Raw genomic sequence first — 144,179 nt, 5'->3', positions numbered from 1 at the left:
TGGGGGCCAGTTTTTGGGTTCCTATGCTCAGGATACCACCCAGTGTGTCTGTCAGTCAACTTCCTGTTGCCTGCAAGATGGAGCACTCTCAGCTACTGCAGCACCATGTCTGCCTGCACGCCGCCATGCTCCCCACCATGATGATAACAGACTGAACCTCTGAAACTATAATCAAGTCCCCTCAATTAATTGTCTTCTTCACAACAACAGAAACCCAAACTAAGACACTCACAGATCACTTAGGAAATCAGGGATGTTAAATACACAGGGGCCTCTCAGTCAGTTGAGAAGATAAAATACTTGTTTTTCTACCCAGAAAACCAGGAGTGAATATTGTTAATGACCTTTTTGCTATCTCTGGTGACAGACCTCACCCAAATTCCCCAGAATGTTTATCCCAGATGTTCCCTCCATAGCTCCCAGTTAACAGAACCCATCCTTAGGAGAATGTCAAATGTGCATTATAGCCGGTGGACCCCCATGCTATCCCAGAGACCACACTAGATGCCAGGCCCTTTAGCTATAGCAACCACCCCCATGGTCACAGGCACTTTGAAAAGGAGTTTCTAAATAGTCATACCTCCAGCTTTATTGCACACCGAGAATTGGAACAATTGTTGCCTGAAAACTGTTTCCCCCAACTGTACTGTTTTAAATACGCTGATGGCAAACCGCCTGGCATCAGACTCCCCAAGTCTGATCCAGGCTGACAAAGTCAATCTGAATCAAGTTTTCATTCTCTGTTTTTCACAGTTTGCTTCCCTGCCTGGACACCTGAAAGCCCCCGCCCCCCTTTATTGAACCACAATTTTAATACTTTAAGGAGTTCTCAATGGAGGCAGGAAGATCTAAAGTTCAAAGCCATCTTCGGCTGCATAAAGAGTTTGAGGCCAGCAACAGGATAAAGGAGTCTGTAACTCAATAAATGAATTTGTTAATTTTAAAGAGAAGTCCTTAATCACTACCAGAAGGCTAACAAATGGCCAAACAGTATTAGCTAGCACTGATCTCGCTAATCATGTACTAGTTCACCTGAGCTCACAACACTGGAGGGAATCCATTACTGTACCTCTTCAGGCAGCAAAGCTCAAGCAAGGCACACACAGTTAACAGAAAGCAGCTAAACAACATGTCTAGTTCCAAGGCACTAGCCAATTTCTCTAAGTCCCAGGTACACAGTTTTATAGGGCTGGCCCAGTTTTTTCTGTCATCCTGGAATCTTGCTCAATAAACCTTGGTGTGAAGTAAATCAGCTTAGACATCTTGCAGGCATTTACCGACTTTTCTTCACTGGAACCAGTCCAGTAATGTCATCTGTCTGGATAATCAGGGTGCTGGCTGCTCTTTGAGAAATCGGGATGGCCTGAACAGGCAGGCTGTGTGAGCTTCATTAGCAGCAAATAAAATAACTTCAGTGGATTAATGTATGTTTATTCATTTAATCTCTACACAGCCTCAAACTGTTCCCACATGTCCGGGAAGGCTGTTAAGAATTATGCCTCCTGCTTGTATGCTGGTCTTCTTTGTCCTTCTTTCTCCCAGTGCTCTCTCCAGCCTTCACACAATCTGTGGTTCAATAAATTCCACAGTCCATGACTGTAACTGCACAAATCCATATCATTCCTGTTAAATCTGAAAGGAATTCTGATCCAAAAAACACCTTAAGGACTAATCGAGTACATCTACCAAACCGTCCAACTGCTACTGCCGCTATAGGAGACATTGGGGGACACTCATAGGCCAGGGCACAACAGCCTCTGTTTAAAAGATGGAAGGGGGTAATTATGATGGAGATTATGCTTCTAAAGTATTTCCAGGCGAAAACTACTCACTACGTAGAATATTGTAACTCTTAATTATACCTCAAATATGCTTTTAAGAGTTATAAGCACCTTGTACTTGTGGCACCGTATGACTGACAAGAGTTTACCATGGCCCCAAGGGAAATTTGTCCAGGTAGAAACGCTTTTCTTCTTATGTTCTGAGGACGAGGGAAGGGAGACTAAGGCCTTGGAAAGCACACACCATCTAAAAAACATTTTTATGATATTGAAAATTTGGAAAATGAAAAACCGAAAAGTTTATAGAAACCAGTGTTGATTATTTTTATTTATGTTGGTTTGTCTGTTTTTGAGACAAGAGTTTTGACATATAGGCCAGGCCGACCTTGAATCCAAAATTCTCTGTCTCAGCCTCTCAGCTTCTGGGGTTATAGGCATTAATGACCACACCTAGCTTAAAATCTATGTTCATTTAAAGCTTTAAAACAAGTCTCACTTTATAAATACTGATTTTTTAAATTAAAAACTAATATCATATCATACATTTTAATTGTGTTTTTCTCTCCCCCAACTCTTCCCAGATCCTTCCCACCTTTCTATCCTTGTATCTGTATGTCCTTTTTCTCTCTTTCAAAACAAAATAATTAAAAATAAATTAGAAACACACACACAAACCCACAAAAACAATAGTTGAAACAAAACAAAACTAATAAGACCAAAAATGCCAAAATAAAGCAAAATGAAACAAAAGTCCACAAAAATAACATTGAGCTTGCTTTGTGTTGGCCAACTATTCCTGGATATGCACTTGACTTGAAACTATCAGTAACTGACACCTACCGACAAAGGGAAAATCAATTTTCTTTGGATTTCACTAAGCAAACACTGGGTTTTTTGTTTGTTTGAGGCAGGATCTTGCTATATAAACCAGGAAGCCTCGAACTCACATTGGCCTTGAAGCCTTGAACATTCTTCTTTCTCTTTCTTTCTTTCTTCCTTTCTTTCTTTCTTCCTTCCTTTCTTTCTTTCTTTCTTTCTTTCTTTCTTTCTGTCTTTCTTTCTTTCTTTTTTCTTTCTTTCCTTTTTTTTAAGACAGGATTTCTTTGTGTAGCACTGGCTGTCCTGGAACTCACTCCCTAGACCAGGCTTGGTGTTGAACTCACAGAGATCCACCTGCCCCAGCCTCCAGAGTGATGGGATTAATGGCATGAGCTACCACCACCAGGCAGTCTTGAACTCCTGATCCTCAACCTTTAGCCAATTGAGTGATAGGAAGATAAGTATGTGCCACTATACCAAGCTTTGCAGTGTAAATATTAAGTTCAGTAAAAAATCATTGATAATTTATAACTGATTCTTAACAATAAAACTTTACAGTTGCAATAGGTTATTGATTGAGTAGAACTGTATAAAAGAATACAGTTTCTGGGTATATGGTAGCCAAATACATATATTTAATGTTGAAAATACATGTATTTTTCCACAATGCCCAAAGACATCCTTAAAATACATATTAGTAATCTGCTCGCACTATGGAACTGGTGGCATGCAATTCACAATACTTTTGCTTAAAGCATAAAGCCTTTAGTGAATTTTTTCAAAAGTTTCTATTTGCTATAAAAATAGTTTCAGGTTTATAGTATGACCTCTGGCTTACATCCTCGTGTTTCTAATGGGCTGCCCAACAAGAGCAGCTAAACTCACACGAATTATTCCAAGACATCAAGTGTGATTGGGCGACTGACAAGACCATCAGGCTCGTCCACTCCTGGTTTGAGTGTCTCCTGTGACCAGCTCAGAGAGGGCATTGGCTCCACACAGGACAGCCAAGTCCACACGGAAAAGGAATGAGTTATAGTAACGGGAACCTGAGGAAGGCAGGAGGACCTGAAGGAGTACTGGAGTGACACCACCCTGGGGGACATCTGGGAAGAGTCATCTGGGTCTCCTCCAGCCCCAGAGCACGGGGAAGGCTCAAAACAACAGTAACAACAACCACAAAACCATTCTAACCCTGAGGGCCTCTCGAGAGCAGTCACTGCAGAAGCGAAAGGGGAGCCCCTGCCTTCTCCATGAACTCTTGTGGGAACAAGGAAGGCAACAGAGAGGTAAACAGAATCACCACCACCCTCAACGTCACCCTCACCATCGCCATCATGGTTGTCATGGTCCTGTCTCAGAAGGACAGCAAATGCTTCCACGTGCTGACCAAGCAGGAGACACCAGCATGAGGACAAGTACTGGGCGGTCCCGACTCATTTATTCGGCAACAGTTTCTGTTATTACATCCTTGGAACACGGGGCACAACTGAGGTTAATTCACCCAAAGTTCGTTTAGCAGTCAGTTATGTTTCCCTTCAAAAAATAAATTGCCTTGGCAAACTGAGTGAGTTCGGGGTAATTTAACAAATACACGGGTTTTTGTTTGTTTGTTTGTTTGTTTTGATTCTTCAAGACAGGGTTTCTCTGTGTAATAGTCCTGGCTGTCCTGGTACTCGCTTTGTAGACTAAGTTGGCCTTGAACTCACAGAGATCCACCTGCCTCTGCCCCCCTCCCCCCCCCCCCCCCCCCCGCCGAGTGCTGGGATTAAAGGCGTGTGCCATCATGCCTGGCAACAAATGCACTTTTTACAAAGGTATGAGACCAGCTTCTAGCACCTGGTGGGAAGCAGTGCAGAATTCGGAGGCTCAGAGGAAAAAGGGACAGGAGAGGCCACGACTACGTGCACTTGGTGGGGGTGGCCGTATGGAGAGCCCCGGCAAGAACGAAGGTATGACCTTCCATCAAGAGATGAGACACTTGAAGTGGGAGACCAGTTCAGAGTCCAACACTGCCCACAGCCCCCCTCCTGCTCTCCGAGCATTGCCTACACCCCACCATAAGCAAAGCAGAGGGGAAGGAAGTCAGTCGACAGCACCTCCGTTCAACCTCTCAACACTGATGAGGAAAAAGCAGAAAGGGCTCAGGGTAGAGCTCGTGTGTTTAAGGCCCTGGATTCCATGCCCAGCACTGCAAACAAATTAGGTAGGGAGGGGGGAATGGACAAGAAAGCAGATACAGGAGCTGAGAGGCCAAGGTCCACCCAGAGACTCACCACAGGCTCTGCTTGTAAGCAACATGTGAGGTACTTTCTGGGACTGAAAACAGCAAACTGAATGCCCTGGTTAATATGAGACGGTCCCCTGCAGAGGCGGCACTTCTGCTGTAATCTGAGCAAGGAGGCAGCCAGGCAAAGACAATGCCATGCTGGAGGAACAGACATGCTGAAGGCCTTGAAGTGGTACCCTTACTCTATATGAGGCTGGAAAGCTCAGGACACAGGTTAAGTGAGAAAGGAGAAAAACGGTGGAGGAAGAGGCTGACAGCTGCTTTTACGGAACAGGATTGTTTGCCAATGAAAATGAAGTGTTCTTGTTAGATTATCCCTTTGGCATTGTGGACTGGCTGCCACCCTTACACATGACCTCACACAGGAGGGCAGGCAGAAGCTTTACCAGAACCTAGGACACCTGCGGCCTCTCCATCCGCAACCTTGGTTGCTGGGAAACCTTGCAGATTGGTCTCCTGAGGTCTCCTGGGGTCTCCTCAACTCTTCTGTGGTCTCCTGAGGTCTCCTCTGGTCTGCTGAGGTCTCCTGTAATCTCCTTGGATCTCCTGTGGTCTCCGCTGGTCTCCTGAGGCCTCCTAGGATCTCTTCTGGTCTCTTGAGTTTTCATGTGGTCTCCTGTGGTCTCCTGAGGTCTCCTGGGGTCTCCTGTTGTCTCCTGGGGTCTCCTGTTGTCTCCTGGGGTCTCCTGTTGTCTCCTGGGATCTCCTCTGGTCTCCTGAGGTCTCCTGGGGTCCCCTGTGGTCTCCTGAGGTCTCCTGGGGTCTCCTGTAGTCTCCTGAGGTCTCCTAGGGCCTCCTCTGGTCTCCTGAGGTCTCCTCTGGTACCCAGCGCCTTTGTAGCACGTGAAGGTTCTACTCCACCAATGACTGCTATAGAAAGCGAGCAGCAGATTCACGGTAATCTGGGTAAATACCATTTCCAAAAAGGAAGCAGACACCCTGCCTAATCATCTTTTTATAAATTCTCCTGCACAGACACCGTTTTCTCAAAAGGTGAAGGAGCCAAACTGGGGTGAGGGGAGCCATTTTCTCCTCTGTTTAAAAAGTTTTAAATAATCTTGATACAACATTTAGCTCTTGATGTGGGGGGAAGGGGATTATGAGAAACTGAGTGAAACAAAGAAATGTAAACTTCTGATCCTTTGCAAGAAGCTCTCCCTCCCACTCCTGTGATGGTTGAAGTTTTTCTGATCCTTCATCTTCAGACAACTGACCCGCCCTTCTTATTAAAAAGATGCAGGCAGAAGCAGGACAGTGGTCCTAGCTTTTTCTTCTCGTTATGTCTAGGTCACGTGCTAGTTTTCATTCTTGATTCCTAACACCCGGGGAATAAATACAGTTCAGCAGCTTCTTACGTTGGAGAGAGAGGGACAGAAGAAGAGAGGAGAAAGAAAGGGAGGAAGAGAGGGAGAGAGTTCTGTCAGGGTTCAGAGCAGGACAGACTCAGAGTGGCTTTCTCATTATTTGCCTCCCAATAGGACTGTGAAACCTATCGAAATGCACAGGGAAGATCCATTTAAATTTCATTTCAAATTAAAATCTCAACAGAAGTCATACCTTGCAAAGTAGGTCTCGCAATCACTTCCACGCTGGGCAGCTGAGACCTACAGGGGAAAGAAGGGCCCTGACTGGGACTCAGATGGTAGCAATTAGCATGAAGCCAAGCCTGGGCCCCCAGTGATGAAGAGACAGGGCTGTGTTGCAGAGGGATGAAGAACAAAGACAAGTCGAGTACGAGCAAACCTCACTCTGGCTTTTCCTCTTTATTTTAGACCCTGTTGTCCTAGTCAAGCAAGGTGGCTGTCATCTGTGACCTTAATTCAAAGTATGCTACAGCAAGGGGATTGCCAAAAGTCAGGGACCAGCCTGGGCTACATAGTGAGTTCCAGATCTGCCTGGGTGGTGGAGCGAGATCCTGTCTCAAAGAAACAAGAGAGACAGATGAAATAAATGCCACTGTGTCTGTGTGTATGCAGACATGTATGCAGCTGCCCACAGAGGACGCCTTAGATCCCCTGGAGCTGGAGTCGCGGGTTATTGTGAGTCATCAGGAGGGTGCTAGGAACTGAACTCCTGGTCTTTGACAAGCGCAGCCAGTGTGCTCTAGACTGCTGGGGCATCTCCCTAGCCCATGTGTCAGTTTTGACTTACTGCTTCCCATATTAATTAGTAGATGGGACTTCTTCACTTTTTTATTTATGTATTTACATACTCGAGATTGAACTCGGGGCTTCACACATGCTGAAAATGCACTCACCATTGAGCTATGCCCTACCTACTTCTACTTTTTTTTATGCCCTACCTACTTCTATTTTTTTTAAATATCTGGCTTTAAAAGACCAAGAGATAGTACAACTCAATGGTAAAAAAAAAAAAAAAAAAAAAAAAAAGTAACATCTTGAAATTTGCATGTAAATGGATGGAACTAGAAAAAAAAAATCCTTAGTGAGGTAACCCAGACCCAGAAAGACAAACACGGTTATTTACTCACTCATAAGTGGATACTAGCTGTAAAGCAAAGGATAATGAGCCTATTGTCTATGACCCTGGAAAAGCTAAGTAACAAAGTGAACCCTAAGAAAAACATATATATACACATATCCATCCATCCCTGGGAAGGAAAAATAGACAAGATCTCCTGATAAAATTGGGAACAAAGGGGTGGAGGGGAGAAGGGAGGTTGAAAGGGGAGGAAGAGGGAAGAAGGGGAGGCGGGAGGAGAACTTGAGGGAATGGGATAGTCCAGATGGAGGAAGGACAGAGATGGAGAGCAAGGAAAGAGATATCTTGATTGAGGGAACCATTATGGGGTTAGATAGAAACCTGGCACTAAAGAAATTCCCAGGAGTCCACACAGATGACCCCAGCTAAGACCCTAAGTAATAGTGGAGAAGATGCCTGAACTGGCCTTGACCTGTAGTCAGATTGATGACTATCTTAAATGTCACCATAGAATCTTTATCCAGTAACTGATGGAAAGAGCGGCAGAGACCTACAGGGGAGCACTGGGCTGAGCTCCCAAAGTCCAGTTGAAGAGTGGGAAGAGTGAGTTAATTAGTTAAGGAAGGAAGGAAGGAAGAAAATAAAGAAGGTGTTAAATCTTCAAAGTAGCTTTTTTTTTTTTTTTTTTTTTTTTTTTTGGTTTTTCGAGACAGGGTTTCTCTGTGGCTTTAGAGCCTGTCCTGGAACTAGCTCTTGTAGACCAGGCTGGTCTCGAACTCACAGAGATCCGCCTGCCTCTGCCTCCCGAGTGCTGGGATTAAAGGCGTGCGCCACCATCGCCCGGCCCAAAGTAGCTATTTTTAAAAGAGTAAATTAAATCCTTTAGATGTTTAAGCTAAATTGTACCAACAGAAGTTAAAGGGCTGAAGATATATGCACACTGTGCCTGTTGCAACGCTACTCACAACCGCCAAAGGTGATCACACCTAAATGTCCATCTACAAAACAGAAAGGAACACATGCCATAGACTGGACTATTGTCCAACCTTTCAAAAGGAGGAAAAGTCTGCAATGTGTAACTATATATCTAAGTAAAACAAGTCAGTCATTTAAAAAAAATGGCATATACTACCCAAGTCACTTATATAAGGTTCCTAAAGCAACCAATGTCTTCTCCCCAGCCCCACCCTGGAGACCAAACCCAGGTCTTAGCTAGGCAAGTGTTCTGCCACAGAGCTAAATCCCCAGTTGCTGCAGTCAAATTCTTAGAGGCCTCCCAGGGCTGGGGTGAGGGAGAAAGGAAGCATTCAAGGGGAACAAAGTTTCAGTTTGGTAAGACCAAAAGGTACAGAGATGCACTGCTCAGCCAGGCTCCTATGGTTAGCCCAGCGCCACACACCCTAAAGGATTACCCCCGGTAACATTTGTGCCACATTCTTTGGATCACAGTAAAGTGGTTTTAAGGACTGGGAATGCAGCCTACCATAGGCTTCCGGTACAAGCCCTGACAGGAAAATGACATAGTGAATGTGATGAAGGATTGATTTCAAGGCAGAGACGAACCTTTAGAAGCCGAGTTTCCAGCCTAAGCAAAGGTGAGGTCAGGGCAGCATTCAGTCCACCATACAGTTTAGCTTCTGCTGGACAGACTGTCCTAGCCCTGTAAAGCAGCCACCATGAACTACAGCTTCAAAATGTCAAGGAGGAGGCGAGAAGATTGCAAGTTCAAGGCCAGTCTGAGCAACAAAGTGAGCCCTTGTCTCCAAACAAAAAGCTGCAAGAGGGTTGGGTTGTAGTTCAGCGGTGAAGTGGTTGCCTAGCACCTGAGAAGCCTTGGTCCAATTCTCAGCTGGAGTTGGAAGGATGAATCACCAGAACAGAAGAACTCTTATTTGGGTGTTTCTAGCTCAAAAACATTTATGACAACCAGAGCCACAAGGTGGCACACTGACACCATATTGCATACTTACTGGACTCGCTGCTGAGTGTCCGTGTGTGTGTGCGCACGTGCGTGCTCGTGTGTCTGTATCTATGTGTCTGTATCTGTGTGTGTGTGTGTATGTCTGTATCTACATGTGTACATCTGTGGGTGTATCTGTGTTTGTATCTGTGTATGTCTGTCTGTATGTGTCTCTGTGTGTCTGTCTGTATATCTGTGTGTGTCTATCTATGTGTGTCTGTATCTATGTGTCTGGGTCTGTCCGTATTTGTGTATGGCTGTGTATGTATGTTTGTATCTATGTGTCTGTCTGTCTGTATCCCTGTGTGTGTCTGTGTGTCTGTATGTATGTGCATGTGTCTGTCTGTCTGTGTCTATGCACCGGAGTGTAACCAGGCTCTCAAGTGCTTACTGATAGAATCCTACTTACTCAGCTACTCTCTCAATCCCATCTGAGAGTCTTGACTTGGGAAGAAATAATGACTTCCTAAGAGCGCTTTAAGGTGGACTTCTCAGGGATGCACGTGTTATTCCCGACAATACAGCAAGGCTCTTCCTTTTGTGCACAATTCAAGAATGTGCTTGTGAGGCATTCTGCTTCCTATTGATTTACTACTGAGCTGCAAAAGAAAAAACAAAAGTCCTGCTCGGGATCCCTGCTAAAGAAACACATCTGCAGACACTAGTGAGAGGCTGCCTCCACTTAAACCTTATTTTCTTCGATGCCTACACATCTCCTGTCCTGACTTGGAGAATCTTGAGGCCAAAAAGAATAAATAAATAACAACAACAAAAAAAAACATTGCATCCTAAGACATTTTAAAGCCTGACACAAACAACCAAAGACAGTGGCCTTCTCCAGTGATCTTGTTTTCTCCTTGATGAAAAGCACCTGATGTCACTCGTTCTGTGGACTTGAGGGAGAGAAAGGTCATTGCAGCCACAGTTCCCCTGAAACAAGAAAGCAAGGGGTGCTTCCCACAGGGATTCCTCTCCCACTTAACTGAAAGTCAGCCAGGATAGTCACCCTGCAGGCCACACATCGGCCGATCTGCATCCCCTGGCGCCATCTGTGAAATGCTCCAGCAAGGATCTGGCAGAGTCCCAGCCTGCAGGAGACCCGGAAACAAGCTTCAACAGCTGGATGCAAAAGGCAATGACCTCCCAAAATGGCTGGGACAAAATGCAGGGCCCAGGGAATCTGTTCAGCATTTGCATTGGCCAGGAGAACCAGGGAGGAGGAGAGGGCCCCCTAAAGCAATAAGTGTTTGGAACCAACTGTGCTCTGCCATGGTGTGTTGTGGAGTGGGAGGTGGGAGGGCTGGTAGTTTTCATAAATCCTGCTGGTGGCAAAGTTCCCAAATTCTTCACAGCATCCAGGATACTGGACTGTGGTCGGAACACGGAACAAAAAGCCTTGTAAGGCAAGGGGCTTTCAGTTGGTGATGCTGGGGTTGCTAATTCTCACAACAGAGCGTGCACACACTGCCGAGAACCGTCAGGCAGCCCTCCCAGACCCTTCCCAAGTCTTGCAGCTTGCCTTTGGCCTAAGGAGCCTCACATTTAGCTTCTGATAATGGCAAACCGGGGGGGGGGGGGGGGGCGGGCCTTGAGTGACAGCCAGCCAGAAGTGGCAGGGTGGTCTGATTGCAGATAATGAATGTGCTCAGGAGAGCTGATGCTTAGGTGACTCAGGGATGGGAGAGAGGGTGTGTGAAGGACCAGCTGGAGGGACCAAGGAAAGGCCTGTCCTTGTCCAGCTGGCCATTTCCTCATGGCCCAGCATCTTTTGTAACAGCTCATTAGCCGCAGAGGTCAGCTTAGGTTTCTCTTTGAATCTCTCTTTTCAAAAGATATAGGCAATAGGAGCAGGCTGTGCCATGAACGTGGTCATTTTTAAAGACACACACGGAATGATCCAGGAGAGGATAAGAGACTAGCATCCACAGATGGAAACACTGGGCTGGGGCTGGTCTTGGCTAAAGACACCCAAGCTAGTGGCACAAAGCGACAGTGAGCTCAGACAGCTGCCTCTATGCCAGGGCAATCTCAGGGCAGAAAATCCACCCAGGAGAACATGACTTCCCCACTGTTCTCTACCTCTGCTGTCTCAATAACCAGGACTCAGGATGGGTATGGGAAGAAGAGAATAGCTAATCCAGAACCCAGGTCATTCCTTATTTACATGAAGTATTCTATAAGCGGATACTTCCTTGTATTAAATTTTTAAAAAAATGGTAGTTTTCTGATCCTATTTACAAGTTTTATTTGTCCACGCTGGACTAGGTCACTTTGCAGAGTGCCTCTAAGTTTTGTTTTTTGTTTCTTTTAGACAATGTGTGGCTATGTCGTCCAGGCTAGCCTAAAACTCATAGTCTTTCTTCTTCAGCCTTTTGTCTGCCAGGATTATAGGTTATACCAAAACAAATCCAGCTCTATTCCCTTGCCAAAATACACACAGAATCCCGGAGTCTTCTTGTTCTCACATCGGCTCTTTCTGTCTGTCCTTCCAGCGACATAGCTCTCTGTATGGCAGGAAGAACTCTGTCCTACGATTCTTTGTTTTTCTTTGGAGAAGTGGGAAATAAGGCTTCACTATGTTTCCCTGGCTGTGCTTGAACTGGCAATCCTCCTGCCTCAGCCTCCTGAGTACTGTAATAAAAGGCAAGTGCCACTATACCCTGGCCTTTTTAAGATCTCTTAATAAAAAATTCTTGGCTGACCGTTCTGAGTACGTGCTCCAGTCTGGGCCTGGGACCTGCCCAAGGCCCCTGAGGTAAAGGCTTTGTCTTCAGGTTAGTGTTCTGGAAAAGTGATAAAAACCAGGTGTGGTATCTAGTGGAGAGGGCCTTAGATCACCGGGGCCATGCCATCAAAGAGAACTGAGGAATTCAGACTCTCCCATCTGTCTCTTTGTATCATCCCCCCCCACACACACACATTCATGCTTGACGTAAGCACCTTGTGCTTCCACCGTGATGAAGGGTGTTGCCAAAAGCCCCCAGGCAGTAGGGTCAATGATCACAGACTGAAACTTCCAAAATGGAGAACCAAAACCATCTTTTTCTTTGGAAGTCAATTATTTCATGATACACACACACACACACACACAGGAAGCTGACTAACAGCATAGCAGGCGTGCAGGACAAGGAAGCGGGTGGGATTGGCATAGCACAGTAATATGTAGGAATCACTAACTTTCTACTGTGCTCCGTTCAGATACAACCCACACCAAAGGCATGAAGCCATGTCCATGAAGCCCACATATTCCCTTCAGGTAATTACATTCAAAATGACTTTTTCAGGACTAATGAAACAATAAAGCCTGCTTTAAAATATGACCCTCAGTTCACACGCAAACATTCATGTTGCCAGTACCAAATGGTGGGAATTATCCCTGGCTCCTATGAAGCAAATTGACTTTCTCGTAATAATTTCCTGATGAGCAGAGTCCACATAAATAGAACTGTGCTGTGACCCAACCCTACACTGTTCATCTCAGCAAAGCCCTCCATGTCTGCAACCAGGGAGCAACAGTTGCTGCCCATGAACTCACCTTCTGCGGGGCTTCTGTGACCAGCCAGGCTGGAGGAGAGAATCAGCACAGCAAGGATCTCAACCTCAAAAGGGTCTGTTGGGTTTCCTGGAACAAATGGCCTTCGGCATAGTGATTCCAGGCATTAAGAAAGATGGATGAGTTTCCCTGTTCTCTTGTCCCAAAATATTAACTTCCCCCTTGGGGATTGTTTGTGAGATGTTCCTTTGCTTATGGATGAGGCTGCGTTTTTAATGCTTGAGAATCTGTTTAATAAAGCATAAATTTATAGACCATAGTATTTTTTTTGTTGCATTAATGGAATACTCAAAGGAAACATTTCTAAAACAAAATAAAGGGAAATCTTTAATATGTACTATATATTTCCCACAAGTGATTAAATCTAGTTTTAAAAATAATAATAACACAAGAGTGGGAAGAAATACAGAAGGCAGGTGGCAACTGGCCAGGCCTGGACTGAGAGCCATGCTCCTGGCTAGGGGAAGAGTCTACTAAAATCATGACCATGAAAGGGCTGGTCTGAAGAGGCTAGGGGCATGGAGAAACACGACAGAAACAGAAATAAGCCTCCCGCCTCGCTGAGCATGATTTTCCTGAAGAAGATTCCATCTAGAAACAGCTTTGGCTATGACTTCTCTTGGGAGAGACTTCACACGTGAGTAAAAGGTAGTGTTTTCTGAGCAGCGTTGGAAGGAGTATCAACTGGGCAGAAGACCAAGCTCCAGCGTCAGCCCCCTTCCAGGTAATTCCATCAGTGGGGTACTCAACAGAGAAGACCGCTCAGGTGTGGGTTTAAGACAAGAGACAGCCTTTATTAGCCAGCCAAGGACTATACTGGGTATTTGGGAGCCCAGTGTAGCCCAGAGTCTTTCTTGGGGTGAGCTTTTGAGCACAAAAACTCCATCTTGGGTTGACATATTTCAGTTAACAAGGTCAGCTAGCCAGAAGTGTAACTACAGAAGCCAAAAGGCAAGGTTAGTACACTTGGAGACTTTCCCAGAATTATGGACTTTGATAGATTAGGTCTTCCTTTTGGCAGGTAGTTCTATGTGCTGAGTTTTACAGCTTGAAAGGTACTTCCATCATGGAATCAGTAGTGCTAAGGCCTGGGGCCCTGTTACACCCTTTCACTTGCTTCCCACAACTGAGAATGATTCCTGGCTTGTGGGAAGTACCTAAGAAATACTAGTTGATGGCCTGAACAAGGGTGTCAACTATACGGTCTGTTCAATCCACCTCTTTCCTGGCCAGACCTCGGCCCAGCTGCAGGGCTAATTAGAGCAGACTCTTGCAATATTAGTGTCAAGCCCTGGTGATGAGTAGAAGAGATAACCCCCCATAAGATTCCAAGCCACTGGCCATTAGAATGGAGAGAAAAATCGCAATGCCAACTTGGGTCACCCTAACTCCTCTGTAGTGATTAGCAGCGGGCTGCATCCCACCACCCGGCTCCCACACGGCTAGCTTTACATGAAAAATAACAACACACAAACTATATTCATTTAAACACTTCCTAGCCCATTAGTTTCAGCCTCTTACTCACATCTTGATTAACCCATATCTAATAATCTGTGTAGCACCACAAAGTGGTGCCTTACCGGGAAGATTCTAGCCTACGTCCATCTTGGGCCAGAGCTTTATCGCGTCCGTCCCAGAGAGCAGAGGCATGGCGGTCTGACTAACTTCCCAGCATTCTGTTCTGTCTACTCCACCCACCTAAGGGCCGGCCTATCAAATGGGCCAAGGCAGTTTCTTTATTAACCAATGAAATCAACAGATAGATAGAAGACACAGCTACATCACTCCTCTGGTGTCCCCAGCAAGGGCTCATACAGAATCCTTTTCCTCTCTCTTGTGGCCCAAGAACACTTTCCATCTCAATGCCTTTCACCCAAGTGCCCACCACCACCACCACCACCGTCACCACCACCACCACCACCACCACCACCACCACCATCACCACCACCACCACAGCCACCACCACCACCACCACCGTCACCACCACCACCACCACCACCACCATCACCACCACCGTCACCACCACCACCGTCACCACCACCACCACCACCACCACCATCACCACCACCACCACCACCACCACCACAGCCACCACCACCACAGCCACCACCACAGCCACCACCACCACCACCACCACCACCACCACCATCACCACCGTCACCACCACCACAGCCACCACCACCACCACCACCACAGCCACCACCACCACCACCACCACCACCACCACCACAGCCACCACCACCACCGCCACCACCACCACCGCCACCACCACCACCGCCACCACCACCATCACCACCATCACCACCACCACCACCACCGTCACCACCACCACCACCACCACCACCATCACCACCACCACCAAGGCTCTCTCTCCATTTATGGTTTTGTATGGAGCAGGTTTCTCTGAACCCTAGTTCTCCACTTCTCCAGGTTCCTGCTTCAGAAGAGGCCTGGGCCCCTCTGTCTTCTGAGTGGGCCCGGCAGACCCAGTCATGTGGTGTGTGGAGCCAGTCTGAGGCCCAAGGAGCGAGGCTGGCCGTTCCACTGACCTGAATCATCAGCTGCATCTGCTCCATTGTTTACTGTTCGTCTGTGTGGCCATCTGCCGACAGCAATCATTAGAGTCCCTTCCGGAAGAAAATGGTGTGGTTTCTGTCTCAACGTTTATAATTACAAAAGAGCATGGGTTTGGAGTATCGCTGGATGGCAGACCCTGGCATGAACGAGGCTGTGGATTCTCACTACCAGAAAGAACTGAAAGGGAGCATTTCATGAGCATATCCACAGATATGTATACACATTTAAGTGTACATACATGCACACATATATAGTTGGGGGTCTCTTTTTACATATTTGCATAAAATTTCTATAATTCACTTGCTTCTAATCCATTTTTTCAAACACTAACCTGCATCTGCTTTTCAAGAATTAAATTGTATGTGTGTGTGTGAGGGGGTGTTTTTGCTTTGTTTTGTTTGTTTTTCATGACAGGGTTTGTCTGATTAGCCCTGGCTGTCCTGGAACTAGCTTTGTAGACCAGGCTGGCCTCCAAATCAGAGATCTGCTGCCTCCGGAGTGCTGGGATTAAAGGCATGGGCAACCGCCCTCAACTTTTAAATTGTTAAGTTAAAACGACTTCCTCTTTTCTAGGACAGTCGATTTGATGTAGTTAATTAAAAACATGATTATATGGAAAAGTCATAATAAATACTAACACAAAGATAGAGCCGGCTGGCGATTTCGCACAATGGTACAGCACTGTCTAGCATGCATGACACCCTGGGCTTGATCCCCAACATGGCAAAACTGAACAAAACTTCTGCCTTTGAGCATGTGTGACAGATAAGATTACATCATATCAAAGAAGATAAGGGAAAGAGATGGTCGTGAGAGGTAGGCTGACCTGAAGTGGGTGGAGAGGAAGGAAGATAGGAAGCCAGAGTAACCAGTCCCGACGCAGGTAACTAAATGCTAGGAACTATATGAGTGTCCACAGCATCCCTGTTTGCATTAGCCCGAGTAAAGACCATCCAGATGGCCACGGGCAGGTAAGTGGGCACAGAACTTGCAATTCGTACACATAGGGATGGAATATTATTCAGCCTATCACATTCCACAGCCCTGACAAACTGCAAGGGCACTGCACTCAGTGAAATGAGCCAGGCACAAAAGCACGAATAAATTCCGTTACGACTGCGCTCATCCGCGGTCTCTACAGCAGCTGTATCCACGGAGAGAACGTGGGAGGAGGAGGGCATAAAGGGCCGTGTCTGGGCAGGGTCAGTTTCCAGAGTTCTGGAGACCAAAGAGGAGATGGCTGCGCGATGGGAATGTACTCAGGGAATTATGCTTAACAGTGGCTTGAATGGCCAATGCAATGTTACATATAATTTACCATGATCCCTTTCAAGGTAAGCCCCAGAGCGGAGCCTGGCGGTTTACACGTCACTCTCCATTCCTCTCCTTTGTATAGCTCCTAGTTCAGAAAGCTGGCATACATGAGGATTCAGCAAACGCTCCAAGATGCACTGAAGAGGAAAACCACGCAAGTAAGGAAGAGCTAGACCACGTGTGTGTTGTCATCGTTCCCCGCCACTCCCCACCCCAGCTTTGGGACAGAATTTCAAATATAGAGGATAAAAAGGTCTGGTAAATGAACTGAAGCCAGGTGAGGTGGTGCACACCTTTAATCCCAGCAGTGGGGAGGCAAAGACAGTCTGGAGCTAGCATGGTTTATGTAGTAAGTTCCAGACCAACCAGAGCTACATAAGGAGACCCTGTCTTTAAAAATAATAATAGCCGGGTGGTGGTGGTGGTGCACGCCTTTAATCCCAGCACTCAGGAGACAAAAGCAGGTGGATCTCTGTTCGAAGCTAACCTGGTCTACAGAGTGAAGCTAACCTGGTCTACAGAGTGAATTTCAGAACAGGCTCCAAAGCTACACAGAGAAACCCTGTCTCGACCAAATAATAATAATAACTATAATGAAGGCAGATTAGAAATCAACAGGTCTTGAGCTTCAGAGTAGTTGAGAATGTATAAAAGTTTCAAATATTTTCTTTAATAGCAACTGTGATTGTAGCATGGAAAAAGAAATCAAGTCATACATAAATATGATGACCTTCAGTTCACTTTTTTAATGGACTAGAAAATGGTATGAGGAAAAGAGAGGCTGTTTTACCTGGTAACCTGCTATATATTTCTATACTACAGGGAGGGTCCATTCAGGGGAGACTAGAATGTCCAAAAACACACAGTACCCATTTTCTCAGACATGAGCAAAACACACAGTACCCATTTTCTCAGACATGAACAGCAGCAGAGACAAGAGCCTGAGCTGCCCCCTGGAGAGATGTCGAGAACTCGGGCTTGCTCCCTGGCTCAGCAGGGCGAGGAGAGGTTACATTATAAAACTGTTAGAGCGGGTGCCTCTGGCCCGGAGCGACTCCACAGAACTATCGCTAAGATGATAATCGTCTCTCCGTAATTTCTGCCCCACAGCTGTGGCTGGCTGCAACTTCACTGCTGTAAATAGGACAATCTATTTTGCCCTCTTTAAAAACAATCTGCCTTGTACCTTTCAATCTCACGCTCATTTCCTTTCTCGTTTATTTCTCCCTTGACCCACGGGGTTAGACCCATTCTGTGCCTTGCAAAGACCATGGGAGGCCTTGTTGGCCTGCTCCCGTAGGCAGAAAAGCCTCTTAAAGGAGTGGCTAAGATATGCCTGCTGGGCTGCAAGTGTAGAAAACAAGAGAATTCTGTCTGCTTTTTAAATTTTTTTTTAAAACCTTGGCTTTTTAAAATTAATATAATTAACTCAGAAAAACCTGGGCTGCTGGCTCCAACCTTCTGCCTGAGCTAGATCAGGCGTCTGAACCAAACTGTCTCCAGGTGCTGCGGCCCAATTAGGAAAACGGGTTTCTGGCTGTCTGTGCTGCAAGTGCTGAGCTGAAAAGAGATTCAAGTGGTACTGGGTTTTTTCATCTCGGGCTGACATCCCTGGGCTGGCCAGCTCTCAGTTGTGGGAGGGCACCCTGTGTCCTGAGAGTATCAGACAGACACCGTCATCCCTATCCACAGGACATCAGAAACACTCCCTACCCGTGACAATCAAAAATGTCTCCAAATACTGCTGTAAGTCCTCTGGGGAGCAAAATCACTCCAGTGGAGAACTGGGGTAGGACTCCCTCATCCAGCACCTTAAGAATCCATCTGAACTCTCTTCTACCCCAGCTGCCACGGCTCCAGAGGCCCTGCAGGCCACCCAGGAGAAGCCACCAGTAGGTGGCGATCAGGACCCCAGTCAGAAATTGTGATGATCTGCCCAAAGCGGAACCAATCGGCTTCCACGTAGACCCTGAAATACCGGCTCCCAGCTGAAGAGAGGCAGCAGGGTTGGCACCCCGGCGGCTGCCTCCTCTCTCCCACCCTCCTCTTGGCCTGGACCATCCTCCAGGACATGAGCCCTGGACAGCCAGATCTCAGCTAGTTGGCCAAGCTATAAATCTGTAAATGAGCCAATTTTCCTTTACCGATTTCTGTTCTCTAATTTCTTTGGGGTACAGAGAAAATGGGGTGGCAGGTTTGTGGACCAGCACCTAGTAGCAACCCCTCCCCCATCCCGTAACTACTCTTTGCCCCTTGGCTTGCACACAGCCATATTCGCCTTCCTCTGCTCTCTGCACCTGCCAGAGCCCTCCATTTCTTCCCAATCATTGTAAGTCTAACTGTGAGCTTCTCCCTTACTGTCTCTTGCTTTTTTCTCCTTCCTTTCCTACCTCCCTGCTTTTCCTCTTTCTCCCTCTCCTGCTGGCTTCCTTGTAGGAGGGAACAGGTCGCAGCCGCACAACCCTAGATGCTTCTTATTCAAATTCTTATTCAAATCTATTCCAATTCTTATTCAAATCTATGGAAAACAAGACAAGGTGTGTTCTGAAGCCTCCGGGTGTAGAAGGAGGACTTATCTAGCAGTACCCTAAGCCCCTGCTTTAAGAGATAAGAAATCCGGAGAGGAAAAAAAAAATTCTATTCCACCTAGGAGACCCTAGTTATGACAATGCTGGCTTGACAAGGGACCACCATGTACCTAAGAAGAGGAAGCTCAACTGACCACCAGAGCCGGCGATCTGTTCCCAAGTAACTGTCTCTGGAACAACTAGTGCCTGTATAGAAACTTGACCTACAGAACATCTGCCTGGGCTGTGCAGATGCATCCTAGCCGGGTTGGCAGGACTCCAGGGTGTAGCAAACCCAATGAAGGTTACAGGTTCAGTGCCCCATTTGTGCCAAGCAAGTGACTATTCCAAAGTAACACGCTGCACTGGGTCTCCTGAATGTCACCGAGGGACAACCAGTTCCATCCCAGATGGTGCCCTCCACCCTCACCCTCCACTGGCCCATCATTACTGTTAGAGACAGCATCTCCTGAAATGGAGGGCTCTCTGGGAGCCCGGGATGCTGAAAGCAAACCCCAGACAAGATTTTCCCCCAAACAGCCACGTCAGCACAAACGAATGGGAACAAAACTAATGAGTCACAATCAAATAAGAAGAGCCTCCTGGAGAGTGACGGCCAGATGGGAAGTTAATGTAGTGCAGGCCATTAACATTCCACTAATGCTCACTGCTTTCTTAATGGGGCCCGGTCCACAAGAGTAGGAAAGCGAGCTGCAGGCCCACTCACTTCTAAAAACCAAAAAGCCGCCTAGAATCACCTAACGAAAAGCAGGCGACTTGGAGGAAATTTACCCACCAATGCCCTCTTCCTCCATGCCCAGCCTGGCAGCCCTGGTTCCTCTGTGACATTTTACCATCAACTTCTCTAGGGAGGGGGGCGGGTGGCAGCTTTATTCACATACCATTCAATGTAATCGCTTACAGTGGATAGCTCAATGGTCTCAGCATATTCGCAAGCTTGTGGAGCCATTATCAAAGCCCACTTTAGAATCTTTAGAATAGAGGACCCTTTCTATAGGCGATGATAGATGCCCCACAATCCCCATGTTGGAACTTTCTACAATGACAGGGGACGGTTGTTGTTATGGTTTTGGTCCCTGTCCCTTTAAGAGACAAGCCACGCCCGTTCCCTCCCCATCCGCTGAGGCAGGCTGATCTTCAGCTTCCGGCCTGAGCTTGCTCTCTTTTCCATCTTCCTCTCAGAGAGGCAGGTTCGCCTCTGCCTCTCTCTCCACTTCTCTGCCTCTCTCTCTCTCTCTCTCTCTCTCTCTCTCTCTCTCTCTCTCTCTCTCTCTCTCTCTCTCTCTCTCTCTATCTCTCTTCTCTCTCTCTCCTTGCCCCCCTCCTGCCCTTTCACCCCACTGTGGAACACCCCCTTCCTTAATAAACAACCTTTCCACACACATGGTCGAGTCCCGGGTTCCTCCCTCCGACTCCACGGTAAACACAAGCTGCAGAAAGAAACACAACAACAGTTGTAGCTCCTTTAGAAGAGGAGACACGGGCCAGTGTGCCAGCTCAGTGGTACGGGCACTTGCCACAAGTTGGTGTCAGAAGTTGTCGTGAGAACACAAGGGGAAACTTGCTTTTCGCTTTAGCTCCTATTTTATTCACCCATTCATCAGCTGAAAGGGGTGTCTTGTTTATGCTATGATAAACATCTCCTACAGACTCGCGTGTGGACATACCCTTTCATGTCTCTTGTGCCTAAGAGAAGAGCTGCTAGCTCATAAGGTAATGGTGCATTTAACCTCCTGAACAGAAGAAGCCAGACACTAGCGCAAGGCAGCTGCACGGCCTCACACCCCTCAGAGCCAAGGGTAAGGATTCCAACTTCACCTTCGTCCCTAGATTATCTTTCTTGTTATAAACAATAACCTACTAATTTACAGTCATCTCCCACTCGGGGTTTGATTTGTATCGGTCTTATGGGACTGACCATAGGTAATTCAGATCCCTGCCTATTTTAACACGTTACTCGTCTTTTTGCTATTGCATTGTAGAATTCTTCAGGAATAAATTCTTTATCAGATACGCCATTTGCAAACATGCCTATTCTGTGGATTGCTTTCTTTCTTGTTACTGACCTTTTGAGCATAAAGGCTTTTAACGTTTATTTACTTATTTATTCATTCATTCATTTTAGGTTACGGTTAGTAGTAGTTAAGGCCTTGAAGCCATTGTTATGCCCAAATCCGCTAAGTCCCCCAAAAGTCAACAAGGAGACCAAGCAAAGAGCCTTTATTTTATGCAAGTTTGCAAACTCAAACCGGTCTCAGTGCCTGTCCAACGTATTGGAATAAACAGGGAGCCCTAAACTCAGTTAGAGTTGGGTTTTTATAGTAATAAAGGTGGGGGTGAGGGATTTCTAAGGTTCAGGACCCCTGATTGACTGACATTTGTCTAGGGCTGTCCTGGTGAGTGTGTGCTGGCAGGTGATCCTATCTACAGCGGTTAGAAACATTAGGCATTTCCTTTGGATGGTCTGTTCTTGGGTGGTGCTCAGGTAATCTCAGCTTGTGGTTCTTCCTGCAACCAGGTATTGCTTCAGGGTAAACTACTGAGACCAGGCCTCTATTAAACTTGAGTCCTACCCTGGCAGGTGATAATGGTTGGAAGTAAAGGACTTCCTTGGGGGTGATCTGTTCATATTTAGCTCACCATAGCTGGCTTCTACAGCTATTAGGCATGTATGTTTATGCCTGAGTTACACCCCCAGCCCAACTTTTGAATTCGGATGAACTCTAAATTACCTCTATTCTCCTTTGGTTACTGTGCACTGGGACTCTTTTAGATGGGCTTTTTCCAGGCGTGGTTTTCAGCCATCATTTCTTTTCTCCTGTCACAGCAGGGTCTCTCCTGGCCAGACTCATTCACTGTGGAGACACAGCCCACGGGCCTAGATGACAAGGGGCCTTTCACACCCCCACCGTATCCTGCCGCTCTCTGACTAGCACACCTGGGCTGTCACTTAGGCACGGAAGCCCGAGTGATTCTCTCAAGCTTCTGGAGGCCATCAGAATTGTTAATCAATTTTTAAAATAACTCCGGAGCCTAGGAAAGAAGGTGATTTCCCCCTGCGGTTCTGAGAGAGGAAGATATCTGAGAAGTCATGGCTAAGACAGGCAATGTGCATCAGAGAAACTGCACCCTTGGAAATCTCTAAGTTTGACCACAGAGGAGGAGGGAGATGGGGGTCTGGGGAGTGTGACAAAGAGCCCTGGAAGCACACAGCAGGGGAGAGCAGACAGAGCTCAAGGCATCACAAGCCTGACGTACCATAGATCAGCATCCGAGCACACCACCCTCCCCTTCAGCAACTGGCTCGCCCACCAACAGATACACCACTGTTGAAAAATTAGTGAAGCAGAGAGCTCGTGCCCCAGGTGGGTGTTCTGCTCCCCTGCTGTGGTCATGCCCAGTGTTTTGTGCAGTTCGGTCATGCCCAGTGTTTCCTGCAGTGCAGTCATGCCCAGTGTTTCCTGCAGTGCGGTCATGCCCAGTGTTTCCTGCAGTGCAGTCATGCCCAGTGTTTCCTGCAGTGCGGTCATGCCCAGTGTTTCCTGCAGGGCGGTCATGCCCAGTGTTTCCTGCAGTGCGGTCATGCCCAGTGTTTCGCAGTTGTCAACCCCCACCAGTTTTCTCTTCACAAAACCCAGGACTCCCGCAAAGACTTGTGCTCCAGAGTATATGTCCTTCTCCGCAGAGCAGAAGACCCAGACCCCGCTGCCCTAGCCTTGGTCTTCCCAACTTCTCCAGGCAATGAACAGACCGCCAGGGTGAAAGCCTTGCATTTTGCTCCTAGTGCTATTGTGATTTTAACACAAAAGGAACCAACCACACCGCCCTTGATGCTTTAGTTATCCTTGGCTCGCACCCCAGTTCCAGCCTAGTAGAAAGTCCAGCGTTCACCCAAGCTTCTGAAGCCCCTAGAGCAGTGGTTCTCAATCTATAGGGTCGCAATCCCTTTTGGGTCAAATGGCCGCTTCACAGGACTCACCGAAGACCATCTGAAAACACAGATATTTACATTGCGATTCATAATGGTACCACATTACAGCTACAAATTAGCAATGAAAACGATTTTATGGCTGGGGGAGTCACCATAACCTGAAGAACTGTATTAAAGGGCCACAGCATTCAGAAGGTTGAGAAGCCCTGACCTAGAGGGTGATTAGAGAGGGCTGTTCATTCTTGTAGATCCTTCACCACTGAGTTCTAATGTTTGGGTTAAGGTTTCACTCCGGCCACTGGCATCCATATATCCAAAGAGTCTGGAATGTTCCGGTGGAAGTTCCATCCCAAGCCCTCTCCCCTGGGAGTTGCCTCAGTCCAGACTCCACCCTTGAGAAAGCTCACCAAACGATGATCCCCTCCCCAGAGATGCTCAAGACCACACCCCACAGGGTATTTAAACTGCCCCCCCCCAAAGAACAAACACAGTTTTCCAGTCTTCCTGTCTCCTCTCTGGGGGGGTGAGGGGGGGGCTGGAAAGCCATACAGGAGCATTTGGCTTTTTCTAATTAAACCTGGGCTTTTTCTAATTCAGTTTGATTTGGTCTGATTCGTAATACTGAGTCGATGAAGAGGATTATTGGGGTGCAGAAACTTTTCATCGAATCCTTAGCTCTGTATTTTGTGGCCATTTCTTACTGCCACAAACAATAATCTGAATTCCTTATGCTGACTTCCATTGAAATCTATGCTGGGACCGGTGGTGGTGGCACACGCCTTTAATCACAGCACTTGGGAGGCAGAGGCAGGTGGATCTCAGTGAGTTGAGGTCAGTCTGGTCTACAAAGTGAGTTCCAGGACAGCCAGGAATGTGACACAGAGAAACCCTGTCTCAACCAAAACAATACAAAAGATCTATGCTGGGCAGCCTGTGTCAGCCCCTGTGCCCACCTTCCTGTTAGTCACTGGTCTTGGCTAACCTCCTGCCTTGAGTAATAAGATTCTAATCAACATAGAGAGACATTACTTTTTTTAAGATTTATTTATTTATTATGTATACAACATTCCTTCCATGTATGCTTGCATGCCAAAAGAGGGCACCAGATCTCATTACAGATGGTTGTGAGCTACCATGTGGTTGCTGGGAATTGAACTCAGAACCTCTGGAAGAGCAGTCAGTGCTCTTAACCTCTGAGCTATCTCTCCAGCCCGAGACATTACTTTTGTGATCACACTGCCACTTGCATCGTGCTCAAGGAGCTGGAAGCTGGTCTCCAGCCCTCAGTCTAGCATACCTGAAGCAAATGCACCCTGTCACAAGCTCTGTATGTAAGCTTGGGAGCAAGTTTTCCCTATTTGGGTCTTCAGAAGACACTCTAGTCCTAGGTGACACCCTGCCTGGTGCAGCCTTGGGACTGCAGATGGCTCACGGGACTTAGTTCAACCATGCTCAGCATCCAAAGCCATGGGAATTGTGAGATAGTGTGTTATTTGTGCAACAACAGATAATGATGTAAAGAACAAGTTGAGACATTAAAAACACAACTCTAAAAACAAACTCAATCCTGAACATGATTTAGTTGGTAAAAAAAAAAAAAAAAATCTCTCTTCCTCTTTCTGTCTCTATGTGTGTGTCTGTCTGTCTGTCTTCCTCTGTCTGTCTCTCTTTCTCTTTGTCTCCCTGTCTCTCTCTGTGTCTCTGTGTGTTTGTGTGTGTGTGTCTGTCTGTCTTCCTCTGTCTCTCTCTTTTTCTTTGTCTCTCTGTCTGTCTCTGTGTGTGTGTGTCTGTCTGTCTGTCTTCCTCTGTCTCTCTCTGTTTCTCTCTCTCTCCCTCTCCCACCTCCCCCATAGCCCCCCCCCCCATCTCTTTCTAATACACACACACAAACTTCAACAGAGTTCAGAACTGGCCTTACCCATGGAAGATTCAAGAGTCCCCATCCTTCTCCCTATCTTCCACTGGGGTAGGCGGTAGGAGGAGAGGACTGTTTTTTTCCCAAAGGACACAGTAAAATGTAATCAAGCCTGCCATGTTTTAAAATTGTTTCCACATCTGTTTCTCCCACTAAACTAAGTGCATCAGGAAAAATTAGCGAGTTTTATTCATCTCTCCGGCCTTAGCAAACAGTAGGGTAGCTGACTAAGCAGTAAGGGTCAGATGAATGTTTGCTGAATGTTCATTACACACCATTATTACACTAAAAGATTCACATTTGAAATGAATTATTAATGCCTTATTAATTCACGGGAGAATCACTGTTCTGGACTACAAGGAAATTGTATTATAATAAGGTTCTCAGACATTTCAAATAACTAACTCCTTCAAATGGGCTCTAGAGAAAACCTTGGCTCTGATAAATCCAACGCTACAGCGTGCCATGCACCTCAAAGCCGAGTCACCTTCTTTCAGGCTCACAGAGGGAGGGGTGAGGGTACCTTACAGTCAGATTTGAATTCAATTGCCCAGGAATTTGAATCTAGAAACTTATCGTATGAAAATAAAACATCAACATTACTTGTAAAAGTAAAAAACTGAAAATCAAATACCCCGCAACAGGGGCCGGTCAAGCAAACCATGGTTCATCTACACATCTGTATCATCTACATACACATCTGCATCATCTATACATCTGTATCATCACATCTGTACCAACTACACATCTGTATCATCACATCTGTACCAACTACACATCTGTATCATCTACATACACACCTGGATCATCTACATACACATCTATATCATCTACATGCACTCCTGTATCATCTACACATCTATATCATCTACACATCTGTATCATCCACATACACATCTGTATCTTCTATCCATCTATATCAGCTACACATCTGTTCATCTACACATTGGTATCATCTACATACACATCTGTATCATCTACATACCCATCTGTATCAACTACACATCGGTATCATCTACACATCTGTATCATCTACACATCTGTATTAACAGTGGTTAACTGGGAAGATGCATATAGCCATATGAAAAGAGCAAGCAATGAAATATGTAAACTGCTATAAAATGTGCTTGCCTCTATATGCACAGAAAATGTAGATATATACCAAAAATATTAATAATTCATAGTATCTCAGATGTTTTGGGTGAGTATGCTTCACTTTTTAGTCAAAAGCATTTAAAACTGTTGAAAAAAGAGCAAAGAGTTAATTCATATCTCCATTTAGCAAAAAGATTACTAATTGAATATTTACTAGATAGATAATATAAAGTGAAAAAATGCCTCCTTTATCTATCACGTTTTGCTTTTAGAAACAACTTTAACTAAGAAGGTTTATTTGAGTTTCTGAAAAGCTGTGTGAAGCAGGAGGAACTTGGTCAGTGCAGGTTACTGAGGCTGTGTGAGTCCCTTGTTCAAATCTCTGTCCGGGCCCAATAGACAAGCTCTGGTTTGCAGCTTCCTAAGCAGGAAGGAAAATACAAATGGTTGCAGAGGAAGCTGACTGTCTCAAAAAGCAGCATAAAGAATGACCGTAAAGGGGCTGGGGATTTAGCTCAACGGTAGAACGCTGTCAAACCAAAGCACTGCCCTGGGGTCAGTCCTCAGCTCTGAGGAAAAAAAGAAAAAAAAGTCAAAAGAATGACCATCCACATACCAATCAGGATGACTTCTAATATCCTAAGCAATTCATTTTCAGCAGATACTTAAGATCAACTAGATACATTCATCTAATAGCTATAGTATTTGGGGAAATTGTCCTATATATTTGGTCAGCTATTTTTTCGTTGTGACCAGCAAATAAGCACATGCCCACATCTGGAATTCCTAATACATTATGACAGACAGAAAGTAAAACTAAGACAGCATAGAAAAGCATACTGGGAAGCCAAGATGCTATGACCCTCCCAACCCCCAGAAGTCTTGGTACCAAGACTAACCAATGCTTCACTAACTTTTAAAGCTATTTCTCTTTTTAAAAAAGAAAAAACATTCCTTTATGATCTGTACCATATGTGTGAAGGAAGCTTATTTTAAACCATCACAACATGGAAGATGGCTCCATGGGTAAAGGCATTTGCCAACCAAAGGCTGATGACCTGAGTTCAATCCCCATGATCCACATGATAGAAAGAGACAACAACCAATTCCTACAAGTTATCCTTTGCGCTATTTGATCCATGCACATGGATGGAAGCTTGTGCATGCACACACACACACACACACACACACACACACACACACACAAAATAGATAGATAGATGGATGGATGGATGGATGGATGGATGGATGGGTGGATGGATGGGTGGGTGGGTGGATGGGTGGGTGGATGGATGGGTGGGTGGGTGGATGGGTGGATAGATGATAGATTGATAGATTGATAGATAGATGATAGATAGATAGATGATAGATAGATAGATAGATAGATAGATAGATAGATAGATAGATAGAGATGGATAGATAAAGGTAATAAGCTACCAAGAACAGTACATGTAACAGGCACGTACAACCCTCCCTCCAGACAAGGTGGTGCAGATCAAACTGGGCATGGAGCACAGAGCAGGATGTATGCTAAGCAAAGTGGACATGAGGCAGCATCAACCTTTGCATCTCCAAAGAGCGGAAGAGACATGAACAAAGCGCAGAGCATGGAGCTGCCCCTCCCAGGAGCTGCTCATTGCCTTCTGCAACAGGGCCCAGAAGAGGCTGTGCCTTGGCCAAGGACAGACTGCAGACGTTTGGCTGAGGACACAGGGGAGGAGAAGGAACTTCCTCAAAGTGTGGTTTTGCACAGACCTACATGATGACAAATTAGGAAGGAAACAGAACAGGAGACAAGATGTGAGGTGTGAGCTGTGAACAAATTTAGACCTAAAGCTAACACTTCTCCAAAATTAGCATATCAGTTTGGGGACAAGCACCCCAAAGTGCCTTAGGACTCAGATCAGCAGGAGGGCGTGGGCCAGTCGGTTATACAGCAAAAGATCAGCAGATGAGTCAAGGAGGGTGAGGCAGGCCAGGGCTGCTCCAAATTAAGCCATCCCTGACCCCTACGGGAGAAGAGGCTGGGCGCATCCTCGGTCTCAGTGGAATGCTACCGGGAATTCCATGCTCACATACTTGAGATTGGCTAACTCTAAGTGCACTGACACAGGTCGTTCCGCACTGGAGGATTCGTCGTTCTTAACAATGTATTCCCGTCACAGCTGCAAACCTCTGTATAATCACTATTAAATGCCCAATAGCAGGAATCGCTAATTAATGATAAGAGCCAGCACACAATGAATGCTGATCATGTGCCCGGTAATGTCACTTACTACGATCTCCATTTTGCCAGTGAAGAAACCGAGGCAGAGCACAGTTACCTAAACACAATTCAAAGCCCCAAGGCTAGGAAATGGCAAAGGTGGCATCTGAAGCCTAGGACTCCCATTCTAGGAGCAGAACAGCTTCAGAGAGGGCGCCTGGTCCAGGGCCTGGCGTTCTGAGCCAATCAGCAATGGAGTTCTGAGCCAATCAGCAATGGAGTTCTGAGCCAATCAGCAATGGAGTTCTGAGCCAATCAGCAAGGTAAAGTCACGCGGTGAAGTAGGAATGTCCTCTGCGTGTTATTTAATCTCAGGACGGCGGCTCTGTTAGCCTTGAGAAAGTTACTGACCACTTGGAAAGTTTAGATACCAAAAAACCCCACTTAAATTCCACAGGAGACACACGGGTAGTATAAACAGAGGCAGTGTGCCAGACATTGGTGGGTAAGTTATGAGGACCAAGAGGGCAGATTCCTCTCTGGAAAAAGCAGCACTGACTATCTCCTTATAATTGACTAGAAGAACGAAGAGCCAGTTTTGCTAAGCCTTCACAAGTTTTCTAGAAGATTGGAAAATTCAGATTGCTTTTGCAAAGCCCCCAACATTCAAGTCTTGGCAGTCATTCAAAATATTTTTTTTTTGTCCTTAATCATGAGTCAAACAAAACCTGTCTACAAATGCAGCTCTGTTCAAGAATCATTCCAGTTTTCAGTAGACAAGGCAGTAACAAACCCTCTGGGTGGCGGAGTACTGGAAAGGGGTTCTGGAGTGCTTGGAAGATGACCTTCACAAAGTACAGCCACGCACAGAGGCCAGTTTAGGTCTTCTTATGTCTAAGACCCTAACATCTCAAGATTCACATCTGTGGTGGTCACCAGTATAACCCTAGAGAGATAAGTCAAACACCTCCAACATGGAGGCTCACCATGTGCCGAGAAACCCACTGGAATACAGAAGAAAACATTTAAATCTGTAGTTCTACTTTTTCATTTTCAAATTCTATTTTTTTTTTTTTTTTTTTTTTGGTTTTTTCGAGACAGGGTTTCTCTGCAGCTTTAGAGCCTGTCCTGGAACTAGCTCTTGTAGACCAGGCTGGTCTCGAACTCACAGAGATCCGCCTGCCTCTGCCTCCCGAGTGCTGGGATTAAAGGCGTGCGCCACCACCGCCCGGCTCAAATTCTATTTTTTATACATAACAGAATTTTAAAAATATACTTTAAGCTAGTATGTGTACATATGCCTGAAATAATAAATATGCATCAAAACGAACACATGGCACTGCCAATCTGGCCAAAGGTCATAAGCTCCAAGTAGGAACCTACTGTAGTTATTTTGCCAGGTGGTCACGTTGTCCAACTATCTTCTGAATATTTATACTCATAGATCCATGCTCCCCTCAACCCTGCTCAGAGAAGCTTCTCTATGCAGTCGGCAGCAACAGTCAATCAATGCAGGGACTCATGACTACTTCAAGTTCTGAAAATAAGCGACTGTAAGCGTCCAGCCTCAAATGGAACATTATATATTAACCTCTTTCCCTGAGTCTCAGGAAACACTGCAGAAGGGGGAGGGAAGGAAAGTCAGAAGCAGAGGATGCGATGCACATCCTCTGTGCTGCAAGACCTTGTCTGCTGGACAGGATATGGCAATGACACTCACGCCCTTACAACGCTGACGACCTGCACAAGAGCTGAACAAGATCAAGCCAAGCAAAACCCCAGTATGGAGTGGAAAGGGGCTCCTATCCCCAGCTAAGGAGCTATTGACAGTTGGTGGCTGCTGGGGGAGAGCCAAGTCACTTTTCTCTGAGGGACGGCCATTGGTAGATTGCCCATCCTCCAGTGGCGCATACCCACATGGGAGCATGAACTGGACTCAAGGAGATGTTTTTTAAAAGAGAGAAAGAGAGATCATAAAGTTGGGAAGGAATATGGTGGAGGGCTCAGGGAGAGCTAGAGGGAGGAGTGAAGATGGGTGTGATTAAAATATATTGTATACACGTGCAAAATTCTCAAAAAAAAATAAATAGAAATATTTTTTTAAAGGGAGACTAAAGAAAACTACTTCATAACAGTCAGCTACACATTCATCAGCAAACACACGGAGGCAAGCTGGGTGTGGTGGCACACTCTTGTAACCCCTGAAATTAGAGGTAAGAGGAGAATGGGTGCAAGAGAGTCTATCTCAAATACAAAATAATATATATGTATATATCTCAAATAAATACAAAATACACACACACACAAGCAACAAGGTCAGGAAATCCAAAAAGTTTATGTATGTCCAAGAAACCTAAGCATCTTGTCTACCTGTCCAACAGATAATTCATCAGAAAACCACAAACCCACTATCAAATCAAGAAGCCTGATCTTTGGGACTGGAGAGCGGTGGCTGAAAACACATATGGCTCTTGCAAATGACCTGAGTTCCCAGTACTGCATCAGTGGGCTCACGGTCATCTGTAGCTCCAACTCCAGGGAGATGCTGTGTCTCCGACCTCCATTAGCACTTGAACTCATGTGTGTTACACACACACACACACACACATACACACACACACACACACACACACACTGTTGTAGTTTGTTTTCTACTAATATGATAAACACCAAGACCGAGAGCAACTTGGGGAGGAAAGGATTTATTTCACATCACTATGTCCATAAGTCACAGTCAATCACGGAGGGAAGTCAAAACAGGAACTCACAGCAGGAACTGAAGCAGAGACCATAGAAGAATGCCACTTTACCGTTAGGCTTGCTTCCCTTGGCATGCTCAGCCACCTATCACATATAGCCCAGGCCCACTTGCCCAGGATGGTACTACTCACAGAGGGCTGGGTCTTCTCACTTGAATCAGCAATCAAGAAAATGCCTGACAGGAATGCAGGCATGGCCACAGGCCAACCTGATGGAGACAGCTCCTCAGATGAGATTCTCTAAGAAATGTTTCACGTCAGGTTGACCAAAATAACTAAGTATCACACACACACACACACACACACACACACACACAACTGGGAATAAAATAAACCCTAAAAAAAGGAAGCAGCTTCACCCTCAGTCCCCAGTAAGCGGCTACACAGCAGTGCACTGTGAAGCCATATAACCAGCAAGGGTTGATTCTTACTCAGCTTTGTGTACCAGGTACCTGGCACAGAATAGGTACTTACTGCCTATTTTTACTTATATAGTAATCGTATAACTTGTATATGCTAAAACGCAGAGGTATTCCAACTTTTAAAATGGTTATAATTCCCTCATGTTCCCCGGAAAGTTCACTTCCAGCAAGTTCCTTGGCTGGTAACAGCATCCATTTTGAAGGTGTGGTTAGAAGACAGATGGCTCCCATGTGCTCTTAGGAGTAGAGAGGGACAGGACCAGGAGAGCAGAAGCTGTTCTAAACAAGACTTTAAGAATTGCGTACCTCTGGGTGATGGTGGCACACGTCTTTAATCCCAGCACTCAAGAGGCAGAGACAGGCAGACTTCTGGGAGTTCGAGGCCAGCCTGATCTACAGAGCGAGTTCCAGGACAGTCAAAGCTACACAGAGAAATCCTGTTTCGAAAAACACAAACAAACAAACAAAAAAGAATTGCATTCAATAGGAACTCAGGCTTCTCGCTATAGTGTTTAATCTACCCACATCCCACGTAGGGAGCAATAGCATGCGGCCATTCAGTTACACGACTGACTTTCTCCATCTTCCTCACTTTTCCTTTTCCCCAGGCAGTGCTACAAACCTCCACTTTCTCGTTACAATATTTATCTTCCAGAAGGAAATTATATTTTAGATTATTTGTAGTTATAACAACTGTCTTTGTTTCTTTCCTAAATCTGTGGTAAGACACAATAATGGCCAAGGCAACTTATACAAGGAGAGTTTATTGGGGGCTTCCAGTTCCAGAAGGGGAGTCTATGACCACCATAGCAGGGAGTGTGGCAGCAGGCAGCCTTGGCACTGGAGCAGTGGCTGGGGGCTCACATCCTGACCCAAAAGCCAGGGGCAGAGAGGCACCTTTTACTAGTTATCTACAGAGGGCCTGGGATTGGGTCATTGAAGCAAAGACCCCAAGAATCTCTAATCCTGGAGGGTCCCCCGAAATCTCCACACAGCTATCTGACCACAGCTGTCTTCGCCCTAGAGAACAGCCCACTGTCCTGGCTTAGAGACTCTGCTAAGTTCTCACACAAGGTAGATGCCATATTGGCCAGGCTTGCTGCTATAACGAATGCCTGAGAGGAGCAGTTTCAAGGGTTCCCAGAGGTCTCAACCCTCAGCTGTGAGCCTCACTATTACTGAGTCGGTCCCGAGGCAGAGCATCATGGATGAAGGACATGGTAAGGCAAACCTGCTCACCTCACAGCAGACAGAAAGAAAAGAGTCCAGGCATAAGGCATTTTATTACATCCCCGGTAACCTACTTCTGCCACCCAAGTCCAACCACCTAAAAATATTTTCATATTATAAATCCATGGGAGAATGGATCTATTGATTTGGCCAGAACTCCCGTGGTCCAATCACACCTCAATGACTAGATCCATCAACCAGGGACCATATCTTCCATGTAGGAGTCTCTTTTAGAGTATATTTCATCCAAACCACAGCAGTGGTTCTTGGCCCTTTTCTAAATCTACCACAACTTCACCTCGGTCTCTGGCCCAATAATAGGTCTCAGCACAGCCCAGACAAGAACACCTAGCTCCCGCTGTAGAACAAGCTGCCTATTTACCAAAAGAAATATATTTCAGTGGGAACCAACATTGTATTATTTGAAGTGGATCCCTGAGGTTTTTAGCTTAGGTGGTGCAGAATATTAAGCTGGGTAAAGAATAACTAATTGAGATAAAGACACTCGTTCTCTCTTAACCCTCAACCCAAAGCCACGGCAAGGACTCCTGCAGCTGCTCTCAGCATCCAGCTGGAAAGGCTCCGAGAAGCTTGAAGACAGGACAGAGGCACACTGTTAATGGGGTGGAGGTACTGGAGCTGGGGGAGAGATTAGAAGGGTCAGCATGGTGAGGTGCTTGGTGCAGGGTTATTCTATGAGACCGAGGCACCCACCTGTCACTTCCGGAAAAGATGAAGAGAATTCTGCTTTCACGAAAGTCATGAGAAGTGAAGTGATGAGAGAGGAATTAACGCCTCATACCACTCAGGGCCACTTCCCATCCCCTAGTTCATAGCACTTCAGCAGCTGCTGCTGCAGTTTCAAACAGCACCCTCCCCCCCCCCCCCCCCCCCCCCCCCGGCTTCTCAGAGGCATGTTGAGTCTTTGTCTTTCTGGCCATGGGCTTCCCTGACAAGTAGGATGCTTAGCCATCAGCTTCTGAGGAAGCTGACCCTGGAAGATTGCTTTGATTAAGGACAGGGGACAGATGTCAACAGATCCTTGTCTCCCTTCCCTCTTATCTATCCAGATAATTCTTTTGGTTTACTTGTGGCATTTGGAGGCTTGTTTTGCTTTTGTTTCTAAAGGCAAGAGGCTTGGTGTGTATTTCATAAGGCTCCCCAAGGGAGACATGGTGTCATCAATCACTAGTTGATCCCAGACTGGCCAAGTAATGAATACATTTTCGCGCTGGCTTTTTATACTTTATAGTCATGCTCCCGTGAGTCAGTTCCCAAATATACTGACTGCACAGGGGCTTTTAGAGGAAACTAGGATAAACCAGGCCCAATAGTCTGCGAGCATGGAGGGAGGGTGCTTGAATATGGGTCAAGAACCTCCTAGGAGATTGGTCCTGCCACAGAAGTAGAGGTGGTAAAGGCAGCATCCGTAGATGCCGGAGCCCAGGCACCCTCCCACTGAATCACACCACCAGCACCCAAATAATATGTGCTTGAAAAACCAAGTGGTGCTTTCACACACAGGCTCCACACCCAACCTGCACAGCTCAGCCCATCAGGTGACGGTGTAAGCCAAGACAGTGGAACGACAATGGAAAATGGGGGTGGGGGCTTCGGGTTTCTAGTGGGGGATATGTGTGTATATTAGTGCACTCACTCACACTCACACAGAGGCCAGAGGATGGCGTTGGGGTCCCGCTGTATCACCCACAACCAATGACTTTGAGACATCGCCTTTCACCGACCTGGAACTAGGCTGACAGTTCCAGAAAGTTCCAGGGAAACCCCTGCCTCTACTTGCCCTCCTAGCAGTGTGCTTACAGGTACACGCAAAACCATGCTCAGTTTTTTTTTTTTCCTTGCACAGAAGCTGGGTATTCGAACTCAAGTCATGTCTGCACGGCAAGTTCTCTCGCCCACTGAACCATCTGCCCAGTCCCAAAAGGTTTTAATAAATATTTAAGTGAGATTCTCATATAATCTTGTGACGGGCGCTCAACTCTAAATCACATTAAAGAGCTCCACACAGATCCAAACATAGCAGGTGTGCTTAATTTATTTCTGCTTTCAATAGAAAAAGCTCTCCAGCACTGGCCACACATGCCTGGCGACCTGAATTCAGTTCCTGGACCCCACATAAAGGCGGGAAAAAAAGACCAGCTGCACAAAGCTGTCCTCTGAGCTCCACCTGCACACGATGGCGTATGTGCACACATACACACACATTCATAATAATCATGAATAGACATTTTAAAGTTTCCTTTTACTTTGTATCTTTGGGTAGAATAAAATCGTCTTTGAGGGACTGGGGAGGCAGGTCAGGCAGCAAATGCTTTCCTTACAAGGTCAATGATCTGAATTCAATGCCCAGGACCTATGTAAAAACAAACAAAGTAAGCAAAGAAATGAGCAAACAATGTGTACATGTGGGCACACATGAAAAGAGGCGAAGGGGTGCACGCTTGTAATTCTGTACTGGAGAGGTGGAGCCAGGAATACCTGAGACTTGAGGGCCAACCAGCCTAGCCTATTTGGCAAGTTCCAGAAAAATGTGTAAGAGACCCCATGATGGTTTGAATGAGACGCCTCTAGTCAGAGTCCATAAAAGACCCTGTCTCAGAAAATAATGCGGGAAACAACCGGGGAAGCTTCAACCTTCAGCCCCCACATACAAGCGCATATACCCTCAACAGATACAAATCCCATCAAAAATGTGAAAACTAAGTATAAGGGTTGATTGTTTTATTTCTGCCTGAGGCCCAAACATGCTGAGTCGGGCAGACAGCACATGCAAGAAAGATGCATGACTCTGCCATCTTTCTTTCTTACGGTGTTGTCCATGGTAGTTACAGATGAGCTCAAGGCCATCCTCCTCTCTCTTGAACTGTTGGGACTTTAATCAAGTATGCCACACCTGGATACACCCCTGTTTCACGGCTGTCTTTCCACACCTTGCTAGTGCACCTGCCTTAAGAAACAGTTCATAGGGCCAGGGAGAAGGCTTAAGGGGAAAAGGTGCCTTTCACCAAGGCAGACACTTGAGTCAGTCCCTGGGGCCCACATGGCAGGAGAGTCAACTCTCACAAGTTGTCCTGTGGTATGCACATGCACACACACACACACACACACACACACGTATATGCACACATACATTATTATGCATACACACACATACACACAAACACAATCAGTTGATCAATAAAATGTATTAAAATTTTAAAGGACTAATTTATGCCCTCATTGGGCTTGTAGCTATAATTCTTTGTGGATGAGAGATTTTCAATGTCTTACGTGTGTTAGTCATACATACTAATGTAAATACCAATCAAGTCAAAGTGTGCTGTAGTTATATGAATCTATACATGCAACTTCTATACTTGGCATGTATGCACACTCAGAGAGTTAACACAAACATGAGAAAGACAAAAATGGCACAGCAAGAAGAGTTCTGGATTGTTTTACACACAAACTAAGGCATTACTACTGTGCTGTTGAGTCCTAAGTAGAACATAATACATCACCTGGTTTGGCTAGCAAAAAAAAGTTAAGGAACAGAGGCAAATTTAAACAGAATGTCCCAGGCCAACAACATGGCCTCGCAGTAAAAGGTGCTTGCCACTAAATATGGCTATCCAAATTCAATTCTTGGTACAAGGAGAGAACCAACCCCCACAAGTTGCCCCACCCACATCAATAGATGGAATATCAGGGTGTACAAGCATTTCAACAAACTGGCTACCACATTGCGATCAGGATGAGCACCCAGGCTCTCGCCTGAGCGCTTCATCGCAGCTGCTGTGGTTCACAGATGACATTGGATCAAGAATCAAGTAATCAAAGGCTGCATATTTAATAACTGTTGTTCACATTGAAATTTCTTATGCTATTAATATCTAAGTTCCCTTCTGTGACTTCAGGCTATTTTTAAAAAGGGGGGAGGGGTAAGTACAGAAACCTTGTTACCATGGAGACCGTAAGCCGGTCAGCCCATCTGCTGAGGAGGATATACAATTTTTAAAGTTGCTTTTTAAAAAACCTTACGATGAGAAAGGCTTCCTCGAGGGAAGGCACAGGGGCTGGGGAAGCTGCGGGAATCTGGCAAATAGCCACTTGCACTATTTGGGGCTATCAATAGTTTAATAGTAATCATGAACTTACAGGAAACTCTACTAGGGATGTTAAAGACTAAAATATATTTTTAGCATATTGAATGCTAATGCTGTTTATACCATGGTAGGCAAATATCTCATTAAAAATCATTGTAGACGCTTATCAAAAGTTTTTACAAAAATTGCCTATAGTGATCTAAGGAACAAACCTAAAATCACATATTTTAAACAATTATGGCATAGAAAGTACAATAGCTGATGTAGAGCATTGTAATATTTAGCATTTTCTAATCATGTGAGTTCCTTGCCTGGATAGAAAGTTCTGAGTTCTCCAGCACTGCAGAACCATTTTTTGTTGTAAATAAATAAATACAGGGCTGGAGAGACGCTGCAGGTACAGACACAGTACCAGCATGAGGACAAGAGTCTAGATCCCAGCCCCCAGGGAGAAATGAATCTGGTCCCCTGCATGCCTGTAATCCCAGCACTGAGAGGGGCAAAGACGGCAGCACTGCTGGGGCTTGTCGGCTGCCAGCCTGGCAGGAAAAGCAAGCTCCAGCTTCAGGGAGAGACCCTGCCTCAAAGGGATGAGACAGAGAGTAGCAGAAAAGGATGCCCAACACGCTCCTCTCCCCTGTGGCAAACAACATGTGCTTAATACCACAGACACACATCACCACACACACATACATACACACACACATTCTCTCTCTCTCTCTCTCTCTCTCTCTCTCTCTCTCTCTCTCTCTCTCTCTCTCTCTCTCTCTCTCTGTGTGTGTGTGTGTGTGTGTGTGTGTGTGTGTGTGTGTGAGAGAGAGAGAGAGAGAGAGAGAGAGAGAGAGAGAGAGAGAGAAGTTACTAGTCCAGAACTTATTCATTCATCCTATATTCAGACCTTCCAAATGAAATAAGGAGAAACATCAGTGTTCACCCTTTAGGGCACCGATGGGACTGACTTGCCTTGATTCATCCATCCATTTGCTGCATATTTACCAAGGACATGTGTTAGGCATGGTTAGAATCTAAAAACTGCTGTTAGTCGTGTCCAGTTTTCAAAGGGGAAAAAAGAAAACTCAAAGGTAAGTGACTTACTATATATTAGCAAACGGTGACGTGAGACCTTGATGAGCATTTGCTGGGAATACCATGCTCTTTCCACTAGACCAGAATTTAGAGTCAGTTTTAAGGCTTTCCCAAAATAACGGGAAACGCCTGCAGACAGCAATACATCACAAGCTAATGATCTGAGGAAGAAATCTATGCAGATCAACCTTGCATACTTGGCAGAGTGAGGCCCAGGAGAGCCACAGAGTCTGCTTTTAGCGAACTCACAGTGCAAAACAGAAAGGCCATCTTCCTTGCCATCCAAGAGTCTCCCATGCTACCCTCCACCTCGACCCCTGTGCCAGCCTGAGCCAAGCCCTGTGCAAGGGAATGCCCTCCTTTCAAAGTGACTGCTCCACACAGCTCATTTCGCCTTGGAGCGAGCTGCCAATCGTGCTTCCATTCTGTTTTATGGGAGAATTTAGCCACCACCCCCACATTCTAGTACCATCACCAAGCCTGCTATAAATTAGCAGATGAATGCAATGATTACAAATTGTGAACAAGCCGAGACAGAACTGTAAACAAACGAATTGCTAAGTATATAAATAAACAAACAAGTTAAGACACGTTAAGGAACTGGAATACAGTGCACGAGAACGAAAAAGCTCTGTGAAAGTAATTAAACACATGTTTTTAAGACAATAGAAGATACAGTGTGGGCAGATTTGTCAATCTGCCATCACAGGGATAGTGAAATGGCTCAGCAGGTAAGGATGCTCAATGCCAAGTCTCACGACCTGAGTTCAATTCCCAGAACCCACACATTGCAAAAAGATAATTGATTCAACACACAAACACACTTGCACACCTACACACGCACTAAAGAAAGAAAGAGAGAGAGAGAGAGAGAGAGAGAGAGAGAGAGAGAGAGAGAGAGAGAGAGAGAAGGAAAGAAAGAAAGAAAGAAAGAAAGAAAGAAAGAAAGAAAGAAAGAAAGAAGAAAAAGGAAAGAAAAAAGAGAAAGGAAAAAGGGAGGGAGGGAGGCAGAGAGGGAAGGAGGCAGATAGGGAGGGAGGAAGGAAAGAAGGAGATCTACTTTCCATTGCCAACTGCACTCTCTGGAAGAGACTTGAGGCAACATTCAACCAACAAAGCCTCTTATTTCATAAGTAAATCACAGAACTAGTTATTTTAAGTCACTCTAGGGCCAGAAAAGGCAAGACTGTGAGGGAAAGGGTGGGGCAGACAGCACCAGATGCTATGAAAGATCCCAGAAACTGCAGTACAGCTGGTGCACAAACAGTGAGCAGAATGGAGAGTCAGGTGAGGAGCCCCGAGACAGCCCATGAGACAGGAACCGAGCTCGGAAAGACAAGACAAAGCAAAGCTATGTGGACGCCACATTGAGAGCTGGAGGTCAAGAATCCCAACGGATGGGCTGTTACAGTGGGGAAGGACTAGCTTGCTCCCCAAAGCTTCAGTGCTGCCAATACTACCACTATCACCACGACCACCATTAGAGTTTTACCAGCACCAGCTCCCTTACCATCACCACCACCATCATCATCTCCACGAACTGCAGTTACCACTATCACCACCATTACAACCACCAACATCACCTCTTCCACCACCACCTCCCACTATAACCACCACCTCCTCCATCACTGCCACCACCACCACCTCCTCCATCACTGCCACCACCACCACCACCACCACCACCTCCATCACTGCCACCACCACCACCACCTCCATCACCACCATCACCACCACCTCCATCACTACCACCATCACCACCTCCATCACTGCCACCACCGCCACCACCACCACCACCTCCATCACCACCCCCACCACCACCTCCATCACCACCATCACCACCACCTCCATCACTACCACCACCACCACCTCCATCACTGCCACCACCGCCACCACCACCACCACCTCCATCACTACCACCACCACCACCTCCATCACTGCCACCACCGCCACCCCCACCACCACCTCCATCACTACTGCCACCACCACCACCACCTCCATCACTGCCACCACCACCACCTCCATCACTGCCACCACCACACCTCCTCCATCACTGCCACCACCACCACCTCCATCACTGCCACCACTATTATGACCACCACCACCCTCACGCATCACCTCCAGCAGCAGCTGCAGTTCCTGCAGCATCACTACACTCCAGTCAGTGCCGTGCACCATCCTCACCACCCTCCCCTCCACCCATCCCTGCCAGCACATTCCCTCTGTGGCTCCCATGCATCACCACCCCAACACTGACCCTCACTACTACCATCAGCCCTCTAGGACGGTGGTTCTCAACCTCCCTGATATGGTGGTTCTCCATACCCCCCATGTTGTGGTGACCCCCAGCCATAAAATGATTCCGTTGTTACTGTGAATTTGCTACTGCTATGAATCATAATGTAAATATCTGATATGCAACCCCTAGGAGGTCTCGGCTCACAGGCTGAGAACCCCTGCTCTAATATGTTCTCTTCGCATGTACAGAGCACCTGCAGAAGACTTGAATTTGCGGTACATGAATTATGACTCACAGCCTATTTTAAAAGGGATCAATGAGACAGCTCAGCAGATAGAAGTGCTCTGCTATGCAAGTCTGATGACCTAGGCTTGATCCCCGAAATAGAAGAAGAGAACCATCTCCCGAATATTGTCCTCTGACCTTCATTGCTATGGTTCCCTCCCCTGCCTAACAATAATAATTTTAGAGGGAAATATATACTGTGAATTGTGCTTTTAAAAGAATAAAATATTCTTTTAAAAATAAAAAAATAAAATATTCTTCCCATAGGACACACATACATTATTTCATTCTTTTAAAAATTAAAAAAATAAAATAAAATATTCTTCCCATAGGACACACATACATTATCTCATTCTTCAAAATTCCCACAGCGCCTTCTGGGAGGGTATCACCACCCCCATTTTCTAGGGGAGGAAAACGAACCTCTGGACTATTCTTACTTGCTCAGGGTCACACAAACGCAAATCCATGCAGCCTGGCTGGGCACATGCCGGTAATTTCAGTCCTCAGGAGACACGGCAGGAAGACAAGTCAGTCAAGACCGTCTCGATCTACACAGAGAGATCCTGATTCCAACAGAATAAGTGAAGCAGCCAGGCCTTATGCTTCCTGTCCACCTGCTTGCTGCACAGCTGATCCTCCCAGCAGCTCTGCTGTGCTGCCTGTGAGGAGAATTAAGACACAGCCAAGTCCTTGCTGGGCTCGCCGTCAATGGGAGAGGCCTGTAAAGGGATTCCAAAACAATGCGAGGGGCGCTCGGCCTGTACTACGGGAGGAAGAAACTAGTTTTGTCTGGGGGTGTTGGAGAGATGATAGGACATTTATGCAATTGTGAAGAAATGGGCAGGAGTTCTTAGAAAAAGCAGTTGAGAGGACAGCAGGGGTGGGGGGCACTAACCAGCCCAAAAGCTGTGCAGCAGTGTGAAACCCATATAGTCACATGTCCACTGTATCAGTGACCAACACAGCCCACTAACTTTGTGCAACTTTCTTCCTAATCTGCTTTCTAACAGGATATTCCAAATCCTGCTTTAGAGATCTACCCCTGTTGCCGCCGCTCACTGCCCCAGGTTTAAGCTCTGGCTGGCCTTCCTGACAACCTCCCTCGGTCTCAGCTGAGCCATGCACACAGGCCACTCTTCCACAACCTTCCCCTACCTTCTGCCCAAGTTTCAGAGTTGAATAAGCCTTCTTCAAGAAAGTAAGGGACAAATGGATCAGGGCTGCAAGAACTGTGATATCTAATACCTGATTCTGAACAAGACCAAAGCATCGGCCCCAGGATGAACAAGAATGCAGGCTGGTGACAGTCCCGATCAAAAGGATTCCTCCAATGCCCTCTGCAACTGCAGAAACAGCCCCCATGAAGATCCAGGATGGGAAGCCCCAGTTACAATGCCTATCCCTGACAGCAGGTCCCCTAATGCAGTGCTTAGGGCTTAGTTTTTGTTATATCTTTTCGGAAAATAGATTAGGAAGGAAATCGCTCAAAGGAAGTTGGCTGTGGTGGCCTCTATTACAGTGGATGTGTGACTATGTAGTGGCCTCTGTTACAGTGGACGTGTGACTATGGAGTGGTCTCTATTACAGTGGACGTGTGACTGTGGAGTGGCCTCTATTACAGTGGACATGTGACTATGTGGTGGCCTCTGTTACAGTGGACATGTGACTATGTGGCCTTCACTTGTTTGTACATGCAAAGACTCCTGCAGTTATTTCTTTATGGTTGAAGTGATAGGGCCATAAGTAACATTTATTTTCATGTTTTCTACTAACGCCTGTTTCCCCTTGAAAGGACCTCCATATTTTGGATCATACTTATTAAACCTTCTTTTTCAGTAAGACACTTGAAATCACTCTTAAACTTCTTAAGATTTATGTGTATACATGTTTGTCTGCACATATACACATGCACCTTGTGAAGGCCTAGTGCCTATGCGGTTCAGAAGAGGGCATCAGATCCCACAGAACTGGAGTGATGGATGGTTGTGAGCCACCATGTGGGGCTGGAAACTGAACCCAGGTCCTCTGCAAGAGCAAGTGCTGTTAACCACTGAGCCAACTCTACAGCCCCCAACACTCCAGTACTTTAACAAAATTATCAACATGAAAACATTCTTAGCACAATTCTGACAACTAACAACATTAAATACAGAGCCAGGACCTCCTACGTAGACCCTTAACCAACTACTACAGATCAAAACTTCCAGCCACTCTATTCATTCTCTAGTTGACTTTTAGTAAACATTTAGGTTCTAGCGGCCTCATCTGTCAACCTGAATGTAAAGGGTATACCAGTTGTCTGCATCTTTGGACTGGCAGAATGGAGGAAGGGGAACAAAGAGCACGTGGGGCAGTTTATCTAGTAATGGAATGAGGTACACAGAGGAGGGTCAGCTCAGGCTGGATGGCCACCGGAGGACTCGCTAAAGGTAAAGTTCATGCTGAGAGGTGAGGAGTGAGGAAGAGCTCAGCGTTTAACAAGCACAAGCTAGAACATTCTGGAAAGAGAAACAAAAAAGGCAGAGGCAGGATGAATGGTGATTATTCAAAGGACATAAAGGAGATGAGGAAAGGAAGGAGAGCCAGCCTCAAGCTGGGGATGAAGTACGAGGTCAGCGTGAGTAAAATCACTACAGAGTCTTGTAGGCCACCGCAAGAAATTTAAATTATATTTATCCCCAGCTGAAATCCATTAAACATTATAAAACAGGGATTTAAATTGTTTGTTTCATACATTACATTTTAATCATGTTTCCCCTCCTGTAACTCCTCCCAGATCATCACCTTCTTCCTACCTACCCAACTTTATATTTCCCCCTCTCAGAACAACAAAACAACAAAAAAAAAAATTCAAAAATCAAAAGAAACAAGCAAAAGACCAACAAGACAAAAAAAAACTGCTAAAACAAAGCTAAAGTACACACACAAGCAAGCACGCACACACACGAAAGAAAGAAAGAAAGAAAGAAAGAAAGAAAGAAAGAAAGAAAGAAAGAAAGAAAGAAAGAAAGAAATTTTTATTGTGTTGGTCAATATTCTTGGGCCTAGCCCTGGAGTATGGCTGATATACCCAGTGAGACTCCATTGCAGAAAACTGTCTTTCTCATTGTCAGGTTAAGGTTGGGACCCTGTGTCTACTTCCTCCTCTCAGAGTTGGACCCCCACCCCCACCCCAGCTTGAACCTGTGTGGGTCCTGTGCATGCTGCCACAGGCTGTGAGTTTATGTGTCCGTCAGCAAAACAGAAGAGAACAGACATCGGGAAGAGTGAAGGGAGACTGAGAAGATCAGAAGAGAGCAGGAGCTCAAGCCAGGAACCAAGATGCAGGGATTTCTGCCACACGACGATGAGCAGAAGGACCATTCAGCTCCTGGCTCCCTCCGCTATCCTCACCAAGTTCTCTGAGAATCAACATTTGGGGCAGATGCTCCACAGCATATGCAAATTCTCCATTCATCTACCTCTGTGATTGTCACAGAGCCCTCCAGTTCCTTGAAGCTGCTTCTAGAATTGCTGCAGACAGCATTAAAGAGACGCCAGATAGAGCCCCCACCCCACAGCGCATCTCAAAATGCGCTGATTGCCAAGGATGACATCTGCAATTTCTTTGAAGATGTCTGTGCTAAAACCACACTGCTGGGATGAGGCAGAGGCTGCCTGGCTGGACCCAACATTTATTCTCTCCTTCTTGCCAGAAATAGATCTGTCCCCATTTCCAGCCTTCACGTGGGAACTTAAAAACCACATTCCTCAGCCTGCTTGGAAGGCGAGAGAGCGTCGTGACAAGGTTCAGAAAGGTAGATCCGTATGCAAAAGAAATAGGTTTACCTTCTAGCCGGCTCTTTGAAAACTGCAGTTCCCCAATTCTTTGTTTTCCCCCTTTGAGCTGCCGAGGAAGCAGGGACAGCAATAGATGCCCACTGGACTTAAGTGGACTCCAGACACTGAGAAGGGCAGGACCATCCACAAGTAGGTTCCGGAACCACCACTCTCTTGTAATGAGGCTGCCCCACCACCCGCCTATGGGATGTTAAGTGAAAAGAAACAAAACCAATTACTGTCTCCTCTGGCTTCCATCCCACAGCGGTTAGCGTCGCCCCAGGCAGTGTGTCAAGAGCCAATACGTGACCTTCATGTGGAACAAGCCCTCCTTTGCCACCAGACTCGTCACTCTAGTGGAAAGAGAACACCAACCCCAGGTAATCCAGAAAGTCAAAGTACAAGTGAAAAATAAACCTAGGTTGTAGTTCTGAAGAAGCGTTTATTATTGCTGCATTTCCTATCATGTCCTGACTAACAAATCCAGACTGGAAAGAGACACTCAGAAGTCTTCCCTGGATTATCTTGGTCCAGTAAGCTCCATTCATAACTTGGAAGTTTTGAAAAATATTGGTGTCCCAGGTCCACTCCTAGAAACATGACTTAGGCTGAAATACAGACCAGGTTAAGGATTTATACTGTATATTTATACAATTCTAACAGCCGCTTTAAGAATCACAGATGTTGTGACCCATACAGGAATAGCTTCGACATATTTGTCTTTATTGAACTGTCCAACAGCATGATAGGAAATGCCATCTGCACGGCAAGATTTATGAAAGAACTCCAGGGTTTAAGTATTCAGAATATAATTTACTATCTTACACAGTTTCAACTCTGAAAACAGAAGGGATTTCTCTCCAGTTTCAAAATAGGAAATACAGACACCTTTTCTAAACAATTATGTTTTCACCCCTGGACATTTTTAAACCTTATAAATGATCTTGAAAGTTCACAGTCAAGCCAGTGAATAAGACAGTTGCTGCCATACATTCGCTGTGTTCAATGTGCTGTCTTATCTGTGTTTTCTCCTTGCTTCATGGCATCGACTTGTGACATCACACAGGATGACTTAAATTCTTTCCAGAATAGGACAGGGTTAAATATGTTTTTGTAGGAATGTGTGCCCAGTGACCGGAAGAACGGTAGGATGACAAAGAGTCAATATGCCAGCTTCCTGGCTACAGCAGTCTGCTAGGCTCTTGAGGCCACCATAACAAATATTGCCAGAGAGGCGGCTTGAACAAGTTCTCACAGTCCTGGAGGCCACAAAGTCCAAACTCAAGATTCTGGTAACTTCATCTCTGAGTGAGGAGACTTTACCTGGCTTACAGACAGTGGCCCTCTTGTTGAGTCCTTGCCAAAGAGAGGGAATTCTAGCCGCTGTTCTAACAAAGATACTGATTTCGTCATGAGACCATACCAAATTTACCAAACTACTCTCTGAAGGCTCATTTGTACAAATGACATCAAACTGTTCAGAGATTTAATACCTATGAATTTGGAGGCAAAAACATCCCATCCAGAATGCCAAGGCGATTTGAAAACACATGATGTCAGTCCAAAAATATCTGCTAGAGTCTACTCATTAAATAGTTAGTGTCACTTAAAAATAGAAATCCCTGCCTCGTCTGCTGGAAAAGAGGCGTTCTTACTGAGCTCTACTCGCAAACAGCAGACTCCTGAAATGAATGATACGCCGCAAAGTTGACACTGAAACCTGCGCAGTGTTTTCCAATGACAAGATTCCACCTTGTGGCTCCCCACCTCCCTAGCCACACCTTCATCTAAGTCCCAATATGGCGGCTTCTGCTATTCTTTCTTACAGATTTGGAGCCCCATTAGTTACTTGCTCTTCCTGGGGCTGTGATCATCACAGTAGAAGAAGCCACGCATCTCCTCAGCAGATTCCCTCTTAATAGCTTCCGGGAAGCATCTCTGAGAACCCGCTCACGTTTTACAAATACTTCACCCCCGACAGCCCATTCTATTCTTTGCGCATCCTTCCATGCATATGCTTAGAAGTTATAAATTCCAGTCCCGTCCCAAATTTATCTTTTCTGCCTGCGATTTTTCTCCATAGCATCTCTTCGCTCCATAGCAGAACGTCCTCATCAAAGGTTCTCAAGTCACTGAAAACCCCAGCTAAGGGACACAGGCTTTCTACAAAAGCCAACGGCGGGCTGAGGATACAATACTCCCAGTGTGGACTGTTTGAGCCTGCTTAGAACTCTGAAATAAGGAAGACTGGAAAACCACAGAAACAAAACCTCTCACTTTATCACCAAAACTCCCCCTTGCCAAGATAGGCCGCAGAATCCAAAGCCTCTCTCCTCTGATGCAAGCTGTAAAACCTAAGAGGCATTGCTCTCTCCCTCATTCCAAGTTTGTCCAACCCTAAATCCAGAAGAAATTAGGCTACACAGAGACCAAGAAGAACACAGGCCAGGTTGGCTGGGTTTCCTATCAGGTCTATCATGGCAGATCATGCCTTTTGGCCCAATTGCAGCCCCATACAGCTGCCCATTCATCATCGAACAGAAGCCCATAATATATGTGTCACATATAATTTACACAAAAGGAGCCAGGTTTTTTTCTGCCCCTACATTGTTGAATACCATGTTTCTTACCAAAATGAAAGAGTTGGCCACCATCTGTAGACCACAGACATAAAGTTATCTACAGTCCTGGTTGATGGAACCTTCTAAATCACCTAGTCAAACCCTCACCATCATTCTACATAAAGGAAAACGGAGGCCCGAGAAATGTTCATTCGAGCGGCCACTGAGGAGTCAATATTTGGGTGGCATCCCAGTACACTGCTTAGTCAGCTATAGGACACCTCACACATTTCTCTCATTAAAACAGGCAGTTCCAACAGAAATCCCAGCCCCAGGTTATCGGCAAAGTCTTATTAAGGATGAATTTACTACCAAGACAGTAATGGTGGTATCACAACCATGTGAACATATTTGAATGCTGCCCAACTGTCTAAAAAAGGGTGAGGATGTTTACATGACCCTTAACCACCCAATAAAGGAAGCACAAAGAACATCCCCCTCTCTTGCCTGAGTCTAGCCTACTCTTGGTGAGCTGGTCTTCTCTCCCCTCAACTGGGTCCAGGCCGACTTCAGCCTCCTCACCAGGAGCACCCAATTGCTGCTCTAAGGCCATGTCACAGTCAGAGTGTGGCTTATGAGAGTTGATTCCAGCTAATGAGATTCAAGAAACCTGTGTCCAGTGTGAACGTCAAGGGGCCCTGGAAATATTTCCTTAAAAAATAGATACAAACGTCCACTCTTTTATTATTCTGCAGGAACCATGACAAGAGAGGACTGTGGTTACCTGGGAGTTCTCACAGCTACTGCTGCCACCAGGAGAGGGGATACACAGAGGCCTCAGCTGGTACACAGAGCTGCACACCAAGGAATATCATGCCAAGAAAGCAGTAGACAGACAGAGAGAGACCCTGAAGCATGGCATCCAGTTCTGATCTTGCACAGTGTGACCCAAGAATCCTACGTTGCGCTTTAGCCAATCTTTGCTCGGTTTCTCTTCCTTTGCAGTGGGAAGATTCCTAACACACGCGGAAAATAAAGCTTGAAACAGACCGAGTCTGGTCTCATCTACTTTCTTAAACTATCCTCCTATCCAGTTTTTCTGTTGCTGAAATAAACACCGTGAACAAAAGCTTGGGGTGGAAAGGGCTTATTTGGCTTACATGTCCCAGGTCACAGTCCGTCACTGAAGGAAATCGGCACAGGAATTTGAGGCAGGAACTGAAATGGACCCATACTGCTCACTGGCTTGCTCCCAGCCTCGTGTTCAGCTAACTTTCTTACACCTCCCAAGATCACCCGCCCAGGCACGGTACTGCTCAAGGTGGTCGGGGCCCTCTCACATCTATCATTAGTTAAGAAAATGAGCCACAGGCTCGCCCACAAGTCAGCCTGGTGGAGTCAGTTCCTCAGGTGAGGTTCGTTCTTCCCAAATCACTCTAGCTTGTGCCAAGTTGACAAAAGAGGAAAAAACAAAAACAAAACCAAAAAAAAACTAACCAGAACACTCCCACCAGTGACACCTTGGCACCCCAAATCCCCCCTACCCAAGGTTTCCTATCCAGTATTGTTGCCTTCTTCTACCCTTCCTCTTCTACTGCCTCAACACAAGGGTAATACATAGGCTGCCACTGAGCCTAAAAGGTGATAGTTTGCCTGTATCGAATCGAGCAGGCCAGGACACCCTGTGGGAGACCTGCTACTGGCAGCAAGTTCTGAGTTCAGTTCTGAGCAAAAAGCAGAACGATGCCTCATCCCCAGGGAAAACCCTACAGAGAGATGCAGGGAACGCTGCAGAGGCTGGCCCTAGCCAGGATCTGGAAGATGGAGGATACCATCAGCGCCACATAAGAACTCAGGGGACTGTGTGTCCTGGAGAGGAGGAAGGCTTGTCCAGAGAGGCTGGAGAGCACAGAGCTGAGAAACGGTATCTTAGAGAGCTGGAGCAGTAGCAGGATGCCTCCCTGCACGGCCGGGAGCAGATTATCAACTAGGAATGCTAAGGGCAAAACACCGCGGTCCTGTGTCTCCACTTGGAAGAGGTGGTCACGCCTCGGGCGCACTGTGCTGCAGACACACGACAGCGTTCTCCTCAGCTCCTCTTTCCCCGTCCCACATGAGACATCGGTGATGGCCAGTGCAGACACAGGCTGGTGGGATACAAGGGCTTGCGGATTACACACAGGAGAATTTAGCAAGAGAAAAGGCGGAGCAGAGTGCCAGGACCGCACCAGGAAAGGAGAACAGCGCGCATGCGTGTGAGTCCTTCCAGGAGGAGAAGGTTCCAGAGAGTTCAAGCGGAGGAGTGGTCGTTAGCTGCCAGACGTGGGAGGGCTGGTCCCGCCCCTCACCTACCTTTTTGCAGTGAAGTAGGCAGTGGCATGGACACCAGAGACTCGCCCCGCCCCTCTCCGGCTGCTGGGGGGCGGGCAGAGACCAGGACTGACCAACTCAGCTACCACCCTGACCCAGATCCAGGACCTTGAGTTGGCCCACCCCAACACCTACCCCAACTATGAGCTGCTGAAGCCCGTGAAGAGGTGGGCCCTGCAGAACCATGGTCACAAGGGTCTCCATGACTCTGGGCAACAGCAGGATATCTGAGAGGAGTATCAGTGAGGGTCCAGTATCAATGGTAGTAGAAGCCAGAGGCCCTAAACCAGACCAATGATTTATTGCAATAAAAGCTGTTTGGGCAAAAGGGTGTACTGTGTGACACTGAGCACCCAATACCACTTTGGCAAACCAATGCGCAATGGAGAGACAGGAAAGATGGAGGAATGAAGTGGTACAAACACAGCGACAGCTTTGACAGGTATAAGACAAGAAAGCTGTGATTGACAGGGACCAGGTCATTGCCAGAGGGTCAGCGAGGTATGCTTTTTTTTTTTTTTTTTTTTTTTTTTTTTGAGATAGGGTTTCTCTACTGTGTAGGCCTGGCTATCCTGGAATTTAATCTGTAGACCAGACTAGAATGGCCTAGAACTCAGAAATCCGCCTGCCTCTGCCTCCCGAGTGCTAGGATTAAAGGTGTGCGCCACCACTACCGGACATTTTTTTAAAAATCTTAAAATAATTAAATTGTATCTTTTATTTTCTTTGGGGGGTTACAGGGGAGTAGGAAGGACATAGTGTGCATGCTTGGCTACCCTGCTAGTGACAGAGGCCCAGGGGACTAGGGAGAACATCGGAAATGGACTCAGGCAGGTAGACCTGTATTTTTCAACTACCTATTTTGTTGTGTTGGCTTTTCTTTTTTTAAAGATGGTGAAAGAAGCATGAGGAGAAGTAAGTCGCGTGACACCAATGACATGAAGGTGGGAGCAGCACCTCCTGAGACTCCTACAACCTTGGTGTTTTTAACAGGTTCTTCATTAACCCAAAGCATCTTGGATTTCTTCCCATTTCAGATAATAGAGGAAAAGCGAAGAGTCAGGTGTGCGAACACATGTACGTAGGGGCAGGAAGCCACACCTGTGCAGTCACCCCGATCCTCCAGAGCCCATCCCGTTCCTTCTGAGCTGCTTCTTCACCACCTGGAACCCAGCCTGTGGTACAGAACACCAAGATCTGTAATTCCAAGGTCCACGGTTTGGAGGGTTTCATTGTTTTTGCTGTTACTTTAAAAAGGGCCAGGAATGTGACAGGAAGTTAGATAATGGGAGACATCGAAGCCCATTCATAAACTGGACACATCTAAGTCTCACTCCTGACAGCAGCTTTATTTAAAGAGCACTGGAGAGCGGGGCAGCGGTGGGGCACACCTTTAATCCTGCACACCTGCACACTAGGAGGCAGAGGTAGGCAGATCTTTGAGTCCGAGGCCAGCCTGGCCCACAGGGTAAAAGTTCAAGGATGGCCAAGGCTACCCAGAGAAACCTTGTCTTGAAAACCCCAAAACAAACAAAAACAACCATTGGAGAGCTGACTTAATGCCACTTGAATTGCATATTTCGAGTGGCAGATGTTGTTCCCACTGTCACACAGACAGTGTTTGGAAACCAATGTCATGACTTTCTACTTCTCATCTCACATAAACAAAAGAAACATCCTGAGTGACGTTAAAGAATACGATGACACTCCAGCGTGAGAATCTGAGCACTCGCTAGCACAGACCTTAACGCAGAGACCAAATGAATCAAACATCACCCCCAAAAACTGAAGTACCCCTCAAGCTTTCTGAAATTAGCAGAGACTATTTGCAGCCGACCTATTTCTCTCCCACACAACTGTGTTGATAATTGACTTCTGTCCCCAGGGAAGCCCTGAAATATAACTGAGCAGCACCTGCCACATAGAGAGTACATTTCTGTTCCCCCAGTAATTCCTACCAATCCTGTGCTGAGAGCTGGACTCAAACACTCCATTCTCTCTGATTTGGATTCCTCAAGGAAGAAATAATATAATTACCAAAGATGCATTACTATAAAGAAATAATAATAAAGGTAAAATATAAGCATTTTGAATCCCAAGTACCAAAGGCATTTCTAGTCTTAAAAGTTATTGAAATAATGGTGGTAACTGTTTTATTGGTCTGACACTTTCCTTTCGCCCTGTGGACAACATCCTACTCTACAAACTGCAGCTGGAAAGAAGGCTCAGTGATTAATAACACTGGCCGCTCTTACGGAGGATCGGGGTTCAATTCCCAGCAGTCACATGGCTCACAACCATCAGCAGTTCCAACCCCAGGGGATCCCATGCCTTCTTTTGGCCTCCAAAGGCACTGTACACACAATGCACAGACAAACATGCAAGCGAAATACCCATGCACATAAAATGAAAACATTTAAAAATTCTTTAATGTCTCCTGATGACAAAGAAGCTGGGGTTAGGGGCCTAATATCCATGAAATCAAATGGCTCTGGAGGGCGGTGGGGGGGGGGAAGCAGGCAAACAAACAAAAATACTCACCATCAACAAGAACACAGCTCCAAACACAAGGGTGCCCCATCCCACTCAATACCATGTGACCAGGCATGGTTCCCTGAAAGGCAAGTCCACTTCCAATGACAAGTCAACACCACAAACTGTCTCCAGGGCCACCACTGCCCTGGAGTAAGGAACATGTCCATCAAAAGAACACACGGTATCACGCAGCTCTAGTTACATGAGAAAGAACAGACGAGCATACAGTGTAGCTTAGCTGTTGCCCAGGTCTAGAGAGGGAAGGAAAAGGATGGGCATGAGTGGCACTGGTGAGAGAGTTGTGGGTGATAAAAATAGATTGCCTCTCCTGTTCACACACACACACACACACACACACACACGCACACACACACACACATGCACGTAAACACACACTCAAACACGCACGCGCAAGCACACACACACATAAACACACACACATACACACACACACACACACACACATCAAATACAAAGACAGTGACTGCAGCCAGTAAGAAACACAGCCATTTTACCCACTTGTTTGATTCTGAACCACAGTCAGTCAGTGGGCCATTTGAAAAAATGGTGGAATGATAAATCAATTTGCCCAAGGTGGCATGAATTTCCACCACTGCTCATTTTCTGTGTATTAAAAAAGAAATGACTACAAAAAAAATTTCCCTAAGAAGTTTGGAAAAGGTATCATTTATAGACACCATCGGTGGCTGCGTAAGTTTACCACTTCTGGAGATGCTGGCAGCCCCGGGGAAAATATATGTATATTCTTTTCAAGTCTGTGTTTATAAAATATCTCTTTTCAAACAAATACTGCTACGGCAATTAAGCTGCCGCCCCGGAGAAAGATGCATCTACGGACGGGGAGGAAGATAGAGTGAGAAACGAAGAAGGTACCATTTGTCATCTAAATGAGGAATAAGATGATCCAGAAGATTCCATAGCTGTCAAACAAGTTTTACAGCTTCTACCTAATTAATGCTTTCATTACCCCAAATACAAATACCACATGTTATCCCTTCAGATTCAAGTAATTACCTCTATTCTATTTATTTGCACAATAATCAAGCTAGGTTAAAGAAACAGAAAAGTTTCCAGAGGACCGTGTTTACTTTAATGCAAATGAGAACTACCGTCAAGGAATTCTAATGCACTATTTATGATCAAGCCAGGGTTGATAATGCTTCGGTGTGCTCTGATCTGAATACAGGTTGCCATAGCACACAGCTTGCTGTTGTTGTTTCTTGAAGGCAAAACTGCATCTGTAATGTAGCTTTTTCATGGATACAAGCCTCAATATTTCTGGTCGGCTATGGTTTGGATAAGTGTCTCCTGAAGGTTCAAGTGTTAAGAGCTTGGTATCTGGGGTGGCATCTCTTGGGAGGTGGTGGACTCTATGAGAGGTGGGGTCAGTAGGAAAGGCTCTAGGCCAGTAGGAAGGTGCCTTGGAAATTCATAGTAGAGTTCCTTTCTTTTAGTGGAGGGCTGAGACAAACAGTTCATCTTGACACCACAAGCTCACACCATGGTACTTGACCATAGGCCTCAAAGCAACAGAGTCAAGTGACCACGGTCTATAACTTCTGAAACAACTGGCCAAAATACATCTTTTCTTTGTTGGTGCTTAGAATCAAACCAGGGCCTTGCACATGCTTTGGAAAGCGCTCTACCACGGAGCTCCATCCCCAGCTCCACCTTCTTTTCCTAAGTCCATTAGCTCAGCATTTGCTGCAGTGACGGGAAGCCAACACAGACCCTACCTCCCTGCAAGATTGTCTGACTCCCCCGTAGTTAAAATCATGTGGCCTGGACTCTCAAGGCACCTCTGAGGGAATGTCCAGTCTTCTAGAATGAAGAGCACAGCATTCTGCTTTACTGTGCTCTGGGTCCATGAAGGATAAGAGGGTACAGCTGAGAAGATAGGACAATGCCAACTGTTTGAACCAGAATGTTCTTATGGGGCTAACAGCATGGCTCTTCTTAGGGCTTAGCAGCTTGATATTTTCTAATAAGGAGAGGAATTGAAGAGTCTATGAGTGGGTGGTTTTGTCTTCTCGTGGCTAATGATGAAAACACTTGTATAACACACCAGGTTCAAAGTCTATAACCCCTTCTCAGCACATACCCTCGCTCAGGCTGGACAGAAAGCTCTGGCAAAGGACAAGCAAACAGTGGTTGTACTATTCCGATATCCTTGAAAGCATAGCAGGGAGGGTGCCACAGACTGGAAGGTGGCCTGCATGTCCCATCCCCAAGTGCCAGCAGACTTTCCTAGTCTCCAGTGATGATGAGTGAGCCTCAAGCTGCCCACCTGCTTCTGAGTCTGAGGCTGAAAAATAAAACCAAGAAAGGGCAAACTCTAGGGAAGACGAGCTCGGAAGACCCATTGCCATGTCTAGGAGACCATGGTAGAAGATCTCACTTGAACCTTTAGGAGACACTTCATAGCTGACCAGAAATACTGAAATATTTCTGAATATGAAATATCAACATGAGTTAGTAGACTGGGGCAGACAGATTTCTACCCATGGGTTTGACTAAGAAAAATTCTCCTCAGCTCAGCCCTTGTTGAGGGAGGGGTAGCCTACCCAGGAACAATGCTGTATGGGACAGCGGGTAGGGCCATGACCAGGTGGGGGCAAAAACAAAGCCCTCATTTTCAGCTTAGCTCTCTCCACAGTTTGCTTTAATTTCCTAAGAAGCTTAAAGCTTGAATCAGAATTTATTCTAAATGTCAACAAAATCTTACCATTCTAAACTGAAGAACATATAGCTGCTTATTCTACAGAAATGGAATTTTGTGAGCTCCATGTGTTAAGAACATAAAGAAAGAGAGTGGGGGGGGGGGGGACTTGGAGCTAAGTAAACAAATGGGTAACTGGTCAGCTGCCCAGAAATTGATTTTCCAATCACAAATTTCATCTATTCAACTCCATTTATTCAAGCCCTAAAGCAAGAACAAAGCAGGGTTGGCCAGGAGAGATGTCAATCTCTTTCTTGATTGATCAGATTGCAGTTTGGGAAGCTCCACCCTACAGAACATTCTCAAAGGAAGCGTGAAGGTTTTCTTAGACTTCACTGTACCTCGGCCGTAATATTAGTACAAGACCCACTTACAGCACAAGAAAGAAACGTCTGCCTTTGTTGATGAAAATACTTCTTTACTGTCTGCTGTGCAGTAGCTAAAATATAAAAAAGGGTTATGGCCACATGGCTGGCCTTGCTGCTCCTCCCACCCCCACCCCATGGCCCAGCCCTGCAGGCTGCTTCCCAGGCTCCCAGGCCAGCTGGATCCCAAATGGACTGCCAGTGGCCATCTGAAGGGAAGAGGGAGGGACCAGGAATCTCTCTTCATTTTCTCTGTCCCAAGTGGCTATTCTGACAGAGACAGCATCTTCTCATAGCTTTTGCGCCTACCAGCTTGACTCCTCTGGGTCCAGCACCTGACAGTTTCCTCCACTGCTTTCTTGAGTAACAGTGATGGTGGTTTGGGGCTGAAGAAATGGCTCGGCTGTTATGAGCACTGGCTGCTCTTGCAGAGGACCTGAGTTCATTTCCCCAGCACCCAGTTTACAATCATCTGTAACTCTAGTTCTACGGGATCCAATGCCCTCTTCTGACCTCCTCAGGCACCAGGTGTGCACTTGGTACACAGACATGCATGCAGACAAAGCATCTAAACACATAAAATAAAATTAAATTAAAAAAAAATCAGAAACAGCGAAAGTGGCTTCGTGCTGTAGCTAATTTCTGGGCCCAGTTTGTTCTGTTTTTTCTCATTACCTGTTTAAACATGTTTCTGTATTGGAGTCTGGGGGTTGTGGAGGGGGGAACACAAGTTTGATAGGGTGGAGACTAATATAATAACTAGTTAAGTAAACAAGCAAATAAACAATCCTTTGTGAACTGTGAACACACAAGCAAAAGTGCCATCCATGAGAGGAACAGTAGGAAACCCAGGCTCCAGACCCCCGAATGATGCCTTGTTCTTCCGAGTACCTACAGAGTAAAGACCCACGTAGAACCAGGCCCACACCTATAATCACAGTTGAGGAGGCTGAGACGGGGGGTGCAGATTCCAAACCAGCCTGAGCTACATAACAGCTCCCTACCTCCAAAGTAAAATACTTAAATGAACTCATGAAATAAACGACTACTCTAGGCTTGAGAGAGGAACGAGCCCCATATGTCCTTCCGTGCATCCTGAATTTCAGGTCTGTGTCCATCGTCATCACCCAGGGTTAGAGTGTGCTGCGGTGAGAATAAGCAGTGTGAGCCAAGGCTGTCTCAGGTCTACCTCTAATCACCAGCGTGACCCTTCCGTCTCACGTTGGGTCCATGTTCTAGCTGTCTCAACGCGAGAAATGGAAAGATTTTTTTTTTTTTTTTTTTTTTTTTGCTTCTGCCGTCTCTTCCTGCTCTAAAGCGGTGTGACTCTAAGTTTGTGGGTAAATTTGGCATCTCTACCTGCCTCTAGGCCTATGGTTATTCTTAGAGCTCTGCACAAACCTTCTGTTGACGAATTCACATTTCATCAGAGAAATGTGTATGCAACCAGCACCCAAATTATAACCCGAAGAATTTCTCTGCCAACTTGTTTTTATTATAGTATCAACTCAGAGTCTGCATATGTTTTCCATCCGCAAATACAATGTGGGTTCACTGAGTCACTGGAGGGATCATCTGATTAGCATACCCTAAAATACACGAGGTTTCCACAGACGGCTGCAGCCGTGTTGTCTGTCCCACGAGCTCTTTTTGCTCAATGTGACGTCATTATGTCTGTGGAGCCTCTTTCTATTTTTTTCTTTTGGCTTGTTTGTTTTGCTCTAGTTTCTGAGACAGGGGTCTCACATTGTTACCTGAGCTGGCTCTAAACTCTGGGACTCAAGAGATTCCCATGCTTTTGCCCCTTCAGGAGCTGGAACTTCAGGCATGGACCACCACCACACCAAGCTCTTTCTAGTCTGAAGTGACAGTAAGCTGAAAACTCATCAGGTGATGGCCCAACAGCCAAAGGGCGTAGCATCCCCAGAAACCACGTTCAGCTAGAAAAGAGAAACAGCTCCACCAGGTTGCCCCTTGACCTCCATAAGTCCACCAAGTCAGACATACACATTCACACACATGTCCACACATACACGCACACAAACTATATATATATATGTATATATATATACATATATATATATATATTATGTATATAATATTCTGTCTGTGTGTATGCCTGCAGGCCAGAAGAGGGCACCAGACACCAGACCCCATTACAGATGGTTGTGAGCCACCATGCGGTTTCTGGGAATTGAACTCAGGACCTTTGGAAGAGCAGGCAATGCTCTTAATCTCTGAGCCATCTCTCCAGCCCCAAACAATATATTTTTTAAAAAATTAATCAAATACTCTTCTTTGCACACATGAAACATTTATGTATCCTTTACTCTGTCACATAAAATTGTAATTTGTAATATGATATTCACGGTGAGTTTAATTTACCCATTTCTCTTTACCCACATGGAAATTGCCTTTTATTTTGTTTGGTTTGGTTTGGTTTCTCTGTAGCTTTGGAACCTATCCTGGAACTAGCTCTTGTAGACCAGGCTAGCCTCAAATTCACAAGATCTGCCTGCCTCTGCCTCCCGAATGCTGGGAATAAAGGCATGCACCACCACTGCCTGGCTCAGAAATTGATCTTTGTGCTACATCAAAAATACTCTCGGGCTGGAGAGATGGCTCAGTGGTTAAGAGCATTGCCTGCTCTTCCAAAGGTTCTGAGTTCAATTCCCAGCAACAGCATGGTGGCTCACAACCATCTGTAATGAAGTCTGGTGCCCTCTTCTGGCCTTCAGGCATACACACAGACAAAATATTGTATACATAATAAATAAATAAATTTAAAAAAATACTCTCAGGGACTGAGGACATGGCTCAACCATTATGACCACTTCCTGCTTTTTCAGAGAATCAGGGTTGGGTGCCCAACACTCAAACCAGAAGACTCACAATTGCCTGTAACTCCAGGGTCAAGGGTCTGATGCCATCTTCTGGCCTCTGAAGGACCTTGCACGCACATGGTGCACATACAGATAAGCAGGCACACAAACCTTCACGTCAATTTTAAAACAAACACTCTCCGCCAGTGAGATGGCTCTAGAAATGCACTAGCTACCAAGCCTCACGACCTGGGTTCAAGCCCCAGGACCTACATGATAGAAGGAAGAGAAATGATTCTTACAGATTGCTCTCTGATCTCCACATGCATGCTGCAGCATGTGGACTTGAGAGCACACAAACCCATCCATTAAATACATTCCTAAAAGTGTTTTTGTTATGTTTTCTTAGACACCGTCTTGGAGTGCAGAGCTAGACGTATCCTGAGGGTGGCCAGCCTGCCTAGCCTGAATGGCAAGACCCTAGTCCCAGTGAGAGACTCTATCTCCAAATGCAAGTTAGGTGGCTCCTGAAGTTACAGCACTGAAGGCTGATTGCTGGCTTCATAGGCACACCCACATGGGCACATGCACCTACACATGCCCGCACACACATATGTGCACATGAACTTACCCACAGTCGTACACACACATATGCACATGCACCTACCCACACCCGCACACACCACACACACACACACACACACACACATACACACACACACACACACACACTTTCCCTTTTCTGTTCTTGAAATGGAGTAGGCTCTTGAGCCTATTTTACCTTATGCAATACAAAAGAAGTAAGGGATTGCTTCTGAAACTGAAGCCTAGGACAGTCACAGATGCAATCTTTGCTTATTGGGATGGCCCAATTTAGACTCCAGCCACCATAACATCGAAAAGTTCAAACACAGGTGGAGGAAAAGCAACCCCCCTGCCAAAAGCCCCAGCAGAGTTCTCAGCTGGTAGCCAGGACCAACTGCCAACCACATGTGTGAGGCTATTTTGGACCTCCCCACCATTTCTGTGCCCACGTAATATCACACAAGGCAGAAAAGCTATCTGGTCAGTGCTCAGAAATAAACTGTTTTAAGCTATGAAATTCGGGGTAAGGGAGGTTTGTTAGGAAGCCATCTCTTCTTTTCAACTGAAATTCATCCTCTAAGCCACCCTCTCCATTCATTCAAATGGGCATGCACTGAAAATGGCCGATGCCCAATGCCAAGGGTGCAGAGATGGAGTGCAGACATTCCCTCACTCTCCTGGTGCTCAAGCCAGTCGGGGACACACACTGAGAGAGATCTAGTCAGTCTTGAGTTGCAGTGGAGAGGTGCTACTAGAGATGAGCACAGGCACTTTGTGCCAGAAGCACCTCCTTAGAAAATATACCTAATCAGGGAGCTTAGAAAAGAAAGTCAGACTAAATCCATAAGCTGAGGCAGGAGGTCAGTCATGAATTTGAGGTTAGCCTATGCTACAGAATGAAACAGTATTTCCCCCCCCAAAAAAAAAAATCCCCACAAGATCTAAACTCTTAGATCTTGAGGAATATTAAAAGCTAATAGTATAAGAGCATGACAAAGTCCTTCACACAGGCACTCAGCATGTGCAAAGGTTTTGAGGCAGGAGGATGGTGTATTTAAGCTCTGAAGCCAGACATAAGAGATCACCAGATAAAGGCCAGACTCTACAAAGGGCTTCATAAAAGTACACTCGATAAGAAGAAAACAAACCAACCCCCTCATCCGATTTTCTTTTCAAACCCGAGTGGGAAGAGGGCTAAGTTAATACTCTGCCATCCATGACACAGATTCTGTGAGACCCGTGCACAGTCACTGGTCACTGTGCCTGCCTGCTGCCACCTTCACTGGACTGTTTGTGATCCCTTTGTCTCAACAACTCGACGATACAAACCTTAGAGTACAAAATCTAAGCCCCTTCATTCTTCTCTCACAGTGCCTATCCGTGAGCCGGAGACAAACAAATGCTGAAGTGCTTCTCCAAGACGTGAGCAAGCCACAGACACAGGCCCTACCCACAAACAGCCTATCGGAGACCTCCTGAGAGAGAATCCCATGACCACGCGGAGAAAGCCATCCCGTGATAGCAGCATCCATTGGAAGTTCTTGCTGTAAAGCATCCTTCCCTTCTAACTTTAGAATTTCATCCTTTGTGGAGAGCAAGAGCACGCCTTTTAGACGCTGAAACATCACGGGTGCAAGGCATTCCTGGGTGACCTCTACCACCAGACTGTGTGCACTCTGGAAGGTCACGGGCTTAAGTCCTTTGTGGATCGTCTGCCTTTCTCTCAGTAGCAAAACAGTCCATCTTCTCACCTTTCCTCAAAGAAACCATTGAGTGGCTCCCTGGATCCATTCCAAACCCTCATGCCTCCTAAACTGGGGGAGCTGGCAATCTAGCAGACGGGGGGGGGGGGGGGGGGGGGGAATGGAAAAACTTTCTGCGGGTGAGGCTCAGAGGAATGGCAAAGCCTTCCTTTGGTTCAAGTCTGAGGGTTCAGTAGCAATTGACCCAGGTACGTATCAACTATCAACCGCAGCTTACAGCCTGAGACTGCCCCCTACAGAGACCTTAGAAGACTAGCTAAGCTCTCCTCCTTGTGCCAAACATAATAGTTTCTGAGCTGTGTAGCGGGTGCCCTCCATCAGCGTGAGAACAGCTCACCGGGTCCTGGCTTTTCCACATGTGTGTCTGTCATGTCAGTATCTGACATTTCTTCATTCCCAGTCAGGTTTCCAGGACCAGGCAGCCCCTCTCGGTATCCTTGTTTCAGACCAGCTTGTGTGTATATGCAAACACTTCCGTGTGCATATACCCACAAAGGCAGCAAAACACCTACCAGGCCAAAGGAGGAAAACTGTTCTCATTATTAAACCTGCAACTGCCCCTCTTATGTTTGTCTAGTCTTCCATATCTGGAGCAGCGTATGGAATATTTTTGGTGAAAGTTCTTCCTCCATTAAATGTAAATGTAAATTAAGTAGAATGTGAAACATCACCGGGAACTCCCAGCACTTCACAGTATCGAGAATTCAGAAGCCGGAGAGATGGTTCAATGGGCTAATGTGCTTGCTGCCAACTCATGGGCAACTTGAGTTCAACACCTGGGACTCACATAGCGGAAGGAGAGAAGAGACTCTGCATGTTGTCCTCCAACCTCCGCGTGCACACAGTAGCCCCACCCACACACCATCAACCTATATGATTTTAAATTTTTAACTATTTAAATATTAATAAATCACTGTCACTCTTTAGAGGGTTCTGTTAAAGGGTTTTGTCCAATTGCATTCAGAGGATGCTATGAAAAATCCATTCCCAATTATTTCTTATTTCCATCAAAAAATATGAATCTCTCCTTTTGAAATGTAGCCATTTAGAGAGGCCTATATGATGCTATTTAAATTAGACGATGCTTTGCAGTATATTGTGCTATGAAGGTCCCCAAAGATAGATATTGTTTTGTGCCAAAATTAAGAATATTATCCATTACAATTAATTCCTGAATTTGGACCATTTTATGAAATCAGTATACCCAGTTTCAGGATGATTTATGAACTATATTTAGACTCAAAACCTGCACTTGTCTAAGTAAATCTCAAAACTACCTTTGTAATATATTTGTTATGTTGTTAAGCCTACATACAGCAGCCCACTCTACAAGATTGCGACTTTGTGTGAGTGAGTGTGTGTGTGTGTGTGTGTGTGTGTGCGTATAGTTTCAATCATTTACTGACATAAAATAGGAAAATACTATATAGGATAGTGTTAGAAAGGATATTGTTTTCTTTGGGCTCAGAATGTAAAGTACAGGTAGTGTAAATTCAAAGGTCTCACTCTAACAGCTCACAGGATGCACCACTGTATAGTTAGTATTTCCAAGAATCTGCAATAAGAAAGCACTACCAAAACGAGCGCCTACAAAATAAACATAAAGAACTCAAAGAGTTGCATAATTCAAAAACATTTTAAGCCGAGCAATGGGTTCCCCTTATCAAATACACAAATAATCCCTGCTCTGCCACAAGGGTAGTGTGTGCTTTCACAATGGGTGCAGAATCTGAACATATTTGAATAATGTGCACACCACACTGCGTTACAAATTGATAGCCAAAGGTTCTATTTTCTGCATAAAGCACAAACGTGCAGGGAAATATTACCCAAATACGCTTTATAGACCTTTTAAGAGCTGTCAAAGCCCAATTTTGAGTCTAAATCGTATTGTACTTTGGAAATATGTTTAAACTAATTATCAAAAAAAAAAAAACGCGGCTGCCATAGTAATTTAGAATCACAGGACACCACGTTCTGGGTGACCTAGAGAGAAAAGTATTTCTCAAGGTCACTCCAGCAGCCCAGGGCAGAACCTGGGATAAAAAGCTTCTAGGGGCAATGACCAGTCTTCCTAACCCACCAGGAAGGAGGACACTCCAAAGAGGGATCAAGGTAAGCACTTCTGCGTGCCTTCTCCAGCATCCAGCGGCTCCGAAGGTTCCATTAGCAGCACTGGCTAGCGCGAAAACTGAGGGCCGATTTGCTTGCTCAGGGTGACAAGCTCTTGAGGACGGAGCATTGCTAGCGACCTTCGGTTCGAACTACTTGCCCCTGACCAAGAGTAAAGCACCCAAAAGCAAGCGCGGCGAGGTGCGGGGCAGCCAGACCCAGGGAACAGCGCCCGCGCTGGCTTATTTAGGTCTCACCAGACCGCGGTCCCCTTCAGTCCGTAATTACGCGAAATCGATGAAGCGGTGCCAAAATGAGACTAAACTTTTCTGTTCAAAGTGTCTTTCTTTTGGCCAGAACTCAGAGAACTCTCTCAAGAATGTGAAAGTATTCAAAATAGGACAAAGATCGGAGAAATCCTCTAACTTTCAGCGCGCATCAAATCAGGTCATCCGTGTCCCTCCGTGCACCGAAGGTGGGCCAGGAACACTTCTAGCTCCTAAATTCAGTGTCCCCGACCAAGGTCCCTGCCCGTCCCAACCCAAGTCGCACAAACTAACTTCCCAGAGCGACAGAGAGATGTCGGGACGCGAACACTAGGAATCCAGGGTAGCAGGAGAGGAGGGACCGAGCTGGAAGCAGACGCTGGGGTGGCTGGACCCCAGGACTAGGGAGCGGGGAGCAGAGGGTCGAGGACGGAGCCCCGAACGCCGAGCGGCGCGCACCGGACTCGTGCTCCGGGGCAGGGGACCGCGCTGGGTCCCGGCTCCCGGTGGCCGGGCCTCCTACCTGTCTGAGGATGAAGCTGGTGGAAGTAGTGCTGCCATCGGATCTTTTCAACCTGCTCCTCCGGGTCGTGGTGCCTCGGGCCACCTGAACTCGACACACCGGGGCCAGAAAGAAGCCAGTGAGGACCGCAGCGCGGAACCGGGCGGACTTGCGGGGCTGGAGTCCTCCTGGGGAACATCACCCCCGGGACCCCGAAACCCGCGCCCTAGTCTCCCCGGCGCCTCCCAACGCTCCCATTCCCATCCCTCACCCCGAGCTGGGCGCTCCCCGCCTCCCCGAGCACCCACCACATCCATTAACAAAGCGTCGCGGGTGCGGGGTCCGAGTCCCCGGCATCGGCGACAGGAGGCTGCGGACTCTGGAGCCCGAGAGCTGAGCCCGGTAGCCGGGCTAGGAGGAGGGAAGGAGGGGGGGAGGAGCGGGCAGGAGGCGCGGAGGAGGGAGCCGCGGCTCGGGACCAGCGCCCCGCACTCGCGGCACCAAGGCGGGGCGCGGGGCGGCGCGGGTGGAGGAGGGGGCGGTACCTGCGAGCCGGGGGAGTGCGGCCCGTCCGCCGCCCCGTTCTTGGCGTAGGAGGACGACATGGTTCAGAGGCGCCGCATGGCCCTCGCGGTGCGGTGGGCGGAGGGTGCGGGCCCCGCGAGGCCCGGTGCGGGCGGAGGGGAAGGCAGGACTTCCCTACCCGGCTCCTGGCCCCGCGCCGGCTCGCGGGCCGCCTGCCCTCACTTCGCCGAGCGCCGCACCTTAAAGGGGCCGGGGCGCTTCCCCCGCGCCCTCGGCGAGCCCCAGGCCAGGGGGCTTCTCGGCTCTCGTCTCGCCCGCTGAGCTTTGGGGAGAAGTGCTTTCCCACCCCGAGAGCGCTCGACAGCAGAGCTTTTCAGAGGATGGAGGGAGGGGAAAAAAATCTGAGATGGGGGTGGAAGGATTAAAATAGTCTGCACAGTTTAAAATGAGACAAAGGTGGCACGGTTCATGAATCAGGACTTGGGGAGGGAAGCTGGTGCAGTGTGGCGGGAGTGGGCAGAGCAGAGCGTGTGTGTGTGTGTGTGTGTGTGTGTGTGTGTGTGTGTGTGTGTGTCCCTGCACTCGAATTTGAAAAGGACAAGACTGATTCCTCCTTCCGCGACTTTCCTCATCACCCCACTTTGGTAAGGCACACGGTTTTGTGATGCTTTTTATTAGTGGGATTTTGTTTGTTTGCTTGGTTTTGGTTTTTTATTGGTTGGGCAACTCTACCCTCTGAGCCGCGAGTTACACACGCCGAGGCAGGCGTGGGAGAGCCTGCCAGCCGGAGTCTGCCTGGAGGTGCAGCCCTACTGGAGACCGGAGTGTCCTAAGTAGTTTTGAAGGTCATAAGACCTGATAAAAAGCAGGAGTTGGCCACGTGCCTCCCATTTGTATAGCTGTTTCCAGGAGAACGAACTCATCCTGAAGTTCAACCTTGCTTCCCTTCTGCAAACACATGCAGATTTACTTGAGATCAAATTCGAAGCAAGGGGATCCTAGAAGGAAGAAATCTGAAATAATAAAGAGGGAAGAAAAATTTGTGAACTCAAAAAAAATTGATTTTAACTACAGTTACCGCTGGAGAGAATCATCGTTAACTTAGACATAAAATCACTAAGTCAGCCCCCCTCGCCCTGCATTAAAGTTTTATTTACTTATAAAAACAACTGCTATGCTTATTTTTCCATGCATTACACACTTTCTTTACAGTTCCACCCCTTCACTTAATCGAGATTTTGGGTTTTAAAACACAAGTGTGCACGCGTCCACACACCCACACACACACACCCACACACACACACATCCCACACACACATACCACACCCCACAACCCCAATCCATCTACACAGTACAGGAAAAGCCATTTTTCTGAAACCACTTTGCTCAAATTACTGTTTTTTAAGGTAAAGTCCCAGCTCTGTGATGCAACAACCAGGCTTCTCTGCCTGGCCTTAGATACCCCACACTCCCAAACTAGGCCTTCCACACTGGCTTCTTTTTGCAAACCCAGAGAACAGGCAGGCCCACTCACTGCTCTGACCCAGCTCCCAGTCGGCTTCAGCATCACAGCTTCGGAGTGTGTCCATGGCATCTGCCCTCTGCGCGATCTACGCACAATCTAGCATTCTCCGAGCCTGTTCGGATCAGTCTTCCTCCACGGAGACTCATCCTGAACCCAGTGGTCCTGGACTGTCCTGTGCCTGGAAAACTGGAGCATTTATTCTCTAGATATTCGGCTCAGGCTGTCTTAGTTTATTAATTCTCACTTTTGTGAAAATCTAATTTGCAAATTAGCTCATTGGTGTCTGTATAGTTTTTATGCAGTAGCTACCCCATGAGGTTTATGGGTAAGGGTCCATCGGAAAGTATAGACACCCCGCCACCCCCGCCGCTTTAGTCGCCATTATCTCTATCCGGTTTTAGTTTGGAACCCTTTTCTTAGCTCTCTCTTCATCAATACACACAGATTAAATGGTTGCGCGGGCTCTGGCTTCTCATTGCCCAGTTTCATTGGCGGAGTTATCAAAATGGAATTCACACCAACCAGACAGCAGAAGGAGTTCTGCGTAACTGCCTATCAGCAAAAGCGGCGAGAGTTATTAATTCACCTCTAGACATGGGCCCGATGGGCACACCACTATGCAGAAGATGGTTAAGAAAATCCCCAGAGGGCTGGAGAGATGGCTCAGAGGTTAAGAGCACTGCCTGCCCTTCCAAAGGTCCTGAGTTCAATTCCCAGCAATCACATGGTGGCTCACAACCATCTGTAATGGGGTCTGGTGCCCTCTTCTGGCCTACAGGCATACACACAGACAGAATATTGTATACATAATAAATAAATAAATATTTAAAAAAAAATCCCCAGAACCTCAGAAAGTGAAGTGTGAGTCTGTGGTATTCCAGCCAACGCCTGTCCCCTTCCTTCTCCCTTCCCACGCAGAGAGGGAAACTCCACCCCACTCAGGTGTAGTCAGAAACACAGGACTCCTCTTAGCTCCCAGTTGGGGAGGAGGGATGCTGTTCCCTCCCCCAGCTGCCTGTTGCTGGGACTAAGTTCTGAATGAGCATGGCAGGGTAGTAAAGGCTGCCCTCTGACCAGCCCCACTCATGTGATGGAGACTCTATGTTGCCCACAGCCTCATTGAGAGTACTGGGGTCCTGATGGAACTTGCTTCTGGATCATGGAGAGACAAGCCAGGGGAACCTAAGACTGCTACCAAGCTATCCTCTTCTAAAATGATGCCAATGTGCGGGTTTAGATGAGAATGCCCCCATAGGCTCATATGTCTGAATGGTTGGTTCCCAGTTAGTGGAACTGTTTGAGAAGGATGGGAAGGTATGGCCCTGTTGGAGGAGGTGTGACACTGGGCATTCACAAGGCCCAATCTTGCTCTCTGCTTGCAGCTTTTGGATCAGATATGAGCTCTTGGCTTCTGCTCCTGCACCCATGCTTAGGTATATGCTACCACAATCCCCACTGTGTTTGTCATAGACTAACCCTCTGAAAATGTAAGCAAGCCTCTAATTAAATGCTTAATTTATAAGTGGCCTTGGTCATGATTTCTCCTCACAGCAATAGAATAGTAATTAAGACACAGAGAGAGAGGGCTGGAGAAATGGCTCAGAGGTTAAGAGCACTGACTGTTCTTCCAGAGGTCCTGAGTTCAATTCCCAGCAACCACATGGTGGCTCCCAGCCATCTGTAATGAGATCTAGTGCCCTCTTCTGGCCAGCAAGCACACAGACAGACAGAACACTGTATACATAATAAATAAATAAATAAATCTTTAAAAAAAAAAAAAGACACACACAGAGAGTTATACCATTGTTCCTACCCCCAACACCAGGGAGAAATGAAGCTGGATTCTTATCTCACACTAGCCTATAAAAACTCAAAATCTGAATTAGAAATCCCAATAAAAGGTCTAGAAATATAAAATCATTAGAAGGAACCAGAAAAGAAAATCATGACCTCGGACTTGGCAGTGGATTCTTAAACATGACATCAAGGCACAGACCAAAATAAAAAAACAAACATTGGAGTTCATCAAAACAAAAAACATTTGTGCTTACGAGGTTACAATCAAGAAAGTGAAAAGACAACCCCCAGCATGGGCCTGGATAAGTAGGCACAAGATCTGAAAATGCATGCCAGTGGTCACAAAGCATGTGAAAAGTGTCTAACAACACCAGCCATCAGGAGCATGCAACTCAGAACTACGAGGAGCTTCAACTACCGTCTTAAAGCTCATGCTGAAATTTAATTATATCCTAACAGTATTAAGGAGATCATTTTACCATAAGGGTTCTACTCTGAGAATGGAATTAGTCCATTAGAAGCAGGTACTTTGGCTCCCGTTTGCTCTATCTTGGCCCTTCTGCCTTCAGCTATATGATGGCACAGAAGGCCTTCATTAGATGCCAGCACCTTGACCTTGAGCATTCTACCTCTAGAATTATGCAAAAATATTAAATTATTGCTCATTATACATTATCTAGTCTCGGGTCTTCTGTAATAACAGCACAAAACAATGTGGGACAGCTACCACCGCACACAAACTAGAATATCTACCGCTATATTAGGCAAGGGGCTGGAGAGATGGCTCCGTGGTTAAGAACATTTTTTTTTTTGCTCTTACAGAGGCCTTGAGTTCAGTTCCCAGCACCCACATGGTAACTCTAGGTCCAGGGGGATCCAATGTCCTCTTTTGGCCTCCGCCATATTGCATGCCCATGGGAAACAGGCACACATGCTGGAGAAACCTCCATGCACATAAAATTTAAAATTCTTTTTTAAACATTATGCCAAGTGAAAGAAAGCATTCACCAAGTCGCAGGTTTGTATGATTCCTTTTCTTTGAAATGTCCAGAAAAAGCAAATCTATAGACACAGAAAATAGACTAGAGATTGCTTAGGGTTAGAGAGGCTCAAGAAATCATAGCTCTGGGGTATAAGGTACCTTTTTAATATGTGCATTACCATGTATGTGGTGTGCGTATGTGTGTATAGTATATGTGATGTGTGTACGCATGTGTGCATGTACCGTGTGTATGTGTGTATGTGTGTGTGTATGTGTGTGTGTGTGTGTGTGCCTGTTCTCCTGTGTGGGCAAGTACATGTGGAAGCCTGACCTTGGGTGTCTTCCTCAGGAATTCTTCACATTAGAGGCTCTCTTGCTGAACTCAGAGATCACTGAGTCCGCTAGGAAGCTAGAGAGCCTGGCCCAGGAGTCCTGTCCCTGCCTCCTGAGCTCTGCTTTTATGTGGGTGCCAAGACTCTGAATTCTGGTCCTTGTCCAGCAAGTGTTCTATTCACTGAGCTGCATCCCTGGCATCCAAGGGCTTTGTTTTCCAGATGAACTCACTATTATAAGGATGGATAGGGTGGTCACTGCACACTTGTACACTTACACAAAGCCACTGGATTATCTGGGCACCGTGGCACACCCAGGAAGCTGAGGCAAGATGATGACCTGAGCGTATGAATCTGAGAGCAGCCTGGGAAACGCAGAAAGACTTTGCCTTGAACAAAACCAAAACTTAAAAGTCTTGAATGTTCTTTAAATAGATAAGTTTCAACATATGTGAATTCTCTGACAGTTAAGCTGTTGTTTTTAATTCTTTTGATCTTAAAAAAATAATTCCAAATGTACTACAGAGCTAAGAGCAAATAGAAAACAAACAACATCTAGCACAAAACATACCTGATTCTGCATTTGATGAGGTTTTAGATACAGCAGTCTAAAGCATGATTGATCCAAGAAAGTAAAAAAACTGATTTGAGGGCTAAATTTAAATGAAAACTTTCTGCTCAGTGACAGAATTTGGGTTTAAAATTCAATTAATATTTTAAAGATATTTTACCAATTCTTTGAGAATTTCATACAATGTATTTTGATCATATTAGCACCTCTTCAACTCTTTCCAGATCCATAGCCCTTCCTTTCGCTTCTTACTCAACTTTGTGTCCTTTTTTTTTTTTTTTTTTTACAGAGTTCAATTTGTGCTCATAGGTATGGAGCTGAAAAGTGATTGACCTATCAGGCAACACTTTTAAAGAAAACTCTCTCTCTCTCTGTCTCTCTGTCTCTCTCTGTCTCTCTCTCTGTCTCTCTCTGTCTCTCTCTCTCTGTCTCTCTCTCTCTGAATTGCCACTAGGGGTGGGATTTCATCTCCACTTCCCCACTGTATGCTTGGCCTTGGTCTAGCTTCTGACTCTTAAGACCTTTCTGGCCCCTCTTTCACAATGATCGCTGAGCCTTGTGGGGAGGGTGTGTGATACAGACATCCCATTTAGGGGTGAGCATTCCGCAGTCTCTTATGGTCTTCACCTTGACCAATTGTGCTGATCACCATCTACTGCAAGAAGAAGCTTCTCTGATTAAGGTTGAAATATTTGCTAATCTAAAGGCACAGCAATAAATCAGGAGGAGGTAGCTTAAAACTGTCCACTGGGTTCTCCCCTAAGGTCTATTTAAGCATAGGTGCTTGGCCTCAATAACAGCACCAGGTACATGGGTTCCATCTTGTGGAACAGGTCTAAACCTCAATCAGAAGGTGGCTGGTTACTCCAATAACATCCATGCCACTATTGACCCGGGTGGGGGGGGGGGGCGCGGGATATGTTGCTTGGCTGGTCATTATTGTAGCTCACAGCTGGGTAAAAGTGATTCCTTTTCTCCTCCTCTGGTTGTGCACATAGCACAGTCCAGCACTGTGAAAGCTAGCCAGTAGCGAGTGATCTTCTAAGTCAGCACCAGATCGAGTTCTCCGTGTTCTGTAACTCAAGCATGTGGTGTCAGATTTACTGCCATGTGGAGAGTGACCAAAAGCAATAGCATGTTATTTTGGGGGTGTCTATTGGATCCCGCTGGCCAACAACTCCAAAAGAAGTAAGTCCTTCCTAGCACTGGGATTGTTACGTTAGTCTATGGTGACCTATAGGGTAAGTTATAGGGTAACCCCACTTAAACTTTTTTTAAACAAATATTTATTTATTTATTATGTATACAATATTCTGTCTGTGTGTATGCCTGCAGATCAGAAGAGGGCACCAGACCCCATTACAGATGGTTGTGAGCCACCATGTGGTTGATGGGAATTGAACTCAGGACCTTTGGAAGAGCAGGCAATGCTCTTAACCACTGAGCCATCTCTCCAGCCCCCATTCAAACTTTTTAAAAGTACATTTGTATATGTATTATATTTTGTGAAGCTTCTATTGTAATAGGTTTCCACATGACTTTTTCTAAAGATCTTTCATGTTAGTTATCCTTCCCTGAATTCTCTCCTCTCCACTGCCCTCCAATCTCCCTCTCCATTTAACCCTTCCTAGTCTATTATTTCCCTTCTCTTGTATATCACTGTGCTATATCTCCCTCCTGCAAATGCCTCCCGCCCCAACTTGTGACAAACATTGTTAAGAGAATGGATATAAGCTACATACTGGGAGAAAATATTTGCAAGACACAAGTCTGATTAAGAATTTACAAACAATATAAATAATTCTTAAATCCCAAGAATAAGGAAAATAAACAGCCCAACTAAAAACTCAGATGTGAATTTTCATAAGTACCGTTGATTACATATAGAAATAATTATAGCTATACATATATATTTGAGGTAGTACATGTTATTTGATTTCAGATGAGGGTCTAGAAAAAGTAGAACAAGCACGTGTAGTACAATATCTTAGTTTCTGATACTATATTCTAGGAAATGAAACCAGGACACTCAGGAAAATTGCTGATTCTAGGACTGGGGCAGGAAATACAAGTAGTGATCCTAGAGTGTCTCGAGGTACCAGATGGCAAGGGAGTGCTTTAGAAACAAACAGCCCAAAGCTACATAAAGGGAGTATATGTAGAAGATGCAGGAACAACCTAAGAGAGCTCCTAGAGGTCAGCAGTGGAACAATGTTGTTGTTGGAGTCTGCTTGTTCATTTCCCAGCCTCCCAGACCTGAAAGAATTACATAGAAACTGTATTAATTACAATACTGTTTAGCCAATAGCTTAAGCGTATTTCTAACTAGCTCTTACATCTTAAATTAACCCATTTCTATCATTTTATATTTTACCATGAGGGTTGTGGAATACTGGTACCAACACAAGGATGTCTTTCTTCTCTGGTGGCTATATGGCATCTCTTTAACTCCACCTAATCTCTCCTTCTTTATCTGCTTGGAATTCCTGTCTTGCCCTATTCTGTGCTGCAATAAGCCCAAAGAAGATTCTTTATTAACCAATGGTATTCACAGCATACGGAGGGAATCCCACATTACCATATAAGCAATAAATATAAGTAGGACTGAGTTTAGGTATGATGGCAGACACCTGTAATTTCAGCACTCAGGAGGCTGAGGCAGGAGTCAGCCTGTCACAAAAAATAAAAGAGCATATAAAAATAAGATAATATTGAAATATAACTCAGTGTAAAATAGCCCTTCAAGATATAATAAGTAAATAGTTACACAAATGAATAAATATGTAAAAGACAAACCTTCAACACAGAACTGCAGACAAATGTACCAGGCTAGGCATGATGCTAATGTAGGGAAGTAGATAATTCAATTCTCTGAACTGTCTTCACAATCTTTCTATGACTCTATTTTTAAAATCCTAAAATTTTAGAATTGCAAGATGAGTTAGTAACCCAATTAAAACAAATTCAACAACTAGCAAATCAGAAATCTGAGATAAAGAGAATGAATTAATCCAGAGCAAGGGCAAGCTACTACCCTCCCCTTTATTAGAACATGGAACCCTGCTGGAACACGGTCTGCAATAAACACTTCCTAAACTTCATGTACCCCATCATCGATGCATTTTCCTCAGGGTTTCCTGGAGCCGAAGTCCTCCTATTCAAGGTACTCTTTAAAAGAACAAACAAATGAGCAAATAAAGTATTTGTAGAGCAAAGCCCAGGACAATAAGACCACTGTGGGTTTATATTTAAAAATCAAATCATATTTTGTCCAGGGGCCATGAACTAAGAATATTGTTTTGCTATGGTTTGGATCTGAAACGTCCCAGACAGACTCATGTAATGAACACTTGGTCTTCAGCTGGCAATGTAGTTTGGGGATTTGCAGAACCTTTTGGACCTAGGGCCTAGGTGATGGTCATAACTTACAAACGGTGGGCACTTGAAGGTTAAATGCTACTCCCCAATTCAGGTCTGGCCCTCTGCTTCCTGACTCATCAGCTATAGCATGCCATACTGCAAGTTCCCTCTACCTTACATGGAGTCCAGTTTGATGACAACATCTTAAATCCTGAGTTAAAGCAAAATTCTTTCTCCCTTAAATCACTCTCAATTATAATTAGTTGCACAGCAATGACAAGTGGGTTTGCGGCTGTGATACGTCTGACCATGTGGTCTGCAGGGAGAATGGGGAAGAGTTGGAGCACAGGAAGCCCTGATATACTGTCACTCTATGAGTCATTCTGGTGAGCGTGATAAAGACAAGAATGCATCAGAAATGTGGACAGGGCCGGGGAGCCAGCTCAGCTAGTAGAAGCGCTGCATATTATGGTTTTGTGTAGCCTTTTACATTTATGACCAAATGCCACGTAAGTATACAGAACTTTCGCCTTTATTTTTTTTTAATGGGGTGTAGAATAGGGTGTTTTTATACCGTACAGTCCAGGCTGGCCTCAAACTCTGTGCAATCCTCCTGCCTCAACCACCAAATCCTGGAATTATAAGGTATAAAGCACCATACACAGCTGTCTTCTTTCTTGATCAAGAATTTCTCCAAGATTATTCTGCTCTCATGCTTTGATCCATATCCTGAAATTCTGTTTAAAGGTACAAAAGCTATGGATATTGGCAATATTAAAGATTACAGTCATGAAAAATGGATAACCCATCTTTCTTTGAAGTTTTCTGTACATTTTTTATTGGCAGATATTAATAGTATCAAATGTTCCATTCTGCTGTTTTCCTACAGATATTTTGATCATGTTCACACACCTCCTATAACCCTCTCTTGTGATCCTCTTTCCTTCTGTGGCCCCCTCATCAAACTTGAAAATCCAACGCACATGAAGATATTCTTTCCTGATAAAACCCCGAAGGATACAAAGGATTCAGATGGCTATGGAGACACAGCTCAAAGCAAGTTGTAAGCACAATCACCGTGAAGATGGGTGACACACGTCTCCAGAGTAGTGGCTTCTATTTAGGTGGTGCTACTTACTAGCTAATTTAATTATCTTATCCTACATTTCTTTTATTCAGCACATTCACAGTGTTTTCTCTGTGTTCTGGCTTGTAGTCAAGGCTGTGCTCTGATGTAACTGCCTTCTCATTCCCTGACCCAGGCTAAAGCAGGAGCTACAATCTGGGATACACTGACTCCAGGAGAGACACCTCTCATTTCTTCATCTGGAATAGGGAGAAACTGTTTGAGCCAATTAATAGTGTCACATAATTCCTGGAGTTTAACCTAAAAATACCTTGGGTGTACCTCAATGGAGGCAGTGAGCGAACATATTGTCTGACTAACCTGGTACCCCAAGAAAGAAAAAGGGGTCATCCATTGTATTTTTCTGAGACAATGTGAAGATGGAGAGTCTTTAAATTAAATCTAATATTTGGGGTAGAATTTTTGAACCCTTTTTTGGTGTGGGTGGGCCAATAAGATATTATCCATATAGTGGATTAACAATATGTCACGAGGAATATTTTTTAAAGATTTTTTTAAAGATTTATTTACTTATTATGTATACAGTATTCTCAGTATTCTGTCTGCATGTATGCCTGCAGGCCAGAAGAGGGCACCAGATCTCATTACAGATGTTTGTGAGCCACCATGTGGTTGCTGGGAATTGAACTCAGGACCTTTGGAAGAGCAGGCAATGCTCTTAATCTCTGAGCCTTCTCTCCAGCCCCTGAGGAATATTTTTAGGGCTCGTTGAACATATATTTGACAAACTCTGAGACTTTTCTTTATGCCTCGTGATAAGACTTTCCATTGATAATGTTGTGCAGATTTGTGAACATTAGGCTACCACACTGTAAAGGCAAACTGCTCTTTATCTTGTGGTACCAGAAGTATTGAGAAAAAAGACTTTAATGTCTATTAATAAAATATGCCATCCTGGGGAATAGCACCCAGGTGTGGCAAACCCACCTGGGGGGGGGGCATTTTTTCCATTTGTGTATTAATTTGTCTTGCCTTATAACAGACAGTATCTGTCTGACTTTTTCTTAATAACAAATATTGGAGTACTGAACCGTCTATGGGATGGTTCAATATGACCTAGGGAAAGCTGCTCCTTAACCAAATATTCTAAAGCTGTTAATTTGGGATCCAGGACAGGCCACCGATCCATCCATACTGTTTTGTCTGTGAGCCAATTTGAGGCTATAGGTTGTGGGATGACTACATTAGAATGATGGTCTGTGGCCCTTAGGATTGGGGGTTAAGCCCTTTATGGTGAGGGCAGCAGGACTGTTGCCCTGATTTGGCCCATATGATCATGTGACAATTATGTCCTCATAAAGGGCCTTATCTTCTGTAGTAAAGACAGCATCCATTTCTTCCAAAAGGTTCCATCCCCAAAGGATGCAGGGGGCATCTGACACAATAGGCAGAATCTGCCTTGGTTACCATCTGAGTCCTTCCAACGAACTTGGTGAACAGTGGTCTTAGAGGTGGAGTCGTCACACATCCCAGTAATGGCGGGGCCATCCTTGAACTTCCAATGTGGGAAGGCTTTGGCATCATTGAGCAAGATGATGGTGGCACTGGCCCCAGTGTCTACCCATCCTTTAATGGGTTCACCACCTAGAAAAATAGTCATCATGGGAGAGTGAGGAAAAATGGGGAGGGTCCAAAAAGCTTTTGGGTTTGCTGAGTCAGTGTTCTCTCTTACTTGCTGGGCTGAGAGTTGCCCCATTTGAAGTTTAAAGGCTGTTGTTGGGAGCTTCTACAGTCTCGTGCCCAATGATTTGGCATTTAGGGCATTTGGCCTTTGGACGAGCCCTGGAACAATCCCTATGTAAGTGGCCAGACTGTCCACATACCTAGTAAGTATAGTCTGGTGAGGCAGATTTATCACCCTTATCAAGTTTGGCATTAACCAAGGCACTGGTGGAAGTCGCAACGGTGGAAATGGGCCCGTTCTGTGTGTCGATATCATGGGCGGCTAAGACCCACTTACGAATATTTAATTTCTAACAGGCACAATGGCATTACGGGTGACGGGATTGTGGCCCTCCCAGGTTAGCTGTTTAATAAGAATATCCTTGGTAGGGTCAGATGGGACGCACTTTTCAACAGCATTGGTGACACGGGTCAAAAATTCAGGGAATCGTTCAGCAGCCTGCTGGACCAGATTGCAATAGCTTACACTGTCCTGGGCCCTGCAAAGTTGGAGAGTATTGAAGGCTAGGTCGGACACTTTTTGGAAATAGGCAATCATGGATTGTGATCCAGGACCAATGTATTGTCCACGGCCAGTGAGCCTGTCGAGGGTGACATTAAGTCCAAATTGCAAATGTGTACAGGCTTGGGTCTCTGCTGCATCATCACAGGCTGAGCGCCACTGGAGGAAAACTGAGGAGTCAAGAATGGCCTTTAACATAGTGTACCAATCTTAATAGGTTTGAAGCTGCATGGCCCATTGTCAAAATAAGGGGAATCAGGGCCAGACTCATTAGCTGCCTTTCTAATTAGGACCAAACCTGCAAGTGGAGTAGGGACCCAAGGTTGAACAGTGGCACTGGGGCCCACGTTGACAGGTAAGGCGAAAGGATTGGTAGAGGGGTAGCTGTTGATGGGAGGCAAGTCACTCTGAGGGAGAGATTTAAGGACAGGTGACATTGCTATCTGCCTAGTACCAGCCTCCATAGGGGCAAAGGGCTGAATATCGTCCCCAAAATAGACTCAGTGGGACGAGTTACCTTGGGTAACAAGAAGTGGGAAGGCTCACGTGGCTGCTCCATCACGTCCCCTGTTGAGAATTCACCATAAAGCAGAGGGGCCTCCAAAGAGAGGGAGGACATCTTTGGCACACAGTTGCCCACGATGGGGTATAGAGGAAAGGGTCAAGCTATTGGAAGTCGCCGCCATCTGAGAATGTTCCAATTCCAGAAGGGAAAGGGGATTCAACCACAGTTGAAAGGTCAAAGCCTTTTTCTATGAATCTCTTAACTGGTGGTTAACACACAGCTGGATTAGTTGAGAGACTGGTAGAAAAGGAAATCCAAAAGCTCACACTGCAAAGACTCCAGTAAAGAAAAAGAGCCGTAAAGCAATCTGGGCTCTCAGGCCGCCAGGGAGTCTGTGCAAGGACAAGGACTGAAGAGAAAGGGAAAGGGAATGTTTGCAGACCCAGTATGCTGCTTATAGGAAGGGACTTCCATGGTTTGTTAGGCCGCAGCCGCAGCCGTATGCTCAGTGTCTCCAGGCAAAAAGGACCTGTTGGAGGGTCCTTTATTGGTTCTACCTCCTGAGTGGTTAGTCCTTATGTGGAGCTACCAGGATGAACTGAGTCACGATGGAGAGTTCCTAACCAGGACGACAAACAGGAAAGAAAAGAAAATGTAGGGTTAGGAAAGAAAGCCCCAGCTCACCAACGGCTTAGAAAATGAAAACAGGGGTCAACTCACTGAAAACAGCTGAAGAGGGCAAATGCAAGATGTCAGCAGAGAATAGGGATGGGGACAGCAAGCAGAAAGAAAAATGCCCAAAAGAGGGTAAGGAGGACCCAAAAAGAAAGCAAAAGGAAAGGGTCCATCCATGTCGGGCACCAGTTGTAGTTTTTGTTGGCTTGTTGCTGCTGCCTGTGTGCAGTCTGTAATGGTCTGTCCTGTCTCTTTAAGAGACAAGCCATGCCCCCTGTCTGCTAAGGCAGGCAGCTCTTCCTTTTCCAATTCCCTCTCTAAGAGGCAGCTTCTGCCTGGCTCCATTCTCCCCACTTCTCCCCATCCCCCTTCTGTTTTTTTTTTCTCTCTCGCTCTCTGCTCTTCTCTCCTTCTTCTCCCCGCTCCCTTCCACAACCCACTAAATAAATATCCAACTTCACCCTGCATGGCATGCCTATCCATGTCTCTGTCTCTCACTCGCTGCCTGCGTGTCTCCCTGCCCGGGACCAGCCACCTTCGGAGACCTGTGGCATGGTTTCGTGGCTTGCTTTAGCCACTCAGGGAACTGCACCTTCTCTACCTGAGGACTGGCTGCTCTTGGGACCCACTACCTACTGCTGCCACACGGGGACCTGCAGCGTTTCTGCCACTGCAGCCACTTGGGGATCCACAGCATTTACCATTACATAGTTCCCATTCCCCAGGGAGCAGGAGGTAAGAAGACACAAAGACAACGGCACAGACTCTGCAAGATTCCAACACAGAAGGTTGTTTTTGTTTGTTTGTTTGTTTTTGTGGGGATAGGGAAATTAAACTGCTACAGGGAACATTTCTGGTTGGTCCTTTTGAAACTGGCAGTCACTGCTGGTGTGTTGCGATTGGCTAGGAGCACACGTCATTCGTTTCCATGCCTTTGGTTCACAGGTTGTCTTGACCAATTTTGCTTACACATTGTGAGTTTGCATGTGCTTGTGCTATTGCCCTGCCTCAGGCATCAGATATACATGCAGGCAAAACACCCACCCACACAAAAATAAAACATAAAGTTCTAGTTTTCCTATTCTGTGATGAACGTTTTCCCACCAACAGGTCAGGAAGAATGTGCACCATGCTGCTTTCTGCCTTGATGGCAATTCTCAGGCTAAAAGAGGAGAGACGGATACTGATGAGCACTGGAGCCAATAAGGTGCTTTTTAAAGACAGACATTGGCTTTCTTGAGCATTAAGTTGAAGCCTGACCCGCATTTTTCATCTTAAGAAAGTATTCATTATTATTGTGGTGTGTTCGTGTGTGTGTGTGTGTGTGTGTGTTTGTGTGTGCACGCGCGCTCGCGTGTGCATGGTGGGAGACATGTGAGCCCCACCACGGGTGTGGGCGTCAGAAGCCTTCATTGTGAAGATGGCTTTCCTATTCCACCTTTAAATGCTCTCTGGGTATTGAACTCGGGTCATCTGGCTTGCAGCAAGCACCTGCAGTTGCTGAGCCGTTTCATTGCCCCTGCCCTTTATCTCTTGATCCTTAATAAAATTGTAATGGGATGCCAATAAACAATCACATGGAAAAGACAAGGTCAAAGAAAACTTAGAACACCGGGCCCTGAAAAGTGCCATGCAGCTCTTGCCTAAACTCAGTTTCGTCTTCATTTCATTTAGATTACATGCCTGTGCCAAGCACCAGGAATACAACTAAAATGTGCCCCTGAGTTCTAAAGGCTTCTTCAGATCTATGTAGACTAGGAAATTAAGGCACAGTTCAAAACCCTACCCAATAGCAAGTGGGCCAATAAATCGGTAGATAAGATCTTTAATTTTCATTCACTTATAAAATCCAAACTAGAACTGAGATAGTCAAAGATGTTATTTTTCTAAGCCATTGGGACTTTACCCCACAGGGTCACAACACCGTTACTTTATGTCCTGGCATGGAATCCACTAAGCCAAAGCTTCTCTTCTAAAGCTTTTTCCTTTCCTCGTAGGAAGACCTTCCCAAGACCTCTGACCTCCGATCTTGTTGAATCAGAAATGATGCATGTGGTCACCTCTGACTGCAAAGGAGTCTGGGAAGGCAGGTACCATTATTTTGTTTACTGAATTCTATACAGACTAATTTAAATGAGATGACCAGTAAGAAATGCATATTAAATAAATTATACTGTCTACTACAGAGACACTGGAATAGAATACAAGCAAGTGGGAACTGCTTCAAAATCATAGCATTGTTTGGGGCCAGTGACATCATTTAACTCATTAAATGGGCAAAAGCATTCTACTAAGGAAAAAATGTAACAGGACCAAATGATCGGGGCATGAGCAATGTGGGGTGTGGGTCAGTCTAGCACACAGGAGTGGAAAAAAGGGAAAGATCAATGTTGCAATATGGGACTCAATGCAACAGAGGCCTGAGCTCAAACTGGATCCTCCCAGCCTCTAACCCTCCTACCCCCAGGTACCTTTAAATAGTATGGAGAAACACAGGCTGTGACTGCATCTGCTTCAATACAGACCCTTCTATTCAGAACCAAATGGGCCTTGATGTCACCTCTACTTCTTCGTGTATACAGTGCTGGGTATACCTGCCTGAGTTCCTGGTTCCTTGGTGCTGGACCTATTCTGTGTGACAGAACCACACAATCTCAGAGCCCATCCCGTGCTACCAAGTTCTGATCTCAGGACCAGACTTAATCTCAGTGCTTAGAGGCTGAATAGGGAGGATCTTGACTGTGAAAGCTTGTCTTGGCTGTGGTGTGTTTATGTATTGCAGTATATGTACACATAACAGCCTTATTTAGCTATAAAAGGAAACAGAGTATTAATACACGCTACAATAGAAACAAACAGCAAGCCAGGCGATGGTGGCACACACTTTTAATCCCAATACTTGGAGGCAGAGGCAGGTAGATCTCTGTGAGTTCAAGACCAGCCTGGTCTAGAGTGAGTTCTAGGACAGGTTCCAAAGATACATGAAAAACCTGTCTTGCAGGGTGGGGAAGACCACAAACAGCAAAACCATCAAGCAGAGCCCTGAGGGAAAACATCTGCCTGGCAGGCACAAGGCTCCAGGAGTGGTCACGGGAAACAGAAACGAGGAGACACGTTAAGTAAAAGTCATTCAATGAAAGAGTCAAACACAAAACTGTCCGGTTTTCAAACTCACGGTGAATTGTGAATGTATATACGTAAATCCCATTAAAATTATTTGCTTTAAAATGGTTAATTTTATGTGAATTTAATATCAATTAAAAAAATCACTGCTTCCTAGACTTAATGTCAAGTACTGTTAATACTTTGCTTTGAAAGTATTTTTATTTTTAAAAACTTCATTTTTACCATTAATCCCCATTGTTCAGTAGCCTTTGTCTCTACCCAGTTGTGCTCCTTGTTTGCCTTTTAATATTTATTTATTACTCATGATGGGCAGAGGAGTGGGAGGTAAGTCCAAATCAACAGCGCTTTTGTTACCTGTCAACATCTCTGGCATAAAGGGAACAAATACTTAAATACAGATGGGGGAACAAATTATTAAAATGGATTATGGGTTAATAGGGGTTTTAGATTCATCTATTATCATGCATTTTCATTGTGGTTTAGCAAGGGTTAAAAAAAATACCAGCCCACTGGACTGCGTGCATCTTTGACAACTCTGTGTCAAGGTTTGTTTGGATGGAACCTCCAGCTCCCTGCATGACCCAGAAAGCCCCATTCCTGTGTATCTCTCCAAAACCCGTCACCAAACAAAGAAATGGCACCAAAAGGCCCAGTTCTGAGTTCTTAGTGGCTACTGTAGCTTCCTCCCCTGAAGTAGCCAGCTGCTCAAGTGTCCTCCTAAAGCGCTCAGCTTTTGACTATACTTGGGCACAAATCCAGTCACAGTGTACACATCATCACCCCTCACCTACGACCTATAAAGTCTCCCTGCTTCAGTCTGTGGGTGTGGCTTCCCCAGCCTCCATCTCTGCGTCTGGAGAACCCACCCAGGGGTTGCTTTGCCCAAATAAAGCTGCTCTTATACTTTTTCAATTCATCTTATTGCATCAGCAGAGAAACCTATTATTGGGGGGGGGGGACAGAAAACCTACTAATGTTAATAAGAATTACCTAGAACTGGCTATGTGCTAATTCCCCAGGACTTTGTAATCAAGTGCCGTAACTTCGGGGGCTTAACTAATTAAAGCAACAGATACTTATTTTCTCCCAGCTCTGGAGAGTAGAAGTCTGTCTGCACCTGCAGCGCTCACAGAGCATGCGCCCTCAACAGCTCAGGGTTAAGCCCTGTCCCTCCCTGTTCCTTCTGTGGTTTTAGCAGTCCTTACTTTCTTGTCTCCACCTCCATGGGGCTTCATTCACTGGGTCTTGCCTTTCCATCTTAAGAAGACACAATCATAGATTTACAACCCATCCAGTGTTGGAATGGTTTCTGCTCCACATCCTTAACCAACCTTCCCTTCAGACTATTTCCAAGTCAGGTCACCTATGACATTCTAAGTAGCCACAGGTTTGAGGTAAAAGGGACACTTCATTTCATTCTAGCACACTTCTAGAGTCAGTTAAAAAAGACAACTCTCAATTTCAAACTCAGCTTCACAAATTTATAGTAAGATTTCCCCAGGGTGGGGGGGTGGGGTGGGTAACAGAAACTTAAAAATAAAAAATGAAGTCAAACAAGCTAAGAAAATCAAACTGAGTCCACCCTTTTATCGATGAGCTAAAGTTGATGTAAATAAAAAAGAAAACTACCTTTTGGTAGAATCATTAAGTTGATGATGTATTATTTATAATCTATTAGCAGTAAAACCAACATTGGTAACCTGGTGTTGGTAGTAGCCTTTAATCCCAGCACTTGGAAGGCAAGGACAGATGTATCTCTGTGAGCTCAAGTGAGCTCCAGGACAGCCAGGGATATACAAAGAAACCCTGATTCAAAAACACAAAATGAAACAAAAACAAAAAAAAATCAAAAACCACTGGGGTCACAATACAACAATTCAACAAGCCCTGTCCTACAACTTAGGGGTCTTGCAATTTGTTTTCCCTAAGAAAAGTTTTAAAAGTGATTCCAGGGGTGGAGAGATGGCTCAGCTCTAGAGGACCCAGTTCAACTCCCAACACACATGGTGGCTCATGACCTCCTCTCACTCCAGTGAGGGATCTGATGCCCTTTTCTGGCTTCTAAGGGAACCAGGCACACATGTGGTACACAGACATATATGCAGACAAAACACCCATATACATAAAACACATACAATTTTTAAAAGAGAGAAGGATCCCTAAGGCCATCTTCACCCCCTTTGCAACACTGGGTAAAAATTAAAGCCTTCCATATGTGAAGAACAAACTCTACCATTGAGTTATAGCCCTAGGCCAGTCATGTTTACAATTAGCTTTCAAAATGTGGATGAAACTTTATTATCATCTTCAATTTACAGTACAATCATTAGTCAGATATCAAGTACTTAAAAGAGCATAATGGAAATCCATCTTTAAATGCTAAGTAAAAAGATAATGTATAGATAATTTTGTAAACAAATTACCATAAAAAATAAAAAGAATGCTGGCTGACTGTTCGTTTTTCAAACATTAACATTTAGGGGATGTTTTATATCATAAAATTCTTTTTTAAAGGATTTTTCTAGTATATCAAGATTTATATGAAAAATGAAATTTGTTAGAAAACATTAAATATGAACCCAATGTAGAAATATGAAGGTAGACTATTCCTTTGGCAGAAAATAAATAACTACAAACATTTTAAATTAAGTACAGTTCATAGGATCATGGGAAGAAAAAATATATCTTTACAGTTCGTATTAATCCTGAAACCAGATCAATACAGATTTAATATCATTTTATGCTTTCAATAACTCTGCAACACAAATTTATGAGTGGATAAAATAAAATCATTTTGAGGAGGAAGAAACTTCTGCATATATTAAACTTCACAGACACCAATATATACTATGTATATACAGATCATGTCTTATTATTCCAAAACAGCTGAGCTTTACTGTCTGGTCCCCATTTAGTGAGTATGCAGTATTTACAATGACTTAAAGGCTTCTACTGAATAAAGCTTTCATAATTTAGACAAGAACTAAACATGGAATGTACAAACATTAGGATGAGCTTATAAAAACAGCTCGAAAGAGAAAGGTAAGGTATGTCATTTATGCAAACGTTTTCTGGAGCAGCACTGGATACTTTTAAATTTATTTCCTTAAGTGTTAAAGAACAGAAGATTTTTTTTTCCAAAACAGTAAGGTGCCATATTGCAGTACATTCTTGTAAGTACATAAGTGAGTTCACCTGAAAGGAAATGCTACATGTAAAACAGAACATGGGGTTTGGCTTAAGGCTGAAAATCTTTCCAGTCTCTGGTGCTAACATCAGACATTCACAGAGCACAGACTTGCAGGTACCAACTGCTCTCTTCAGTGTGGGCCGTTTTATGCAGTAGCAAGTTCTAGAATAAAGTTTCTTTGAAAAAAGAACATATTTGTAATCAAATATCTACAGATTAATGATAAAATTTACAAACTGTTTTCCAAATGATTTTTAATAGAAAGATTAAGTGCTTAAAAATATACAGAAGTGCATTCATGCAAAAAATTTTTACTTTTAAAAAAATAAGCTTGAAACATGTTTGTAGCCTAAGTATAATGTATCTGAAGCTGTGCATCTGTATTTTCTAGTTTGTTGCTATGTAAAAAGTTGGTACAATAGAGTAGTGTGCAAAGTTTTTAGAGAAAATGCCTTTAGTTATCACCAGCTCCCACAGTGCGTAGCGTAGGATCTAATGAACCAATCTATGCACTAATTTAAAGCGTGACTTCAGAAAGACAGCCTGTCCTCTCCTGTCAGTCACACCCTTTCCACCAAATCGCTGCCCGCTGTTTCTGCAAAGGCTCAGCTGCACTTCTGAGGGAAGGCACAATTCCTCAGCAGCTTACCAATGGAATATCAGTCACTTCGGTAAGAAAGTAACACACCCACCTCGCATTTCACACCCAGGATGGTTTCTACCAGGTCAGATCAGGAAGAAAGTCTCCCTAAGAAGTATACTCTCTTGGCAGGAAGGAAAGCCAAATGGCAGCACCTTCATGAGACAAGGCCAAAGTCACTTGAGAAGGCCAACAGTGGCAATCCTAAAGAGGAGGGACAGAAAGCCTTTCCTTTCCTGGGGAAGGCTAACGTTGTATGAGGCATTCCTAGGCCCACTGCTGTCACAGGACTGGCTAACTGCTTAGCCACTTTTGCACTGACTGGCTTTCACTGCTGGTAACAGAAAACACTTTTGTTCCTTCCAAATTGCTCTTGCTTCTGTAGACAATTACATGCTAATTATTACTCAGCATAACACTGAGAGCAGAACCACAGCTGTAAACATAGCTGTAATTTAAGGAGCCCACAGGAATACACTGGCGAGCTGAAGGCTTGCACTGAAAGATGTAATAGGATGGGGGAATTTCGAAAAAAAAAAAAAAAAAGCAGACAAAACCACTTAAAGGTCTTCAGTGCTCCTCAAATCACATCTGAAAGGAAACAATTGTTTCCTTAAAGAAAACTCTCAACTCCTATTTTATACCATTGTAGTGTTATAAGGCTACTTACTCACTGAGAGCCCAGAAGGTATAGCAAAACTAACCCGAAACATGGGTAAGCTGCCTCTGATCAAAAGATGAGCTTCAAGCGAACTGGACTTGAAAAAAAAACAACCCTTTTATGGCCTTCAGGGTAAGGTGGGTTTTGTGCTTTATTAATCATGGTTCTTTCTGATTGAGAGGGGAAAGTCTTAGTATTTCCCATCAGAACCGTCTGGGTTGAGTGACACACATCCGGGGACTCCAACAGCCCTGGTGTGTCTCTAAAGGAGAGGCTGCTGGTGGTAGCTGGGGGGCGGCTGTGCGGCTGGAGGTGCAGGGACTGCCACTGGAAAGCCAGCCAGCTGTGGCAGCCCGGATGCTGTGTTCTGGTAAGAGGACACATCGGCTGACATCCCTGCGGGCTGTGTGTAGGCAGTCAGACCTGCAGCTGACTGAAGATGAGAGCTGTGGTTCCCGTAAGAAGGGCTGGAAACAGTGTCCTGTGCAGGGCTGCCAAGGAAATTCCACACAGAAATGACATTTAGGTTACATTACGGCAACAGAGCATCATGACAAACACTTCTCTTCCATCTTCTTTTCAAGCTTATGCAGTCATCAGATACTGTTAACATAATTTTGTTTCTTTGTTTTTTTGAGACAGGGTTTCTCTGTGTAGCAATCCTGGCTGTCCTGGAACTCTCACTGTAGACCAGATGGCCTCGAACTCACAGAGATCCGCCTGCCTCTGCCTCCCAGTGAGTGCTGGGATTAAAAGGTGTGTGCCACCACTGCCTGGCGTGATTTTTATGCTTACTGAGAAGAGCAGGGCTGGAGAACTGACTCAGGGTAGAGACAATGCACACTGTGAAAGCACAAGGACCTGAACCTGGAGCCTCAGCTAACTCAGGACCGGGAGACAGAGGCAGCTTCCCCGCCTTATCAGTCTAGCCAAAACAAACTGTTCGGCTCCAGATTCAGTGAGGGCATGCATCCAAAATAAATAAATAGACAGACAGAGAGGTGGATGGCGCTAGGGAGATGGCTCAGCAGTTAAGAACACTGGTTGCTCTTCCAGAAGACCCAGCTTGATTTCCAGCACCCACATGGCAGCTCACAATCATCTGTACCACAAGCTCCAGAGAATCTGGTATCTGTTTTGGCCTTGGAAAGCATCAGGCACACAAATGGTTCACAGACATGCACACAGACAGAGCAACCATACACACACAATTTAAAATAAATAAAAACCAAACATCGGTGTAGATGAGACTGAAGAAGACAACCCCGACTGCTGGCCTTGACACATGTCCACATGGGCAGCAAACCAGAAAGGTAAATGCACCCACACTGCACACACAAATAAAAAGGGAATGAGAGGGATCAGGTGACAAAAGGGGGAAGAGAAATCCTGAAACACCCAAAGAGACAGGGGAGGAGGGGGAGGCTTTCAAACAAACAAGTGAGGAAATTTAGTGAAGACAGAGAAGGACCAGCTACAGAGGAAATAAGAAATCAGACAAAAAGCAAGCTGTTCCTTCACCCGAGATGACACTGAGTACTCATGTACCTACCATCCATCCATCCATCCATCCATCCATCCATCCATCCACCCATCCATCTATCTGAATTTTGAAGGACAGGGTCTCGCTATGTAGACCAGGCAGACTTTGCACTCACAGAGATCTATCTCATTGCCTCCGTATCCAAAGTACTAAGACTTATATATATGTTTTTTAAACCTCAAGGTTCCGTGTGATAGTTAGAATGCAGTGTTGTTATCTTGGAGTCTCCTGTACATTATAGTAAACTTTAAAGAATGAAGAAAAACAGGAAAAAAGGGGTGCTGAAAAAGCAACAAAATCTAAGATTACAAGATTTACATAACTGGCTTTAACCTCGCACTGAAGAAGCAAAATGTTTTTGTCTGTGATCCCTATGACCTGCTTCAGAGAGCAGAGCCCTGCTCAAGATCAACCTCTGCATCCCCACACCCTAAGCTTTGATTTGACAAGACCTCAGCAACTGTGTACCGTGCACAACCATGTACCTGCACAACCGTGTACCCTGCACAACTGCGGACCTGCCCGACAGTGTACCCTGCACAACCGTATACCTTCACAACCGCGTACCTGCCCAACAGTGTAACCTGCCCAACAGTGTACCCTGCACAACCGTGTACCTGCCTAACCGTGTACTCTGCACAACCATGTACCCTGCATTGTGCATAGTACTTTATGGATCAATCACTTAGACAGACAGACTGACTCACACTCTAAGTGGGAAATAAACCATACCAAATTACAAGACTTTGCTTTTCTCCTATTACTGCTATGACACAGATTTATTAAAAATATATTTAATCTTAAACCACACCAAATATGTTGCTTACAGCAAAGGATTAATGTTGATATTACACTAGCTTTTTCTCATAATTTCTATTGTCACTCAGAATAATAAAACTGTCATTTAACCCACAGATATAGTTCATTAGTCTTTAAACTTCCTACTCATGGACTTTAAGTTGAAAAGGGACCTTGGAGGGTAACTACATATAATACTGAATACATATGTTCTGTGATAAATAGATTGGAAGATTTAAAACATGATTATAGATTGGAAGATTTAAAACATGATTATCAGAGAAATTTTTGTATAAAAATATTAAACCAAAGTCCATTATTCAAACTTAGTCCTTTTATGGATGAAGCAGTAACTTTTTTTTAAACATTTAGGGAGTGTATACAGATAAGTATTCTGACATTACTTCATTAGGCTAATTAACCACAGCATGCGTTAAGAACACCATGGCATCAATCCCTATGAAGGACCACTACATACAAAATAAAGACTTTGTCTAGGAACCAAGCAGTGGTGGTGCACACCCTTAATCCCAGCACTCAGGAAGCAGAGGCAGACAGATCTCTGGGAGTTCTAGGCTAGCCTTGTCTACAATGCAAGTTCCAGAACAGCTAAGGCTACACAGAGAAACCTTGTCCAAAAAAAAAAAAAAAAAAAAAAAAAAAAACAATAAATAAAAGAAAAAAAGAAAAAAAAGAAAGAAAAAAATTTTTGTTTAGGGTCTTAAATTATGTGTTTAAATCTTAGCAACTATCAAGGTATTAGCTGAAGTGAAGGTAGCACTATTCTACTTAGTGAGAGCAGTAGTGGGCACTTCAGTAACTCCACCTTAAGGGTAAATGTTGAGAGCTGGGTGTGAGAGCACACACCTCAATCCAGGAGGCAGACAGTTGGACAGGTCTCTGAAAGTTCAAGGCCAGTTTGGTCGACATAGTTAATTCTAAAATAGACAGGGCTACATAGAAAACCCTTGTCTCAAAAAACAAACAAACAAGCAACAACAACAAAAGTAAAAATAAGGAATATTACTTAGTGTAAGGAGAAGTGTTTGTAGGTTCTCAATCTAAAACTAAGAAAAATTAACATAGTTCTCCAAAACTTACCTTAAATATGGAGTTTGGATGGTATGTGTTGTTACTACGGAGCTCATATTTGGAGGCAGAGATCTCAGTGAGCCCATAGGATCAGGTGCTAGGCCATAGCTCTGGGCAACAGACACTTGGTGAATGTTGTGACCCAGGTAGTTCCCACCATGCGTCTGAACTGGATATGTCTATTAATCAAAGAGAATAAAATGATAGATACCTTGCTCTCTCAATCATTCACTAAACATATGCAAAACTGTAAGACTTAAAGGAAATAAAATTTTTAATTATTTGGGGAACAATCTGATTCTACCAATCTTTCCACACTGGAACAAAAAGTGGAGAGCTTCCAATTCAAGGTGTCTAATCAATGAATATTTACAACGTTTTTAATTGTTCTTTGACTTTCAGTTTGGAAGGAAAAAATGGGAACTGTTTTAAAGTAGAAAGCTGGAATCTATCAAGAGTGCTTATTAATAACATCCATCTTGCCACAGAGCCTCCCCTGACCACTCCAGGCCAGCACGATAATGACAGTCTCGGCTCTCGTTCCAGGACGTCTCCTCCAGCTCGTCCCTGCAGAGCACAAGGTTCAAAGAGAGGCCAGGACCAAGCCCTCTTTGCACTGTGCACCACATCTCCTGCTACAGTGGTTTAAATAAAAATGTTCCCCACAGGCTCACAGGAAGTGGCACTATTAGGAGGTGTGGTGTTGCTGGGGGTGTGTCCTTGTTAGAAGAATTGGTCACTGGGGATGGGCTTTGAGGTTTCAGATTTAAGCCCAGTGTTACTCTCTCTTCCTGCTGCCTGCAGATCTAGATGTAGAACTCTCAGCTCCTTCTCCAGCACCATGTCTGCCTGCACACATGCTTCCTGCCATGGTGATAATGCACTTAACTCTGAACTTGTAAGCCACCCCAACAAAATGCTTTCCTTTGTAAGAGTTGCCCTGGTCATGGTGTCTCTTCACAGCAATAAAGCCTAAGACACCTACCTGCCTTCAGAAGGAAACCCCAATCACCAGATTCTTACGTATATCTATGCAATTTGCATAGGACAGCTCCCTAAGGACGGAGTCTATCGGTCTACTCATAACAGCATTCAAAACAATTCATATGTTTAATAAATACCATACAGTAGTAATCACTGGTGTAGTTCTGTTTAAAGCAAAGATCACATTAAAATTTAGAACAGTAGGCATGTCACATAAACTACATTAAGTCCCATGACATTATCTCTCTCCAGCAATGACTGGCAGCCCACCGCTAAGAGGCTGAGGCTGTAGGCACTGATGAGCAGCCCATCATTAAGTGTCCTCTCAGACATGACTAATGGTGCTCTAACTCCATCTACTCTTAGTAGACATATTTTTCAAAACAGAATGGGAAGTTTTGGATACTTCAAATAAACTCACACATGAATTCATATACGAAGAGGCTGTGTGAGAAAAGTAAACCCTTAGGAAGCCTTAAGGCAAAAAAAGATCAGCTGTGCATCGACTGCAGCCAGAGACCTGGCACAGGAATGGCCGCCCTTCACAGACACACAGTCTGCTGTACAGTGGGGCAGACATTTCTACTCCGCTCCACTTTCATAGAAGCAACAAATATAGTTTTGAAAACAGAAGTAACAGTGGGTAAAGTTCAGGAGCCTTTTTGTACCCAGAAATCCTTTCTAAGCTCATACGTAAGCATGATAAATGCTTCTCTGGTGTAACAGTTACCACAGTAACCTTTAAAAAAAACTTAGCAATTGTGTTACATCACCTAAGTTAGCTCCCACACTCTACTTTTCTCCTTGGTGTCTCCTTCACACACTCTACTGGTTTTCATAAATTAACACAAATTTTGCTCATCCATGGTCAATATAAAGTTAATTGGCCAAAATTTGAAAAATTGGGGATATTAAACTAAGTTTTCTATGTCAGATGGCAAGCACAAAAACATGGGTAGTACGAGATTTGCTGGAGGAAATGGGTCACTGAGAACGTTCGAAGGTTTAGATTGGCCCCAGACCTTCACTGCTCTGCTTCCCAACTGCCATGAGGAGGGGGTGGCTGTGCTCCACACGTTCTTCCAGGCCCAGGGCAATGGAGCCAGCTCGCCATGAACTCAGACATTTGGAATCATTAGGGCAAGCAAACCCCTCCTCCTTTTAGTTGATTTTTCTCTAGTACTCTATCACAGTGAAGGGAAGCTGACCCAGGCAACTTTAAATTTCTTTGGGTTGTAAGCCTAGCCTTTAGTGGCTAAGCCATCCCTCCAACATGAGTTTTATGTTATTCAAGGGCAATAGATCTTTAATATTATGCTCTTAAACATTTAGCTTTAAAAAGCTGACTACTTTCTTGAAAGCAATGCCCACCTGCACTGGAAGCCCAGCTGCTGTGGATGGGTAGTGTGCTGGGTGAAGCTTGGAGTAGACCGGATAGACAGGCGCGTCATTAACCAGCTTGTTGTACAGGTCCAGCGCTTCCAAGACCTTCACGTTCAACTCAGACAGTTCGGAATGCCGCCTGGTAGAGAAGAAAAGTATCTTCATAGAAATGTACAGGATTGTTTGAGTTTAGTGTTTCTATCCATACTTCAAAAGGCTGTTTTCATACGCAAGGAAAGGACAGTCATAGAGGGAACCTGAGAGGAGAAGCTGTTGAATTCAGCCAACAGCTGGGCTAGGAAAGTTAGGTCTCTACCTCATAATGGAAATCAATTCATAATTTGTACTAGAATTTACTTTAATATATTATAGACTTATGCTGAAAATTCAATTACAAAGAAAAATAGTCCCATTTCAGTAAATGTCTAAGCCTTAATAATAAATCTCACTTGCATAGTGTTCAGGTGATACCCAGAGCGTCTGTGACTTAAACAAGAGCACAAGGGAAAAAAAATATCATACACATTTTAACTTGCTTAGATCAATGAAAGGTTAACTAAAGAATTATTTAACCCCTCTTCTGCTATACAATGATATGGGTGATAAAAAGATGCCCCCCCTCCCTCCACCCCTGGCTACCTGTGGTAGACAAGAAAGCTGACCCCGGCGTTCTGACAGAAGAGCGAGAGAACGAGCCCTGCCCTACATCAGCTGCAGCACACAAAAGAGCGGGCCCTGCACCACATGAGCAGCACACTAGAGCTGACCCTGTTGGTAGCAGGAGAGCCAGTCCTGAGGGCCAGAGAGCAGGAGAGCTGGCCCTGCCCCATGCTATAGCATGGTGAGCTAGCCAAGGCAGTGCTGGAGCTCATCTGGGTAGTGATGATGAGGAAAAGTGCTAGCAAGCTACCAACCTGGCTACTACCCAGGCCCAGAACCAAGACTATGAGTTGGCCCACCCCCAAAACCCCAATCTATTAACTGCTGGAGCATGTGAAGAGGACGAACCTACAGATCCAAAGCAGCAGGATCCCCATGACACAGGACAACAGGATAACCAAGAGGAGCCCCAGTGAGATCTCAATATTGATAGTGTGGTACGAACCAGGTCCTCAAAGCATACCAATCACAGTGGCAATGGACACTGGCAAGTAAAGATGAACAGACTAAAGGGTGAACTGTGTTTCAACAGCCACACTGCAGCTTCCACAACAAGGCTTTCTGTTTGTTTTTGTTTTGTCTGGTTTAGTTTGGTTTTACATTTAAATTTAGTTTTGATTCCGGGGAAGGCTGCAAGGGCAGAGGGCAGAGGGCAGAGGGCAGAGGGCAGATTGGAGGAGATGGGGAGATAAGTGGGAGTGGAATGCATGACATAAAATCCACAAAGAATCAATAAAAGTAAAATAAAAATTTAAATATTACCAAGAAAATACAATACACACACACACACACACACACACACACACACACACATGCTAGTCTCCACTATTCTTTATTCACTTGGTGGTTTTGAGGAAGTAAAAATAAAACCAGATATTTTATTGTATAACAAACAACAAATCCAAAAAAACATTTGCCCAGGGAACATACAGCTAAAATCCTCTGATTTAGTATAATTCTGCCTAGTCCCCTAGAAGTAATAAATGGCAACTTACAATGGACCAATCTGTACAAGTTAAATGGCTACTTTTTATCTGGTCTAAAGTACCTACCTATAGAGGGTAGAAGCAGAAGCAAACAGACACAGCCCACCACAAAAACAGCCATCTCTCCTTTATTAACGTCTGTTATCTGAGCAAATAAAAGGTGCTGTTTCTTCTCTTGCAATGATTCAGTAGTATCTGCTGCAAAGCACCTAAATCTACAGAAACTGAATGAGTATACTACTAAATGTCTGACTAAGAATTAACGTAAGGATCTGGTCTGTAACCCATATAAAGCATATGGATGAAAGACTGAGCAGTGGAAGGCCATGATCACTGTGCACGAAACCACCTTTCAAGATCCAAGAGAATCCAAAGCAAAAGCAGGCTCTACTGAATTGTGCTCAAAAATACACTAGAACAACGAGGACATGAGTCTCCTACTAGGAAACCTGTAAAAACCGTGCATGCGTGCACACACACATACACACACAGCAAGTGATGTAGCATACAACTGAGAGAACACAGAACTTAAGAGATGAATGTGAGCTGGGGACTGGAGAGACAAGCCCAGGAAGGAGGGCCAGGCAAGGTGGACATGACTCGGCCAGGTCAAACAGATGGTGCAAAGAAAAGCAGGCAGAGACAATCCGGGTACACAAAGGAAGAATGAAAAGGACAATGTGATGGTAAATAGTTACTTAGGGCAGGCCATAGAAAATCAGAGTACAACAGTCTAGAAATAGTCACACAGGACAGCAGTTGTAATTCCTGACGCTGCAAATGTTATGAGATTCCATTCTTTGAGTTGGCAAATGTAACATACAATTTAATTTTCTAGCCATGGAGTTTTATTCCCAACCCCAGTCCCATCTGTAGGAATAGCAAACTGTTGATGATTTTATTCAAGGAAAAAATGATTTTTTTTTTTTTTTTTGGTTTTTCGAGACAAGGTTTCCCTGTAGTTTCTAGAGCCTGTCCTGGAACTAGCTCTTGTAGACCAGGCTGACCTCAAACTCAGAGATCCGCCTGCCTCTGCCTCCCGAGTGCTGGGATTAAAGGCGTGCGCCACCACCGCCCGGCCTGTAAAAAATGATTTATATCTATCTTTGAATTCTTGACAGGAGCAAACAATCAGAGACTGAAAAGCATTCCGAGCACGGAAGCGGCATCTGTGCCCACTGCTAAGAAACACAGATACCAGCTAGCTGACACAGTGCTTAACAGCCAGCTCTCATTCAGAGTTAACCGACATCAGAGACAGGTACTCCGAGCTTTAATTCCTTTACAGAGTTTTCTTTAGTGACATTCTTTTTATTGAACAAAAATAAGGTTACACTGTCATATCTTCCCTTATATATATGGCATCATTCCATATCAACAAATATTTATCAATGGCAATGATTTCTACATTTTAGTTAGCTGCATTTTTATGGTCATAAATATCACTGTGCTGTATACCACACCATCTGATCATTGAATATCTCCCCAAGTTTAGTATGGACTTTAAATGGCTTGGGTGATTTTTCGGTCCAAGAAAATGTATGCCTATACTCCTAGTCACACCTATGGCAATCTGGTCATTTTCTTTCTCAACTTTTCCAGTCGGTTACTCACTAATACTTCACAGAAGATGTGTAAGTAGGCCTGTGATTAATATACCACTGATTATTTCATTTTTGTAAAAACACAAAGGATTTGTAAAAGTATGTTATGGAGGAGCTAGAGAAATGACTCAATTGTTAAGTACATTGTCTACTCTTTCAAAGGACCCAGGTTCAATTCTCAGCCCATAACCATCTATAACTCCAGTTCTAGGGGATCTGATGCCTTCTTCTGGACTCTGCATTCATCAGGCACATACACAGTGCACAGACATACATGAAGGCAAAATACTTATAAAATAAAAATAATTTAAAAATACTCTATGGAACAAAACCATTTTTCTTTGAATGAATCATCAAGTTTGCTATTCCTACTTAAAAAAATCTATTAGAAAATTAAACAACTTAATTCTTTCCTTCCTGTACTATTTTAGGGGCTGGAAAGGGAGAAGAATGGAGACTAACTCCTTCCCCTGGATTTCAGTCCTCAAGTTTCTCCTTCCAGTTCAGAGAGAGCTGGCAAATGGCAGAATGGCTCAGTCTGACGGCTGACAGCCAGCTGACCCAACAGTGCTGCTGCCCCTTCTCCAGAGCAGCAAAACCAGGAGGCCAGGGGATCTGAAAGGGCAACAGGAACACAGAGACATTGCATTTAGCTCCTCAAACTAGAGAAATTTCCCTTGAAATGTACACGGATGTCACTTTTGGGTGGGCAGCAAGTTGCCTAGAACTCTTATTTGCATTTTGTCCTCAATTCACTTTATTCTTAATTACTCAATTCCAGCCCCGAAACAAAGTGACTGGTGTGATCCACCGCAAGAGTCCACGATTCTATGCACATCAGATCACTACCATTGATGAAAAAGAATGTTTCCAGAATAAACAGCAACACAGCAGCCAGCTGTAAGAGTCTGGCAACCAAACAGCAAGTGCAATAGACTTTACAGTTCCAGAAGCACTTTCTCCAGCCGGAAGCTCGCTCACAACAGGCAAACATGGAAATGACACTGTCTTTCAGTGCAAGAAAACCTCACCTATCAATTTGTTCAAGTTTTTCATCTATCATTGGACCCATCTGTTGGCAAATATCTGTAAATACAGAAATAATTACACACACAGAAACTTAATTCAGCTTACGGCAGTTTCAACAATCTTTAAACAAGAGAAAATGCATCATAATATAAAATACAGAGAAATAAACTTATGCTAGAGATGATAAAAGATGTATTCTTATCAACATTTATAGCACTTTTACTGTTATATATGACTATCACAGACCAAAGCAAGGTGAAGATTAGAATAAAAATCCCATCTTGTTCCTGGAGTCATTAACCAAGTTTATAGAGGTAACTGTGACAGTTATCCAAAGTCTGAAGACATCTGCGGAACTACTATGTAAATTCAGTGAACCTGACCCATACTGTATAAAGTATGTACACATGTGCATGCACATTCAATAGGAATGGTTTTCATTTATTTAAGACTTTTTAAAATGCAAGGCTGATAAGATACCTAAGCAGAAAAAGGAGTCTGCTACACAAGCCCGGTGACCTAGTTTGATCCTAAGGACCCTCCTGTGGGACAGAGGCACCTCCAGGAAGGGCCATCCTATGGGACAGAGGTAACTGCAGAAAGACATCCTCTGCACTCCACATGTGCACATGGGATACTCGCCCACACCCTATACCACACACATGTATAAAAACATATAAAAACACTAATAAAATATAAGTACTTCATCTATTTCCAAATGTTAAAAACACAAATATAATGGGGAAAAGCTCCATATTCAGAGCCAAGCTTCCTTCTATAAAAAAAAATTTAAGATTTCTCTATGTACTGTATTTTTTCCAAAGAAAATTGTTTGGTTTTGTGGGTTTTTTGACAAGGTCTCCCTTCATAGTCCAGACTGGCCTTGTACTCATGACAACCCTCCTGCCTTAGCTTTCTTCATGCAAAAATTATATGTACAATCCCCTATCTCCAAAGTACTGCAGATTTTTGTTTGCTGTTTTGGTTGGTTTTAGTGTAGAAACCCAAGGATTCTTAAAACACAAAAGAATATGTTTTTGCTTTAATCTCTTAGTGACAAAAGGATACACAGTAAGGAGACCATTAAACAAAACAAGCACTTTTAGGTGTAGATTTGATTGATTTAGTAGGCTGTTATTTCTAACTCTGCCCTTTCTGTGGCCAACTTCACAATGATCTTAGGGAACACAAGGACCCCTCGTGAACGGCCATGACGATGCCCCGAGTGACCTTTCACTACTTTATTACACAGTCTGTTTTCCACTAGAATTTCAAATCTCAGAAAGCAAACTGGAGGCAGAAAAAAAACCCTCAAAGCACTATAAACAGGCAATATATATGTCAGGCAGTATTAACTAATACCTTCTAAGTCCAAGAGCTCTTGGGAGTCGGGTTTTGAATCCTTCGGATCTATGCTCTGGAGAACCTGCAGGGCTCTATCCATTTTATCCTAAAAAAGGAACAGGTGACACTAAGTAGCCCAAAGAGTTACCTCTGCTGAACAGAAAAGCACTGTTCCCAGACATCCTCAAAGAAAATACGTCTTTAAAATCTTGGTAGTTTATTACACAAAAGGATGTTACCTCATCTATATAAACAGGCTCAGGCTCTGATTTCTTAATTTCCTCCACTTCATCATCAAGTACATTCAATTTGTCCACCGTTGCTATGGAAACAAAGAGTTATAAGTTCTTCAACATTTACTTTGGTGATGTAGTCATTTATTTCTAAGTGGTCTATTATTATCCATGGGTGGGAAGGGCTCTTTGGTCATCGCACTTCATAATCAGGATATCACATACAGTCATTCATCACACACAATATTTATTCAGCACTCACAGTGTGCCAAACCTCCTTCCCAGTACTTATGCACACACCAGTTAATAGGCAGAAGAATCGCGTGCTCATGGAACCTACATTCGAGCAGGAAAGTGAGCAGCATTTGCAGGTGCTGTCACTACAGCCACTTAGCTGAAAACTGAATGTTACAACCGGGGCAGAGAAATACACAAGCGAACAGACTCTATCCCTACGCCAGTTCACTTATAACTGTTAAGTTCCATCTATACTCTGACCCTCTATATTTATAAATAAAAAGCCCAACCTGTATTTCCTATCTGAAGAAAATATAGACCTGATTTAACCTAACTCGGATAGTTAAAATAGTACAAAGCTACAACAAACAAAAAAGTATTTCATAGAGAGGATGTTGAAAAATGATTTATAAATATACATATCCTGAAGCTGGGCGACGGTGGTGCGTGCCTTTAATCCCAACACTCAGGAAACAGAGGCAGGTGGATCTCTGTGAGTTCAAGGCTAGCCTGGTCTACAAGAGCTATATGAAAGAAGGAAGGAAGGAAGGAAGGAAGGAAGGAAGGAAGGAAGGAAGGAAGGAAGGAAGAAAATATATACATATCCTGAAAACTATCTAACACAAGTTCCCTGGACGGGGATGGAGAGATGGCTCAGTGGTTAAGAGCACTAGTTGCTCTTTCAGAGGACTGGGTTCAATTCCCAGCACCCACATGGCAGCTCCTAACTGTCTATAACTCCAGTTCTAGGGTACTGGAGTTACAAAATACCACTGCACATAAATTTAAAAATACACTAATGCACATAAATTAAAAAAAAAACAAGTTCCCTGGAACAGTGCTAAAATGCAATTAATTTTAATTAAATTTCGACTGAATCCAAGTTACTATAAAAAAAACAATGGAAACAAAGGATGGAGTCCAGCAGGCACCCAACTTAAGTATCTGGCTAACTTTGAGTTACACATAAAGAAAGCTCAACAAAACACAGGGGTGGGGATCAAGACTACCTTTTACTGGTTAAAATAATATTACTGAAGGAAGACTGGGAGCAAACCTAGGGCTCTGACATGCTAGGACTGGGAAATCATTTACTGAAATACACTCCCAGCTGAATACTGTTCAAACAGTAGGTCAGACTCTTCAAACTAGGCCAAGGCAGGGAAATCATGGTATAGGATGTCTGCTATGGTTTACAAAGTTATCTGAAAAGTTCCCAGGGCTCCCACCCCCTAAGAAAGCCTGAGAGAAAACAATGTACTCTGCAAACACACGAGTTAAGTCTCCCCCTCACCCAACCTCAGCCCTCTGAAGAACTCGCTTGTGCATACTAAAGCTGTACACTGTGGCTGCAGTTTTCAGCGCATGCGCTTTCTGCAGCTGTGGGGCAGCAGCCGTCTAAGTACACTCTAAGCCAGACTGGAGGCCTCTAAATCCCCTCGTTACAGCTCCTCCCCTGTAGTCCCGATTTCACAGACAGGACAACAGTGTGAGCGCTGAAGGACCGAACCAGCATTACTCTAAGCTGCTTCTGTTCACCTCAGCATTCCCGGAGAACAAATGCCGTGTTCTCAGCCAGCGCTGACTACACGGTTTATAGCTACAGATGAAGGTCAGAGACCAACAATCAAATCAAGGTGGAATAAATGTAAAACTTAATAACCGCAAAGCCCACTGTCTCACTCAGCACTGGCCGCGTGGCTGTGTGGGTCCCACGTTCACTAACTACGGTTCAAACACTTCAGTGCAGATCACATACAAACTGCTTCTCAAGTTTTCACTGAAATACTTACTTTACATAATCGTCACTATACTCATCAATACTCAAAGACCTGAAATACAAAGGGCTCCTGGAACTGACATGAGCCAAATTAGTTCCTTCATCTAGTTAAATTACATTGCAAAACCTATAGACAAACAATTACAAAGAAAGTAAATACTAAGCTACTCCTCTTTTTCTTTTCTCTTTTCCCTTTTGCCCCTGTCTGACCCAGAACTCACTGTCTATGTAGTCCTCATGAACTTACAGAGACCGGCCTGCCTCTACCTCCCGAGTACTGGGATTGAGGTGTGGCTGCCATGCCCAGCTCTCATCTACTCTTCAGTGTCAGTAATGCAAGTCAAGGGAAAACAAAGTCAACAGACTGAGGTGTCTCTGAGGAAGCCGGACCCTTTGTTAACTCACCTGCTTCAGGCTCTGTGTTTAAGTTAGTCGTGACAAAGTTAGAGGGGAAGAGTCCTATTCCTCTGTGGCTCTCTCCTTTCCACCAATTGGCATCACTGAAAACAGAGCAGGAACACGGTCATTGGCTCTCCATCCTGTCAGGGGAAACTGAAAACAGCTGTCGTACTTTACACCTTAGTTTACATCTAGCTGCACAAGCCATTCTCTTAGAGAAGCACAGTGGATATGCCTGTAATACCTGCACTGTCACGGCAGAAATAATTTCCTTCTCAAATTAATGAAAAGATAGTTTAAAAAAATACAAATCAAAGAAAATCTGTATCCCCTTACTAAATTTTGAAGCAGTTTTCCATGACTAAGCCCTAAGCCAAAATCCTTCCATCCACAGTACCAGCATCCAAGCTAGACAGCAGCTCCCCTATCTATTCTCCATCCTTTCACATACAGACAGCTAAACCAACACTCATATGGAGACATGAGTTACTCCACAGAGCACCTTTTAGTTTACTACTGTTAGATTTTAGTTTTTTGAAAGTTTTTAAAACTTTATAGCTTTACTACCTTTTAGATTACTACTTCTGGAACCTGCCTATTCCTTTCAAAGTTCTACTGAAGAGCACATTATATTTAATTTACTCATTTCTGTGAAGATGGACTTTCAGGTCATTCCAGGTCATTCCCAGTCTCTCAACAATAAAAAGACTGACTAGTGCAGGGTGGTGGTGGCGCATGCCTTTAATCCCAGCACTCAAGAGGCAGAGTCAGGTGAATCCCTGAATTTGAGGCCAGCCTGGTCTACAGGGTGAGTTCCCAGACAGCCAGGGGTACACAGAGAAACCTTGTCTCAAAAAACAAACAAACCAACAAACAAAAGACTGAATAGCAACAATTCTGTATTAGAAGGCCCATAAGGAACAGCTATTCTAGGTTCCTGCAAGCTAGGTGTGATGCATAGGCCTATAGTTCTTACTACCTGGAAAGGATCACGTGAGCCCAGGAGTTCAAGGCCAGTCTGGACAAAATGGCAAAACAATGAAACCCTGTCTCCCCCATAAAGGGAGAATGGTGGGAGAGGGAGACAGCACAGACAGCTTACTGGCTCATGGATATACGCATGCTCAGTTTTACAGATATGTCAAAAGCTCGTTAGAAAGACTGAGAGAGTACACGTTCCTTCTCTCCCAAGATGCATGTGAGGAAGTCATTTTCTCCCATGCTTGGTAACTGTCCACTCCTGTGCCTGACACATCACCTGCGTTCTCCAAGTACCGCCTGTGGCCTCTTCCACAGACTGACTGCTCTTCTCCTTGCCCTTCAGCTTGTCCTGCTGGCTCACGGGCATTTTTTCAAGGACTGTAGTTCTTTATGCACTCAGAATAGCAGCTTGTCTGAATTCAGCCCATCCCTGCTCTCAAACGGACTCAGCAATCTTTTCTCCATTTTATGTTATCTATCTTTCTCTGCCCTGTATTTCTAAGTCTGTTCTCCCACAGATTTGCCTGATAGTTGAGATTTTCATATTTGTCCATCTCCCGTGGACAGGTCACTAACATGTGAAATCAAACCGCAAGTACTGTGTAAATCAAACTTCATTTCATTATATGAATAGCTAATCAATCTAGCAGAAATTACTAAAAGTTCATCCTTAAAAAAAAAAAAAAAGAATTTGTGATGTCCTCCCTAACTGTCAAACAGCAGTTGTAACTGTTAGTGAGCCTATTTCAGAATCTCACTTCATTACAACAGTCAGGAGAGGAATTCAGTATCTACAGGGTTTTTTCCTGGGTTTCACTTACTTATAGTCAGTCATGGTCTAAAACTAGTAAGAGAAAAAGCTGTATAACAATGTATAAGTTTTCAATTTTATGTCATCTGCCTAGGAAGTGACTCATTTTTGTCCAATGCATCCATGAAGAGTCCATGCCCCTCCTGCTGTCATCTTACTTCATTTATTGCAGGTCTTCATATTTCCTTATTAAAACCCAAGTATTTTTCAAATTCTTTGGGAAAAAGAATTTCAAAAGTTTAACTGGAAATCCAGTTGACTTATGTGATATAAGAAAACCTAAATCATTACAATTTTAAGATTCATCTTTTTATATCAGGTATATCTCTTTCCTTTTGTACATTTATAATATTTTTTATTATTTAATTATAAATATATTTTATATAATTATAAATATATTTTTATTATTTCTTAACTTTCAAGGTATTTATAATTTCTCCATAAAGGCCTTAAGTATTTTTGTACTATGTCACTTATAAAAATCTAAAGGTATTTATTTTATTTTACATGTAAGCATGTGTGTCTGAGTGTGTGTATGTGCAGCACACGCACGCAGGAGCCCGAAGAGGTCAGAAGAGGTGTTGCACTCCCGGAAACGGGAGTCACAGGCGGTTGTGAGCTGCCCACATTGGTTCAGTGAACCAAACCCAGGCTCCCTGCAAAAGCACTTACTCCTCATAACTGCTGAGGGCAATTTTTGTTACTATTGTGAACGATATCTTTTCTACTACATTTTCTAAATATACCACTGATTTTGTATATTAAGTTTATATCTAATAACCCTAACATAAACTTAGCTGTTTATTAACAGTCTGCCCACTGACTGTCTTGGGCTTTCCACATGGACAGTCATAGTTACCCTTTTGCCTACTTGATAGAAATCTCATGTGCTGACTGCCATTCTTAAGGATGTTTTGTTTGTTTGTTTTTCTGTTTGGTAGGACTAGACACCAGAGCTGAAGCTTTTTTAATGCTAGGCACAAACTTTTTTTCTTTTTTCTTAATAATTAATTTAACTTTATTTTATGTGAATTGGTGTAAAGGTGTCAGATCTCCTGGAACTGGAATTACAGACAGTTGAAAGCTGCCATGCGGATGCCAGGAATTGAACCCAGGTCCTCTGGAAGAGCAGTCAGTGCTCCTAACCACTGAGCCATCTCGCCAGCCTCTAGGCACAAACTCTTAACACTGAATTGCCCACTAAGAAAGAATCTTAGGATTAATGATCAATTAATCTCCGAGATTCTGGAACATTTCATTTACAGAGTTTCATGAAGATATAAAAGAGCTATCTATCACCTAAATTCTTAAGATCAGAAAATGATGTATCAATAGTTCCAATAGTTCTGAGATATTATATATGCTAATTTCTTCACTCTCAGTGGGGGGGGGGAGCCTTCCCACTTGTATCTGTCAGGCTACAGCAAAGAGAAAAGCAACTGAAACAGTTACCTTCTGAAGACTAAGCAGACACTTGTCAAGACAAAAAAGAAATTAGGCTGTTGAAATAAAAATGACATTTTCTTACAGTCATTAAGGAAAAACAAGAAAATAAAACACACAGATAAAAACCTACCTTTTTATTCTAAGATTTAAAAGAGAGACTAAGGTTCTCCAACCTAGTTCTAGGTCTTGGACTGGCAATATAACTCAGTTAAAGGCACTTCCCAAGCCTGACAACCTGAGTTTGACCCCTAGGGCCCACATGGTGGAAGGAAAGGACCAACCAAGAGGAAAGTTGTCCTCTGACCATTACAAATGTGACGTAGCACACATGTGCCCTACTCCCCATAAGGAAATAAATAAGTTTAAGTCTCAGAATCAAGAAAAACTTCAGCCTTCCTCTTCAGCTATGAACACTACCCAAGACAAGTTTCCTAATGGCTTTTGTAGTGACAATGGCAAAAGGAAGCAGTGTCCTCGATGAGTAAAGTCACCACGAAGAACACTGTCTAGCCGGGCGGTGATGAGTAAAGTCACCACAAAGAACACTGTCTAGCCGGGCGGTGATGAGTAAAGTCACCACAAAGAACACTGTCTAGCCGGGCGGTGATGGCGCACGCCTTTAATCCCAGCACTTGGAAGGCAGAGGCAGGCGGATCTCAGTGAATTTTAGAATTCTACAGAGTTCCAGGACAGCTAGGACTGTTACACAGAGAAACCTTGTCTCAGAAAACAAGAAAACAAGAAACAAGAACAAAAAAGAGAACACTATGTCTACCACGAACCATTAAGCAATAAACCCAGAACTGCAGTGTTATCTCAATCATCTCCATTTCTTTCTTTGTTTCTTTCTTTCTTTTTGTTTTTTCAAAACAGGGTTTTTCTGTGTAGCTCTAGCTATCCTGGAATTGGTTCTGCCAATTCCAGACTGGCCTTGAAATCACAGAAATCTGCCTGCCTCTGCCTCTCAGGTACTGGGACTAAAAGTGTGCACTACCACATCCAGCTCCAATCTTTCTCTTAAAGTTTCTTTTTTACTTTTTAATCAACCCTTCCATTTAATGCTCAGACTCCTTTCAGTATCTTACAAACTTTTTCAAAGTCAATCCAAGGGGCTAGGGATACAACACAGTAGCAAAACACTACTCTGACTATATGAGGCCTGGGTTCAGTCTTTGGCAATGAAAAACGTGGAACAACAACAAAAAATTGCCATTAAGATTCATCTAAAGGTGGAGACGAGGTGGAAATTTTTAATAACAATAATGAAAAAAGAGTTGGAAAAAAAAGATTCATTTGAAGTAAAGTGGTTCCTGAGCAAGCCTCCTAAACTACAAATCTACACCAAATGTAAACTGATTCTCTATGGCCTGAGTCATGGTATCACCAGGTTCTGTCCTGCATATCATTGTCTACAGTTATTTTAACTCCCTTACTTAAGTTTCACAAAAACAGAACTGTGTCCTCATTCATTTTTTATTATAAATTGTCTATTATATAACATTTTCTCTATAAATACTTACAGCAGCAAAGCAAAACCATATGTATCTATCCACTTAAAAATAGGCTCGACTGGGGCAAGCAAGATGGCTCAGCAGGTTCAAGTCAAGCATGACAGCTTGAATTCGATCCCAGAACCCACATGGTAGAAGGCTGTTTCTTGCAAACTGTCCTCTGACTTCCATGTGCACACAGTGGTGGTGGTGGGATGGGGCGGCGCATACACATTCATGCATGCATGCGCACAAATAAATAAATTTACTTAAAAATGAAAACTACCTATCTTTCTTTGACTAGTATATCCTCAATGTGTTATTCAGAATGGAGCAGGTACATGTGCCAACTCTGTTTCACAGCTGTCTGGTCTCACTGCTGCAAAGTTTCATCAACTTGAAAGAGCTATTACATTTAATTATCTATTTGTGTATGTGTGCGGGAAAGTCAGGGGACAGCCTGCAAGAGGCAGGTCTCCCCCTAGCATGTGGGTCCCAAGGACTAAACTCAGGTCATAAGACTTGAGCTCCAACCACTGAGCCAACTTAGCAGACCAGGTCACCTTGTCTTAAAAGTAAAGTTCACACACACACACGCCTGCACTCTCTAGAACCTCAACATTTGGTAAACTGAGACTGGAAGCCTTAGAGGCCAGGCCAGCCTAGGCTACCCTGTGAGAACCTGTCTCAAAAGACAAAAAACAAACCAAAGAACAAAATTAGGCTCAAATCTATTTTTTTCCTTAAAATTTTAAAAGATAAAGGAATTGTGGGAGGAATAGAGCAGCTGTATGTGAAGACTTGATGGAGCGTGACTTTCGATGGCTCTCATCAAGGTTCTCATTACCTAGTCTCATCTTCAAGAAACTAGTAAGAGGGGCTGGAGAGATAGCTCAGTGGTTAAGAGCATTGCCTGCTCTCCCAAAGGTCCTGAGTTCAATTCCCAGCAACCACATGGTGGCTCACAACCATCTGTAATGAGGTCTGGCGCCCTGTTCTGGCCTTCAGGCATACACACAGACAAAAAAATATTGTAAAATAAATAAACAAACTAGTAAGAGAAGACTGGATTATTTGACTAAAAGTAAAAACCTAAATACTCCTGGTTCTCAGCTAAAGATACTATACTGTTTTCAGAATGTTCCACAAATAAACATATAAAACATACCTGTCATCCAAAATGGTAATAATTTCACCATGTTTAAAGGTGAGCTCATTGTCTTCGACAGCTTCAAAGTCGTATAAAGCTCTGACTCTCCGCGCAGTCTTATTATTTAACTGAATGTCTACAGGCGGATACAAAGACTTTGTCTCTGCATGCTGCTGCTTCTGTTCTTGCAATGACAATTCAATAGCTAGTTGGAAAAATTAAAAAGGAAACATATCCAGAATTAATTGTAACATCTAAAGATGTTTTAAAATATTAGACAACAATTTTATACTTAACAATAAATCAAGCAAGCATTTTCTTTTTATCGAGACAGGGTCTCATCTGGCCTTGAACTCCTGGTACTCATCTCCACCTTGCAGATGCTGGGACTCTAGGCATATGCCACCAAGCCTGTCCAAACAACTGCTCAGTGGTTAAATTCACGGGGGCAGGGACACATAACATTTCTGCTCATGCCTTACTACCGCAGACTGCAATATACAGCAGCTGTTATTTTTTATAGCAAACAGACCGTGACATCATAATATGGGGAGCTGTCCACACAGGACAAACCACAAACATATTTCTGTGCTTGAGTCCTAACTCTGGAATTAAGAAAAGGTGAAATCTAACTCCCTAAAGGTAGAACATTAAATATATGTTACTGAAAAATAAAATGAATTAGATTCATCTTGTGTCATGTCACTGGTTTTCCTGACTTTTAAGACCCTACAGCTTTTAGATTTGAGAACTAAGTCCATAGTCTTTTTATAATTTTCCTTTCAGGAAAATATCCTGGTAAAGCTATTTTGAGAGTACAGATTACCGCGCTCTATCACTCACCTTTAGCTATGTCCTCATCTTCTTTGTTTTTGTTCAATGGTGCACCGTTTTTGGCAGCAGCCGCGACAGTCTGCAAGCGTACAAGTAAAATGAGCACAACTATCCTTTCAAAGAAGTACAAACTCTATAATTACATGCAGATGCTAATTAAAACACACTGCTAATACTGATAACTCAGCTCCATTTAAGAGTGAGGTTCTTCATGATCATTTAAGCAATTGTTTTAAACATTAACACTAAACATCAGTTTTCAAGAAAACATTATAAACACACAAGATGACGAATATTTTACATCAATCTAAGTATCTGTCAAAACTGGGCATAGAGGAAGGACCGACGATTTTTACAGAACCAACAGATACCACTTCCTGGCCTCAACTGTTGAAGGTCTCTTATTCAGGGAGAGGCACTCAGGTGCTAGCTACTAGCTCAGAGCTGACAGGAAAAGAATACCCATGGTTGGAGAGGAGCAGCCTTGCAGACTCAGCGGAAGGCTGGAGAGGGTCCCGTTGAGTTTGATGGCACCGAAGACAGGTGTCCAAGACTCTGAACATCAACATTCTTTAACACCCATTTTTGAGAATGACATGCGGAAGGACAGACTGCCTGCTCTTTATGACTCACCGGAATCCTCAGCCACCTCTACGTCTCCAGATGAGTCCCAGTCTTGCAGCTCTACCAAGCATATTAGTGTGTCAACCCCAGCATGCTCACTTGTTAACAGGCCACGCTCAACTCCATGAATCTGTCCACAGCAGCCCTTCCCACCATCTCTTCTATTTCCACTCTACCTAACACAACACATTCAAATCTCAAGATTCTTCCTCTTTATGTCCTCACTGTCTGAATCTGTAGTCCTGCTTTCTTCTTGGTGCTAAGACAGCATCTAGTCTTCATCCATCAGCCAGTACTAACTTGTTCTATGTATATGGCCTTCTTTTAAATTTATCATACATTTCTTATTAAACATTTCTCGTCTTCCATTTTTACATGGGTTCCTGGAACTGAACTCAGGCCATATCAGATATGTAAACCACCCCACCCCCCCCCACACACACACACAAAAGAGCAAGCACTTTTGCCCATGGAGCATCTCTGTAGCCCCTAATCATTATTTCTTAAACATAAGGCTGACTTGAACATCCTACATTTCTCACAAGATTCCAGACTTTAGAGGAGCACTAGCTACATTATTTGTATTTAATTCACTTCTGAAATTTCTGCTATGTAGAAGAAAAATACTGAAAAACGAGATGTCTACTAAATGTATACTACGTAAGTACTACAATAGGCAGGCTCTCAGGGGATGCAGACAATAAGATATTCCTTGCTAAAAGCAAGATGGCTCAGAACCCAGCCCGACTGGCGTAAGCAGGACCCACACAGTGGAAGGAGGAGACCAACCCCACAAGTCGTCCTCTGACTATCACTCTCCTACTCCCTTGCTTTCACACACCACACACGCACGCACGCACGCACGCACACAAACCCACACTCCTTGCTGGCTTTTCTGTGAGCTCTGCACCCCCACGCAGCAGAGGGAAACCATGGTCTGGATGAGCCTCTCACCTGGGAACCTGCTGCAGGAAATGTCACTCCTTCTTCCTTCATAGATTTAATAGTTGCAGCTATCAGACTACATTGGGGGTCCTTCTGAAATTCTTCTGACCATTCCACCATTAGAGATTTCAGTTTCTCACAGACTTTAGGATGAGCCTTTTAAAGTCGCAAAGAAAAAGGAATAAAGCAACCAAAAAAATAAAAAGATAAACACAAAAAACTCCCATGTAGCTAAAGTAAGGGCTTAAGTTAATAAGAGAGCTGGCAAGATGGTTTGGCAGATAAAAGTGCTTGCTGCCAAGCTTGGCATCTGAGTTTGACCCCATGACCACACTGTCAAGGGAGAGAAGCAACTCCCACGTCTCTTCTCTAAGCTCCACAAACACTGTGGTATGAGCATGTGAGCACATGCACACACATACACTCAAAAACTAAATGAAAACAATTGAACTTTATTAACAGAGAATCACCACCGAATTTCTCTTTAAGTATATAAACACCAGCAAAGAGCAGTAAGCTCTGAACTAGCTGAGCAACTGACAGGCTCTTATTCACATTTTCATATAGAGCAGCTTCATGGAAAAAAAAAATCACCCTTTCAGAATACTTCTTACTCAAAAGACTTCTGTGTACTAAAGGCTATTCGCTCTGTTATTTTAACATTCTCACTGTGAGAATAGGATTTTCACATCAACCTGAGGAATAGTGTTTCAGAGTTTGTGTTGCAGAGAAGGGGCATCCACTCTGCTCACATGAAGCTCCCCTTTCTTAACCAACTCCAGTGGAAGTCAGTACAGAACGGTGGCAAAGTCTGGAGTCAAGAGTCACAGGCACCCAGATCTGAATCCCAACTATATACTTTCTAGCTGTATGACCCTGACAAAGCCAAGCTTCAAGAACAGTTAAAAGTAAACAAGGCGGTCTACACAAATTGTCAAAGCATAACCAGGCCTTAGCCAAGATGAACTCATACCAATAATATATACGTGTGTATGTGTGTGTATGTATATACATATACATGAATATGGATATACAAAGATGGATACTTTGTATATTCACATACACACACACACACACACACGAAAAAAAAACAAACAGCCTAGGCGCTATGACTATCAAAAATCAAGGACAAGAAATTTTAACTCATTTAATAGTGCTTTTATCAGTAATGAAACTTTATTACACAGAATTAAAACAATGCACAGTACATTTATTGTATAATGACTTAAACTTCTTTTTTATTTAAAATTTACCTTATTTTTTATCACAGCACGTACTTCCGTTGCAAAATCACGGGAACATACTTCTAAATGAAATATCTTTCCACAGTTTGCCACACAAGCCCCAAGAAGCTATCAATTAAAATAAAAATGAATACATAAACATCAGATGCTGACTCGGTCACTGAAGTGGAAGCACTTTAACAGGGTCAACTGAAATGGCATCCACTCACAGTCAACGCCTGCAGAGCGACGTGAGGGACTTTATGGTTCACCCGCTTCATTATGGCTTTCAGGCAATCTTTTGCTCTAAAAAAAAATGGAGAAAGTTAAGAATTGTTTGAGAGTTTTAATTCAAATTTTAAAAATACGAGGTATTACTAACAGCTTTAAAAATAAAATTCTACAGACATCTTTATTAAGTCTCTGTGACTTTGTCCACTGTGGCCCACAAATGTTATAAACTATGTATTCCAATAACAAGAGAAACATCATTTCACCACAAAGCTAGTCAACATAGAGAACTGTACCACAGAAAGGCTGTTTCTCCAGACAGACCGAGCTGTCCATCAGCAAGCTCTCATCCTGAAAAGAGCCAGCGTGATACATGGTCTTACCAGGCTCCCCACACGTGTGAGTGTGCTATGGAAGTGCTAGCACACTGCACAGCCTCTCTCTGCTGGAGAAACCCGCGCAGCTCACCAGCAGCGTTCTTTTTCACAAGTTCGGTCTTATCCTCGCGTTACATACTGCATTTAGAAAGGCTACCTAAAAGTCCACCTCACAGGGAAATCCACCCCACCCACAGCCACTGCATTCCTGGTCAGCATGTGGCCCTGCTGTCAAAGTCTTTAGTTATCTATATCTACATCCAAATACAGACCAGGCTTTCAGTCCAACACTGCCTTTGTTTCTCAGGACAAAGTCAATACAAAATCTAGCCCACTGATCTTTATTTCTACCTCCCTGAACCAAACAGCTAGTTAAGTAAGCAGTTACATAGCAGATTTAAATAAAGCTACCATTAAAACCAGCCTGTCAATGTACTTTCAATTTTCCAGTCTAGACACAAGCTAAGCCTCTTACCCGTGACCATCTTACCCATTGGGAGTGCTTCCAACCCTATCACAGATGTCCATAATCAGACTCCAGTCTTCTGTGGTGTTGTACTCATTTGTGGCTTTTTCTGTAAGATATATTAACATATATAAAAATTAGAACATATCTTTAAAACACATTAAGATACCAATGAAGGGCAATAGTTAAGAATCTACCTCTTCTCCACTCAAAGGTAAAGAACTGCAGAAGAATTCAGAAAAGAGCACACTTCTACTAACCTCAGTTTTATTTTTGTGTATTTTTGAGGTTTGGGTTTTTGCTTGTTTGACCTGTTTCTGTTTTTGTTTTTTAAAGATTTATTTATTTATTATATATACAGTGTTCTGGTGCCAGCAGATCAGAAGAGGGCACCAGACCTCATTACAGATGGTTGGGAGCCACCATGTGGTTGCTGGGAATTGAACTCAAGACCTGTAGAAGGAGCGGCGGAGGGTAAAGCTAGCCAGGTGGTGGGACACAGCCCGCAGTTCCATCTACAAGGACCTCTGGAAGAGCAGGCAGTGCTCTTAACCACTGAGCCATCTCTCCAGCTGTTTTTGTTTTTAAGCAAGGTCTCTCACTCCGTAACCCAGGCTGGCCTGGAATTCAGGTAAGGCCTCACCCTGCTTTTCTAGAGAAATGAGTTGGTGATTAAGAGCACTCACTATTCTTGCATAGGACCTAGGTTCAATCCCCAGCACCCCATGGTGATTCATAATTGTCTATAACTCCAGTTCCAGGAAGCACATGATACACAGACATACAAGCAAGCAAAAACACTCATACATATAAAATAAATAAATCTAAAGCAAAAAAAGAATCTTAAGGAAAAATATTTTTAAAAAGCCTCACCCTGCCAAGAGCTGGGATTATAGACATGTGCTGCCAGGGCCAACTTAACTATAATGACATGAACTACACCAGTCCTAACTTGGAACACAGTTTTTAAAATGTATCATCATACAAGGATATATGCAACACCTTCCTTTTTATTTCACATTTATTTATCAGAGTGTATGCAAATGTGTACATGTGTGCGGGCATGCATGTGTGTGCAAGCATGTATGCCCACTGCTCATATGCGTAGGTGGGAGTCATTATTGCCCACCAGGTGAGTTCCAAGGATTGAACTCAGGTTGTCAGGCTTAGATGCAAGCCTCTTAGATGAATCATCTCGATGCATTGAACTGTTCAATTAAATATTATTTTCAAATACCAAAGATGGAAATTGATGAGTAAAATACTAAACATAGGAAATTTACACAGTGGAGACTATGAAAACGACCCATATAATGATGTACAGATGTATGAGTCTCCTGACACAACACTTTGTGTGGACCCAAAATGGTGACTCAAAGAGAAGCTAAGAATTAGAGGACTTACAATATTTGCATAAAGTTTTTAAAGTATTTTTCTGGAAATGAAATTCACATTATAATATAGTTCATTCATTTAACAATATTAGTATAATTACTTGCTTATGTAACTATCACCACTAATTTTAAAACATTTCATTTTCCCAAAAGAAATCTGTACTGGGGGCTGGAGAGATGGCTCAGCGGGTAAGAGCACTGGTTGACCTTCCAGAAGATCCAAGTCCAATTCCCAGCACCCACACGGTAGCTCCCGACTGCTTGTAACCTCAGTTCCAGCGGATCCATTGACCTTTTCTGGCCTCCATGGGCACCAGACACACAAGCAGTGTGCAAACACAGCAGGTAAAATACTCATATACATAATATAAAAAGATATTAAGAGTTTGGAAACAAAAGAAGCAAACAAACAAAACCAGAAGGAACCTGTAGTCCACTGGGAGTCTTGTCCATTCTCTCCTTTACCAAATTCCTGCCTCTACATCTCTGCCTCTTTGGCCTTTGCCAAAAGACAAGTAGACTTACAAGACAGAGTTTTTGGTGACTTGCTTGCTGTTTAGTATGATGTTTTCAAGTTCATCCATGTCAAGCATGTGTTTATTGTTTCCTCTTACAGCAGAGTAACATATTCTACTGTATGGGTAGTCCCTTCTTAGTCATCCTCTCATCAGTTTACTGAATTGGCTCTTTTGGCTAATAGAAATGATAAATTTCTGCTATCAGCATTCATGTCTGAGTTTTTCTGTGATAGAGGTTTTCATTCTTCTGTGACACAGCCAACGAAAACCCTGGGTTATATGGCAACTCTGATTTTTAAATATACCTAATAGTTTACATTTCCACTATTATTAATAAATGAAGGTTTTTTCTTTTCCATTTTTGAGACAGCGCTCATTATACAGCCCAGGCTGATCTCAAACTCACTATACTGTACTAGCTGATCTCAGAGTTAACTGTCCTGCCCCCAACTCCCAAATGCTGAATTGACTACTTTTTCTTAACCTAAAGTTTACAAGCAGCAAATAAGAAAGAAAGTAAAAGGCAGAAACAAAAAATAAAAACACCACTATCCTCTTCAGGGTATAATACAGACAGTAAAAGTGAGGAACATGCATAAGAATGATAAAACGTTAAACTAGAGGTCAAACAACCAAAATAGCAGTCTTCTGTTTATTAACTGTATAATGTGTATGTAGACAGAAGTTTTATTCTCAAAGTCCTTTATGTAATCTGGAATATTTCATGATAAAAGCAAAGTTAAACTCCCGATCTGACTAAGGACATCTTTAGAAATAATGGCTGAGTCATAGCACTTAACTATGTTAACTTTTTTCCTGAGACCATCTCACTATGAAGTCCAGGTGACTTCAAACTAATGATTTTCCTACAAAAGCCTCCCCAATGCTGAGATTAAGCAGGAACTGTCACATCCAGACTGTATAAAATTTTAATAAATATTCAATAAGAAGGGAAGCATACACCTCCACATCTTTCCACCTCCTTAACCAACCAACTTTATCTCTGTCTCTCTCTCAGAATAATAAAACAAACAAGCAAACAAAAACCCACAAAACAAGCAAAAGACAAAAAAAAAAAGGCCCAAACTGAACAACATCTACAAAAGAAACAAACAAAAAACAAGGAATTTATATATGTTGGCTCCTGGGCATAGGGCCTGCCCTGGAGTGTGGCTGATACACCCAGTGACACTGGAGTGAAGAAAACAGATTTCTCCATTGCAGGAGGTATCAACTACAGATAGCGTCTTGGTTACGGGTGGGATCCCGTGCCTACTTCCCTGTTCTGGGACTGTCTTATACCATTATTTTAACAGTTGCATATATACCATTATGTATGCGTGTGCATGTTCACAAGAGAGTGGGAAGAGAAAGGGAGAAGAGAAGGGGGTGAAGCAGACAGATACCAGAGTTCCTAAAAAGGTAGTGAGAAGTGGCTAGTAAGCCAGGCATGGTAAATCATGCCTATAATTCTAGCACTTTGAGGCTAAAGTTGAAGGGTAAGAGCCAAGATCATCTTGGGCTACAAAGTGAGTTCCATGCCAATCTGAGATAGGTAGAGAGTACATGCATAAATAAATAATAAATAAGTCAGCAAAGCGTGGCTTGAAAATCCATCAAGTACTCAGTGTCTTTGCTATGCAATGGATACTAGTCATATTCATGTCCCATATAAACCAAGTATTAAAATGAAGAGAATTAAAATTTTTTATTTAATTTTACCATTTAAGGTATGGTAGCACTTGTGTATAATTCCAGCACTCTGGAGGCTGAGGCAGGAAGATCATGGTCAGCCTGGGAAATCCTACTTGAAAAAGATTGGTAGGACGTCATACATAGGCTATTCTATGGCTGCTTAAGAGAATAAATCTTATTTTTTGTCTGTTCCTTCTACCTCCTTTCCTATTACGGCAGGATTTCCTGTTCTCTATCGTTATTTCTAGCACATCAAACAGTACCTAAGGCCCGCAGCAGATATCAACACTATCCCGTGAATGAATGAGTGGTATGCTGGATGCTCTTCTATAGCCTATGATGCTACAACGTGTTACACAGCTGCAGACGAGAACACAAACTCAAAGAGCTTTAAAGATAACACTCACCTGGCCCTAGCGGAGTCCTAGATTACCCTGAGCTTTACTGGTGAGCAAACACTCTGAGCACTTAAGATGGACTTCAACAGTAACATCACGTGGCAACGAAAGGCAACGGTCCTGAGGTATCTGCGGCTCCAGGTCTGTTTGTGAACTCATGTAGGTGACAAAGTGGAGAAGGCAAGGCCTCAGAGGGCAAAGGATTTCTCATGTATGTCGTATTATCCTCAGGGTGAAGACTAAATCACACATACTACAATAGCCTTCCTCAGCCTAAGAGTTTTACTCACCTAAGCCATGACAGAACCGACCACTCTTCCTTTTTATAATATGCCATAAAATTTGAATTACTTAAAAATTAAATATTTACTCATATTCTCTTTTGTATGTATATTATTTCTTTCTTACATATAAGTCTGACTTATATGCATGCATATTTGTCATATGTATATACATAGAAGTTTGACTTATATGTATATTGGTCATATGCAATTCTGAACCTTATTTAGTATAAAGTGTAAGTCAGGAATAGAAATTGTCACAAAATTTGTTAATCAGCTGCAACATTAAGAATCTGTCCTTTCTCAGGGCCAGGCTTGGTGGTGCACATCTTTAATCCCACCACTTGGGAGGCAAAGGCAGGCAGAACTCTGTGAGTTCAAGGCCAGCCTGATCTACAGAGTGAGTTCCAGAACAAGTTCCAAAGCTACAGAGAAACCCTGCCTCGAAAACAAAAAAAAAAAAAAAAAAGTCACCCAATCCGAAAACAATCACACAGAAGCTTAATATTAATTACAAACTGTTTGGCCTATTGCTCAGGCTTATTGCTAACTAGCTCCTACTTTTAGATTAACCCATTTCTATTAATTTATGTATCGCCACATGGCTCATGGCTTTAGCTGTGATCTAGTACATCTTTCTGCTCCAGCAGCTGGGCTGTCACCTCCCAAAACTCCGCCCTTCCTCATCTGAGTTCTCGCTTGATTGTTCCATTTAAACTTATCCTGCCCGGGTATTGGTCAAACAGCTTTCATTATTAATTAATGAGAGGAATACAGATTCACAGAGCACAGAAAGACCATCCCATAGCACAGTCTATCCTTTCTCACTTATCTGAGAAGTCAGCACTATCATTATCAGCTTTGTTGACTACCTCTATATATAATACATATGCTGCTCAATAAATCAATAGATCAACCTTAACCTTGAATCTAACGCATTCTGCTAGAACACAACTTTTCATTATTATTTTTTCATTTTTGGCCATGTGCTACAAACAGGTACAGAGCTTATTCTGATACAGCCCAAAAGCCTACCATAGTACAAAAATACAGAAAGAAAATACTCTTTACTTGATTTGAATTCCATAGGAAATGGAAGTATTCTGATTTGAATATTCCACCAGGCCTAGTTTACGCTGTATAAATATAGGACTCACAATTATTCTTTTAAAATGTATAAAATGTGAAGACTTTATAATGGCCTGCCAAAATGGACTTCATTTTCAAGAGAACTAAGTAACATTTAAATTATGTACTTAGGAATATTTTAAACTCCTGGAAAAATTTTAAATATTATAATTAAAAGCCTTTCTTCTCCAGCATGCCACTCTGCCCAGCGCTAGAGCTGCATCTTATATTATCCCAGGTCCAGCACATAGAGGGAGAGCTCAAAGAGCCTGCCTGCGGACTAAATGCTAACTACCGGAGTTTGGTGGGTGTAAGTCATAACACTTCATCACCAGGCTTTGATTACTGTACATAGAAAACCTCACATACACCATGAGAGAGTGCACAGAGTCTAACAATATCCTAACACCAACTCCTCAATACCGACAAGGAACAAAGTCTCCCCCACACAGTCCATTATGTTCACACACGGCTTGGAAAAGCATCCAAGTCTATCCATCAAACTTTTAATACAACAGGCTGTATCAGTAATAGAAAACGAACTGTATAAAAGAAGAGCTTCGCCAAACAATTCGTCCTTCAGGCTTCTCCTACTGTTTGAAATGAGAACCCACTTTGACTGGTCTTCTCTTCCAACAGGACAAAGGATCTGGTAGGAACCTGCTACTCAACCAAACTGCGCTGGAGTAAGACAGAACGTCTGAGCCAAGCAGTGTGGGAAATGAGGACTACGCTGTGCAGTTCTGAGAACTCTGAAGGAGCAATGAAGGAGAAATGGGGAGCGAGCCTCATGGTGGCCCCAACTTTGTGTCAGTTCTCTCCTTTCCCCATGTAAGTTTCAGGGATGCAACTCAAGTCATCAGGCTTGGTGGCAAACACCTTTACCAGCTGAGCCACTGCACTGTTCATATAGTCCTTATTTAATTTTTGGAGGGGACACATCAGTGCTGTATTGTGGCCTGGGATAGCCCTGAACTCATGGATTAAATAGTCTTCCTGCCTCAATTTCCTGAGTACTGGGACTATAGTACATGTCACGGTATAAATTCGCTAATGCATTTCAACATTACAGTGGAAGCTGGAGTGGCACCCATCTATAATACCAGAAGCCAGGAGGGTAAGTCAGAGAATTCAAAGTCTGAAGTCAGCCTAGGCTACACTGTAGGACCCAGTTTCAAAATAAATTATATGAAATATGCCAGGCACAGTGGTACATGCCTATAATCTCAGTTACTCAGGAGGCTTAAGCAAGAAGACAGTGAGTTTGAGGTCAGTCTAAGCAACATGGTAAGCCCCTGCCTCAAAACACACCCTGCTGCTGCTGCCTCCCTTTCCCCGAATTCTGGGCATCTTGGCATTGACCTACAGTCCCAGCACTCAGAAAGATCACTGGACCCTGGAATTCAAAGGTAGCCTATGCTAAAACACAGTGAGACGATATGTCAAATTTTCAAAACCTTTACCAGTATTGCTTCCTTCAAGCCTTTTCTGTTTGGCAGGGCTGTGCACCAAACATAGGACGTGACTCTGCTAAGCAAGCAGTATCTACCGGGTCATAACCCCAGGCCCACGCCTTCTTAAATGTCACAACCAGTAAACAGCCCCTGAGTTGCAGCAACTGCCAGTCCCGACAAGAACTACATCCCTTCACTGCAAATCAAATGAAGGCCTCCTGAGACTAACAGTGCTAGCTGAAAGGTCTCTACACTAAAGGGCTGTTTCCATGGGACGGTATAGAGAAGCAGGTGCTTGTCCTTCAAACATTCACTGGCAGTTACAAATCCACCAAGAAAATGTTAAGGCAGTTACAAGATGAGCAATATTTACAATGCCTGGAAGAGCTGAAGATGCCAGTGAACAAGATGAAACTCAGTCTTAAAACAGAAAAGACGAGCCAGGCAGTGGCAGCACACGCCTTTAATCCCAGCACTCAGGAGGGAGAGACAGGCAGATATTTGTGAGTTTGAGGCCAGCCTGGTCTACAGAGTGAGTGCCAGAATAGGTTCCCAAACTACAGAGAGACACCCTATCTCGAAAAACCAAAACACACACACACACACACACACACACACACACACAAACCAGAAAGGATGAATAGGGTGAAGATTATCGCACACTTGGGAAGTATTTCAGCACTTGGGAAGGAGCAAGAGACAGGATGGTTGCAAATTTAAGTCCACTCTCCAGTTCCAGGCTATCCTGGGATACACAAAATCCTATCTCCAAACAACAAAATATGGGGGCTGGAGAGACGGCTCGGGGTTTAAGAGCATGTGTTATTCTTGCAGAGGAACCACATGGTGGTTCCCAAGCATCCCTAACTCCGGTTCCAAGGAAGCCAGTGTTCTCTTCTGATCTTCACAGGCACCAGGCATGCAAGCAGTACACACACATATACACACAAGCAAAACACTCATACACATCAAATAAATCTCAAACAATTAAAACCAGCAAAATAAAGAAAGGCTAAGGGGAAAGAATGCATAGGCAATACCAAATGTCTCCTTTCCAGAACAATGCTTGTTTTAGCAAAAGAAGCTGACAATGTTGGTTAACACTTGTGATAAATTTAGGAAAGAAATTGTAAGCCATACTACAATCAAAATCTTTGTTACTTGGGGCTGGAGAGATGTTCAGAAGTTAAGAGTGTACACTACTAGGCTGGTCAGTGGCACATGCCTTTAATCCCAGCACTCAGGAGGCAGAGGCAGTCGAAGCTCTATGAATTCAAGGCCACCCCTAGTCTATACAGTGAATTCCAGGACAGCCACAGATACACAGTGAGACTCTATTTCAAAAATAAATAAATAAATAAAAAATAAAAACAAAAACAAAATGTACACAAAGAAATCCTGTCTCAAAAAAACAAAAAGAAAAAAAGAAAAATAAAGAAAAATACATGAAAATGTATATAGTGTACTTCTATATGTAATATATGTAATATATACATTTACAACTAATTTAAAAATAGAAATGTCTTTTTTTTGAGAGTATTTAACTCTGAAGGGAGAAGAATGGGAAAAGCGGCTGCTAAGAATACATTCCACAGTGTTGTGAATGTTCTCTTCTTTAGAAAGATCAAACATGTCCTGGTAGTGGAAACTGACAGAATTGGGTGGCTGGCAGGGGTGGAGTTCATGCTGCGTTTTATACATTATGCTCAAAATAGCTGACATTTAAAAAAAACTTCAAAGATATTAATTAAACTTTCAAACTATCTGAAAGTACTAGCATTTCTGGAACCATGCAAACAAAATAAGGTACAGAAAAAATACATTGTAACAACAACAAAAAGCCATATTCACCCATAACCAAATTTTTTTTAAAAAATTACAAAGATTATAATAACCATATGTTCAAAGACTAAATTAAATGTTATAAATTTGACTGTACAAAATCCATCTGTATTACTGAAATGCTTCTATTTTTACACTGAGATTTCTTACTAATTTTTACTGGGATAAAACTGCCTGATTGTAGGCCTTAAGTTCCTTTTGGTCAAGTCTTACAACAACAAAAAGAAAAAGCAGGACATTCACACATGAACCTGCCTTCTCAGTTTTCTGGAGTAAATTAAAACTCAGCTTTGTGGCCGGGCGGTGGTGGCGCACGCCTTTAATCCCAGCACTCGGGAGGCAGAGGCAGGCGGATCTCTGAGTTCGAGGCCAGCCTGGTCTACAAGAGCTAGTTCCGGGACAGGCTCTAGAAACTACAGGGAAACCCTGTCTCCAAAAACCAAAAAAAAAACAACAACAACAAAAAAAAAAAAAACCTCAGCTTTGTGGGGCACAAATGTCTTTATGAATGGGTGGAGATGGCCTATGAAAAGACAAATATCTACAGTCAGATATGACAGCAGACACCTGAATACTCAGCACTCAGAAAGCCAAGGCCGGATCTCAAACTCAAGGCCAGCCTCGGCTACATGAGAGTGTATGGGCACATCAGGACACATAGTATGGTCCCATCTCAAGAGAAAAATAAATTAAGGACCAGAAAGATGGCTCAGCAGATAAATAGTTGCCTCACAAGCCTGATAACTGGAGTTCAAACTCTGTAAGCCATGTATAGAGCTAGATGCAGTGGTCCAGACCCAGCAGTTCTGTGAAAAAAATTGTACCGGGATGCTCACTGGCCAGCTAGAACACAGCACAGCAGAAACAAGAGACCCCTATTCAACAAGGAAGTGCCTTGTTGCTACGTGGTTCGCATGGCACATGCACACCCAAACACACAATAATATGTAAACTTTTAAAATAGCACAAACAATTAGCAAGAGATGATAAATAGCCCAGAGCACAGACTATCAGACAAAAGGTGCCCGGCTTGAGCAAAGAGGAAAGAGGACACCAACAAGCACTGGGATTGAGGCATAAAACAGCCAAGCAATGACTCTGCACCCAAGCTAACAGCCTGCTACTGAATACAAGCAAATAGCGCACACCCGCCCTTCTTATTTAAGCAGCCTTTAAAGTAAGCTGTATATGAAATTCCTCTACTCCTGTATCTTCTCAGTATTTTCTTCCCTGTATTGCCCTTTTCCTTTCCACCTTGGCTAAACTTGGCTTTCTGTTCCAGGATTTTCTTATCTGTTTGTTTGTTTGCTGCAGTCTTTGTCCAGGTTTAGCCTGGTGAGGGGGATGCTCACACAGACAGTTGGGTCATTAGCCTTTTCTCCCTGTACCCATTCAATGGAGACGGCATATTTCTTCCTGTACACCTGGGCCACTCCGCCACTCTGGACCTCTGTACTGTCCTCATACAATCTGAACTTCATCATCCCTTCAACTACACACAGACCAACCATTATACTTCTGTCTCAGCTCTTTGGAAAGGGGAGAAAACATCATCTTCCTCTGAATATGAGAAGGTGAACCGAAACGCCCTTTTCAGTTCTTGCTTAAGTCAGAAATCACAAAGGGGTTGAACTTCATTTTGGTAGCTGCCTCTCCAGAGACTGTTGCAAACAGGAAGAGGTCTGCATGCCAGTATCTTTTCCCTCTAACACGAGCCCCCCATCTGCCCACCTCAGCCTCCTTGGAAACGCTCCAGTTCATGTTCTATTAGACAGAGTCTAAGAGGTGCATGCTTCCTACTGAAGACATGATGTCAGGAGGATGAGGGAGGGGAACAAGGGTGACCTTTGCCCCGGGAACTGCCTACCTGACACTATTGCTTGCCCTGCCATCACAGATGATAACTTCTATGCCGTCTTACGTATTCCTCAGGCTTCCACACTGGATTAATCAGAGCACAGTACAACTATCTACTTGAGCATGCATCCTTCCTCATTCTTGAGTGTCTTGGGAGCAAGAACTCAGGATAGTTATTCAGTTTGTCTCTATGGAACTTAACATGATGTCTGATACACAGTGATCACCCCAGGAATCTCTGGTGAATAAAAAGTGAGCATGGGTGAGAGAGAGCGAGGAAGAGAAAAGAGAAATAAAAGTAATGCTGAAAAGAGGTAGGCGCTGGTGGCGCACGCCTTTAATCTGAGCACTCTGGAGGCAGAGGCAGGCGGATCTCTGTGAGTTCGAGGCCAGCCTGGTCTACGAAGTGAGTTCTAGGACAGCCAGGGCTACACAAAGAAACCCTGTCATTCATAAATAAATAAATAAATAAATAAATAAATAAGCAACACTGTAAAGGGACACTGCTGTAATGCTCAAGGCAGGTAATGCCTTGCTTTGTATTACTTCACATTAAGAGTCCTTAAGGTCTGAAAATTAACATAATTTTCCTCTGATGTAAGTTTCTGACCAATTTGAGCTCCTCAGAATTTCATTCCATTTTTTTCTAGTTGCATTCATCTGTGTAGGGCGGCCTCCATCAAACTCCCTCTTTCACCCTTAACTCAACATCTTGGAAACTGAATTCGGTCATGTGAGAACGAATGGATAAACACCTCAAGTTCTGGTTGGCATAGCCCATGAAATAATCGACACAGGTTTTTTGTTTCTTTCTTTCTTTCTGAAGATGAAAGCCTAAGAAAACTACACTAAGCTGTGATGCAAGGATTTCAGAAACCACTGAGGGAAAAGTTTAGAAAACTAAACTGGGCGAGCAACTCAGACTATGGCTACCAGACAACCTTTCAATTTGAAAACATTGGGCTTCTAGGAAATGTTTCCTTGAAGAAAGGGCTCACAGGTTTTATATTTTAAGTACTCAGTCTTAGGCTGGAGCGATGGCTCAGTGAAGGGCACTCCCTGCTCTTCCAGCACCCAGATGGAGGCTCAGAACCCTCTGTAACACCAGTTTCGTGACCTGACACGGCCTTCTGGCCTCCTCAGGCACAGCACACAAGTGACAAACATAACATGCAGACAAAACACCCACACACATAACGAAAGAAAAAATAAAATAACCTTTCCAGTTTTGCCTCTTCTGACTCATTTCATTAGAGCAAAATGAAAGCATTCACAACAAGAAGTACAGGTCTCACTCAAGCCTGGGGGAGGCCCAGGACTGGAATCCCAGAATTCTACAAGCTGAGACGGAGATTTGGGGAATTTGAGGCCAGCATGGACTATACACAGACTCTACTGTGTCAAAACTACATTAATTCAATAAAAGTTTATAAGTGCAATGCCTCACATAGGTAATTTAACAAAAGAACGATTAATTATTCCAAAACACCGACGAATCCTAAACACGCTTCCTATATAATTAAACTCTCATATACATGAACATGACATTGAGAATTATAAAACAAAATGAGGCACTTTCTAGACTTCTCTTAACCAGGGCATTTTAACTGAACTGGTGGCTCACTGCTCAAATATGTAGTAGCATTTTGTTTGATTCAAAATACCTAAATCCTATAACGTCGCTAGGAGCTTGTTAACTACTGTTTCAAGAACGTTGGCAGCCAGTTTGCTTTTACTGTTAATATTATGCCTAAGTTGTAACCCATCCATCTTTTTCTCATTCAAAAAGACCTATGTTACCAGACTAACGTTTGACTCCGACAGATACCGATCTGGGCTATTTACAGATTCTACGAGTTTTCCTTTTCATTCTCTGAGACTGGATCTCGCAGCACCTTCAAAACAGTCCAATAAATTCATCTGAAACTGCAACTATCAGGGCTTGAATGTGTGCAGACGGAAGCGACGAGAGTTAACCCTGTGAAGTCTAGATCTCTAGTTCGGGACTACCCCTAGGCAGCGGGGTGGCCACCGCTGCACCTTCAACCAAGGGGAAAGGTGTTAACCAGCTCTGGAGAAAGCAGGAAGTTTGTATCAGCAACTTGAGCCTCCAGCGAACTTGGCTTTTCCCCACTCCTGCTCTGGGTGACGGGAACAGCCCTGCTAGGTACCCCTAACCTCCGACAGGTAGGAGGTGGCCCGGCCAGTGACGCGCCGAGCCACCCCCCTACCCGCCGTCGAGAGCGGCGCCGCCCCTTCGCTCACCACCAGGTTTCCCAGGCACTGGGGCCGCCGCCCACTTTCCCCAGCACCGAGGGCTCCGGGCACCGCACTCACCCACGTCTTGCTCGAACGGGTTGGCACTGAACAGAGGCATGGCGCCGGCATCCGAAGTTGAATCGCGACGGTCCGGCAGGGCTCCGAATGCTCCCGTTGAGCAACCGGCTGCGGCTTCCTAGACGGCTGGCCGGGCCGGGCCCTCACTTCCGCCTCCCCGCCTGCCCCGCGCGCGCCTGTGCGCCCCGCGCCTGTCCGTCCTCCGCTCCAGCGCCGCCGGCGGGGCCGCACGACGCATGGCGGAGCATGAGCACCCTGCAGTTCCCTCAAGGTCCTCCTAAGAACGTGGCAGACCCTGGCCCGACGCCTGCTCAGGCCCGGCGGCAGCCACGGTCACCTTTCCACGGCGAGGACCCGGGCGAGCCACGGGGGCGGGGGGAAGCTTCGAGGCCGGAAGTTGTCGCAGCTGGAGACGCCGGTGGCCGGCGAGTTGGCTGAGTCCCGGAGGCGAGGCCGGGTGCGCGGCCCCGAGATGTGGTACCCTTTGCGCCAGGCTATGACAGGGCTATGACAGAGCTCCTCTGTCACGCGAATACTTCGGTTACCAACCAGGTCAGGTCTTGGCCATCAGGACCCCGCGCGTGCTGCGCGTCTCGGTTGCTATAGAAACGGAACCGCCGTCCTATGGGAGGCGTTGAGAATCTGTCGATTGACGTCTGTTTTGCTGCTGCTCGTTGGATTCTTCGGTTAACCAAGGCGAAATAGTCTCTCGGGAAAGCGATCGCGGGGAGATGCTTTGCTTCTCATCTCTCCTATATGAAAACAAAGTTTGGACCACGGAATACAAATTCGAATGAAGGAGGTGGAGAGATGGCTCATCCCTTAAGAGCGCTTGTTGGCAACGTTCGGTTCTAGTATCGGCGGGGCGGGTGGGGGAACGGGGACAAGGGTAAAACAGCCGGTAACTGAGTTCCAGAGAACCTGACACCCTCTTCTGGCCTTGGTTGGCATCTACACTCACGTTCACACACCCACATTCAGAAACATAGTTACACATTCATATGCCGGGAGTTGTGGCGCATTCCATTAAATCTAGCACTTGGGAGGCAAGAGGCAGATGGATCTAAGTAATTTCCAAAGATGAGTGGAAGCGCACTCTTGCTTTTGACTTGCTCAGGTTTTATAGTGCAAAAAACATTTATGATTTGGTTGTTCTTAAGAGTCATAAACTCGGGTTCCCATAGAATCCAAGCAGGCGCTTAAATGAATGTCATTGTGCAAACCCCCTTCTTGCAAAACATGCCCTGTACTTCTCTACCCTGCTTCATATTTTGTTCATATCATTTATTCTCTAAGGAACAACTAATTGTGATATCTGTCTGTTTTGATTAGAACATATCCATGAATTTTGTTCACCACTGTGGACCCAGGGTCTTAAAAACAGTATCTGGCAAGTAGGTGGTCAGTAAATACTTCCAGAATGTAGCCCTGGCTTTTGAATTGGAAAACACATCTCTAAAGCTGGCGCCTTGACCAATGAAATAGCTCAGCAGTAACAGCCCTTCCAGCTTAAGCCGGAAGAGCTGATGTTCAGTCCCCAGAGGCCACCGTGGAAGGACAGAACCAGTTCATGAAAAGTGTCCTCTGAAGCCGGGCGGTGGTGGGTGCACTCCCTTAATCCCAGCATTCGGGAGGCAGTGGCAGGTGGATATCCGTTAGAGTTCGAGGCCAGCCTGGTCTACAAGAGCTAGTTCCAGGACAGGCTCCAAAAGCTACACGAGGAAACCCTATCTCAAAAAAAAAAAAAAAAAGGAGGAGGAGGAGGAGGAAAGGGAGAAGGAGGAGGAGGAGGAGGAGGAAAGGGAGAAGGAGGAGGAGGAGGAAGAAGAAGAAGAGGAGAAGGAGGAGGAAGAAAAAGAGGAGGAGGAGGAGGAAGAAGAAGAGGAAGAGGAGAAGAAGAAGAAGGAAAGAAAAGTGTCCTCTGACCTCGGTCTTACGCAATAGTTTGAGGACACCCCGACTGACACACATTTTTTTTTTAATTTAAAAGATTTTTAAGGTTGGGTGTGATGGTACAGACAGGTGGATCTATAGTGATAGATATACAGGGATGCACAGTGAGACCCTGTCTCAAGTAAATTAATTAAAATAAATGCTTTTAAACTAAAACTGGCAGCTACTAGTAAATTTCAGCCATTTATTGAAATGTGGGCTCTTCTAGGCCTCCCAGTTTTTCAATTTTTAAGTTTTGAGAATTATTTCAATATTTATGTTTGGATTCTTGTTTCACTTTTGAGACAGGCTGACCTGTGCAGTGGAGGATTACCTTTCATATCTACGATTTTAAAAAACAAAAATTATTTTCCAACCTCTAGTATAAGAGAAGATAATAGAATCCTCATAGGTGGTGTAATCTGGAGTGGTGAACACATTATCTGCTATAAAGTTAAGATAGAAACTGGTGGCGGTGAAGCATGCCTTTAATCCCAGCACTCGGGAGGCAGAGGCAGGCGGATCTCTGTGAGTTCAAGGCCAGCCTGGTCTACAGAACGAGTTCCAGGACAGCCTTTCCTAGAGAAAGAGAAAATCTGTCATAAAAAAAACCAAAAAAAGAAAAAGAAAAGGAAGGAAACATTTGCAGGTTAATGGACTAGTTTTTTAAAAGCATCTTAATCTAGAATGCTCAGGATATATTTGGACATATTTTAGGGTTAAGGCTCAGTATTAGAATGGAAAGCAAGCTACCTAGAAATGAGGCAGAACCTATTAAATAAGTTTGCTTCTAGCGCATAAGGCACTTGGTATTTATTAGAATATAATCTGATATCAATTTGCATGTGAGTAAGGAATCCCAGACAGTTTGGGATGCTATCAAAGCACTCAAACACTATGCAAGGTAATTTAGAAGTGCTTCTATTAAGAGCAAAGGGTCGAGGGTTAGCCTTTGGAAATATCGCCATTTTAGAGGCTGTCTGCACCTGCTGTTTAATGATGAGCATACTCAAATGTCTGTATTTACCTGCCAAGACTTAGTCAGTTAGTGAGTTCCTCTAATTAACCACAGTTTCAGCAGTGACCAGGAGCAAACCCTGTGTTAGCAACAGCAAAATGCACCATTTTGGGGGTTTTATCCCCACTCCATCTATGGGAGGTATTGAGCATTTAAGACATGCCTGAGGTAACCCGCAAATTCTGGTGTGCAAAGTAATTTGACTTCTGCGTTTTTCTTAATGCAGTCTCTTGAGTACTTTCCTCCCTGGTGACAGGAAATATGATCAGTTTCTGATGAATCCGGTTTCTATGTTTTCCTTGGTTCCTTAGATTTGTGATCAACAATTCTATACCTTACACCACTTACTCGTGTATGCACCAAGATTCATATTCAGATATGCTCTGACTCTGCCAGCATGCGCTTTTTTAGTTGCCCTTATTATTCCACAGCAGGAATAGATTTTCCCCAGACACACTATAACAAAAGTTGAGTCGGTGAAGAAACACCAAAGGTGGTGTTCTAAATAATTTGTTTTGAGTTTTTTGAGATAGGGTTTCACTGTTTAGCTCTGGCTGTCCTTAAACTCACTCTGTAGACCAGTCTGGCCTCAGACTCAAAGATATCCACCTGCCTCTGCCTCCCCCGAGTGCTGGGCACCACCACCACCCAGAGGTGTGCTAAATCTTGAAAGAGGAAGAAGCGTATTAGAAGGTATCTTTCTCAGGTGCAATTTCGGCAGGGTCTTCAGGCAAAGGAAGCCATTGTCTTCTAGATAAAGCAAGTAGGTCACTTGTGTTCGTTTATAGCATCAAGGGAAATCTGGCAGCTCAAAGTCCTAAATAAGACTATCCATCCAGACAGCCTCTTCTGGATTCTACAGTTTCATCCTTTCCCCACGAGGAACTGAATTAAATGGATTTCATCTTATTAAATTTAAATGCCCACATGTGATTAGTGGTTGGTAGAGTGAATCACTGTGGAAAGCAGGTGAAGGAGAAATGGAAGCGTTTCCTGTATAATTCGTATTTTATCTTATATTTCACTTTTCAAAAGCTCATCTTTGCTTGCTTTTCATATCTGTCTTTTACATCTTCATTTTTCACATCTGGAAATGTAAGAACTCATTCGCCACCTCATCTTTCTAGAATTCCTCAACTGGTCCCAGCCTATAGGTCATCCTCTTAACTGGACCATTTTTTTTGCACCTGCAGTCAGTATTGAACCACCTAGTGTTGAATGTGTATATGTTGTCACCTCAGAAGCAGAACACCAGGACCGGTGTGCATTGTAAGTTCCATGTCCCTTCTTGCAAAAGCAACGAACCCAGTGCTCAGACTACTACACACCCTGCATTTGTGTACCTCTCAAAATTCGTACACAGAAATTTAATCCCCAAGTGGGGCCTTTGGGTGGTAGATTTCTTAGTTTCTTTTCTATTGGCATGATAAAATACCATGAACAAAGCAACTTATAAAAGAAAGCATTTAATTTGGAGCTCACGTTTAATTTGGAGAGAGTAGTAGATTCATGACAGTCATAATCGGGAGCATGTTGTTTTTAAGAAGCCCAGACTTTGGCACTCAGTTAGCACATCCTGGACAGACACATATACATTGCCCAAGTCCAGTTCAATGCAGATTCCTTCCTCCTAACATCCAGTCCCCATCACTGTTCACCTGAAGTGGGATGAAGGGAGGCAAACAGCACAGAGATAGCTACTCTCCCCCACCATTGCGTTGTGTTAGCTTCACTATTGCTACACAGCAATTAAAGCATCTTAAGAGCATTTATGCTATCGACTGTTTGGTAAACACTGTGTCTACTGAATGCAAAATGCTAATGGCGGGAACCACGGATCCATATGGCATGAAAATAAATGATGGAATTACTGTTTTCAAGGAGTTATATTCAGACAAGGAGAGAATAACTTATGTAAGTACCAGGAGATAATACATAGGAAGAAATAAGGGGAATGCCCATGTATAACCTAAGTATAGAGCAATGACATTTTGGTACAGACTCACTTAAAGATGGGCACCATGGATAATGCCAATAATCCCGGCACTCAGAAGGCTGAAACAGAATAATTGCAGGTTTGAAGTCAGCCGTACAGTTCCGTCTCACAAGCACAAAAGTAAGTAAATGATGTATGGGTAGGGTAGTGTAGGAAACAATAGTCACTTTGGGAAAATATAGGCTAGGTAAGTAAAGAATGAACAGAAATGATTTTTTTCTTTATTTTTGGGTTTTTTGAGACAGGGTTTCTTTGTAGCTTTGGAGAACTAGCTCTTGTAGACCAAGCTGGCCGTGAACTCACAGAGATCCACCTGCCTCTGCCTCCTGAGTGCTGAGATTAAAGGCGTGTGCCACCACAGCCTGGCCCAGAAATGATTTTTTTAAGTAATTGGTATGGGTTTTTTGTTGTTTTGGTTTGGGTTTAGTGTGTGTGTGTGTGTGTGTGTGTGTGTGTGTGTGTGTCTTAGTTTTTCAAGACAGGGTTTATCTGTGTAGCCCTAGCTGTCCTAGAACTCACTCTTTACACCAGGCTGGCTTCCAAACTCACAGAGGTCCACCTGCCTCTGCTTCCCAAGAGCTGGGAAATGGGTGCCACCATGCCCTGCTAAAAAGTGATTGTTAAAGTAACTGGCAAAGATGTAAATTCAGTAAGTCGTATGTGTGCATATGTTCGCCTATGCTTTATTGTTTTTATGAGTCAGAGTCTTTCTCTGGTTGTCCTGGGACTCTCTGTACACCAGACTGACCTCAAACTCAGAGATCTGCCTGCCTCTATCTTCCAGTGCTGGGATTAAAGGCATGTGCTGCTACTGCTCGGCTCATCTACACTTTAAAGGAATTTACTGTCATGGTCCTAAAGATCTTACATCACTAGACTCCTGGAAGAGCAGGTCGATTTAATTCAGTAAGTTTTCACTGCCAGTCAAATCAAGGTTATAATGTGTTGGTGGACTAGCTTAATTCTTCACGGTTAAGTTGAAAATGGTTTTGCTCATTGTCATACCACAATCTGCACAGTGGGTGGCGACATTATTTCACCGCAGAATTAGCTTCACTAAAAAAACAAGCAAACTTTGAAACAAACTTCAGGTTAGACCTAATTTAGTCAAAAATATCACTTTCCCCACCTACTTTATGAAGCCATATAAATAGTGCACCATTCCATTATGCCAATCTATAACAAATTTCAATCTTTTATAGTGAGCATCAAAAATAGTTTCTAATAAGTCACTTTGCTAATGAATGTCAGAGAATTGGGCTGTGTGAATTACATCACCAGAACCCAGATGCAAGAAAGAAACTGAATCTCAAGTCTTCTTCTGACCTCTACACATAGGATGTGACTCACACACAGTCCCCACATCACACACACACAATAATAATAATAATAATAATAATAATAATAATATAACAATAATATAAAAACTGCAAGTGTGTCACATAAATGACTAAGCACATGAACACTGAACACCTGTTTTGGGCTTTACCTCCTGTCAGAGAAAAAGGTTATATTTTTTGTATTCATAAAGGATCTGGGATTTAAGCAAATGAAAAAAAAAACTCATTTTCTTTAGACAGCCCTTGCACGCCTTTAAAAAAAAAAGTTTTATAAATTGTCTCTAGCTGTAGTACAAATCAAGTTGTAATACTGAACCAGGTAAAGAAAGGACAATTTCTAACCAATAATCTTTGGGTTGATACATTTTTCAGTTACGACATTTGTGAGATTTCAACATTTGGTTCATGTTACTCTTTTAAGTAGGACTCATCGATCTACATAAAATAAAGCTGAAGAATTTCAAGCCTTCTTGGGGGGGGTGTTGTTGTGGAATCGAATATTTGTTTAACTATGTACAGATGTATTACATTTGTTTATGCTGCATTTGTTTAGCTATGTAAAGATGTGTTGCTTTTTTTCTAACCTTGCCTGCTTAAGGCACCTGATAGGTCTAAAAAAAAAAAAAAAACCTAAAAGGCCAATAGCTAGGTGGTCAAGGCTGGTGGGCAGAAAGAATAAATAGGAAGAATCTAGGCTCCGGAGATAACAAAGGAGAAAGGGAGATGCCTAGGACCAGCCTGCTAGGTAGCCAGCAGACAGACAGACTCAGAGGAAGCAGGAAAATAGGACATACAGAATGAAAGAAAGTAAAAAGTCCCAAGGCAAAGCATAGATGAAGATTAATACATTAAATTAAGTTATAGGAGCTAGTGGAAAAAGCATAAGATAAGGCCAAGCATTCATAATTGATATTAAGTCTCTGTGTCATGATTTGGGGGCTGGCAGTCCAAGAAAGCCTGCTACAGGAGTGGGAAATGGGGTTCTGGAGAATAAACTCAGGGCCTCATAGGAACTTATGAATGCTAGGTAAATACTATATAACTGAGCTGTAACCTTTCTCCTCAAGTTTCTTTTACGCAAAGACATATATTACATGGTCGACAATGAAAGCAAAGTGTTTAGATACGAATTACCTGAAAGTTACTACAACAGGAGAGAACTATACAGAGATGGCCCATGGATTAAGAGTATGAACTGCTCTTGCCCTGGACCCGAGTTTGATTCCCAATACCCACAGTCAAGCAGCTCACAGCTGCCTATAACTTCAGTTCTAGGGTATCTAGCTCCCTCTTTTGGCCTCTCCAGGTATTACACTCACATGCACATACCCACACACAGACACACTTATACACATAATTAAAAAATACTAAAAGCCTTTAAAGTGTTGATTATTTCGATGACACCACCATGTATGAGAATTTTCAAAGCACCAAAACTGTGATTAAAAAGACTTTGAAGCCATAATTCCACACAAATTTGTATATGAGGTTCACAATAAACAGATTCTGTATCTTTTAACTCTTCCTACAACTAAAAGGAAAATTGAGGAGCAAGTTCAGAATATGTGTGGGGCCAGTGTGATCAGAAGCTATTACAAGTGTAGACTCTAGCTAAGAAATAGAAGGAAGGGCACCACCAAAGGAGCAATGATAAACACCCATCTAGTCCAAAGGGAAAGACCACAGAGACAACCAAGTAAGTAAAGAGCCGGGGAGATGGGAACAGGGCTTCAAGATATAACAAGAGAGCTAGAGGGATATTCCTATATGATGGTTGCAGGTTTACCCAATAAAGACAGACACTTTGTAGGATTCAAACAGTACACCATGAGGTGCTGATGTCAAGAAACTGTCTAGTTGGAGAGACATGGCTTATACCATGGAAAGTTAAATAACTCTATGAGACAAACAATGTATGTAAGTAGGGTTGAAAAACAATATATGGTTAACAAACCATTAGGAAAGTCTTCAAAGTAGAGAGGCGCTTGGAGCTTAGTTTTTGATGGATGATAAGAGTTCAAAGGAATAAAATATAAGGCTTAATGATGAATGAAAACAGAAATAGGAATAGGTATGTTATGTTATGTTATGTTATGATAAAGCAATGAAACCAACCTGAGGGATCTATTAATCATGGTTTTGGTTTTCTATATTATATGGTGCTTTGATAAGTTACAGCCTTGACAGACCCAGGCAGGTCTGCCCTTTGTAGAACTGTCCAGTTTTTAAGGACAGCAAGCAGCATGCCTGTGGGAATGCGTCTGATGCTAAACAGCCAGTCTTAAGTCCAGGCAAGCCCCTATCTGCCTCCTTCCCTTGGCCTAAATTGTCCTGATGCTCCCCATCAACTTTTTTTGAGGTTAAATATTTATTCAGGGCGTTATGGAAGGGGAAGGGAGAAGGGGAGAAGAGCAGAGAGAGAAAGAGAGAGAGAGAGAGAGAGAGAGAGAGAGAGAGAGAGAGAGAGAGAGAGAGAGACCCCCAACAACTTTTATATTGAACTAAGTTGCCTCTTTTCTTTCAACCTGTAAAAACAAACTTTCCCTTCCCCTCTTCACCTTCCACTTCCTCCCCCTCCCTTGGTTTTTTAAAACCAAGTTGGCTTCAGTTTCTGGGCTGCAGCAATTCTATCTCAGCTTTTGGAGTAGCTGGAATTTACAGGTGCATATCTGATTTACAAGAGCAGTGCTGATCATCGCGTGATAGGTTGTACCCACCATTCCTGAAGGAAAATAAAATCCCAAGTGCATTCAAAAGAGGAAATATAGAAGGTTTGCATAGAGCAATGCTTCTTAGAGTACAGTCTGGGGACCCCGGGGTTCCTGAGATCCTTTGGGGAATGTGTGCAATCAAAATCAGGTCCTCACAGATAGCAAGAAAGCCAAATGTGTTTTCATGTCACCATATGAGAAGACCTTTGATCTGGGTCTGGAACACATTTTATCTTTATTTTTAATTATGTGTATATCTGTAGGTGAGCTGTAATTTGTACACGAGTGCAGTGCCCACAGAGGCCATAAGAGGGCATCTGATTCCCCTGTAACTTGAGTTACAGTCAGCCACAGGGATGCCGGAACTAAACTTCCATCCTCTGCTCTTTTCATTGTTGTTAGTTTTCTTTCTTTCTTTTTTTCTATGTATCCTTGACTGTGGAGTTCTCTATAAAGACCAGGCTGGCCTCAGATTTACAGAGCTCCTGACTGGGCCTCCCTGTTGGGATTAAAGACATAAAGTGCCCTTAATGGCTCAACCATCTCTCTAGTCCCTGGTAAGGTTGCAGATTCCTCATTGCTGTTTACCTTTGCCAGTTGCATTTCTAGTTTTCTATAAAGGTTTTCAAACATTTATTTCCAACCACATATTTGTGAAAGGCCAGATTTTCCTCATTTGCTTGAACCACATATTGAATGCAAAGGAAACGACGAGAATGCAGCTGTCTTCTATTAAGCCAGATGTGAAATTTCTCCCAAAAAAATGTTAAAAAATGACATTTTTTTTAGCAAAATTTGTTTAATTTTATAATTTTTCATAAAAACTGATTGTGGTGACATAAAATGTGCTAATTACACTTTAATGAATCAGTATGTAAATACTTTCAATGTTTCTCCATTTTAGTTTCAAATATAAAGCTTCAGCAATTCATGAGAACAAAAAGAGTTATTGAGATCAGATTTATTTTTTTCTAAGTTCAATGGAAATTCATTAAAAGCATCTTTTCCCCCTCGGAAACCAATAATTTAAGAACAGTGTACTGGAACCCATTATTGCTGTTTTGCCAAATGGTCATGCTGCTAAACTGCCTTCAGCATGTGTTTATACCCATAGATCCATGCTGTTCTCAGTTAAAGCACCTTCTACATGTGTTTATATCCATAGATCCATGCTACTCTTAAGCTTGGTCAGAGAAGTTTCTTATTGCAGAGGGGAGCAGTTAGTGCAAAGACTCATAACGGGTAAAAAGTAATGAGAATATATTCCTGTTGAGTGCTTAGCCCTAAATGGGACATCTATATTAAGTCCCTACCTAGCTAAGACTCAGGACATGTCACAGGAAAAAAGTAAGAACGTAAGAGCCAGAGGATGGGAAGGATGCTGTAAAATGCACCCTTTTGACATGACCATTAGACTCACCAACTCTCAGCAGCTGTGATTGGTTAGCTACACAAAATTAAGCCAATCAAGATTCCAGCATAGATAAGAGAGACTCTGGATGAGATGCTACACTCTAAAAGAGTAGTTGTTGGCAGGTGATGGTGGGGAGGAAGGGGGAGCCTTTCTTCTTTTGGGGTACCACCATGCTCTAGTTAGGTAGACCACACCCATATGCATCTGGGTAGAACTAATTAGATTCAGTGAATTATTTAAGAAAAGGAAGAGAGAAAGGAAGAAAGAAAGGAAGGGAAAGAAAGAGAAAGAGAGAAAAAATAAAAGGAAGGAAGGAAGGAAGATAGAAAGAAAGAAAGAAAGAAAGAAAGAAAGAAAGAAAGAAAGAAAGAAAAGAAAAGAAAAAGAGAGAAAAGAGGATGTGAAGTTGGGAGAGGATTTTGTTGGGGACCAGGAGACTTGGAGTAGGGTTGTGGGGTAGATAGTATCACAAAATTGTATATATATATGACATTCTCAAATTATAAATACCATACACTTAAAAAAATTCTGGTAGAGTCTTTAGGGACTCTTGTGTATCATGTCTCTTACATACAAAATTATATCATCTGCAAATAGAGATGCTTAGAGTTCTTATTTTCCTTTTTGTAGTCCTTTTGTTTGTTTTTTCTGCATGATTGTTCTGCCTAAAACTTCCAGTACTGTATTGGATAAGAGTTAAGAAGATGAACATTTTTATCTTGATCCTGATGAGTGGAAATGCTTTGAGTATTCCCTCATTTCATATAATGTTCTGTAGCTTTGCCATACATAGCTTTTATTATATTGAGATGTGTTTCCTCCATTGAGTTTCTTAATGACTTTTTTTTTTTTTTTTTGAGACCGGTTCTCACAGGTCTGGCTGTCCTGGATATTGACATGTAGAACAGGTTGTCCTCCAACTCACAAAGATATACTAGTCTCTGCTTCTCCAATGCTGGGATTAAAGGAATGCTTCATTATACCCTGAGTTTCAGGGCTTTTTAACATGAAGCAACACTGGATTTTATCAAAATCAATTGAGATAACAAAGTGACTTCTGTCCTTGAGTCTATTAATGAAATTTGCAACATTTGTAGATTTACATATCTAGAGCTATACATTCAAATCTGGGACAAAACCCAACTTGATACTGATGAATGATCTTTTTGATGTCTTAGTGTTCTATTGCTGAGAAGAGACACCATGACAACAATAATTCTTACAAATGAAAGCATTTAGTTTGGGCTTGCTTTATAAGTTCAGTGGTTTCGTTTTGCATCAGCATAGTGGGAACCACAGTGCCACATAGGTAGATGTGGTATTGGAGTAGCAGCTGAGGTTCTATAGATCCACACGCGGTAGGAAGAGAGAAAAAAGCCCTTGGGTTTGGCTTGGGCTTCTAAAACCTCAGAGCCCACCCCTGGTGAGACATTTCCTCCAACAAGGCCGCACCTACCCCAACAAAGGCCTTCTAAGTAGTGCCACTCCCTGATGACTAAATGCTCAAATATATGAGCCTATGGGGGCCATTCTTATTCAACCACCACAGATGTGTTCTTGATTTTGCCTTGCAAGTAATTTGTTGAGACATTTTGCATCTATGTTCATTAGGAAGATTGATGTGTGGTTTTCTTTTTGTTGTTCTATCCTTATCAACTTTTGATATCATTAGTATTAGTTTCACAGAAAGGATGTGGTAATATTCTTTCCTTTGCTATTTTATGGGGTAGTTCGAGAAGCATTGGTGTTAGTTCCCTCTGACGGTTTGGTAACACCCACCAGTCAATCCATCTGGGCCTGGACATTTTTTTAGTTGGCAGATTTTTAATTACTGCTTCAGTCTTACTACTTCTTATAAATCTGTTTAAGAGGTTATTTTTTTATTTTAATTTTTATTTTTATTCATGATCATATGTATGTATGTGTGTATAAGTGTATGCTATTTGTGTGCAGGTGTTAATAGAAGCCATTGGATCTGCTGGAGCTGGAGTTTTATAGGCATTGTGAGCCTCCTGACATGGGTGCTGGGAACTAAACTCAGGTCCTCTGGAAGAGCAAATGTTCTCAACCACTGAGCCATCTCTCCGGCTCCTGCTTAATTTGCTTGTCTCATTTTGGTTAATTTTAGGTCATATGCATATAGAAATTCATTCATTTCTTTTACATTTTCTAATTTTATGGAATATATGTGTTTACAGTTAGAAGTAAAGATTTTCTGAATTTAATTGGTAACTTGTCTTGGTTCTTTTTTCTCTACTTTTGTTAATTTGGATCTTCTTTCTTTTGTTTAATTTGGAAAAGGGAGTGTCAATCTGTTCTCTCAAAGAAACAGTTCTTTGTCTCATTGAGTCTTTGTACTTTTTGCATTTTCTTAAGTTCTGTCATTTTTTTATGAAATGTGGGTTTTGAAAGAATAATTGCTTAATGTTATGGAATAAATAATCACATTAGAATTCTGCCATAAAATGACTAAGGACAAATCTCAATGGGAGCTAAAAAATTTGAGTCTCTTGATCTTTTTTTAATTTATTTATTTTTATTTTATATGCATGGGTATTTTGTCTGTGTGTATATCTGAGCAGTCCATGCATACAGTGCCCACAGAGGCCAGAAGAAGGCATCAGATCCTCGGGAATTGGAGTTATGAATAGCTGTGAGCCACCATGTAAGTTCTAGGAATCAAACTCAGGACTTCTGCAGGAGCAGCAGGCTCCTCCTAACTGCTGAACCATCTCTTAGCCCCTTGGCCTAAGCTGTGTGTATGTATGTTTGTATGTGTGTATGTATGTATGTATGTGTTGTTTTTATGTATTATTCGCATTTATATACTATTTGCTAGTATCAAGATGGCTTATAAGTTACTCCTCACATACAGCGAAATTGTTAAATTAGTTCAAATTCCTTTTTGTTTATAGTTCAGTGAAGTTTCAGAACATAAGTTCTGGCTCTGACATCCATAGGATAGGCTTGGCCACCTGTCCCAGTACATCAGCTACAGAGACAAGTAATGACAGAGAACAAAGAGAGGGATTCCATCAGTGCTGTCCTGTTGGTGGAGGGAATTGAGAGGCCTTGAAGTGGGAGAGTCAGGTGTAGAGACAGGGGCTTGATGAGAGCAGTTGGCAGAACCTTGGAAACACCTCCCTCCAGAGTTCCATGAAGGAGCAGGACATGCATAAGAGAAGCCTGTGGTTTCCAAGTATGGGAGAAGGCGAGCCTATGTAAGTGAGATGCATGTGCTGACTCCTTTTATGACTTAGCAGCACAAGAGCTTCTAACACTCCCAGCTCTCTGGCCCACTTCCGCACTTGGGAAGGCTTTATGTCCTAACACACCATTTCCGTGTCTACAATAATCAGTGTGTCTCTAGTCCAAGTCTTTGTTCTGAGACACAAGGACCTGGAAGTCTCAGCAGATGCCCTCTGGATTCTGATCTGTACCTGTAACGAGGAGAGCCACCAACCAGGAGGTAAGATTTCTGTTTCTTTAATTCAAAGAAGCTCCAGATGCTTGCTTTCCTTCATTCCCTTCTTTCCTTCCTTCCTTGGTTGGCTTCCTCCTTTCATTTTTGCCTTGAGTATTTGGCAGAGTGGGAAAGCACCCCAGTAAACCTTGACATACTCAAGGGAGTTTACAGGCCCAGGCTACCAGATTAGAAGATAACGGAGAGCTACCAGCGACCCATGGGTACCCTTGAACTAAATGTGCCCCTCCTCTTCCACTTTTCCCCACATCCTCCAAGTCACACATTATTAACAAGGTTCCCTCCTCTCTTTCTCATATTGCAAGGCACCCCCTCTTCTCTTCTGCCATCTTGAAATCAGATGCAGTCTGACTACAAGCCATCCATAGCTTATTCTTCAACCATGTGGCATGAAACCACTCCTTTCTTCCAAGACCCGTAAAAAGGGACCCACAATCTCTATGACATGGGTCTTTCCAGAGCTCTTGTCATGACATCTGTCTGTCTGTGGCACTGGGCCATGAAGTCCTCCTCTCAGAGCCCCTACCATGTTATTCCATTGCACTAATAACTGCTCTGATGACACGAAAGGAACTATCTTCCTCAGTGTCTGTCTTCAGTCCCAAACCCAAGACCTCTCAATCCTCCTCTGCTTCCTGACTGTGGACCTAGTGAGAGTGGCTCTCAGGTTTCTGCCACCGCAGTTTCCCAGCCATGAAAGATTATACTGTTGAGCTATGAGCCAAAATTAATCCCTTCTTTCCTCAAGTGGTTAACAATAAAACAAGGAACTGATACAGAGGCAAACACATGAAGGCAGAGATGAAAGACTCCTATCCCTATCCTGCCATTAGTTGAACAGGAAAGAAAGGTGATAGAGATGTCCTATTTAGGGCTAAGCTGTCAACTATTTATTCTCAGTTCTATGACCAGCTATAAATCTCTGAAGTAGAACTTTGCTGACCAAAGATGAGAACAGCACTAATCCCTGGTCTTAAGCATAAATATTTAGAAAGCATTTGATGGGCACAGCCTGTCCATTTAGTAGAACAGTAGTCACTTCCCCACTAGGCTCTGCTAGTCTTTGTGTTTATCTTAAGGTCAGCCATAACAATCTGCTGTATGATTTATTGTTTGATGTCCCAAGTAATAACATCCTCTCTTCCAGGTTCCCATGGAATGATTACCCTCTGTTTCCCAAACTTAGACCTTGGCATATCCCCCGTAGATCACAGTCTCTAACTCCTGCACTCACACACTCTCTCCCCTGTCTTGTGCTCCCCGCCACTCTTTCCCTCCTTCTCTCTGGTCTCACGTCTCGTATAGTCAGAGCTGTCCTTGAACTTGTACAGATCTTCCTGTCTCTGCCTCCTGAGTACTGGGATTGCAGGCATGTGGCACAATAGTTAGCAGTTCACAATTTTTTTGTTTGTGTTTTTCAAGACAGGGTTTCTCTTTGTAGCCTTGGCTCTCATGGAACTAGCTCTATAGACCAAGCTGGCTTAAAATTTCTAGAGATCCACCTGCTTCTGCCTCCTAAGTGCTGACATTAAAGGTTCGAACCACCACTCTACTGGTATACTCATGACTTTTGATCCCTGGATAGGTAGGTCTAAGTCTATAATCAGCAGAAAAGAAATTATATAAAGTAGATCTTTTATCATCATCAATTATTAAGAACAGGAGATCAACATCTCCAAAGGAGAAATTGAGGAAGGATAGCAAGGAAAAATTAAGGGGACACAGGAAGAGAAAGAAGTCCTCACTTGAGTCTGGCTGACAGTTCTCATCACTAGAAAGTCAAGAATTCCAACATAATTTGCAGATGTTCCCATGAAGCTTGCCTACATAGAGATAATATTCCATTTACATAGAAATACTTCAAGTAATAATTTTAAAATAGGAGCTACACGAAAGCACAGGCAATAAATAATCTCAAACCAGCAAATCTCAAAGGGACTCTCTCTCTCTCTCTCTCTCTCTCTCTCTCTCTCTCTCTCTCTCTCTCTCTCTCTCTCTCTCTCTCTCCTCTCTCCCTACCAACAACAACAAAACCAGAAAATAACAGGAATTAGCAACCATTGGTCATTAATATCTCTTAATATCAGTGAACTCAATTCACCTATAAAAAGACACAGGCTAACACATGGATACAAAAACAGGATCTGTCCTTCTGCATACAAGAAACACACCTCAATCTCAATGATAGACATTACTTCAGAGTAAAGGATTGGAAAAAGATTTCCCAAACAAATGAACCTAAGACATAAGCTGGTGTAGGTATCCTAATATATAACAAAATAGACTTCTAACTAAAATTAGTCAAAAGAGATGGAGAAGAATGTTTCATATTCATTTTTCATCGGGATAAAGTCTCAGTTTTGAATATTTAGGACCCAGATACAAGGGCACCCACATTTGTAAAAGAAACATTACTAAAACTTAAATCATAATCAAGCCCCACAAACTAATAGAGGGAAACTGCAACATCAAACTCTCACCAATGACCAGGTCTGCCAGACAGAAACTTAACGAAGAAATAAGGGAACGAACAGATTTTATGACTCAAATGGGATTAACAGACATCTGTAGAATACTCCACCCAAACACAAAAGAATATACCTTATTCTCAGCATGGATCTTTCTCTAAAATCGACCACATACTCAGTCAAAAAGCAAATCTCAACAGTTACAAAAAACTGGAATAACTTCCTGTATCTTATTGGATCACCATGACTTAAAGTTAGAATTCAGCAACAACACAAATTGCAGAAAACCTACAACTCATGGAAACCGAACAATGCTCAACTGAATCGCCACTGCATCAAGGAAGAAATAAAGACATTAAAGACTTCCTAGAATTCAATGAAAATGAAAGCACAACATAACCAAAGCTATAAGACACAATGAAAGCAGTGCTAAGAGGAAAGTTCATAGCACTAAGTGCCTACATAAAGAACGTGGAGAAATCTCACACAAGTGATTTAACAATATACCTGAAAGTTCTAGAACAAAAAGAAGCAAACTCACACAGAAGGACTAGATGACATGAAATAAACTGAGGAACTAAAATCAATAAAATGGAAACAAAGAGAATAATACAAAGAATCAATGAGATAAAGAGTTGTTTATTCAATAAAATCAACAAGATAGACAAATATTTACCCAAACTAACCAAAAGGCAGAGAGAGATTAACCAAATTAACAAAATCAGACTTGAAAATGGGGATATAACAAGGGACTCGAAGTAAATCCAGACAATCATTAGGTCATACTTCATAAACATGTACTTCACAAATTTGGAAAGTCTAAAAGAAATGGACAATTTCTAGATAAGTACCACATACCAAAATTAAATCAAGATCAGATAAACAATTTAAGTAGAACTATAACCCCTAAGGAAATAGAAGCAGTCATTAAAAGTCTCCCAACCATAGAAAGTCCAGGGCCAGGTGGCTTCAGTGCAAAAGTTACCAGAATTTCAAAGAAGAGCTATACCAATACTCTTCAAATTTTTGCACACACAAGACAGAGAAGGAACTCTTCTTATGAGACTACAGTTACCCTGATACCTAAATCACACAAAGATACAACAAAGAGAATTACAGCTGGGTGGTGGTGGCGCACACCTTTGTTCCCAGCACTTAGGAGACAGAGACTGGCAGATTTCTGTGACACTGAGGCCAACCTGGTCAACAGAGCTAGTTCCAGGACAGCTAGGGCTGTTACTCAGAAAAACCTTATTTCAAACAAATAAAAACAATAAAAAACAAGGAGAAAGAGAATTACAGACCAATGTCCCTCAATGTAATTCATATAAACAAGCCAAAAACAAAGAAACAAAAAACCAACCAACCAAACAAACAAAAAACCCATGCATGATCACCTCATTAGATGCTGAAAAAGCCTTCAACAAAAACCAATACCCCTTCATGGTCTTGGAGAGAGCAGGGATACAAGCAACATACCTAAACATAATGAAGACAATACACAGCAAGCCAACAGCCGACATCAAACTAAATGGAGAGAAACTCAAAGTGATCCCACTAAATCAGGAACAAGGCAAAGCCGCCACTCTCTCCATTTCTATTCAGTATAGTACCTGAAGTTCTAGCTACGGCAATAAGACAAAAGGAGATCAAGGGGACACAATGAATTGGAAAGAAAAAGTCAAACTTTTGCTATTTGCAGATGATAGAGTGGTATACATAAGTAACCCCCAAAATTCTACCAGGGAACTCTTACAGCTAATTAACACCTTCAGCAATGTGGCAAGATACAAGATTTACTCAGAATAATAAGTAGCCCTCCTATATACAAATGATAAACGGGCTGAGAAAGAAACACCACATTTTACAGTAGTCACAAATAATATAAAATACCTTGGGGGTAAACCTAACCAAACAAGTGAAAGACCTGTGTGACAAGAACTTTTACATCTTTGAAGAAAGAAATAGAAGAAGATATCAGAAAATGGAAAGATCCCCCATGTTCTTGGACAGGTGGAATTAACAGAACAAAAATGGCAATCTTACCAAAAGCAATCTACAGATTCAATGTAATGCCCATTAAAATCCTAGCAAAATTCTTCACAGACCTTGAAAGAACATTACTCAACCTCATATGGAAAAAGAAAAATCCAGGATAGCCAAAACAATCCTATACAGTAAAGGAACTTCTGGAGGCATCACCATTCTTGACTTCAAACTCTACTATAGAACTACAGTAATAAAATTAGCTTGCTGTTGGTATAAAAACAGACACATGGATCAATGGAATTGGTTAAAGACCCTGACATTAATCTACATACCTATGAACACCTGATTTTTGACAAAGAAGTCAAAATTATACAATGGAAAAAAGAAAACATCTTCAACAAATGGTGCTGGCATAACTGGATGTAAATATGTAGAAGAGTGCAAATAGATCCAAATCTATCGCCATGCACAAAACTCAAGTCCAAATGGTTCAAAGACTTCAATATAAATCCAGTTACACTGAACCTGATAGAAGAGAAAATGGGAAGTAGCCTTGAACACATTGGCACAGGAGACTATTTCCTAAATATAATTTCAGTAGCACAGACACTGAGAGCAGCAATTAATAAATGGGACCTCCTGAAACTGAGAAACTACTGAATGGTCTAAAGGGAACTGCCAATAAGACAAAATGGCAGCTTACAGAATAGGAAAAGATCTTCACCCACCTCACATTTGACAGAGGGCTGATCTCCAAAATGTACAAAGAACTCAAGAAACTAGATATCAAAAGAACAAATAATCCAATAAAAAAAATGAGGTACAGATTTAAACAGAGAATTCTCAAAAGAAAAATTTTAAATGGTTGAAAGACATTTAAGGAATTGCTCAACATACTTAACCATCAGGGAAATGCAAATCAAAATGACTCTGAGATACATCTTAGTCAGAATGGCTAAGATAAAAACCATTGATGACAGCTTATGTTGGAGAGGATGTAGAGTAAGGGAAATACCCCTCCACTGCTTCTCAGAATGTAAACTTGCACAGCACTTTGGAAATCAATATGGCGGTTTCTCAGAAAATTGGGAGTCAATCTACCTCAAGATCCAACATTACTACTCTTGGGCATATACCAAAGCATGCTCAATCATACCATAAGGACACTTGCTCAACTATACTCATAGCAGCATTAATCATAATAGCCAGAACCTGGAAACAACGTAGATGCTACTCAACTGAAGAATGGATAAAGTCAATATGGTACATTTACATAATGAAGTATTATTCAGCAGTTAAAAAATTACATCATGAAATTTGAGGGCAAATGGATGGAACTAGAAAAAAAATCCTGAGTGAGGTAACCCAGACCCAGAAAGACAAACATGACAGCATTATGTACTCATTCATAAGTGGATATTGGATGCAAAGCAAAGGATAACCAGGATACAATCCACAGCCCCAGAGATGCTAGGTATCAAGGAGGACCCTAAGAGGGACTCATGGATCGCCCTGGGAAGGGGAAATAGATGAGATCTCCTGGGTCAACTGGAGACATGGGGGTAGAGGGGGTGGATGGGAGATTTGAATATGAGAGATGGGATATTAGAGTTGGGGAGGGGTGGAGAGGGAGAACAATAAAAGACACATCTTGATAGAGGAGACTATTATGGGGTTAGAGAAAAACTTGGTGCCAGGGAAACTCCCAGGAATCCACAAGGATGACCCCAGCTAAGACTCCCAGCAATAGTGGAGAAGGTGCCTGTGCTGGCCTTATCCTGACTATTCTAATTGTTATCATAGAATCTTCAGCCAGTAACTGATGGAAGCAAATGCAGAGACCCACACACGGTCAAACACTAAGCCAACCTCCAGGAGTGTTGTAGAATATTATTTTAAGGTGTGTGACTTTTGTTTATGCTGCATTTGTTTAACTGTGTGAAGCTGTGATTCTTTGCCTGTCTAAAATATCTGATGGTCTAATAAAGAGCTGAATGTCCAATAGCAAGGCAGGGTCAATGATAGGCAGGGCTGGCAGGCAGAAAGTATAAATAGAAGTAGAAACAAGGAGAAGAGTAGCAAGAGAAAAAAAGAGAAATCGGGGCCCAACTACCCAGTCACCCAGCCAATCATGGAGTAAGAAAGAAAGACATAAAGAAATAAGAAAAGAAAAAAATCCCTGAGCCAAAAGATAGTTGGAATAATTTAAGAAAAGCTGACTAGCAATAAGCCAAGTTAAGGCCAAACAATTATTATGAAGAATAAGCCTCCGGCTGAAGCACCCTCAGCAGAGCATCAAGCGGGCCAGTCCTCTGGGACTTCAGCAGCTTCAGCAGCTTCAGCAGCACAGTGGGTAGAGCAGGCCATTGGGGAGGCCTCAGCAGTGCAACGGGCTTTAGCAACAGCAGTGGCCTCCAGAAATATTACCACTGGAGACTCACACTAAGCCCCGCCGGCACCTAGAGGAGTGACCATATGAGCCTTGGGCCTGTAGGCAACTGGAGGAATGATCACCAAAGGCTCTGCCCTGTTTACACCTGAAGGAGCATTCAACGGAGCCACAACCCCCAACTACACCAATTGGAGGAAAAGGGACAACCTGAAGCACAGGCTCCACCTGTTCCAAATGGAGGAAGAGAAATGTTGACAACAGGATACACTCAACAACATAAAGAACAATACAGTACCACCAAAAACTAGTGGTTCTAGAACAGCAAGACCTGAACATATGAATACAGATAAAGCAGAACAAAACAACCTTAAAAATAACTTTATGAACATGATTGAGGCCCTTAAATAGGGTATGAAAAATTCCTTTCAAGAAGTAAAGGAAAAGACAAACAAAAAATTGAAAGAAATCAGTAAATCCCTTAAAGAAAACTAAGAAAAAGTGATCAAACAGGTGAAAGAAATGGTTCAAGACTTGAAAACTAAAATAGAGGCAATAAAGAAAACACAAACAGAAGGAAATCTGGAAATGTAAAATCAGGGTAAATGATCAGGAACTACAAAGGCAAGCATAAGCAACAGAATTCAAGTGATGGAGGGAAAAAAATCTCAGGCTTTGAAGATATGATAGAGGAAAGAGATTCACTGGTCAAAGAGAATTTTAAATTGAACAAGTTCAAACACAAAATATCCAGGAAATCTGGAACACCAAGAAAAGACCAAACCTAAGAATAATAGAAATAGAAGGAGTAGAAATCCAGCTCAAAGACACAGAAAATATATTCAACAAAATCATAGAGGAAAACTTTCCCAACCTAAAGAAAAAAGGCCTATGAAAGTACAAGAAGCTTATAGAATACCAAAGAGACTGGACCAAGAAAAAAGTCCCCTCACTGCATAATAATCAAAACATTAAATATATAAAATAATTTTAAGAGCAGCAAAAGAAAAGGGCCAAGTAACATAAAAGGTAGACCTATCAGAATTACACCTGCCTTCTCAATGGAAACAATGAAAGACAGAGGACTCTGTTCAGGCATTATGCAGACACTAAGAGACTACAGATGCCAGCCCTGACTACTTATATATCCAGAAAAGCTTTCAATCAACATAGATGGAGAAAACAAGATATTCCATGACAGAACAAGATTTAATCAATACCACTCCACAAATCTAGTCCTACAGAAAGTACTAGAAGAAAAACTTCAACTCAAGGAAGTTAACTACACCCACAAAAACACAGAAATAGATGATCACACACCAGCAAATCCCAAAGAAGAGAAATGCACACAGAATACTACCAACAACAACAAAAACAAAAATAACAGGAACTATCAGTCACTGGTCATTAATATCCCTTAATATCAATGGACTCAACTCGCTTATAAAAAGACACAGGCTAACAGATTGGATACGGAAACAGAATCTGTCCTGCTGCATACAAGAAATACACCTCAATACAAAGATAGACATCACCTTAGAGTAAAGGGTTGGGAAAAGGTTTTCCAAACAAATGGATATAAGAAGCAATTCTTATATTATTATATTATATATATATTATTATAT

At 43.6% G+C, this 144,179-nt stretch overlaps 1 protein-coding gene across 1 annotated transcript; it reads right to left on the bottom strand.

The window, feature by feature from the left end:
• Positions 1-82,613: 82,613 nt before the first annotated feature.
• Stam2 (signal transducing adaptor molecule 2) lies at positions 82,614-122,021 on the bottom strand. Its single transcript, XM_038337711.1, has 14 exons — positions 121,814-122,021; positions 108,934-109,018; positions 108,066-108,141; positions 107,866-107,964; positions 106,622-106,768; positions 105,053-105,122; positions 104,228-104,414; positions 98,338-98,432; positions 95,922-96,004; positions 95,701-95,788; positions 94,341-94,395; positions 90,048-90,198; positions 87,702-87,871; positions 82,614-84,750 (listed from the first exon to the last, which is right to left on the bottom strand). The coding sequence occupies exons 1-14, from the start codon at positions 121,851-121,853 to the stop codon at positions 84,522-84,524; spliced, it is 1,575 nt and encodes a 524-aa protein (XP_038193639.1). The 5' UTR covers positions 121,854-122,021; the 3' UTR covers positions 82,614-84,521.
• Between the last annotated feature and the right edge of the window lie 22,158 nt (positions 122,022-144,179).

Source organism: Arvicola amphibius, chromosome 7, assembly GCF_903992535.2.
Source record: "Arvicola amphibius chromosome 7, mArvAmp1.2, whole genome shotgun sequence".
In the NCBI taxonomy this organism is placed as follows: Eukaryota; Metazoa; Chordata; class Mammalia; order Rodentia; family Cricetidae; genus Arvicola; species Arvicola amphibius.
Note: the sequence above shows the minus strand (reverse complement) of the source record. Positions and strands in the feature narration are given on the sequence as shown.

Excerpts from the sequence above, each read along its gene's own strand:
- Stam2 (XM_038337711.1), bottom strand. The coding sequence starts at position 121,853 with ATGCCTCTGTTCAGTGCCAACCCGTTCGAGCAAGACGTGG. Across the intron at positions 107,965-108,065 it reads TCGCTCTGCAGGCGTTGACT|CTTCTTGGGGCTTGTGTGGC; the intron begins GTGAGTGGATGC and ends TTTAATTGATAG. Across the intron at positions 95,789-95,921 it reads AGCCTGTTTATATAGATGAG|GATAAAATGGATAGAGCCCT; the intron begins GTAACATCCTTT and ends TTCCTTTTTTAG.